This window comes from Camelus dromedarius, chromosome 23, assembly GCF_036321535.1.
Source record: "Camelus dromedarius isolate mCamDro1 chromosome 23, mCamDro1.pat, whole genome shotgun sequence".
Lineage (NCBI taxonomy): Eukaryota > Metazoa > Chordata > Mammalia > Artiodactyla > Camelidae > Camelus > Camelus dromedarius.
The window spans coordinates 10,470,936-10,603,470 of NC_087458.1; the positions used below are offsets into that span (position 1 = coordinate 10,470,936).

The 132,535-nt window shown below is 40.3% G+C and overlaps 3 protein-coding genes and 1 long non-coding RNA gene across 10 annotated transcripts; 1 reads left to right on the plus strand and 3 right to left on the minus strand.

Moving 5' to 3' along the window:
• Positions 1-13,378: 13,378 nt before the first annotated feature.
• SLAMF6 (SLAM family member 6) lies at positions 13,379-29,778 on the minus strand. Of its 3 annotated transcripts, none has more exons than XM_031435953.2 (8): positions 29,648-29,778; positions 21,923-22,255; positions 18,849-19,109; positions 18,244-18,366; positions 17,889-17,927; positions 16,755-16,831; positions 15,060-15,134; positions 13,379-14,719 (listed from the first exon to the last, which is right to left on the minus strand). In XM_031435953.2, exons 1-8 carry the CDS (start codon positions 29,742-29,744, stop codon positions 14,666-14,668), a joined length of 1,059 nt encoding a protein of 352 aa, XP_031291813.2. In that variant the 5' UTR covers positions 29,745-29,778; the 3' UTR covers positions 13,379-14,665. The 3 variants fall into 3 exon arrangements, with proteins under 3 accessions (XP_031291813.2, XP_010991394.3, XP_010991393.3); XM_010993092.3 differs by having other exon boundaries at positions 13,380-14,719; positions 16,755-16,792; XM_010993091.3 differs by having other exon boundaries at positions 13,380-14,719; positions 16,755-16,834.
• On the plus strand, positions 27,631-63,805 carry LOC116148103 (uncharacterized). 3 transcript variants are annotated; one of them, XR_010377506.1, is made up of 5 exons: positions 27,631-27,990; positions 31,039-31,207; positions 54,103-54,262; positions 62,728-63,138; positions 63,580-63,805. It is a non-coding gene; the product is annotated as an uncharacterized LOC116148103 (long non-coding RNA). The 3 variants fall into 3 exon arrangements; XR_004131581.2 differs by lacking the exon at positions 54,103-54,262; XR_004131580.2 differs by lacking the exons at positions 27,631-27,990; positions 54,103-54,262 and adding an exon at positions 29,678-29,812.
• On the minus strand, positions 37,149-73,527 carry CD84 (CD84 molecule). 3 transcript variants are annotated; one of them, XM_064477899.1, is made up of 8 exons: positions 73,232-73,527; positions 58,009-58,356; positions 52,014-52,265; positions 51,500-51,619; positions 50,814-50,846; positions 49,275-49,372; positions 48,339-48,401; positions 37,149-39,240 (listed from the first exon to the last, which is right to left on the minus strand). In XM_064477899.1, exons 1-8 carry the CDS (start codon positions 73,275-73,277, stop codon positions 39,223-39,225), a joined length of 978 nt encoding a protein of 325 aa, XP_064333969.1. In that variant the 5' UTR covers positions 73,278-73,527; the 3' UTR covers positions 37,149-39,222. The 3 variants fall into 3 exon arrangements, with proteins under 3 accessions (XP_064333969.1, XP_010991392.1, XP_064333970.1); XM_010993090.3 differs by lacking the exon at positions 37,149-39,240 and adding an exon at positions 42,227-46,676 and having other exon boundaries at positions 73,232-73,521; XM_064477900.1 differs by lacking the exons at positions 37,149-39,240; positions 51,500-51,619 and adding an exon at positions 42,227-46,676 and having other exon boundaries at positions 73,232-73,526.
• Positions 73,528-89,263: 15,736 nt separating this feature from the next.
• On the minus strand, positions 89,264-121,145 carry SLAMF1 (signaling lymphocytic activation molecule family member 1). The gene is made up of 7 exons (XM_010993089.3): positions 120,761-121,145; positions 112,358-112,696; positions 110,136-110,420; positions 100,858-100,956; positions 96,558-96,631; positions 91,404-91,526; positions 89,264-89,957 (listed from the first exon to the last, which is right to left on the minus strand). The coding sequence occupies exons 1-7, from the start codon at positions 120,834-120,836 to the stop codon at positions 89,907-89,909; spliced, it is 1,047 nt and encodes a 348-aa protein (XP_010991391.1). The 5' UTR covers positions 120,837-121,145; the 3' UTR covers positions 89,264-89,906.
• Between the last annotated feature and the right edge of the window lie 11,390 nt (positions 121,146-132,535).

The window sequence follows — 132,535 nt, forward strand, 5'->3', positions numbered from 1 at the left end:
ATTTTCTTGGGTCTCTCCTAGGTCTTCATGTTATTAAACTTCTGTTTGATTTTCTCCTGTTAATCTGTCTCATGTCAATTTAATTCTTAGATCAGCCAGAAGAATCTAGAAAGGCAGAGGAAAATTTCTTCTTCTCTGACTGATGCAGGAAAACAGATGTGGGCCATGAGAAGTGCTGTGTCCCAGGCTTCGGTTAAGCCCCTGGGACGTGGCCTGCCAAGTGTAGGTCCTTGGCCTCGGGTAGGAAGGAATTCAAGAGCGAGCCACAGTTGAATAAATGTAGATTTATTCAGAGAGATACATTGAAGGCAAGAGGAAGGCCACGAGGTGTTGGGGTTGGGTGCTCAGATTAAAAGTATGTACACACTCCATAGACAGAGTGCTGGCTGTTTCCGAACAGAGAGAGAGTGAGAGGCGATGGTGAGGCGCTGTGTTGCCAGTTTTTATGGGCTTGGTGGCTTCAATATGCTAATAAGTGGAAGGATCAGTCTAGCTAGCCTGGGGAAGGGTCTGGGCTTCCCAGGAAGTTGGCCATCTTCCACTTTGACTTTTATAGCTAGCCTTGGAACTGCCACGGGCCTGTGGGCATGTTATTCACCATGTTAATATATTACAATGAATGTATAATGAAGCTCAAGGTTTACGAAGTTAAATCTCCCATCATCTTGAGCCTCAAGGCCTCCTGGGGGTTGAATCTTTCACCATTTTGATGTTAATTGCTGCAGCATTCCTTGAATGGCTGTGCCCCGCCCCTTTCCAGTCTCATGACAACAACATTTACTAGGACATGAAAGTTGTCTAAATTTTGATTTGATGACATGGCACCTGGGGCAGGCACAGCTCCATTTTGGGCCTAGAAAGTTATGTCAACAAGTGAAAGTGTGGTAGATAGACTAGTGTTTGGTGGTACTTTGAGGGTCAGAGTCCATGCTAGTGTAAAACAAAAAATGTTGCGCACCATCCAGTTCTACAAGAATTCAGTCCTTAGCTGCTGCAGTTGCTGACTGACAGTAGACCTTGAAAGGAATTCAGGATGAAAAACAGGATAAGGCATTCTGCTTTGGAAAAATAGTCCCCTTAGATAGTTAGATACCTCAGGAAGGACTTTAATAAACCCAAATTCTTGCATCTTCCCATACATAGAAAAAAAGCACTAAAATCATTACCTGTTCTCCATAACTACCTGTAACCTCTTCCCCTCGGTAACTGTAAGACTGTTTACTAAGTCTGCGAGTCTGTTTCTGTTTTGTAGATGAGTTCATTAGTGTCCTCTTATTTTCTTTTTTTTTTTGATTCCACATATGAATGATATCATATGGTATTTTTCTTTCTCTTTCTGGCTTACTTCAGTTAGAATGATGATCTCTAGGTCCATCCATGTTGCTGCAAATAGCATTATTTTACCTTTTCAAAATAAATGAGTAAATGTAAAAAATGTTTCCTTGAGTTCTGTGAACCTAAGGAAGGAGCTGTGGGAACCCTGATTTATAGCTGATTGGACAGAAGTATAGGTAACAACTGGGGACTTGTGACTGGCATCTAAAGTGAGGGGATGGTGCAGTTTTGTGGGACTGATATCTTAACCTGTGGGATCTGGTACTAACTCCAGGCTGATAGTGTCAGAACTGAATTGAATTGTAGCATACCCAGCTGGTGTTGGAGAATTGCTGGCTGTGTAGAACACCACACATCTGGTGTCAGAAATGTTGTATGGGAGTATTGTGAGAGTACAGGAGAAATGCAGGTGTGTTTTCCAGCACATCTCCCAAGCTGACTTCTCCACATGATCAAATTTCTGTTGTTGTACCATAATCATCAAGTGTGAGACCTTGGATTCATCTTTGAATAACTCTTCTTTATTTCCCATGCGGAATCAGTTTTAAAATTCCGTCAGTATTTCCTTGGTGATGTTGCTCTGTCCTTCCGTTTTTATTCTCCTGGTTAACCCTGTATCATTTTACACCTCATCCCAGAGCTCTCCAGCTGTAATAGTTTCTGGTTTTCCAGGCTCTTTCTCCAGACTATTCTGTAAACTGACTGTCATCACATTAGGCTTTTGAAACCCATTCTTTCTGTGGTTGCACTGATTGAAAGCATGGAATTTGCTTTTAGTCTTGGATTATAATCCTAACTCTACCTCTTTCTCTTGCGGGAACTTGCGGGATAAGTAACGTGGCTTCTAAACTTCAGCGGCGAGCCGATGCAGCAGCTCCACAATACCATCAGGAACACAAGTTCTTTCCATCGTTTTGCTCTGTCATCCTTGCTACGTACGCTAACTTTGTCCTCCTGCTTGTTACTCCAAGGCTGCCAAGTGGCTCCTGCTTCTCTAGGCCTCCTGACTGTGCTCTAGGCAGAAGGAAGGGGAAAATAGAAGAGGCATTATTTGCAGACCCATGATTATGTCTCATTGATCAGAAGTGTGTCACATGGCTTCCCTGGCTGCAGGGGAGCTGGGAAATTAAGCGTTCAGCTTTTACTGTCTATACATTAGAGGTAGGCAAAGGAAAGGAGAGTTGGAAAGGGACAAAACCAAGTCGACAACTTGGATTGTATGCAGGATCCTAGCACTATACCTTACCTCTTTACCTGCCCTATAAGTCACCAACCACCTGCTGGTTCTACAAACAATTCTGTGTTTGAGAGTGCTGAATATTATTGGATAAAACCCACAGAATTGTAGAGAACAGAGCCTCTACCAGTTAATGGCTCTTAATATTATTTAGGCATTCAGAATTGTTTGTTAGTTCCTTTTTATTTTGGTTTGATTAGTTTTCTCTTCTTTTCCCTCTAATTATTGCTGAATCTTTAACCTGCACTACCTTCCTTAAGCCTGATTCTCACATTCCCTTTACTCTCAACAGATGGCAGTCTCTGGTTTCCTGAGAAAATCGAGGCCATCAAACATCAAGTTCCTCAATTTCCTATAACCAACCCTTTTCTTCTTTCTTTGCTTCCCTTCAGTTTTAAGACCAGAATCCGTAGTTGTAGTCTTAACCTCACCCACATCCATTATGCTACAATCTATTTGATGTTTATTCCATTTATTGTTACATGCCAACACCTGGCATCCTGTGGTAGTAGGTACAGCATAAATATTTGTTGGATGCTATTGAATCCTCTTTGCAGGACTTTGCTGTATCAGTTATCCCTTGCCTCTGCTGAATCTTTCACATCTCCCTCTTTTACCACCTGCCTTTTAGTGTGTAAACAAATTAAAGCTTTTAATTTACCCTAAAGGACAAAAAGACAGGAATTCCAAGAGAATAAAAACTTTCCTTCTCATGTACCTGCATCTACCTTCTAGCTAAAATCTAAACCCTCTCTTTCTCTACTGAACCAAGCTTCTCAAAATAATAATCTCCAGCTTCGGTCTCTACTTTCATATCTTCCAGGCATTTCTCAAGTCATTGCTTACGAGTTTCAACCCTATCAAGTCAGTGAAACTGTTCTCCCTAAGATCCCTGATGACTTCCTACTCATCAAACCACACATATCACATAAGTTTACTGTAAAATTTATTTACACATTTCCTATTCCTTGCAATTCTCCCTTTCCTTGAATTTTGTGACACTAGGATTTTTTTGGTCTTTCTAAAATCTCTTTTGATTCCTTTTTCTTCTTCACGTGAGATTCTTTTCCTCAGTGGTGTTACTTATGGCTCTATAGGTAATCATCTTCTCTTTTTACTATATACACACTCCTTACCAATAATATAACTTCAGCCATTACCTACATACAAACAGTTCTCAAATCTATATCTCCAGCTTCACCCATGTTCTTTTGTTTAGACATAAAAAAGTGACAATTGAGCAAAGACCAGAAGGAGGTGAGGGAGTGAGCCATGGAAATATCTGCAAGACTATCATTCCAGAGAGTGGAAATAGCAAGTGTAAAGGCCCCCAGGTGGGCGTATGCTTGGTATCAAAGAATGACTGAGAGAATGAGGGGGAAACTAGAAAATGAGGTCAGAGAAGTAGTGGATGAGGGGGACGTCAAGTCACAGAAGGCTTTCTAGATCATTTTAGTGATCCTAACTTCTGCTGGGAGAGAGATGAAAATCCAATTTTGAGTTTGGGTTAGAGCAGAAGAGTGATGTGTTCTGACTGAAGTTTTAAAAGGATCATTCTGTGTTGAGAATAGATTGAAAAGAGCAAGATAGGAAGCTGGGCTACCTGATAAGAAGGCTGTTGCAGTAATTTAGATGACGGATGTTGGTGATCTAGACCAGGGTGGTAGCAGTGAAGTATCTGATTATGGATCTATTTTAAAGGAAGGACTAATAGCATATGATAGATTGGATGTGGGGTCTGAGAAATAAGAAGGAATCAAAGATTTTTGTTCAGAGTAATTGGAAGGATAGAGTTGCAGTTTACTGAGATGGGGGACATTGTGAGAAAAGCAGGTTGGGGGGAAGATTAGGACATCAGGTTTGAACCAATTAAATATGAGATACTTATTAGACATTCAAGTGTAGAAGTCTTGAGGCAACTGGATAAAGTATAGAGTTTAGTGGTTAAGTGGATTAGAGATATTACTTTTTGGGGATCATCTTCTTGTAGATGGCATTTAAATTTATGAAAGTAGATGAGATTATCACTAGAATGAGAATAAATAGAAAAGGTAAATCTTCTAAGAACTGAGCTTTGAAATAATCTAGTGATAAAAGGTAGGGGAGGTAAGAATGAACCCATAAAGGAGACTGAGGAATGAGCATTAAGTGGGAAGAAAATCAGGAGAGTTTTGTATCCTGGAAGATGATTTAAGAGCTGTTTCAAGAAGAAAGGCGGGATTGAACAAATGTTGCTGATAGGTCAAGTAAGTTGAGGACTGAGTGTTTCAGTGGGTCAAGAAAAATAGGAATTTCACTGTAAAAAGGAGAGAAGTGGAGCAGTAGCTAGAGAGAGAAGTGGGATCAACAGAGTTGTGTTTTATTTATTAGATTGAATAGTAACAACGTGTTTGTAATCTGATGAGAAAGATCCCATAGAAAGGGAATTTGCTAAAACAGAAAGAGAAAGGGGAAAATTTCTGGAGCAATGTCCTTGAATAGGGCATTGCTACTCAATGCTATTCCTATAGAGAGGAGATGGCTTATAGTGAGTAAGTAGAAGGACTGTCCCTTGCCTGACACAGGTAAATTCATCCATAGTAACTGGAGAGAAGATAGAGTAGGATACAGATTCAGGTAAGTAGATAGATGTTACAGTGGCAGCAAATGGAAATATCCTTCAGATTGTTTCTACTTTTCTCAATAAGGAAAATGAGAAAAAAAAAAAAAAAGTGAGACTAATCATAGCATGGTATGCTTTTCTCTAGCTACCTTTAGTTATGCAAATTCAAACAAGAAAGAGCCCAAGAGTTGGATTTAATCAGTATTGACTTTTATTTATTTATTTATTTATTTATTTATTTATTTATTTATTTATTTATTTATTTATTTATTTATTTATTTATTTTTCGGTCAAGCTAGTTCAACCCAAAATAGAATAAGGAAGTTGAGGGTATATGGGAAGGAGTGATGATGATAACTGAACATGGAATTTTGATCAGGGGATGGCAGTTAGAGGATTGCTGGAGTTGGGGTAAAAGAGAGAGAAATGAGAAGACAGAAGGTAGTAATTAGAGAGATGGGATGCTTGGAATTAAATTATGGAAGGATTATATCCGTTGGTACTAAAGGGTATGACTACAGGAGGTCTCCAGTCAGTAGAATCTAGGGAAATATGTCTATTTATGGGACAAGAATCATACGAGAAGCCAAGCCAAGTAGAGGCAAGGAGGAGCTAGAAAAGACAGAGGAGAATAGTAGGATGGTGCAACTGAAGGCTAAAGAAGTAAAAGGGGTGAAGGACAAGATCATTGGAAGAGAAGAAGTCAAGGATGTGAAAAGCAAATGGAAGGACCATCTACATGAACAGATTTATGGAAGTAGTAATGTTGAAGAATGTAAGAGTCAGGCAGGAGTTAAACTCTTTAGGGAATGGAGGGGGGCAGTGACCTGAGGATAGCAGATGACTATAACAGAAGTAGTGGTGTTACAGCCTTATAACATCGACTCAAAGCTAAAATTGCTCATCTTTTGGTCACATGTGACCTCCTACTTACCAAAAATTTTAAGTTTTCTGAAGAATTTGTCATCACTTCCACTTTCTTGAACTTCTCTTTTCTTGAAATTGTGTGACCCTGAATCTGTTGGTTCTCCTACTTCTCTGACAACTCCTTCTGTTGTCATCTCTTGGATTCATTCCCCTTCTCAGTGGTGTTATCCAAGGCTCCCTAGATGTCCTTTTCTCTTCTCACTGTACATACACTCTCTGGGTGATCTTACCAACCTTTTGGATTTAGCTGCCACCCAAATGCATGGGGCACTCCAATCTGTGGCTCCAGCCCCAATTATGCTCCCTTGCTCTAGTCCTGTTCCTCTGACTGTCCACTGAATAGCATTTAGATGTGCTTCAGACAGCTTAAATTCATTCAAGACTGAATTAATTATTTTCTTCACCAAACTTCCCGTCTCTTCATTTTTGAATTTTAGTCAATCACTAAGATATATTTGACTCATCATAGTCAAAATTCCTCTTCCTCATCTTCCAAATGTGAACAAATCACAAATTCCTGTGAATTCTTTTTCTCTAGAATGAATTCTGTTTCTGAATTGTCAGCACTGGTTAAACTCTAAATTTGTCAGCACTAATAAACTCTTTGACTCCTTCAAACCTATATCTATATAACAAAAAGCTGATGAAGAAAACACAAAGGCATTGCCCCAGTCTCATGGAAGTCTAGTTTGTATAGTTTATATTTCACATTGTAATTTTGGGTCTAGCTAATTTGCATCTTTGACCAGCATGAGGTGAGGCTATCAGTTGGAAACTTAAACACTTATAGGTGTCAGGCAGATTTAATAAATAAATGAAGTAGGCAGGGCAGTCCAGGGGTGAAGTGTAGAGTGCAATCCCTATTTAAAATAGGACAAATGCTGCTCAGCACCAGATAATTGTTGCCCTGTAGGAATGTGGTCCCAGTGTGGTCAGATATCTGAAAAACATTTTTCTTTTTAAAGAAAAAACAGAAAATCAGGATCTCTAGGTGAACTGGTCCAATTTCTCATGTTACTAATTAAAAAAAAAAAAGCACTGTGGGGGCCACACATTTATAGAGAGGATCCTGATCTCCAGCTGCCAATTTGTGATTTCTGGTTTAGAACTTAAGTAAGTACGCCAAAGGAATACTTTCCTTATTCTTCATTACTGATCACTCCCCACCCCTACAGCACTTCCATCTTGGTGTCCTGGTCCCCCTTTCCTCAGGCTCTTACTGAACTTGGACTAGTTTCTCCTGCATCCTTGTCTGTTGGCTCTGAGGGAAGTAGAGGGATGGGCAATACCCTATAGATAGAAGCAGGGGAAAGATTGGAGCTTTTTCAATGCAGTTTAGTTTCTCAAATCCACAAGGATGTCATCAGTTTTCTCTTAAAATACTCACTGAGAAAGTTTATTTCTTCTTGAAGACCACCCCATGTAATCTACATACCAAAATGAATGTTCCTCCTGTTAAGTAGACTGGAATCACCTGAAAGTTAAAAAAATACTGCTGCTGGAGTGCCAGCTTTGACCAATTAAATCAATATTTCTTGGCAATGGTAGCTTTAAAAGCCCCTTAGGTGGTTCTAAAGAGCAACTAGGGGGTGAAGAACCACTAGATAGTTGATATTGGGGGTATCATTGAGAATATGTGAAGAATGGGAGTTTGGAGTAGCTGAAGGGTAAAAGTATCACTGAATGGAGAAAAGACCCAAAGGTAAATTGAATGGATCTGTGGTGTGCTGCATGGTTCATTAATTTTTCTCTAATGGACTTTGCAGGTTGAGTGTAGTCATTGGGAAGTCAGGATGGGAGACAGAGAATCCTTTGGACTGGATATTGGCCCAGCAAAGTGAAAAGCTAAGGAAGAGGGCACATAGAGTATTAATAGTGACTTTGTTGATCTGTGGACAGGGAATGAAAGATATTTAGATAGGGACTAAGGCTCTGGAGGACTTAAAATGCATGAAGTAGGGTGGAAACACCAGTGAGTGTAGGGGAAGTGTAAGGAAGAGGAATAGAGGTAATTGTAAATTTGAGATTTCAGAGGCCGATCAGGCCATTGTGATGAGAAAGTTTGGGGTTTGTCTTCTTGGTGTGACTCCATTGAAGAACTGACTTGTTGTTTAGAAGGAGCCCCCTCTGGTGTTGCCAGCATTCACCAACATTTGTTGTATTTAACAATTTTAATGTCATCCATTCTGTACCTTGGTCCTTTCTCTAGTCTTTAAATTCACTTCTCCACCCTCTCAACCAAATTTACTTTCTATCTATTGTTAGTTCATTTATTCAACAAGTATTTACTGAAGGTCTACTTTGATGGACTAAGTACCTTGTGAGGTTCTGGGGACATAGTCATTATCTTCTCGGAATTTCAAGTCCAGTGGAGATATATATCTAGATATATAAATATATCAAACATAAAACCACATAAATGCTTATAAAATCACAATTTTTATAAATGGAGAAATACAGGGAGCTAGGAGACCATGTAACAGGGATAGCTGACTTAACTGAAGGTGAGGGTGAATATGTCAGAGAAGGCTTCTCTAGAGGAATGATGTAGAAGCTGAGTCCTGAAGACTAGAAAGGAATTAGCTAGCCTGCCTCTCTGTGTGTGTGTGTGTGTGTGTGTATAAGGTATTGCAGAGGGAACTGAATGTGTAAAAGCACAAAAGCAGGAAAGGGAATTTAGATAATTCTAGGAACTGAATAAAGACCAGTGTGGCTGGGATGTTGTGAAATAAGGAGCGGTGATGTAGTAGGGGTCTCAGAGGCCATGCCAAAGGTTTGGGACTGCCAGCTGGTGTGAAGGGGAAAGGATTTTTCTTCCCTTTTATTACCTTCCCAGACAGCCAATCTCAACCTTACCTCAGTCAAAGAAGTTTAATGATAATGCAATTTCCTCCATTCTACAATGAAAACATTAAAGAACAAGCTTACCTTCTGGACAAAGAAAGGTTTTTGGGGTTTTTTGTTTGTTTGTTTGTTTTGTAGAAATTTTGTAAATTCAAAATGCATTATTTGTCTCTTGGGACTGGAGCATCCAGGTCTTACTGTGTTTACCTACAGAATAATAGATTATTTACTGTTGGTTAATTCCTTTTGTTTCCCACAAGAAAGGGAAAACAATGATTAATTATATGGTGAGTGTCGGGTGGTCTTCAGGCCTAGAAAGGAGATCTGATTGCAAGTGTCCTTTAACAGTGGTACTATTTACTCTTATGAGAAAGAGCAGTAGAAGAAAAGACTAGGAGAGGGAAATTCAGAGTTTTCTTTCTTTTTTTCTTTTTTTTAATTCTTTTTGACATCTTAAGTTTGATATGTGTATTAGACTTACAAGGGGAGATTCCAAATAGGGATTTGTGAGGTAAACCAGGATGCCAGGGCTAAAAATAAAAACTTGGGAACCATTAGCATATAAATGGTATTAAGGCAATGAGAATGGTTGACATCATATGAGAACAACACGTAGATGGAAAAGTGAAAGGGGCCCATGTCTTAGCCTTAGCTCCAGTCCTACTGGTCCTACAGAGGAGAAGGAGGTTCAGAAGGAGACTGAGAAGCAACTGGTAAGGAAGGAGGAAAACTAGAGGAATGCATTGTCACAGAAGCCAAGGGAAGAGAGTGTCATTGATAATAAATATGGAGGAAGTTTAAAAGCTTCAAGGAAATATAAGAATCCAGATGTCTCTATTTTATTACCAGGTCTATTGTGAAATGTAAGCTTAGTTTTTCTTATAAACTTTTTTCTCACTCACCACTTAGATATTCATAGACACATTCCTAGTTACTGTTTTAGTTGTGATCCTCCCCAGTGCTTTTCAGACTCGAGGTGGATTCTGGTAGGTTTCCTGCCCTTGATGGGTTAGCAGTCCCTTCCACACCATGATCTCTTTTTCTTGCTGATTTTGGGCATCCTAGATGTTGAAAACATTTCTTTACCTGTGCTGACTTCCAGATTATTCCTTCTTCCCCTCTGAAAGACCTTGAAAGTCTTATTTTTGTCTTGCTTACCTTGATAAGGAAGGTACTCTCTTACTTACTCAAAGAGGTTCCTCTCAAACTTCAGGCCAGCTTGCATGGATATGGCAGTAACTCTCTTCTCTTTTCTTTGATGCCTTTTGACTTTATTCCTGGAAGTCTTTCTTTCTCCTGATCAAATTTATCAGCCCTGTCCTGTTTCACTGACTGATAATGTAATTAATAGTCAGTATTTGAGATTAATTTAACTTTGGTGAATTTCATTCTGCTCATCTATTGTTTGCAGCCATTATTTCAGGTCTTCCCTACTCTAACTCTTCCATCCCTTCCATTGAATCTTGAGGTCTTGAGAGCTGGTCTTCACTACATAGTCTCTAGCACTGGGGCTGTCTCCAAAAGTCCTGGGCTGTTTAAAAGTTTGTACTTATTTAAAAAATCATTTAACATTTTAGAAGATTTTAATTGGCTTAAAATCACAAAGTAATACACTATTACTATAACTATTTAAACAATCCAGAGATATATAGAGGAAATCATGGGATACAAAAGTTAGAGTATCTCACAGTGGATATAGGTAAAATAGTTCTCTAAGGTGATGACAAAGGAAGTCCCAAAACAATTGCTGTGCATCAGCATAGAAAATACCACCTTAGGATGGAATATGAAGTCAGTTGTTCCACAAATCATGTCTCTAGAAGAACATGAAGCTGATAAATTATGTAGCAGACTTGACTGGGTGGAAAATTATATTGAAATCACTTTTTGCAGAGCTAGTGGAGGGTGTGGGTAGATAGTCGGATGTTCAATGAAAACAAAGCAAAGGGGAAAATAAGGCAATTAACTCCAAGAAAAACTGAAAACTATACAAGAAGGTAAATGAAATCATTATTTCTTCTTGGCTCAGTAACCAATAGTATTTTACATGGTCATAATGATTAAAGCATTTGAATAAATACTTAACCAAAATTGAGATGACTTTATATTAAGAGGATGGGGTGGGGTAAAGGATGAATCTCTAAACAAATAAGAAGTCAATATGTAATGTGTTTTTTGTGTGATGTGTGGAGAAGGGGAAGTATCGGAGAGGGGAATATAAAATAGGAGACTGTAGTTAGTTGTTATATGCATTTTAAAGTATTATTTGAATTTTAGCTATTTATAGATAAAATTGATCAAATTTAATCAAAAGCAAAAATAATGCAGCAGAGCTACATATTTTGAAGTTGGAAAGCTGTTTAAGAAATATTCTTAAGCAAAAAACCCCCCACAAATTCCAAAACAAATTTTCATTATGGTAAAAAGTTATTATTTTAATATAGAAATATTCCCAAACCTGGGGAAAGAAATGGATATCCAGATTCATGAAACCTAAAGGATCCCAAATAAGTTGCCCCTAAAAAGGTCTTACACCAAGACACATTATAATTAAATTGTTGAAAGTCAAAGAGAGAATTTTGAAAGCAGCAAGAGAGAAGTGACTTGTCAAATACAAAAAAAAAAAAAAAAAAGGAACTCCCCATAAAACTGTCGTGGGTTTCTTAAAAGTAACCAAGTAACCTTGCAGGCCAGGAGGGAGTGGGATGATATATTTAAAGTGCTGACAAAAGACAGTTGCCAACAAGATTATTATACCTGGCAAAACTGTCCTTTAAAAATGAAGGAGAGATAAATACTTTCCCAGACAAACAAAAATTGAGGGAGTTCATCATCACTGGACCTGCCTTCATGTTGAACTTACAGGATGCTGAACAGCAACACCAAGACATAGGAAGGTATAAATCTCATTGGCAAAGGTAAACACAGACAGTCACTGACTTACGATGGTTTAACTTAATTTTTTTTAAACTCTTTTGTGAAAGTGATACACATTCAGTAGAAACCATACTTTGAATTTTGAAGTTTGATCTTTCCCGGGCTAATGATAAGTGGTATTCTACTCTTGTAATACTGGGCAGCTGCAGCCCCTAGTCAGTCACATGATCATGAGGGTAAACAGCTGATACACTTACAACCATTCTGCATGTATATAACCATTCTTTTTTGACTTTCAGTACAGAATTCAATAACTTACATCAGATAGTCAACACTTTATTAAAAAATGAGCTTTATGTTAGATGATTTTGCCCAACTGTAGGCTAATAAATGTGTTCTGAACATATTTAAGGTAGACTAGGCTAAGCTATGATGTTTGGTAGATTAAGTGTATTAAATGCATTTTCTGCTTATAATATATTCAACTTACATTGGGGTTTTTTGGGAACATTACCGCATTGTAAGTTGAGAAAGATAGATTGAAGTTGTCTGTAGATAGACAACTGGAGAATAATGTAATATTGTAATGGTGGTGCATAAATCACTTTTAACTCTACTATAAAAGTTAAAAGATTAAGATATTAAAATGACTATTAACAACAGTCTGTTAATGGATACACAATTTAAAAAATGTGAATTATGACATCAATAGCATAAAGGATGAGAAAGAAAAATGAAAAGCTTTTGTATGCAACTAAAGTTAAACTATGATCAGCTTAAAATAGACTGTTAAAGATATTTTGTGTAAGCCTCAGGGAAACCACAAAGAAAATACCTAAAGAAGATACACAAAAGAAAAAGAGAAAGAAATAAAATGATATCAGTACAAAAACTCATCAAATCACAGAGGAAGAGAGCAAAAGAACTACAAAATAGGAAATAGATAGAAAATAGAAAAAATTTAACAAATGGCTGTAGTAAGAACTTACATATCAATAATTACTTATCAATTTAAATGCAAATGGATTAAACTTCCCAATCAAAAGCCTTAGAGTGCTTGAACGGATAAAATAGTAAGATCCAACTATATCCTTTCTACAAGAGCCTCACTTTAGGTTTAAGGACAGACATAGGCTGACAGTAAAGGGATGGAAAAAGATATTCTATGCAAATGATAACAGGAAATGAAAGGGTGCTCAACATCACTAATTGTCAAGGAAATGCAAGTCAAAACCACAGCGAGACATCATCTCTCACCTTTTAGGATGGCTATTACTAAAAACATCAAAAGATAAGCGTTGGTGAGAATGTGGAGAAAGGAGAACCCTTGTACACTGTTGGAATGTAAATTGGTGCAGCTACAGTGGAAAACAGTACGGAGTTTCCTGAAAAAAAAAAAAAAAAAAAAAACCAAAAAAAAAAAAACAACTGTATGATCCAGCAATTCTACTTCTGAGTGTATATCAAAAGGATATGAAATTCATGGATGAACCTGGATTATTTCACTATGCTAAGTGAAATAATCCAGACATAGAACAAATACTACATAATCCTATTTACATGAGGAATCTAAAAGAATTAAACTTATAGAAGCAGAGAGTAGAATGGTGGTTACCAGGGGATAGAAGGAGCTGGAACAGGGAAGGTAGAATAGGGAAGGTGCAGGTCAAAGGATAGAGTTTCAGAGTTTCAGTTACACAAGAGGAGCAAGTCCCAGAGATTTACTGCCTAGCATAGTGCCTATAGTTAACAATATTGTATTTTCTACTTAAAAATTTAAGAGGGTAGACTTTTTTTTTCTTTTTTCATTTTTTAATCAAAGTGTAGTTGATTTATAATGTTTTAGTTTCCGGTGTACAGCAAAGTCATTCAGTTATACACATTTCAATATAGATTATTACAAGCTATTGAATATAGTTCCTGTGCTATACAGTAGGACCTAGCTGTTTACTATTTTGTATATAGTAGCTGGTATCTGATAATCCCGTGCTATCCAAAGCCATGTAGACTCAAGTTTTATCCTAAGTACATTGAGAAGTCTTGCTGGATTTTAAGCAGAGTAGTGAAGGATCTGACTTATATTAAAAACATTACTTTGGCTGTGTCATGTAGAATGGATTGGAGGGAGCCAAGAGCAAAAGTTGGGGAGAGTTGCTTGGAGTTTATTGTAGTATTCCACGTTGAGATGATAATGGTTGTATATAGAGTGGTGGTTGAAGATTTGGAGAAGAGTAGATACGTCCACTATTTGGAGGTAGAGTCCAAAGGTCCTGGTGATAGAAAAGTTGAAGCCAAGGATAACTCAGGTTCCTGGTTTGAGTAAAAGGGCTGATGTACTGCTATCCTCCTTTTTCGGTCTAGAAGACCAAAACTCCAAGAGGTTAGGTAATATGTCCCAGGAGGTATATCTGGTAAATGATGTATCAGGATTTGAGCACGGGTCTGTTCAACTCCAGAGGCAACACATGTAACCACCAGACTGTACTCTCTCCCAGTGAGTCAAAATCCTTCTGCTTTCTAAAAGGAGAGAAGTGGTTGTCTTCTGAACTATAATCTTCTGCCAACCATGACTCCATTTGCTCAGTTACCAAAGGAAAATTCACCATCCATGCATGTTACCTGATGTACTGTCTGGCCTGGAGCAGATTAGAAAATGCTCTTTGCATCATATGCTGGAAATGATGTTATTCCTTGGATGGTTGACCAAGGTAAGCAGGTTCAAGTCTGAAGGACTGGAAGTGATAATCCTAGATATTCAAATTCTGTTGCCAGGCAGAAACTAAGCTCTGTTCTCTCATAGGATCAGGAGAAGAAGTATCATTCCTGAATTCTTTTGAGGTCTTTCAGCAACTTATATGACATGGTGAAGGGTGGTTTACATGGAGTAAATGGGCTTCCTGTAACAGGAAAAAGAGAAAAATAAAGTAGGTCAGTAGGGACCAGAACCTCTTTTGGCTGCAGAGGAGGTACAGAGAGTGCTAATAGGCAGATAGGGATATTGATAGGATAAGGCAGGATTTAAATTAAAAAACAAGTAGATTAAACACTCAGTTTTGTGTAATGATCCTAATACAAGAGAGCTTCTTGGATATGTTTTGGGGATGTCCTGAGATTTTCTGTATCCTCATGGGATTTGTGCATCTGTAAAATGGCTTCTTTACTTTTATTATGTTTGCAAAGTCGTAGGTCTGAGGAGAGAGGTAAGAATCTAAGAATAGGGGGCAATCATGGGCTTACCTCTTTGTGTTGATGAACTTTAGAGTAAATTGTGGGGGAATCGCTATTTTTCAAAGGTGTTCGGATTTCTGTTCCCTGTAAAACATAATCATACCGCTCTGGCTCACACAGACAGTGAGAACACGTACTTATGCAGAGATATATTCTTGGGAAAGGCAGTGTGACGAAGGAGAAATTATGTCAAAATTCTTCAGGAGGAAGGCTAGGGAGTGCTTAGCGAGAGTAACTGGAAACCAAGCATCACCAGCTCTCAAACCTGTGAAGGATTAGTCACCTTTCCTGAGCCCCAGACAGAAGTACAACACCCCAGCAAACCAGGGGGTGGGCTTGAGAACCAGAGCGAGATGGAAGGGTGGCCTTGTTGGCAGGTGACGTGAAGGAAAGAAAGCACTCTTGCCCTGCATCCTACCCTACTCTGCCTCCTCCAAGTTTCAAGAACTAACTTGCACACCAGATAGTTATTGTATTATGTCTTTACTAACTGTAACAGGAGGTATCACCGGCTCTGTTTTGCCCCTGTGATTCTAATTGCCTGGTCATCACATCATTGGAGTCTACTCAAACTTGGGGAACTGGTAGAATAGAAACATTTGGTCTTAATAATGGCCCTGTGTGAAATACAAATTCCAGCCATAAAAGAAGTCCCCATGTTCATAGTTTTTACTTGAAAGTTTCAGAGGATTTGATAATAACCTAAATATTCCTTAATTTATTGAAAATGTCACAATGCTTTGCTAAAGAAAAAGTTAACAGATTTGCTGGAGATGAGTTTCTTGGTTTGTTGAGAATGATTCACCTTGTTTTCAAGAGGAAATTGAGAAAGCAGTTGAAATATCTGAAAAAGTGAGAGCACCTCTTTTTGTTTGCTATCTTCAAGAAGCCTACTTTGCAAATACCCATGAGGGGCTTTGTGAGGGGAGATCTGCTCACGGAATCCAAGATTTCTAGCTAGACCATTGATTCCATCAGTCGAAGAATGCTAGGCTCTCTTGGCTTATTTTTCAGAAGACACGGACAACTGGCCTCCCAGGATGTGTGGTGTTATTTAGAAATCTATCACTTGCAGGTGCTTTATTTTTGGGTTGATGGGGAGTTACTGATGCATGGCAAGGAGTTCCTGATGCCTGACCAAGGCCATCCTGTTACGTGCTAGAGGGGAGGGGATGTTTGTGGGCTGCTTGTGCCTTTAGTGTCTGCTACTATTGAGGGATTGCAAATTTTTGTTTCTCTTTCCCTCTGAAAAGACTCTTCTGAGCGCCCCTATTTCCCCTACCTCCAGGATGAGACACCCCCTACTACAGAATTATCTCCTTTGGGAACTCTCAAACTTAATTAAGCTCTGATTCATCCAGCAAGTATTTACTGAGCATCGTGCTAAGACACAGGGGAAGAAAGAGGAAGACATAATTTTCACTTCCAGGCAGCTTGTAATTAAGCTGAAGGGACAAGGCTTACTGATGCATTAAGCAGTTAGATGAGGCACTGTAAAGCAGGGTATAAGTAAGCATTCCGCTGGTGTGAGAGCAGTGGGGGCTAGAAAGTTCCTGCACATAACTCTGCAGCTCCTGGTGCTGCCTTAGCCTCCTCTCAATGGTGTTCGTCATTTGAACCAGTCAGATGATTGTGGTGACAAGTTCTTGAATAATGGCTATAAAAATAGTGACTATGATGGAGTATAAAGTTGAAAGTACTCACCCTGTTTGCAGGGGTGACCTGGGCATACACAGTGTTCCCTGAAGAGAAAGAAGCATACTCTAAGTTCCTCCTGGTCTCTGCTATATTAACACAGGAAGGCACAATCAGTGGCTGAATGAAGGACTCTGGTCTGTTCTCCCAGGACCTTGCCTACATCAGGTCACTTTCTGGCTCCAGGGAGGCAGTTGTTCAAAGCATTGCCCTTCCTTAGGGTTCATTCATTTTTGACAGTCTTTAGAGTTCTAGGTTGAACCAGAACCTGCTCAGCCATGTGATCTATTTCTGACCTCACCTCTTGGGGGTGACATGGTCTTGAGGTACCCCAGCTTCAGAGTCTCTCTCTAGATTCACAGGAAGGGAAGCTTCTGGGACCAAACAGTGGTGCCTACACACTTGCTAGAGAACCTCACTGGCGGGGATAATGGACCCAGGCTGTTTCACATGTATAATACTGTTAAACTTCTCAGAGCTCCTCGGAGTGGGTTTGATTATATTAGAAATAAGGAACTGGAGGCTCAGAAGGTTTTACTGACGTGGACCAAATGCACGTAGAAGTGATGGCACAGGAATTTAAATGCATGCCTGCTGATTCCAAACCTCATGCCATGTCCTCTGTACGTGAAGTCATGTATCTCTCACCCATGAGATGAGACTCAAAGCCAATCTGAGTCCAGAGCCCGTGTTCCTATCTCTGTATCATACTCTCTCCTTTGACTTTGTCTACTCAATGTCCAAGCCCTGGCTGAACAGAGTGATGGGGTCATGTGGTTTCTCTTTGGGACTCTGATGCTCTGCTCCTGTCATACACTGCACCTGCTGTTGACTATGGGCAGGCCATGAGCCCTGTCACTGATACTTAGTCTCTCCACCAGCAGGGTGGGGAATGACCCTAAGCCCACTCCAAGAAATTGCATGAGTGACTTGTTTGCATTCTTGTAAGGGACCTTGTAGGTCCCACAAGGGACAAACATGCACAGTTTCAGGTCATCTCGTTTGCACCATCTGGTCCATCTGAGTAATGACATTCCGACTCCCTTCTCTCTCATTATCCAGCCCTCTGACTGGCCCCCTTCCTCTTCCATTTGGCTCTTCCCATCTGTTTTAGGATTGGGAGTTCAGAGTCTGGAAACTCACCAGGACTCTGTGTTTGCCGAGTAGACAAATGGAAGAAACCTGAAAAATAAAATCAGTGAAATTGAAATTTGTGACTGTAATGAGAGAGGCGTTCCACCCCCTACTCCCATGGGTCTCTCTCTAGAGCGTGTGGTGGAAGGGAACCCGAAAGGGAAGGGCAGGCAGGACCTGAGGCTGGGTCCTGCATTTTCCAGTAGGACACCTTCCTTAGGAGATTAGCACATGAGTATTCACAACCTGAGTGTTGTCCCAGTGAACTAGCTGAGCCAGTCCCTCCTCCCTTTATCTGTCTCCCACAGGAGAGACTCTGAGTTTCTGGAACCTTGGAGGAGAGACAAGTAGGAAGAAAGGAAACCTGTTAATCTTCCCTTCCGAACAAGCAGCCACACAAAGATGACTATGACGACTATACATATCAAAGAAAACACAATTATAATCCATTTGATATCCATGTGTTCACTTTCTTCATTAATAACATCTGAAAAGAAAAAAAAGAAGGAAATTGCACTTGAGACACATTGAGTGAGGCCCAGAATGTTTTTTTAGAACCTGTACTGTGCCAAGTCTTCGAGGCCACGTTTAGGTGCCAGGTGGGTTCATCGATACCCAGAGACACAGGGGGATCTGGGCAGGCTTTCTGGGAGTGGGAGTCCCATATGGCAGACAGGGCAGGGTGCAGCCTGGTAGAGCTGGGGGAGGAAGCAATCCTGCCTTTCCAAGGACTTTGCTCTTCTTGGGCTTTGAGTGGGCTGGAGAAAGGGTTGATGGAGGGGGAGGGGAGTAGGATAGACTTGTAGGGAGAAGTGAGAAGCACAGAGCTCTGGAATGCATCTGTCCTCTCCCAGCATCTCTTGGCTGCCTCCCACTGGGCCACTGTTTTGGGAATCCTGTAGGGCATGAGGGACACTCTGTACCCCACGGCTGCTCAAGGCTCTCAGAGAGACCTGTTCAGACTATTACCTTTGCAGAGACTCTGCACAGGGACAGAGAAGGATGAATTGCTGACAGGATTCTCAGCTATGCAAGTGTAGGTCTCTTCACTGTCATTTTTGGGGTCCCAGGAGATAGTGAGGTTTGCTTCCCTCAGAAGTGTTTTTCCTGAGATCTGCCACCTGAATATGACATCATTTGGATTCTCCACAGAGCAAGTCAGGTGGATCTCACAGGTCACATTGCTAGGTCTTTCAATGTGAGTGACAACTTGTAAGTTCCTTAGTCGTCCTGTATGCAGGAAAAAAAGGCCTGGATTAAGGACAAATGGCTTGGCTCAGCCCTCTGTGAAAAATATCCCTCACCTCAATGTTCTGCATTCCACCTGATACTGCTGTATACTCTGTAAAGAACTCTGCTTGTTCTTCCTAATTGATGGGAATGAGGTCTGGGGTGACCAGATGATGATGACCATCAGTACGTGACAGAGTAGCCCGTGGGAAAAGTGGGAAGGCAAAGACTGGGGTTGCCACCGACTAGTTGAGTGATTTGGGGCTGACCACTTTAGTTGTCTGAGCTCCAGTTTATCCCTGGGGTCCTTTCTAGCCCTTGTTCACTGTCCTTTGTATAAAGGTAATTTGGAGACTAAGCTAAGGGCCAGTCTTCCCTTAGCCAGGTCAGAAACCAGAAGACCAGGCACAAGAGCCCTGTTTCCTTCATCGTCAGACTTCCCTACCTGGAGTGGAAAATAGAAGCTTACCTTCCTTGGGGAACCATATTTCCCCAAAATCTGTGACAATATTGGCTCTCCTTGCGTCTGATGCTGGCTCAAATGATGACAAGGAGACCTTGATGCAGAATGCCAGCAAGTCAGAAAGGGAAATGTTGAGAACTAAAGAATTAGGGAAGGGAGATGTGAAGAAACTGAGAGAGCAAGCAAGCAATTCTGGGGAACAAAGAAATGCACTATATTTGGGCATTTGAGAATACATATGATGGAGAAATTTCTGAGAGCAGAGACCTAGTAAGATGACAGTAGCTGTGAATCAATGGGGACATGGAAGCAGTACAGAAAAGCCCACTGACCTAGACTTGGCCTGTGGGCTGAAATAAAGATGACCCAGTGAAGAGCAGAATGACTCCAACTGTCTGATTAGAAGAGACTGAGCAATGCTTTAAGCTTAGCAAACTGAGTAGAGGTGGCGAAACGTACCTTGCTAGAACAGAAGTTTCATGTAGCGGCAAGAGTGTTGGATACGAAGTTAGGAAGATCTAGGTTAGAATCATGGCTTTGTCATTTACTGGCTACATGACCATGGACAAATTTTAATCTCTTCATGCCTCACTCTCCTCATCTGTAAAACTGAGCAATAATACCTACTTCTTGGGCAATTATGAGAATTGAGTGAGAGAGTGCCTAGCATAGCAATGGCAAATTTGGCATGAATATTACATCTCCTTTAACCAGTGTCCATTGCTGACCTCACAAATCTGTCTTGATACATTTCTCCACTTGAGGTATATATAGTTACTTACTTGACATTTCCACCAGGATATAATGTTTTTCTCCAATTCAACATGTTCAAAAGGACTCCTGTTTTTTCTCCCCCAAAACGTCTCAGTCTGCAGCTTTCCCCATCTTAGTTGAGGACAACTGCATCCATCCAGTCGCCCAAGCCAAAAGCCCCAGAGTCATCTCTGACTCATCTTTTCATCTCATTGTCCCACATGAGGAAGTCTTGGTGGCTTTACCTTCAAAATATATCCAGAATCCAACCACTTCTCACTATCTCCACTGCTACCACTCTGGTTCAAGCCAGCATTATCTCTTGCTTGGATTGTTGTAATGTCTTCCTAATGGGTCCAGTGGCTTCCACCCTTGTCCCTTGCAGTCTAATCTCAACAGAGCAGCCAAAGAGATCCTTTAAACAAGTAAGTCAAACCATATTAATTCTCTACAAAACCCTCTGATAGTTCTCTGTTCACTAAGAGTAGAGGCTGAGATCCCTGTGATGGCTCTCAGAGCCTTATACGATGAGGCCCCCTACTTCCTGAATGACCTCACTTCCTGTTACTCTCCCCCTCACTCTGCTTCTTGCTGTTTGACTCCCCTGATGTTCCTTGAGCCTGCCAGATGCAGGGGAGTGCCTCTGCCAGATGGCTCTGCATCCAGATAGCTGCCTGGCTCACTCACCTACAACAGGTCTTGACTCAAATGTCATCTTCTCAATGAGGCCCTGTTATGATCACTCCATTTAAAATTGACCTCTGCTCTCTGGCACTCCTGATGCACCTTAAGCTGTTCTCATCTCTTTTCTCCATATTACTTTTGGCTTACTTACATACTGTGTCATTTGTTTATATATTGTGTATTGTTTACTATCTCCCCTGTATTCCCTACCTAGAATGTCAGCTCCATGAGGGCGGGGATCTTTGTCTGTTCTGCTCACTGATGTATTTCAAGTGCCTAAAACAGTGTCTCACCATTGCCTATGGTTAACAAATATTGTTGACTCAGTGAAAAAGATTAACATGGCTCTAACATATTTCTTAACATTGAGCCCTAGGCATTTACTCCCAATTAATTGATATTGGCCTGTAAGATCAAATCTTTGCTATCCCTAGCCTGGAACGTACAGAATAACTGGTCAATGTTTTTAAAAAAAAGACCTATATAGTTTATATCTTAACATTCCTTTGCACTATTGTAAAACATGTTGGTGTAGCTTACACGTCTGTTTGTGTATGAGCCTTTGAAGGAGAGGTACTCCAAAAGGCATTGAGAAATCTTTGGCATTGAGCCTCAGGAGTGTGATTGTTGCAGAAGAAGTAGTGCTTGGTCCTTTAAATATTGGCAGAAGAAAATTGTCTCAACAAGTGTGATGGAGTCTGGTATGAGGTCTAGGAGTGACAAGATGTAGGTTCTAATCTCAGATCTGTCACTGTCATGCAATGCCACTGAATTGTTCTACTGCTGGACCTCAGTCTGTCTCCAAATGCCATGCTTTTAAGCACTAGACTGTAGTGCACACTTGCAGTCACACTGAATTGAAACATGTAATGTTTTTCAGTCCATACATAATTAAACCCCAAGTTTGACTCACTGAAGATCCTCAGATCGTAAGTGGACAACACTGAAGAGCTCACTGTGGTTTTCTGGGCCTTGTAAAATCCTGCGTCTGCCATTGTCAGATTGCTGAGCTGCAAGGAGTAGGAATCGGTGACAGTCAATCGATTTTTCCGTTGTGGATCAGTCACGTATTTTAGTGGACTTTGTTTTTCATTTAACTGTATGAAGGTGATAGATATTCCATTGTGAAGCCAGGTGATGGATGTGACATTCTCTTCTGCAGAAAACTTCAGGGGAAAAGTGACCGACTCCCCCAGAGCCCGGTTTACAATCAATGGGCTTGAGCTGGTTTGTGAAACTGTGTTCCCTGTGAACACAGAAAGGAGACTGCTATAACTTTCCCCACACTCCCCCTGATCCCCGCACCCTTTCTCCTTACTTTGTCAAGTCTGTTGGAGCTCTCTGGTACAGAAGCTCAGAGATGTGATGAAGAGGGAAAGGATTAGGAGAAATGTTGAAATGGGCAATCAAGGAGGCTCCATTCTCAACAAAATATCTGGCATTTTTGGTTAATGAGTAGTTGGTCCAGATGATCCTGGCCAGTCTACCCTCCCACACTGGCTGGTCACTCCTGGGTCATGGCCACACTATCTGGCCCCAGCCTCTGAGTTATCTGGGCATGAGATGGAGAGGGAAGACCGCATCAACTCCCTGTTGCAGACTCCAAATTCCACAAGTCTCTGTTGATGAAATATAATTAAAGCCCGACATTTACTAAATACTTACTGTGTTCAACATAGTAGGCTTGTGAGACAGAGAACGAAAAATAGATATTTATAGTTCTTCTTATACATTGTTTCATCTGATGCCAACAACAATTCAGTGAGGTAGGTAGGATGAATATTATTATTGCCATTTATAGACAAGGAACTGAGGCACCGAGAGGTTAATTTTCCCAGGGTTACACAGTTAAAGAATAACAGAGTCAGGATTCAGACCCAACCACTTTGACTGTAACTATTTTTTGCTCTTTTCATGACACCAGAAGATATCTTTTCTGCTCTCAGAAAGATTATAGTCTAGCAGTTGAGAAGATAAAAACTGATAAGTATAAAAGTGACGCCTGTAACTTCAAAGTAGCATACAATGGCCATACTCTCATGAGCTTATCTCAGAACCATTCATGTTTGAGCAAAAAAAGGTAAAATGGTTATAATCATTCTTAAAGAAGATGCTTCCTTAGCATCATTTGCCAAATTCCTAGCATTTATCAAACCATTTTGTAGTCCTCTGTTTACTTTTTGTCAGCACTGTGCCTGACATAAAGTAGGATCTGGAGTGTTTGAGTGAATCAATGAATAACCATTGCCACAACCTCAGCCTTCTCAAGAGCTCTTAGTTCTCAGGAGAGGATCTAAGTAGGGGAGGAAATGTCTCTTGAAAGTGTGATGCTCGGCTCCCGGGTAAGCTCACACTTCTCTCTGTCTTGAAATGTCATGTGCATGCCCATCACATGAACACCACAATCATCAAGTCCCCCTCTGTACTACATCTTTCCCATCAGCACTTTAACAGGCTGTTATTTGTCATCTTGACCCTTCTTCCCTTTTGGAATCACATGGGTGAGTACCACAAACAAATATCTTTTTTTTTGTCTGCAAAATTTTGTCATATATTCTTTGGTTCAGTGATATGCATCCTGTAAATTAGAGGTTGGTTAACATTTCCTATAAATTAGAGACAGAGAGTAAATAGTATTTTAGGCTTTTAGTTATGTGATATCCATCATAGCTACTCAAACTCTGCCTTTGTATCACAAAAGCAACCATAGACAATAGGTAGACAAAATGGGTGTGGCTGTTCCTCAACAAGCAAAATCTTGAGCAAGAAAAAAAATCCAGATACAAATAGAACACAATGGTATGCTTCCATTTACTTAAAGTTAAAAAAAGGCAAAACAAATCAATTCTTTTAGAAGTTGGGATAGAGCTACCGTTGAGGAGGAGGGAGGGATAGCAATTAAGAGAGAGCATAAAGCGGGTATTCTAGGCTGCTGTTAACGTGCTATTTCTTAACCCGTGTTTGGATACACAGATTTGTTTATTCTTCATATGATAATTTATCAAGCTGACACTTGGGATTTGTACAGTTTTCTCTTTGTATGCTATATTTCAGTAAAAGAGGTTAAAAGTAACAACAGAAAACAAAATAGTTACAGTGATGTATAAGGACTGAGATGATCTGGTCATTTTTCTCTCTTTGACCTAATTTCCTATAACTCTCCCTCTCTTTCACTTTGTTCTCACTATGCTGGCCTGGCTATTCCTTGAACAGGCCAAGGTTGTACACTCACTTGTAATTCCCTCTTCCTGAATGCCCTTCCCCAGGTATCCACATGGCTCACTCTGTCATCTCCATAAGGCCTTTAATGCAGACATTAAACATGCAGATTGTTTTCCTCTATTTTCCATAATCTCAAGGGTAGAGATTATGCTTATTATCTCTTTAATCCTAGCACTTACAAAACTGGACAGTAGCATGTAAATCAATGAAGTTGGAACACTCCCTCATACCATACACAAAAATAAACTCAAAATGGTTTAAAGACTTAAACATAAGACAGGACACTGTACACCTCTTGGAAGAAAACACAGGCAAAACATTATCTGACATAAATCTCAGCAATGTTGTCCCAGGGCAGTCTACCAAGGCAATAGAAATAAGAGCAAAAATAAACAAATGGAACCTAATTAAACTTATAAACTTTTGCACAGCAAAGGAAAGCATAAGCAAAACAAAAAGACAACCTACACAATGGGAGAAAATATTTACAAATGGTTTAATTTCTAGAATATAAGAACAGCTCATACAACTTAGCAACAACAACAAAACAACCCAATCCAAAAATGGGCAGAAGACCTAAAGACGCAATTCTCCAATGAAAACACACAAATGGCCAATAGGCACATGAAAAAAATTATCAATAAACTAATTATCAGAGAAGTGCAAATCAAATCTAGTGAGGTATCACCTCACATCAGTCAGATTGGCCATCATTAAAAAGTCCACAAATGATAAATGCTGGAGAGGGTGTGCAGGAGAGGGAACCCTCCTACATTGTTGGTGGGAATGTAGTTTGGTGCAGTCATTATGGAAAACAGTATGGAGATTCCTCACAAAACTAAAAATAGACTTACCATATGATCCACCATTCCCACTCCTGGGCATATATCCTGAGGGAACTCAAATTTGAAAAGATACATGCACCCTGATGTTCATAGCAGCACTATATACAAGAGCCAAGACATGGAAATAACCTAAATGTCCATTGACAGATGACTGGATAAAGAAGCTGTGGTATATTTACATAATGGAATACTACTCAGCCATAAAAAGGAATGAAATAATGCCATTTGCAGTAACATGGATAGATCTGGAGATGGTCATTCTAAGTGAAGTAAGCCAGAAAGAGCACTTATATGTGGAATCTAAAAAAAAAAAAAAAGAACTTATTTGCAAAACAGAAACAGACTCATAGACACAGAAAACAAACTTATGGTTACCAGGGCAGGAAGGGAGTGAGAAAGGATAAATTGGGAGTTTGAGACTTGCAGATACTAACTAAAATATATAAAATAGATAAACAGCAAGTTTATACTGTATAGCACAGGGAATCATATTCATTATCTTGTAGTAACTTAAGGTGAAAAAGAATATGAAAATGAATATATGTGTGCTTATGTATGACTGAAGCATTATGCTGTACACAAGAAATTGACACAATATTGTAAACTGACTATACTTCAATAAAAATATATATACAAAAAAACTTAAAAAAAGAATGAATGATAAAATTTTTTTTTAATTAAAAAAAGAAGTAGATAATGCTGCTTGGGGGAAGGAGAGTCATTGGATTACAATCTCTCAGCAGAAGAGTTTGCAAGTTTTTGATTCAAAACCTCAGAATCACTTGGCTGGCCCACATGTATTGGCTGTGTGTACATTTCCTACCACTGTTATTTCTTGGACATCAGGCTACCTATATCTGCTTCTTGCAGACACATTCAAAGAATTAGTTCTTATTTCTCCCTCCCTCCAACCTCAATATGAATAAAGTCTCATGTGTGTGGTCCATGGAGCAGCATTGGAGTTACCTGGAAGCTTGTTATAAATGCAGAATCTTAGCCAGAATCAGTGTTATAATAAGACTCCCTAATAGTTTGTATGCATATTAACACTTGACAAGTTCCCACCTAGAAAGAATAAAACGCAGAAACAAATGAGATTCATTTTCTCCAGGGCATAATGATGTCTGATTTCATTTATACCTATTAGGATTATTTCTTAACATGGTTTATCTTTTCAGCTAAATATTCTAAAAGAGCAAGTTATTGTCTGACCCACTTGAAAGAATGTAGGCTGGCATGCGTTGTCTTCCTTCCTGTTTGTTTTCAAGATTGATTTTATTTGGGTCATACTCTTGTCACAGTGGTTTTCTTTCCCTTCCTTAATGACTCCAAACTCTTCCCTGCATCACAGCCTTGGCACATGTGATTCCCACTGCTTCAAATGCTTTTTTATTAAATTGAAGTATAGTTAAGTTACAATGCTGTATTGTTTTCTGGTGTATAGCAAACTGACTCAGTTATATATACATAGATTCTTTTTCATTATAGGTTATTACAAGTTATCGAATATAGTTCTGTGTGCTATACAGTAGGACCTTGTTGTTTATCTATTCTGTATATAGTAGTTTGTATCTGCTAATCCCAAACTTCCAATTTATCTCTCCCCTTCTTTCCCCTTTGGTAACCATAAGCTTGTTTTCTATGTCTGTGAGTCTTTCTGTTTTGTAAATAAGTTCATTTATGTCATTTAAAAAGTTTCCACCACATAAGTGATACTGTATGGCTCAATAACAGAAAAACAAACAACTCATCAAAAAATGGGCAGAAGATCTAAACAGACATTTCTCTGAAGAAGACATACAGATGGGCAATAGGCACGTGAAAAAATGCTCGATATTGCTAATTATCAGAGAAATGCAAATCAAAACTACAATGAGGTATCACCTCACACCAGTCAGAATGGCCATCACTAAAAAGCCCACAAATGATAAATGCTGGAGAGGCTGTGGAGAAATGAGAACCTTCCTAACTCTGTTGGTGGGAAAGTTATTTGATGCAGCCACTATGGAGAACAGTATGGAGGTTCCTTAAAAACTAAAAATAGACTTACCATATGATTTAGCAATCCCACTCCTGAGCATATATCGAGAGAAAACTCTAATTCAAAAAGACACATGCACCCTAATGTTCTTAGCAGCCTATTTACAATAGCCCAGACATGGAATGTCCATTGGCAGATGACTGGATAAAGAAGATGTGCTATATATACACAATGGAATACTACTCAACCATAAAAAGGAATGAAATAATGCCATTTGTAGCAACATGGATGGGCCTAAAGATTATCATACTAAGTGAAGGAAGTCAGGCAGAAATAAAAAGTATCATATGATATCACTTATATGTGGAATTGAATACTTCTTCATTAAACGACTCCTTGTTTGAATTTTCACACTCTTTAAATATCAGATGGATGCTACCTTTCCAGAAAATCCTTTTCACATCACCTCATCAAAAGCAGATCCCCTGGTTTTTCTCTCATATGGTAGGTACCCTGTTGTTTTCTTCCTAGCACCACAGTTTGTAATTACACACACATTTATGGGAATATGTAACTGTGTCTAAACTAAGTAGCATAGTGGAACAGTTAAAAGCACCGACTCTGTAGCCAGGCTCCCGGATTTCTAACCCTGGCAATCACTGCTCTCCTCCCGGGCCTCAGAACACCTGCAGACACATTCAACTATGTTTCTTTTTCTACCCCTTCCCCACTTCCTCCATAACAGTGTGACATTAAGCAGATTACTTAAGGGTATTTCCTCTTGCTTGAAGGGAGGAGAGGAACAGTGTATATTTCATAGGGCCCTTATGAGAAGTATTGATGGAGATGGGGAGAAGCAGGGGAATTTTAACCAGAAGACATCCTGAATATTTAATTTTAGAGATGGGCTCAGTTTTGCAAGGAGGCAAACAGGTGGGTCTCTGCTCCCAGGCCACCTCTCTGGCCCTTGAATGTATGAATTAATTCTTCCCTTTTCTGCATCTTATACATACTTTCCAATTTCCGTTCTCCTCCCACTTTTCTCCTTAGCTTCATCTATTATTTCTATGCTGTGACTTCAAAGCGTCCAGCCTTGGCTCTACCTCTAGTCCTAAATTTCCAGCTGTTTTCAGGAAATTTTCTCATAGATATCACACTAACATCATAAAATTAGTAAGTCCAAAATTGAAATCACCTTCGTCTTCATGGTTGCTCTCTCCTCCCCTCAATTTTGTCACCTTCTTTAGCTACCCTGTCTGAAATTTCACTGCCCCCAATATTTTATACCCTCTTTCCCTGCTTGATTTATTTCCTTCGTATCAGTTATCACTATCCACTATACTGTTTCATTTATTTATCTTGTTTATAGTTTGTCTCCCCTGCTAAAAATGTTGACTCCACAAGGGCAGGAATTTTTGCCTGCTTTGTTCATGGTGTATTCCCAGAAACTAGAACAGTGCCAAGTATCCAGTAGGTGCTAAATGGATATTGATTGGATGACAATAAATTCTCTTTACCCCTTATTCCCAATGCCAGGTCATCTAGTTAATTCTTCATCTGTGGTGATTCTTTCGTCTGTCCTTCTTTCTCTTGTACCGCTGCCATGTTTAACCGTCACTCTTTCTCAAGTGCGGGAGCTCATGAGTGTTTCTCAAGACTATTACAAGAGCTTGCCACCTACTGGCTAATGAAATTTGAGCGAGCTATTTAAAAAGAGGATGCTCATAGTATAGACTCACAGAACTGTCATAAAGCTTACGTATATAATGCAAGTACAGCATTTGACCCAGTGTCTGGGACAGTATAATGAATATCATACTTGTTTTTATCCGCTACCCTGGGCTAGTTCTGGGTTCAATGAATATTAACTATTTTTATCTGCTATCCCGGGCTAGTTCTGGGCGAGATTTCCTGTCTTGTCTCCTGCCCCATCTGTCCTTAATTTTTATACTTTGGCGCCAGTGGACCACTTGTGTTTCCCAAAATGTGGCATTATGTTTTCCATGGAATGGGCAGCAGGGGATGAGAAGCAGGCAGAATCAGTTAGTTCCTTTCCGTCTGCCGTATTAAGTACTGCTGGACTAGCTAGCCCCTGATTTGCATCAAAGGAAAGGAGAGATGGAGAATGCTTTTTTCCCACAGTAAGCAAAAACAGAGAGGGCTATTTCTAGTGTTTCAGTTGGGCTCAGAAATCTTGACTAAACCTAATCATAGATTTTCAGTATTTTCAGTGAAGATCATGGGGCTCAGGAGGAACACGTAACCTACATGAGCTCACACAGCAAGATACTAGCTAAATTTGGTGAGCGGGCCTCTTTTCTTAATCATAGCCCCAGAAAAGCTCATTTCCCAAGCCCCAGCAGATAATTCCCTTAAATGCAGACACAGTTGATATTGTTAATTCTGAACCCTCTCAGGCCATAAGCTTTCTAAGTTGAGAGGCAAAAGCAGTTTCTCAGGCACCACTGTGAGCCCCACCCGATCCCCTGGCAGAGAGAAAGAGAGACAGACACCTAGGTGGTTTAGACTAAGCAAGCTGCACAAAACCAGGAGTCACTCAGTGACCACATGGGTCTGCGTCAGCATTTACCTGGGCCAAGGCAGAAGACAAGCGGGAGAGAGTGGAACAGCCAGATCATGCTGTCAGCAGTGGAGACTGGAGCTGGAGCCCTCATGGCAGTCAACATCCTTGCAATTCTGTCATAAACCGAAAATGCTTCTTTTGACACTTCCCCCTTCCTCTCTAGGAGGCGTGGTAAGATCTTCCTTCCTACTAACAGTCCTAATTTTATTATTTTTCTATTTACTCTTTTCTTCTGAGCAAAGCACAAAAATCTTAAGTGTGCAATGTGAATTGGAATTTTCACTTTGTATCTATATACCTTACAATTTTTCTTTTTGCTGTGGTAAAGCAATCTAAATTTTATATTGTGGTTAGGTAACCTGAATTTTGCTGTTTTAACTGTCAGTACATTTTCAGTGTTGTGCAGCCACCCACATCATGTATTTTTAAACCATTTTCATTACCTTTGATGTTTGAATTACAAGAAATATTTATTTGGTCATTCAGATGACCAAATTTCTCATATATATTTGGTCTTTGTCCACAGTTCCTGGCTCATGGCTCTCAAAACCCTTGGACTTTCTTGAGTCATTAGAGCAATGTGAACATCTTTTGTTATACTATTGGTCCCTTGTCCTTAGTTTCAGAAATCTCTGCAGAGTTTGGGTTTTTTGAGCATTAACCACCTGCGCTCCTTGTTTGGTGCCTACAATGAGTGCTGCACTATTCTTCACCACAACCTGGCATCAGTAGATTGTCTTTACTGTTCCCAGGCAAGCAGACCCAAGTTTGGTTCAGTAACAAGTCCTTAACCTGTGGAACCTGATGCTACCTCCGGGCAGAGAGTGTCAGAATTGAATTGCATTATAGGCTACCTACTGGTGTTGGAGAATTCCTAATTGGTGTGGAACCAGCCCCCCACCTGCAACATTGGAATTGCATGCAGAATCTTCTGCTACCCCAAATGGTATCTCTGTAACCATTAAGCAACAGCTCCCTGTTTACCCTGTCCCTCAGTCCCTAGTAACCTCTTATCTATTTTCTGTTTCTATGAGTTCTAGATACCTCATATAAGTGGACCCATACAATATTTGCTCTTTTGTGTCTGGCTTATTTCACATGGCATGACATCCTCTAGATTTATCCCTGTTGTAGCATGTATCCGAATGTCATTCTATTTTTAATGGCTGAATAGTATTCCATGATTTATATACACTATGTTCATTCATTCATCTGCTTATGAACACTTTTGCATATGCATATCCCCCACTTTTCTAAAGTTCATTTTATGCCGCTATGCTTTTATGAAAGACCTACATTAGTACTTATTTTTGCTAACTAAAATAAATCTAAAGAGGATTTTCACATTGATGAGAAGAGGTGAAAAGCGAAAACAGTGATCAGTGTTTGTTCTGCAGGAGCCAGAGGCAGTGTGCACCCTGAGCAGTGAGAACGGCACTACCAAGCTCCTTCCCCAAGAACTACACTCAGTATCTCAATGTCAACCCATCATGGCTTTGAACTCTGTGAGCATCTGTGCTTCATCTTTACTTATTTTGTGAGTCTGTAAGCAAGATGTGTCCTAAGGTAATTGTTTCTTTGCTTTATGTCTTCTCTGCTTACATAAGGTTTCGTAGGAACACTCTACTTTTGGATAGTGGGGAAACCTGTACTGTGAATAATGTTGTGGTGAACATTGATGTATATGTGTCTGTTTTAGTGCTTGCTTTCAATGCCTTTGGATATATCCCCAGGAGCAGAATTACTGGAGCACAGAGTAATTCTATGTTTAGCTTTTTGAGGAATTGCCAAAATGTTTTCCATAGTGGCTGCACAATTTTACATTCACACCAGCAATGTGTAAGAGTTCTGATTTCTCCATATCCTTGCCAACATTTGTTATTTCTGTTTCTTTTGTATTTAAATTGTTTTATTAGTTCTAATTTTAAAAATTGAAGTATAGGTGATTCACAATATTGTGTTAGTTTCTGTGTACAGCGAAGTGATTCAGTTATACATAAATATATTGTTTTTCATATTCTTTTCCATTATAGATTATCACAAGGTAGCAAATATAGTTTCCTGTGCTATACAATGGGACATTGTTGTTTACTCATTTTATATATAGTAGTTTGTATCTGCTGATCTCAGATTCCTAATTTTATCCCACTCCCTTCTTTCCCCTTTGGTAACTGTAAGTTTGTTTTCTATGTCTATGAGTCTGTATCTGTTTTGTAAATAAGTTTATTTGTATCATATTTTAGATTCCACCTATAAGTGTTCCACCTATAAGTGATATCATATGATATTTTTCTTTCTCTTTCTGGCTTAACTTCACTTAGTATGTCAATCTCCAGATCTATCCATGTTGTTGCAAATGGCATTATTTCATTCTTTTTTATGGCTGAGTAGTATTCCTGTGTGTGTGTGTGTGTGTGTGTGTGTGTGTGTGTGTGTGTGTGTATCACATCTTCTTTATCCATTTATCTGTTGATGGACATTTAGGTTGCTTCCATGCTTCCATGTCTTGGTTATTGTAAATAGTGCTCCTATGAACATTGAGGTACATGTATCTTTTTGAATTAGAGTTTTCTCTGGATATATGCCCAGGAGCGGGACTGCTGGATCATATGGAAACTCTATTTTCAGTTTTTTGAGAAACCTCCCTACTGTTTTCCATAGTGGCTGCACCAATTTACATTCCCATCAACAGTGTAGGAGGATTCCCTTTTCTCCACACCCTCTCTAGCACTTATCATTTGCGGACTTTTTAATGATGGACATTCTGACTGGTGTGAGGTGATACCTCATGCAGTTTTGATTTGCATTTCTCTGATAATTAATGATTTTGAGCATCTTTTCATATGCCAATTGTCCATCTGTATGTCTTCTTCAGAGAAATGTCTGTTTACATCTTCTGCCCATTTTCTGAAAAAAATTTTTTTGTTATTGAATTGTATGAACTGTTTATATATTCTAGAAATTAAGCCCTTGTCAGTGGCATCATTTGCAAATATTTTCTCCCAATCTGTAGGTTGTCTTTTCACTTTGTTTGTAATTTCCTTTGCTATGCAAAAGCTTATAAGTTTGATCAGGTCCCTTTTGTTTATTTTTGCTTTTTTTCTATTGTCTTGGGAGACTGACCTAAGAACACATTAAATCTGTAGATTGCTTTGGGCATTTTAACAATATTAATTCTTCCAGTCCAGGAGTATGGAATATCTTTCCATTTAAAAAAATCATCTTTAATTTCCTTTACCAATGTTTTATAATTTTCAGCATATAAGTCTTCCAGATCCTTGATCAGGTATATTTCTAAGTATTTTATTTTTTTGGTGAAATTTTAAAAGGGAATTTTTATTACTTTCCCTTTCTGACATTTCATTGTTAGTGTAAAGAAATGCAATGGATTTCTCTGTGTTAATCCTGTATCCTACTACCTTGCTTTTTTTTTTTTTTTTTTTTTTTTTTTTTTGTGGGTAATAGCCGTTAAATGGATGTTAAGTAGTATCACATTGTGGCTCTGATTTGCATTTCATTAATGATTAGTGATGTTGATCGTCTTTTCATGTGCATATTGGCCATTTGTAATTCTTCTTTGGAGAAATGTCCATTCAAGTCCTTTGCCCCTTTAAAAAGTTTTGTTTGTTTGGGTTTGCTGTTTTTGTTGTTAATTGAGTTGTAGGAGCTGTTAGTAGATTCTGGACATTAATCACTTATCAGATATATGATTTGCAATTTTTTTTCTCTCATTTTGGGGTTGTGTTACTTGATAGTGTCTTTTGATGCACAAAATTTTTAGTTTTGATGAAGGCCAATTTATCTATTTTTTTCTTTTGTTGCCTATGCTTTTGATGTCATACCCAAGAAACCACTGCCAAATCCAGGGTTATGAAGATTTTCCCTTGTGTTGTTTTCTAAGAGTTTTATAGTCTTAGCTTTTATATACAGGTCTTTGATTCATCTGAGTTAATTTTTGTGTCATTTAAGGTAAGAGTCCAACTTCATTCTTTTGCATGTGGATATCTAGTTTTCCATTTGTTGAAGAGTGTCCTTTCCCTATTGAATATTCTTGGAATCTTTGTCAAAAATCATTTGACCATATATTTGAGGGTTTATATCTGAGTTCTCTGTTTCATTCCACCAGTCTCTATGTCTATCTTATGTCCATGCCACACTGTTTTGATTACTGTAATTTTGTAGTAAGTTTTGAAATCAGGAAGTGTGGGTTCTCCAACTTTGTTCTTTTTCAAGATTGTTTTGGCCATTCAGGGTCCCTTGAGATTCCTATGAATTTTAGGATGAGTTTTTTTTATTTTGGCAGAAGACTGTTGGGATTTTGATAGGGATTACACTGAATCTGTAGATCACTTTGGGTAGTACTGTCATCCTTACAATATTAAATCTTTCAATTCATGGACATGGGATGTTTTTCATTTATTTTTGTCTTTAATTTATTTCAGTAATGTTTTGTAATTTTTAGTGTTTAAGTGTTTGGCCTCCTTGGTTAGATTTATTCCTAAGTATTTTATTCTTTTTAATGCTATTGTAAAAGGAATTATTTTTGTAATTTCCTGTTTGTATTGTTCATTGTTAGTGTACAGAAATAACTGTGTTTTGTGTGTTAATTTTGTATCCTGCAACTTTGCTTAATTTGTTTATTTGCTATAATAATTTTGTGTGTGTGTGTGGAATATTTAGGGTTTTCTATATATAAGACCATGTCATCTTCAGACAGAGATAATTTTACTTCTACCTTTCCAATCTAGATACCTTTCACTTATTTTTCTTGCCTAATTGTTCTGGCTAGGACTTCCAATACTATGTTGAATATAAATTGTGAAAGTGAGCATCCTGTCTTGATCCTGATCCTAGGGGAAAAGCTTTTTGCCCTTTATCATTAAGTATGATGCTAGATTGGGTTTTCCAAGTATAGGCTGAATTACAGGTATGTGATTTATAGATCCAATCAGTCATTTCAGAAGAATCCAGAAATAGAGATGGGGTTATCTAGGAAATATCTGTGGAGGACCCTCTTGTCTGATGGCTTGGACCCTCATGAATTGCATGGGAGGCCAAGGTTTTTGAGAATTTTGTACCAGCAGAAAAGCTCTCAGCTTGAATGGAAGGGGACAGAGACAGGACTAGATGAAGGAAGGCCATCAATGCCTGGGATTCTAGAGGACAGGCTGATAGAGCTATCCAGCTGCAAATGTGTTATTCTTCAAGAAAAGGGAAAAATTATTCCAAAGGTGGTTCAGAGGTTGGTAAGGCTGATACTGCCACCATAGGCCCTAAGGCACAAGCTCAAGTGTCAGGGCTGTTTTCTTCTCCGTTCCAAAGGGGTGGGGGCCACTGCCCAGGGCTGAGGGAATGGACCTGGTGGGCCTAGAAGGCAGAATCACCTAGATGGATCCAGAATACAAGAACATGGAGCTAAAGAGGATTATTCTCAAGTCTTAAAATCTAATAGACTCTTCCCTGCTAGATTTTAGACTTACTTGGGACTTGTGACCCTTTTCTTTTTTTCTATTTCTTCCTTTTGGAACGGGAATATCTATCCTTTGTTCTACCATTGTGTTTTTGGAATATGTAAATTGTCTGGTTTCAAAACTGGAAAGGAATCTTCCCATAAGATGAATCATACCTTGAGTTTCCCTTATACCTGATTTAGATACTATTTATATAAGATTTTGGACTTTGAGTTGATGTTGGATGGGTTAAGACTTTGGGGGCTGTGTTCTATTATATTGATTAATTTTTGTATGTTGAACCATCCTGGCATTCCAGGAGTAAATCCAACTTGGTCATGATGGAAAACCATTATATATATATATGCTGCTGAATTTGATTTGCTAGTATTTTGTTGAGGATTTTTGCATCAATACACATCAGGAATATTGTTCTATAGTTTTATCAGTGGGTAGTACTGGTGAAAGACTGGAAGTTGGGAAGAAGGAAGAAATAATGTTTTTTTTTTTTTTTCCCATCTTGGTTTCTGGTAATGTCTCCAGCAGCAGCCGTAGTGGAAAATGAGTGCAACTCCAGAGTAATGAAGTTCTAGAAGTCATTCCAGAAGTCTTGGCAGTGTGGTATTTATGGGCTCTGGTTCCAGTGGTGGCAGCTGCAGTGGTGGGTGACCTTAGGCTGCCAGGCTCTTGTAGTTTTGGTGGAAATATGGATTCCTGGCATCCTGCAATGTGGTAGTAGTACTGGTTCCCAAGGCAAATTCCCCTAGATGTGGTAAAAACGTCCTGAAATTACTAATTGCTTAGTAACCTCATCTTCTCTGTTTTACTTCTCAAATCCTTCCATCACTTTTGTATTCAATTTCTTATATTCAAAAGGGTTCTCCATATTTAACATAGTTTCAGTTTTTCTGATCAAACATTGAGAGAAACACCTTTTAGTTTTAGTTTGCTATTTCATTTTCTAATCATTCATGGGTGTTGAATCTTATCAAATATATTTTTTGAAATCTATCAAGATGATTATGCTTTTTTCTCCCTTTTTAATGGGTTTAAACAACACAGTGCAATAAAACATTTCTTAAAGATAAATCATCCTTGTATTCTGGGGATAAACCCTACTCAATTGCATTTTTCCTTTTAATGCATTGCTTGGTTCAATTTACTAAAATTTAAATTAAGATTTTTAACATGTGTATTTGTAAGTGAGACTGGTCTATATCAGGAGTTGACAGTTTTTTTTTCAGTAAAGGTCAAGATAGTGAATATTTTAGACTTCATGGGTCATATGGTTTCCATTGCAACTATTCAACTTTGCTGTTGTAGCATGAAAGCAGCCACAGTCAACACGTAACTGAATGAGTGTTAGGACTGTCTCAGTAACATTTGACTTATGAACACTGAAATTTGAATTTCATTTCATTTTCACATCACCAAATGTTATTATTCTTTTGAGTTTTTTCAGCCTTTTTATATTGTAAAAACTATCTTAACCCTTGTATAAAACCCTTGGCAGGCTGGATTTACACACAGGATGTAGTTTGCTGATCCCTGATCTATATTTTTCTTTTTGGGGAATTATCCTCATCTAGTTTGGAATCAGTGCTCAATGAATTTTGAAGTTCCTCACTATTTTTTTTTTTTTTTTTTTTTTTATGTTTTGGAACAGGTGAAATTACATAGAAATTACCCTGTCATTGAATGGGGGTAGAACTAGTTAATAAGCCCATCTAGGCTTGGTACCTTTTGGGGAATTAGATAACTGAATATCTTTTCCATTTTTTCTTTGATTGTAGAAGTTCTTCCAGTTATAAATCTTCAACTTATAAACTATTATAGGTATAAAGCTATAAACCAGAGCAATCCATTGGTTCTTCCTGCCACCAGATGGCATTATCATATTTGTGTTTTGGAAAGATTACTCTGGCTGTAGAGAATGGATTGGACGAGGGCAAGTGTGGCTTCAGGAGGCAAGGTGCTGTTGTCCAGGTATGAGATGATACTGGCTTAGCCTATCTGGTGTATAAAAGAAGAAAAGTTGGATAGATTATAAAATTATTCAAGAGCTGTGTTAGGGATTTTCAAGACCACCATCAGGTTTAATGGTTCACTAGGAGGACTTACAGGGTTCAGCATACAGTTATACTCATGGCTATGATTTATTACAATGAATAGATACAGAAGGATAGATAAATCAGTAAAAGGAGATGGTACATAGAATGGTGCCCAGAAGAAACCAGATACAAGCTTCCAAGAGTCTTTTCACAGTGGAGTCACACGGGATGTGCTTAATTCCTCTAGCATGTGACATGTGATGACAACACATGTGAAATGTTGTCTACCACGGAAGCTTGCCTGAGCCTAGGATTCTAGAGTTTTTGTCGATAGTCAGGAACATAGGCACTGACTGCCTAGCACGTACCAAATTCCAGAATCTCAAGGAAAGCGGGAGTTCAGCACAAAGCAAACTGTACAACAGTTTAAACTCAGTGAACCCCTCTGGATCGAACTTCCCCCAGATCCCAGTTCTCAGACACCAACTAAGGGCCAACCTTGTAAGCCTACCTTTCAGAGAATAGCTGTCTTAGGCCTACATTGTTAATGTTAACTGTTTTCTGTGTTTTCTAAATCTCAACTATGTTTTCTGTACAGGTAGACAAGGCAATTTTTTTTTCTACTGCATTTCTGTCCAAAGGCTGGAAACTTATTAAGGGAATATACTTAGGAATAAATTCCTTTGTCACTGAGACGTATGACAAAGGATTGCCACATTCCAGTGAAGGGAAGGCAGCTAAAGGCTGCACAAACTGTTGCATCTTCATTAGTTAATCAAAACATTGTACAGTGAGGACTTCCTCTGTAACTAGCAGCACAGGAGACACTGTGGCTATAAATCGGTGAGCAAAATCAGCTGTGGTCTGTGTCCTGCTAGAGCTCACAGTCCAGTGGGGAAAGGGAGACATTAACCAAATAACCACAAGGAGAAATATTTAAGGATAAAATCTGAAAGCCGCTATAGCAGAAAGAGATGTAGTGCGATGAAAGCAAAAATGGGCATCAGACATGGTCGGAGGCAACAAGGAGACTTCTCTCAGGAATGAGAAGCAGATAAAGTATTTCAGGCACAGGGAGAGTCCTAAGGCTAATGTGTAGATTAAATTAGATGAAATGCTCCAGAACTTCAGAGGGCACTAGAAAAACATCACCTAAAAATTAAAAAAAAAAATAATCTCAAGTGGTTCCGGTATCTGCTTACAGAGTTTTACACAGGGGCTCTGAAAATCTTCCGGGTAGTAGTTCAATATCAGGTCAACAAGAAAAGGATGAAGAAATGCTGCTGAGGGAGCTGGAGCCCCAGCACATTTGCGAAGAGTTGTTCTGAGTAGAGGATCTGAGGCTTCTTTGATAAGCAGCAAGTAAAGGAAGTGGTTTCAGATCTAGAAGCCTCTATCTGCTATTTCACATACCACTTCTTAGCAAATCACTTTTCCTTCAACGTTTTACAAAACATCCTGAGGCCCTGCGCATGTTGTTCTGAGGGAACCACACCCTTAATCTCCTCAGTGAGAGCCTAGCTTTTTTATCTCATTCCTCCAAGTCGCACTGTGTGTGACCTAGACAACCCCTACTCTCCGATTCCTTAGAAACAGACTCAAAGTGGTTTCCAAGACTCTTTTTTTTTACTCCTGATGTCTGGGTCCCAGTCTGAGTTCAGTTCAACAAATATTTATTAAGCTCTATGAAGCATTGGTTTCTGTGCTGAAGTGCAGTGAGTGGAAAGAGGAGTAAGACAAAGCTGTTGTCCTGGAGAGAGATGGACCCCAACCAAAACACATGATTTAAGTGCCCAATTCCTCTGTCTCTAGGATGATCAAGGCAGAACTACCTGCTTTACCTCTAGCCATAAGCCTCTATTGCGCTCTGGTTTCTTGTTGTTTCTGGAATTGGTCCTCCCTCTCTAGCTTTCCCATCCTTCCTCAGGATCCTGGTGGTCTTTCTCACAGCAGACTTCCTTTTCCCATTCTCTGTTTTACCACCTTCAGTCCTTCGGTGCCTTTGCGTCTACTCAGGGTCTGAGTTCTCGGTCTGCACACAGCCTTTGTCATGTTGTTGAAAGAGCCTTGGCTGCTTCAGCTACTTGTTTTTTCTCTTCTTTAAAAAGCAAAATAAGACACAAAAAGAATAGATACATCATCAAATATTTTTGTGTTTACTTGCTGAAACGTAGTCTGTGATCTCATTTTTTAGGCACTTACAAGGTGTAGCCAATACTTTATCAGTGGAAGTTTACAAATGCATGAAATAAAAGATAACATGTAGAAAGGATACAATACTCTGTTAAAAACATGGCATCTAGCCTCTGAAACAGGTTTAGCAGCATTTGCTACCAGTGAGCATAATCTTCAGGTTTGTGTTAATTAAGTTATTCGATTATTTGAGGATCTGAGGTTCATTAAGTTCACTGTAGACACAAAGAAGAGGAAGAAGTTTATGACCTCAAATGATTATTGGCCAGTTGGGGAGACATTTAAGAAAAAGCTACATAATTATCCTAGAATGCGATAAATGCTACTACTATGCACTTAGGTACTAAATGCTATAGGAATATAAACAGGGAGCTATAGATTTAGCTGTGAGTGGGAGGCTTTGGAAGTCTACACAAAGAGGGGATGCTTGGTCTGATCTCTGAAATATGAAAGATCCAGAGATGGAAAGGAGAGAAAGGCATTTCAGGTGGAGGACACAGCATGGACAAAGGCATGGAAATGGGAAAGGATTTGGTGAGTTCATGGACCCATGGTATCTCTATGCGGCTGGAACCTAAGGAGCAGGCAGGAGGGTGGCCTGGAAGATCTGATGGGTCAGCTTGCTAAGGAGTCTTGTCTCACAGGAAAAAATTTTCAGTAGGAAAATGAAGTGATAAGTTCCATGTTTTAGAAAGATTATTCTTTAGGATAACAACTTGGATAATAAATGGTAAGGAAAAGAACTGACAGTGTGGGTGTGGAGAGGAAGGGTGTGTCTGAGAATTAGCCAGACTGAGGGGACATGGTTGAGAGGAGCCGCACAGAGGAGTTGAAATTGATTAAATGTAGCCATGAGTAGAGGTGACAGGAAGAAAGAAAGAAGACTCTAGGATAAGAGTTTTCTGCTTTGGGTAGCTGCTATTTGATGAAGCAGTGAAAAATAACAGTTCAGGACACAGCTCTTAGAGTTGGAAGACTAAGAATTTATTTCAGTTTTTTTTAAGGCTTTTTTCAGATCAATCTTTTTTTTTTTTTTTTTTTTTTTTGGTGGGGGGAGGTAACCAGATTTATTCTTTCTTTAATGGAGGTACTGGGGATTGAACCCAGGACCTCATGCATGCTAAGCACACACTCTACCACTGAGCTATATCCTCCCCACCCTCATTCCTGGTTTTAATATTTATTTGGATGAGTTACTTAGCCTTTCTGTAACTCAGTTTCTTAATTTGGAAACTGGAGGATGATTGCATCTACATCAGTGGTAGATGAGATTTAATGTTTCTTGTAGACTTTAAATGAGGAAATACATATAAAACCTTAGGGTGGAGAATGGTACATAGTAAGCCCTCAAGAAGTATTAGCTATTAAGATTATGGTGGGTCATTAATTAGTATCAGGGAAACAGACAGAAAGCAAGGTAGGGAGGTCAAGGAAAGATCTGTGAGTTCAATTCTGGGCATATTGAATTTAAGGTGACTTCCGACATCTATGCAGAAATGACCCACAAACAGTTGAAAATAAATGAAATGATTGAGATTATATGTATTAAAAATTTCTCTGACAGGCTATTTATGTAATTATTTGTCTATAACAAGACCTCATAAGAAAAATCTCTATTTCTCACTTGCAAGGATATGGCCCAGCATTGATGCATCCAAACCCAGAGACCTGCACAGAGCTGTTCAAAACTGTCTGGGGAATCAGCCAGCAAGAGTTAATAATTATCATCCAAAGAGGAGATAGTTCTGTTCTCTTATGCAGTCTCAAAATAAATTTCTCAAAGTCTGCAAATTTCTAGAGAATGTACTAATCCATAACTTTGTTTCCTCAAGTCAGAACGTCAGGACTTTTATGAATGGTCCTTTGTCAAAATATACTAACTCTCTAATTTGATTTGAACGACCATCCAGGGATCCTCACATTTGGATGGGGGATCATTAAAAACTAAAGGTGCACAGCTGTTTCTTAACCATGAAATAGTGTAGCACAACTCTTCAATTCTTACCTCTCCTGTTCTGTTATTCTTGTGCTATCAACTGTGGAAGTTCACACTGTGTTTCTCTCATTTTGTCATTCATCAGAAATGCTTAAGATCTGGATCCCTTGTTTGCTAGGAAGCCAGCTCTGCCCCAAATGCAGACAAAGAGCTCTATCCAAGCTTCTTTAATGGATGTTTCCAACAGGAGAGTTGAGTGATTACCCAGAGAACAAAGGAATTAACATATGAACACGTTTACTTGGAGCTGCTCTCAGTGTCTTTAAAATATTATTATATGTATATATTCATTCAACAAATATTTGTGGGCCACTTATTATGTGTCAAGCAAAATGCCAGGTGTGTGTTATACCTGAAGCAAAGTGCCAGGTGGTGGGGATCCAGAGCAGGTAAAGGGTGGCAACACAGTCAGGTGCAAGAATACGGTCCTCTATGATAAGAAGTCTTGAGTTCAAATCCTGTCTTCCCAAGCTTCCTGACTTTGCTAAGGTACTTATTCCCTCAGCCTCAGGCTTAACGTAAAATACAAGAATTAATTTCTACTTTATAGCATCTAGTGTGGCAGTTGGTATATAAAGTACACCCTCAGTTAACTATTACAGGCTCCCTGCCCTCAAGCAGCTCTCCATGTCCATCATTATTATTCAGACATAGCCCTCGTGCTCTCAGTCTAGTTGAGGAGACAAGGTATAGGATCAGGTAATTAGGGTGTAGTGTGGTAAGTGAAAGAAGACATTGAGTTAGGAGGACTGAGAGTTAAAAGTTTGATGTATGGCATGAATTTAGCATAATATCAGATACATTTCTGTTGCAAGAACCTTATTTCATAATTTTGGTTTAGCATCTCGTGAAGGTTTCAGGGCTATAAGAACAAGCTGATACAATGATCCAGGGCTTTACTATGTGCAAAGATGTAACATCTCATTTAATCCCCACATCCACACTACAAAATAGGAACCAGTATTATCCCCATTTTACAGATGGGCAAACCAAGGCACAGAGAAGTTAAAATAACTTGTCCAAGGTCACATAACTAGGAAACCAGGATTCAGATCCAGGTACTCTAGCATCAGAGCCCGCATTTGTGCCCACGCTCTACACTTCTTCTGATCGTTTCCTTCTTCAAGCTTCATATTATAACCAGTAGGGACTGTCACTAATTATTTACAAATTGAGGGAAGTTCAGGAAAAAGTCAAACAGAAGAAAAGTAGTGGATCTTGAAGAAATATAGCTTGCCATTTCTTTTCTTCAGGCGGAATATGAGAAGTGCTCTGTTGACATAGCCTGGACCAGCCAGGCTCTTTCCTTCTTCCCATGCCCACGTTCTAGAGGTGGCCCAGTCAAGCTCTTCTCTCGTGGACTGTGCAAAGTGTTCTATAGCTTTGAAAAAAAAAAGAGCCCTCATTTTGAATCAGCTTCACTTTGTATTTCTGAGAAGCATTAACTGCAATGTTTTTCAATTTCTCAGTTCCCTGATACAAGATCCTGTTCCACTGAAAGAATACTTTGATTTTATAAACCTGTTGGCCATCATCTAGTTTGTCTGGAAAGCTGTGAAGGGGAAAATAAAATTGCACTCATTTTACAGAAGGAGAATCTGAGAACTGAGCCCTTGGGAATGGAAGTAGCTTATGTCTTCATTAATCAGAAGATTTGTAGGAAAGAGTGAGAGATAAGCACTGTGGTCTTGAGTCCCAAAGGCCACTTGAAGAATTTCTGGTGCACTGGTTCCTTCTCGTGTTTGTTCTCCTGGGAGACCTAAGGAACTCCTGCTTCTGGGTCTTCTTCCTTCTTTCTTCCTTCCCTCCCTTCCTTCCTCCTTCTTCCTTCTCCCTGCACTTTCCACTGGGGCATTCGGACCCTAGGGACTTGACTGAGTAAGCACACCAGAGAGAGGCAGGGACAGCAGATTCAAGAATGCAGATGTTCAGGAGTGATCCCTCAATGCATGTAAAGGTGAGGAATGCTTTAATTTTAGGAGAAACTCAGCTTGTTCTCTGTGACTCTGGAACTTCTCCATCCTTTAGGACCAGATCTCTTTATTTCTTCCTTCATGTCCCTCCCTAGGGTGACTGCCTTTCACCTCCTCACACCAGGCTCCTTGCTTCAGTTGACATCATAGTTGGTCTAAAGCCCTCCCAAATGCTCTTATACTTGAAATAGCCTCTGATGTCTGCATCTTGATATTTAATGCTTGCCATAATTTGATTCCACTATTTTTATTGGCTTCTATCCATCAATGCTTCCAACATGTACCTTCTTTTCAAGCTGGCTGGTCACTTTCAATTCCATTCAACAGCATTTGTAGCTCACCAGCAGAGTACGTGCAAGGCACCATATTGGCTGGTGTTTGATGCAGAGATGAAAGTTATCATCTCTCATGATCACTTCATGACCATGAAGTCATGGACCTGCCCTTTAAGTAATGGACAATGTGGAAGGAAGCAAATAATTCTCTATACTGTAAGGTAGAATGAAATGAGCTTTAGTGATAGAAGGGCCAAAGGGGTAAGGAAGAAGTGCAAAAAGAGCCATGATCAATTTGACTAGTGATACCAGGAGAAGCTTCAAAGAGAAGGTGACATTTGAGCTGAGTATTGAAGGGTGTGTAGATGGACAGGGGATGGGGGCACACGTTCCAGCTGAGGCGCTCTGCCATGCATAGGTGTATCTGAGGAGGTGCCCAGAACACACCACACAGATCCAGGCCTTTGCTCTCTTTTATGCTTTCCTCACTTGGATGCCCTCTGTCTTCTTCATTCTCTACTAAATCCCACCCACTCTTTAAGGCCCAGCTTCAGCTGCACCTCCTCCATAAGGTCTTCTCTGACTGTGCTAGCTTGTGCCACTCCTTGCAGCATGGAATTCAGGATTTAACTGTAGTGTCTATGCTGTAATTAGACCTGGGCAGACATTATGCTCATCTTATACTTTGGAGACGTTGCAGCCTCCAACACAGTGCTAATGACAGTTGGGGCTAGATAGTTCTATGGATCCATTAACTGGGACTAAACCTTCATTCTGCCTAAAGGCAGTTTATTTCTGCTGTCCAGCCTGGGATTGGTCATGAGGGTTTAGGATTTAGCTGGTTATGTTTGCTAACACATAAGGGAAACAGTTTCTCAAATGCTTACTTGAATGTTCTGCTCAGCCATGGGTGATTCCTCCTAAGTGCTGGCAGGGAGAAGGGGCGGGTCACTAAACTCAGCTTGAACTCCAGGGCCCCCTGGGCTGAGCCTCAGGAACTGGGGCGAATCAGGTTTCATCATCAACACTGTCATCTCGCAAGCTCCCCCTCGAGAGAGACTACTTCCTTCGAGGTCTCTTGTTTTGATGGCTGAATTCCCCTAAAGTGCCAGAAATATAGCTAAGCAATTTCTTTTGGAGAATGAGTGTACTGGATATGGCTTCCTCTTCTTGCTAAGCCTGCTTGGAGTGTGGAATAGCCTGGTTATACAGAGAAGCAGAACCAACAGGGAGCAGCTATATATAAAAAGGAACTAAGTCTTGTGGTTATGGAGACCGAGAAGTTCCGAGATCTGTAGTCCGCAGGCTGGAGAGGCAATGGTATAGTTCCAGTCAGAGTCCAAAGGCCTAAGAACCAGGAGAGCTGAGGGTGCAAATTCCAGTCCAAGTCCAAGTCTAAGTCCAAAGGCAGGAGAAGACTGATGTCTCAGCTCAAAGACAGTGAGGCAGAGAGAGAGAATGAATTCTCCCCTACTCCGCCTTTTTGTTCTATTCAGGTTTTCAATAGATTTGGTGATGCCCCTCCATGCTGGAGAGGAGGATTAGTCTGCTTTCCTCAGTTTACCAATTCAAGTGTTCATCTCATCCAGAGACACTCTCACACTCTCACCTGGAATAATGTTTAACCAAATATCTGGGTACCCCATGGCCCAGTCAAGTTGGCACATCACAGAGTGATATAGAAGGAAAACTTGGCCAGAAAGAAAATCTTATGCGGTTTCTGAAGTAGAGCATGAAAAAAAAAAAAAGCCCCAGCAGTCTAGTGCCTCTAGAAAGAGCATTTTCCAACACTCCATTTGGAGAGTGTGTCTGCATAGCTGAGAGCCACAACTCTGATGGCTTTCCATGAGACACAGTCATGTATGGTTGGGCTGGTCCAGACAGTTGTACCCTGCACAAAGGTTTCCAGACAAAGGGAAAGACAGAGGTTGAAATGCAGTCCTCATTCTACACACCAAGCCATGCACTTAGGTGAGGGGCTTCATCTGCCCGAGGTGCCGTGCGTACTGGGGGAGGAGACCATGCACCAGGGATCCTCGTATATTATGGGAATACAGAACAATGTGAGGTCTCCTAAAGAATAAGGAATGTACAAAGTTCCCTTGTGACAGGTTAAGGCTGTTAAACAGAAACCAATGCTTCCTGGAGGCAAACAATGTTAGTCTCAGAAAACTGAGCTAACGAGCAGAAAACTGCTCTGGCACTTAAACCTTGCCATTGCTAAAGGGAAGTCAAAAGCTTATCTGTGACCAGACCTGACCTATTCACAAGTCAGAAAAATGAAGCCAGGAGGAGACAGGATGATGACTATATTTTAATGACTACTCTAGACTGTTGGGGGCCTGGTGATTGCTATTAGGCTTCAGTAATCTTCAGAACTATTCTTAGATTATTTCTGGCTAGAGAATCATAATAAATATGATGCAGACCGGGCATTCAGGGCTCTTGGTCCATGGGGGTCTTGAGTCCCCTGGTCCCATCTTTGATTTGACTCTTGTGTCTGTCTTTCTTAATTGCCACGTCACCCATCCGTTTACAGGAACCATTGTTGTGCTGGCCACAACAGTATATATTGAGCATGAGTAGAGAATCCTAAGTTGCATGCCACTGGCATATTACAGGTGTGCAAAATATTGATCTTCCACATATGGGGTTACTGGGAAGGGTCATTTCCTCTAGTCATAGGCAGCCTTCAGACATGAGCAATCTTGGCTGTTTGCCCATCGTGCCATAAAAATATTATTTTCTTCATGTGCTGCAATATGAAGAAGGTTGGGAAGAACTATGGCAGGGGACCTGCCTTGTCATTCATCTGGAAGGGAGCCATTCCAGAAAGGGCATGTGTCCATTTTGTCTATCTAGGCACAAGCTATACCCAGCAACAGAGTGCTTCCTTCTTTGCTTATGTGTTGGGATTTGGTGATTTGCAATCTCCAGGCAAAACCATGGCCGAGAAAGTCTGGGTCTGGGGCATCTGCCAGTATCTACAGTTGTAGCTCAGTTTCCATAGGGAGGAACGCCATCGGGGAGCCTAGATCACAATTTCATAGCTTGAAGTCCCAGGAGGTTTGCTGTCCTGAGTGCTGGGTTTCTCCGACTGCACAAAAGGGAGATGGAGGACATGTTAGCTGAAAGGTGCTGCTAGGGAATTCCAGTCCCACGAGGTACCCAGGAGAGTTATGTAAATGGCACAGGGAGATGCCTTAGATTTCCCTTGTTCTGGGGTGATCTGGGGTAGCAGGGCCTTGCCCTTTGCCGAGTTCCCTCAGCTCTGTTCCAGCCACCCCATTTGCAAGCCCTTGGGTCATCAACTTCTTAGCCTAGAAAACAGCAGCAGGAGGGAATGGGGATATTTGCATTAATTTTGATTATAGACTTGAGGCAACATCCAGGCTCAGGCTACCTTCCTTCCTGGTTCCTACTCGAGCCTTCATTCATTCTGTGCCCTAATAACTGTCCCTTGGCCCAGATGTAGTGGTGAGTCACCTCCATCAGTGTCATGTGCTCGTTACCCAGAGTACTGCAGGCAACCCTCCCACTGGCTTGAGGAGTCTCAGATTTAGAATTACATACTGTCAGGTGAATAACTGTCCTTCAGCTTGTCTAGATTTACTTGGAGATGTCTCAGTCCAGGGCTCCCTGATTAATCTCTCAAGTAGAGTTCTTTCCTGTTGTATCTCCTTCTCGGTTTCCTCCCACTCTGCTTCAGATCCCGGCTCAAACATGCAGGCACCTGCTCCTCACTTCCTGCTTCCCCTTCCCCTTTCCTCGTCCTCCTCTTCTCTGATCACTCACCTCCTTCCTTTTCTTCTTACTCTTTCCCTCTTCTGATCACTGAGGAAGTCAAGGTCCTTCTGTCTTGCTCTTCAGGGCTCTTGGCTTTTTACATTCAAACTGACCCATGCATTGAGTCCCCTTACAACCTTCCTGCTTGTCCAGCTCATAGATGCCTTATAGAATCAGCTCTTAATTTTTATTCATGGATTCATTTGCATTCCATTCCAATTTCCCAACATTTCCTCCCACTATTCTTATGTTATCATTATTATCCCTTTCCCTTAGACTTCTGGATTCCAGTTTCTTTCTTGATTAGCTTCCTGCCTATTAACTCAGCTTTTAAACAGGAACACTTACAAAACGTTTGATTCACCCAGAGATCCCAAAGCTGTCCTGACTACAGCAGAAATGAGGACCCACAGACAGCGACAACCCCTCATGTGGTCCCCAAAACTGAAAGTCTTATCTGTATATCTGAGAGGACACTGAGGTACAGGGAACTGTGAATGTCACTGGACCACTACAAATGCTTGTGCAGGCTGCACACTGTGAACGCCTGCTGAGGGAGGAAATGGACACTGAAATTCAGCCTGTATTCTACTGGCCAAGCTGTGTACCTGCTGTGGGCCTGTGTCTGCCTAGAGTTGGGTAGGGGGGCACTTGGTTTCCAGTTTTTACACTGTGAGCCATCTACGGCCCTGGGTGCTGTAGAGGCTGGAGTTTCCACACTGCAGTTCAGAGGCCCGGAGTCTCCTGCAGTAGGAAGGGTGGGCTCAGCACTCAAGCTGGCCAGCCTGTGGATGGCCATGGACCTGGGGGACAGGGCTATGTGCATGTGTGGAAGCGGACCAGGCCCTTGGCAATGAATCCCGAGAAGCATAGAGCCCCAAGGGACCAGCTGGCACCTGGCTGAATGGGCGAGGTACAGCAGAAAGACTGGAACAGACAGGACAACAGGGATAAAAAGTTGGAAAGGCTTTACCTTATCAGAGCAGTGCACCATGGAATAAATTGTGTTCACTGGCTCCTCCTTGGTGGGGAGCACCTGTAAAACACCCACCTTCCCTTCAGTGAGGGAGCCCAGGCACAACCTTATGAGTCCCGCTTCCTACCTCTGCCCCCGCCCATCACCTCTCCCTGGTCCCACCTTCACTAGGTGGCCTCCTCTCCCAGCCTCAGCTCTGGTTTCATCCAGCTTTGGAGAGGATCAGGGTCAGGTCACGGGCGGGGAGCAGGGAAGAGTGGGTAGCAGTCGGGCTCAGTCTTAGCCAGACTTTTAGCTTTCCACGGGCTCTGCTGGACCCAGCTGACCTATCAGCCCAAGCACAGTGCTAGATTGACCAGGCAGACCTCGTTTTCCCCTTCACTCCTTGGAGACTTCGGGAGAGCAGTCTGGTGGGGGCACAGAAGAAGGCGATACCATGGAGAACCCTGACTCAGGGTGGGGGGGGGGGCAGGCAGGTGAAAGACGAGTGGGAGGGGAGGCAGTGAGACAGTGCATCAGCGTGAGGAAAGCCAGCTGCTGCTGCAGCCAGACCAACAGGTCAAGTTCAAGGGGACCCCTCTCCATTCTGTGCCCTTGAAACCCCTTTAGCAACCCATTCACAAGTCAGGGACCACGTAACAGCCCTCACCTCACTGCAGGGACCCCCTTGTCGGTCCCCTATAGAGGGTGCTTTACTCTTAGTCATGACTCTCATCTAAGCTGGAGTCGGGCCTCCACGTGGAAGCTTAGGGCCTCAACCACTGGGGGCTGCCATGGGGTGACACTTGGCCACACTCCGTTCTCACAGAAGGACTCAGGGAGACATTTCCCTTCCATGGCATTTCCTGGTCGGACCCCCCAGGCCCTTGGCTCAGGCTGCTGTCTAAGCAGCAGTGAGCAGAGGTCTGCTGCTCCCGACTCCTGTCACCTCACCTTGGACGGGGGGATTTCGTCATAGATTCTCGACTCTGCTCGCTGGGTGTCTCTCGAAGCCGTGATGTATGCGTATACAGTTCTCTTTGAGGCAGCATCTGTGTCACAAACAAACATAGAAGCACAGTCTGTGAAAGGTGGCTGAAGTCTTAGAGATGATCTATCCTAATGTTCTCTTTTTGAGATGGAGACACGACACCCAAAGAGGTTAAGTGACTCCCATCCTCTTGAGATGGATGCTTGGACCCCTGACTGTCTGTCCCTTTTCGAGGGATAACAGGTGGTAGGAGAAGCGCCTGGCTCAGGCCTCGCCCAGAGTTCACCGGGAATTCCTCTTTAACCCCAGAGCCCACATTAGGATAAGGAGATCCTCCCTAATCCTGGTGTGGGGACCCAAGGGCTTTCCTTAGTGTCTCTGGCACTTCGCATCCACTGCCTTGCATGGCTAGCTGTCTTTCCATGTGAGGGTCTTAGTTTTTTCCACTAGTCTGAGTCTTTCTAGGTATGCACTGTGTGGGACTCTTGTGGTGCACACCTTAATGTTACCGCCTCAGTGCTAAGCACACAGTTGGTGCTCCACAAACACGCGTTGCTCACTTGATTGATTCACACAGTCAAACACTTGTTAAGCTCCCTCTCTGTGCCGAGCTCTGTGAGGTCCTTGAGAAGCAGGCAGGAGAGATAAGTCTCTACTTTGAAGAACTCATAGGCTGGTAGAGGCATTTCTCCCCCTGTACTGCTTTTCTTTCCTCCTGATATGGAACATTTCAGGGTCAAGTTGAAAAGAGATGGCCAGAATTTGGGGTCTTCATAGTCCAGGACACCAACATATCCACAGACAACAAGTCTGAGCTGAGCACTATTACAGGATCCAATTTCAGAATTTAGTCCTTCCACAGACCCTGCTTCAGACTTAGTGGGTGAGCCAGACGGAATGCTCTCAAAGGACATTTATTTCTGTCCCACCTTGGATAAATGACTTCAGTCCCAGAAAGAAGGAAGGTGCATTTCCACATTTATCTCATTTGCAGATGAAAAACAGCCCTTTTTCCTTCCCAAGAGGCTGTGAGGGATTGACAACAGATGTGTCTTTGAGGAACCCTGAAGATCACCTCTGGCCCGGGAAGGTTGTGTGACTTCTCCCCATCATGAGACTCTTTGAGTTACGGTTCGTGTCATCAACTCTCTTCCCCCAGAGTGCCTCCTTCTGTGTCAAGCCCAGCCCCATCAGTTACAAGTGGAGTAGCCAACATTTACCGAATACTTATGATGTACCTGGCACTGGGCCAAGGATTTTATATGTGTGATTCCATTTAATCCATTTAATAAGTCTATGCAGCATGCCCTACTTTTATACATTTTTTTTAACCACTGAGAAAATGGAGACTTACAGTGATAAAATAACTGGTAGTTCATAAAAGGTCAAGCTGGGACCTTCACCCCAGACTGCCTGCAAAGTACGAGCTCAGGCTTGACTACTCTGCTGTGAACTCATCTCTTCTAGTCATCATCCGGGGAAAATTGTGACTGAGAACTTACCAGGGTTCTTACTGAAGATCTTCAAGTAGGAACCTGAGAAATCAAACACAATGAGAGTCAGGAACGTGGACTCAGAGGTACAGCCTCTCTACATCCAGGCTCGTTATTAGGATTGGTGGGAAAGGAAGATTTTGGGGCGGACATTTTGGGTTAGGAGGAATGGGACAGTATAGTAATCCCCTGGGGCCTAAGATCAGGTTTCCTAATTGCAAATGGCACAATTACAGAATGATCTAAAGGGATCTAATGACCATGGAATACAAAATTAGTACATGTCCCTCAATGACCTCCAAAGGTCATAGTCAAAATAGCATGGCCTTGGAAGAGACCCAGGACACCCTCTAGTCCAGTCCTCATTTCACATGTGAGAACACCGAATCAGAGAGGTAAAGATACATGTTCAGTGAAGCACAGCTTGTTAATGACAGGGCTAAATGTGAACCTAAGTTCTGGGCCCACCACACCCTGGTGATCTCAGTAACAGATTTTGAAGACCATTCAGGGTAATGACATAAGCATTTAGGGCCATCTTTCTGGGAGAAGGTGAGGTGGTGGGGTGGGGACTGTAGGAAGGCTGAGTCCCTGGAACAAAGGACATTTATTTCCGCCCCACCTTGGATAAATGACTTCAGTCCCAGAAGGAAGGAAGGTGCATTTCCACATTTTACTGTCTGGGAAAATCATACCTTGTCTTCTCTTGCATAAAAGGAACAAAAGCACTGAAGATAGAATGATTATCAACAGAGCGAGTACAGCCAGCCCACTCAGCAGCCCAGTGCGGCGTGCATGGAGGCCCAATGCGATGTCTGCAAATAGAAGATGCAGTGAGGTTGACTCTGGGGAAATAGTCCCAAGAGGCTGGCAAGCTTGTCTACATTCGGGGCGCCATCGATTCTGGGTGTCCTCTAAGGGAGGGCCAAAACTCTGAGGGAAACTGCTTTCTGCTATTAAAAGTCAGGATCAGAAACTGAATCAGAGAGCCAAGCGGAGGCTGCCTCAGAGCACCCTGATGTGCCTGGCATCTCTCAGAAGGCTTTGGACTCTTTTCCAGGGCTTCCTGGGAGGAGAAGCCCCCGGGGTCCAGGCCTGGCATAAAGGAAGCACCTTCCCTGGGAGGACGAGGCCCAGATTCAGGCCTTCCAGCAGGTCAGAGTCAGAGTCATATCTGAGACTCCAGGAGAGAGGGACAGAGCTGGTTACCTGTACAGAGCTGCAGGGCAGAGATGGAGTTAGAATTGTTGCTGACAGGGTTCCAGGCTGTACACGTGTAAGTCAGCTCTTGGTTGTCAGAGGTCTGGAAGATTTGAACGACATTACCCACTTCCCCCAGGGGACTCCAACTGTATGTCACATTCTTTTCTTCTTTCTCCATAGAGCATGTCAGTGTGACATTACAGGTGTTGTTCACAGATGTCATTAAACTCTGAGTAATTTTTGGCTTCCCAAGCCGACCTATGAAGGGAAAAACACACAAGCCAGGGGTAAGCTAGAGCTGGCTTCTACCAGCTTGTGAGAACTGACTGTTAAGTTTTCAGAAAATTTTCATGATGATTATTAAAAACTTACAGTGAAATAAATTATATTAAAAACAAAGCTAATAAATACTCAAAACTCATCACTTTCTAAATTTTTTGGACAATTTACTATTATCTATGCTCTAGAAGTTATTTATATCTAGTATATCTGTCCTTGGTAATGATGTGCAAAGTCTTCCCGACTCTGCATGTCTTAAAATCAGCCACCCTGGGAGTATTTACACCATATTGTTTGGCAAATGCTACAAAGTAGCTTGATTTTCTGCTTTGTTGACTGTCACTCTAGACTTAAGAAAGCAAAAGACGAAAGGGTACTAAAGCAAATTAAACTAAAAAGTGCATCCCGTCTGCTGCTGCCACATTATGAACAGCACCAAAAATGTTGGAAATGTTCTTCCAGTATTTGAAAACCATTATCCAGTTCAGCAAAGAAGTTGCTCGCATCATTGACGAACAAGTGAAGTTCCGATACATATGTCTTTGTTGAATCACTTTTTTCTTATTAGTTAAATTAATGCATGTACCAATCTTCATACTGGTTGCATTCATCCATTCCTCATGTTGGTTCATTCATCAATTGCAGCTGTAGAATGGCTGGGATTTAACTGTTCATCAAAAATCAGTGAAAGCAAAAAAAAAAAATATGTGCAGTATATTGTGTGTATGTATTTACATGCAATATTTTGTATATGTGCAGTCACATTGTAACATTTCTACCTAATAAAACTGAAAAATGAAAAGATATCCAGTGAAGGCATTCTGTGACAATTGACTATGTGGAATTTACATTAAAAACTATTGTATATTTAATTATCACTTGTGCAACTGGGTGTCATACACCTTTTATGGAAATAAAATTCACAGTGTGCACACACAGCCTTTCTGACACCATTAAGAATCAGTTGAACATTTATCAGCACACCACTGCATGAAACACTCGTTAAGAATCTTTTTTTGGGCTCTGTTTTCTGGTGAATGTGTGTCCTCTTTAAGTTTTGTTGTTGTTTTTAGTTTTGTTTTAAAGTGCCCATGGTGAAAGTTAAAACCTCTTTAAAAGTTCATTTAAAAAATGTTTTTACTAAAGCAATCAAAAGGTAAACTGTAAAAGTTGTAAGTAATACAAGATTACTAAAAAGCAATTATATGTAAGTTGAGGCAATGGCTAGATCTGGAGCTGACAGAAGGAAAGGAAAGCTCTTTTACCAGGAGATAAGAAAATGACCACATTCAGAGTTGGTAAGTTTAGTTTGTTCTTGGCAAATCTGCTGTGTTGCGGTTTGTTCCTTCGACTACAGCCATGTGAGGGAGGGAATAGAGGAAGGAACCGGTACATAGCTTTCTAATTAACATGCAGTCTATAGAGGCAAAAGATTCAGCAGTGTAAATACAGGAATCATTTGTGGGTACTTGTGAGGGAGTAGAACCTGGGAAGTTAGCGCTGCAGGTCTTTGAATCCAACCTAACCAGGAACCCTGGTCTTAAGAGTCTCTTAGAGGGAACCATTCCAGATCAGAATTAGTGAAGGCTTGGCAAAAGAACTTCTAAACAAGTTTGGAGCAAAGACTTGATTAACTCTAACAGTGATGAATATGTGTATGCATAATGAAATGTGAAACTTGATTTATAAGATTTATATAATTGATTTATATACATCTCTGCTTTTGGTTCACTTATTTTTAGAAAGACTTTTTGTGTGTGTGGGTGTCAAGGTAGGGATGGTGGTGAAGAATAGGATCCCATCTCATTTTTCTCAGCAGGACCAGAGATGTTACCTACGCAAAACTGATGGGCAGAGAAGGTCAAAGTTGTGGCTGACAAGCCTTCATCCTTCCAAGTCAAAGAGTGTGGAAGCCATTGGAGACCTGGTTCAGAATCCACGCTCCACTATTGCCTAACTTTGGAATGATGGCGAAGGTATCCAGCTTCACCAAGCGTTAGTGCCCTCAATTATAACACGGGGATAACAATTTTCTCCAGCTAGAGTGGTTGTGATTTATAAAGACCACTCTAAGACCTGTCTGTCTGCCTATGTATCTGTGTATCTATGTATCTATGTATCTGTGTATCTATGTATCTGTGTATCTATGCACCTATCTATCTATCTATCTATCTATCTATCTATCTGTCTGTCTGTCTATCTAATTATCAGTCTACCTGTGCTTGTATGTACATTAATTTTCTATTGGAGAGGCAAAATAAACTGACAACAGTCACTGCCTCTGGGAAGGGAGAATTGTATTTCACTGTATTATCTTTTGCTCTCTTTCTGCATATATTGCCTAAATATGTATAATCTTCATGTATTTTTAAAAATTAGGTGGTAGAAGCCCAGACACATAGGTAGTATTCAATAAATGTCAGTCTCCTTTTCTTTGCCTTCTTAGCTAACTGGCCCCAAAGTACAGATTTTGTTGTAAGAGCTTTCTCTAAGATTTTACAGTAGTCTTCCCTAATTACTGATGGTGTAACACCTCCTAAAGACTGAGTGGGTAAAACTAAATGTATAAAGGTATGAAAACAAATGTCACAAAATTGAATGACCTCTTTATTTTCTCAACCAAAGCTCCTGAATGAGTCAGATACTTTCTGAAGTGTCTACACTTGGATATGATTCTTTGACTTTGTCACTCAGGCCCAATTCAGAGTCTTCTTCATCAAGGGAAACCTTCATAACTAGAATCTAAAAGGGGCTAAGGGTTAAAAAATTAGTAATGACTGCTAGTTATTAAGTATCTAAGGCCATGCACTGTACTAGGAGCTCAATTAACACTATCTCATTTTATCCCAACTATTACAATCTATGTTCTTTAGATAAGGAAATTTAGGCACAGAGAAGGTAAACAACTTGCCAAGGTCACACAGTTGGCAAGAGTTCTAATTCCAACATTAATACTCTTTCCAGTATGCCTTCCATCCGGATACAACACGATTCAATTATGCTATGTTAATTAAGCACTTACAATTGCAAGCACTGTATTAGAACCTGAGGCTATTATGATTAATTCATTTCTCCAGTCAATACTTCTGCAGTACCTGCTATGTGCCAGGCAAGATAGGCGCTGGGGAATAGTGATAAACTTCATATACAAGTCCCTGCCTTTATGGAACTTGGAATTTTAGTGGATTAACTGTTTACCTGAATTGTATATATTAGCCACATTTCTGGTGGGGCAGATGGATGGTAAATCTTTGAGTCATGGCTCAAATATTCTCTGTGCTAGAAATTAGTCCTATCCAAATGGAAATAAAATGTGAATCACTTATATAATTTAAAATTTTCTAATAGCCACATTGAAATAGTAAAAAAAAAAAAAGGTAATATAATGATGTATTTTATTTAACTCAATATATCCAAAATGTTATCTTAACCTGTAACCAATATAGAAATAATTAATGAGGTATTTTGTGGGATTTTTTTTTTTTTTGTGCAAAGACTTTGAAGTCAAGTGTGTATTTAACACTTAGAGCACATCTTAATTTGTACTCATCACATTTCAAATACTTAAGAACTGCATGTGGCTAGTGGCTACCATATTGCACAGGCTAGATTAGCACTTCTCAAACTTCACCACACGTAGAAATAGTCCAGAGAGAATGTTAAAATACAGATTCCTGGACTTCACCACCAAAGATAAGAGTTGAGGCCTTAGAATCCGCATTTCCAGTAAGTTCCCAGGGCATGCGGATGCTGCCAGTGCACAGACCACACTTTGAATAGCATTACATAACACACCATGGATATCTCCCAGTGAATTGTGGTAATTTAAATGATGATAATAATGCTTTTAAAAGCATTTTGCATTAGCTACTGGAGAAATTAAAATTAAAACCAAAATGACATATACTACATACCCATCAGAATGGCCCAAATTTACAAAAATGGTGATAACGCTAAATGCTGGTGAGGATGCTGAAACATTGGATCATTCATATGTTCTTGGTGGAAATGTAAAATAGTTTGGCAATTCTTTTAAAACTAAGATGACTCTTAAAAGTTCTGGAGAGCGCTATCAAACCATGAAAAGACATGAAGGTAATGTAAATGCATATTACTAAGTGGAAGAAGGCAACTTGAAAGGGTTACATACTGTATGATTCCAACTACATGACATTCTGAAAAAGACAAAATTATGGAGACAGTAAAAAGATCAGTGGTTGCCAGGGGCTGGGGAGAGGAATGAATAAACAGAACACAGGAGGTTTTTAAGGCAGTGAAACGATTCTGAATGACACTATAATGGTGGCTAACTATCTATGTATTTGTCATTACCCATAGAATGTATGACACCAAAAGTAGACCCAAATGTAAACTATAGATTTTTGATGATTATGATGTATCACTGTATATTATCAATTGTACTAAATGTATCACTCTGATGGGAAAAGTAGATAATGAAGGAGGCTGTGCATGTTGTGGGGGGCAGGGTGCCACTGGGAACTCCCGTACTTTCGTACTCAATTTTTCTATGAACCTTGAACTGCTCTAAAAAAATAGAATCTATTTAAAAAGGGGAGAAAAAAGTTCTGGAGCTGAAGAGAGACGATGATCTCATAACAATGTGAATATACTTAAAGCCACCGAACTGTACACTTAAAATGATGAATATGTTAAATGTTCCGCATATTTTATCATGATAAAATTTTAACAAATGGATTTACCAGATGATTTCATTCTTGGGCATTTATTTTCAAGAGACAAAAACATATCTCATGCAAAAACTTGTACACAAACATTCATAGCAGCTTTTTTTTTTTTTTATAATAGCCCTCAAACTGGAAACAACTAAAATGTCTCTCCATAGGTGGATGGTTAAACAAAGTAGTACATCTATTCCATGAAATACTATCCAACAATAAAAAGATGTAACCTATTGATACTTGCAATAATTAGGATGACTCAAAAAATAATTAGGATGAGTGAAAAAAGCCAATCTCAAAAGCATGCTTACTGCATATTCTATATATGCAAAATTCGTGAAGTAACATAGTTTTAGATATGAAGAATGGATTAATGTTTCACAGGAGTTTGGGAGGGGAAAGGAGGTGGTAATGAGACAACAAAGGAATAAAGGAATCTTGTAACATTGGTACAGTTAAGTATCTTGATTGCAGTAGTGGTTATGCGAAGATACATATTGTACAACTGTTGTACAGAGCTACACATATACACGTAAATGAGTGCCTGTATAACAGATGAAATCTAAATAAGCTCAATAGATTGTGCCAATACTGATTTCCTGGTTTTGACATTGTCCTGTACGTACGGAAGATGTTACAACTGGGAGAGCCTGGGTGACATGCACACAGGACCTCCCTGTACATTTCTTTACACTTTTCTATGCATCTATAATTATTTCAAAATAAAAAAAGTTATTAAAAGTACTTTGCATACACTATCTTACTTGATCCTCACAATAACTATAGGAAGTAAACAGTATGATTATTCACACTTTATAGAAAAGGAAAATAAAGCCCACAGGAAGAGTATATAGCTAAAGGCAAGCAAAGCCACATCCTCTTGATAAGTATTGATATATTTATGTAAGTAGTTATAAGTATAAAAAGATTTAGGGAACCCAATTGTCAGATATATAGATATTCTTTGGATAGAAAAGTGCAAAGTAAAAATGAAAAACGAGCCCTGTCTTCCCACAACTTACGGTAGACTTGAAGGTTGTAGCACCTGGTGGTGGTGGTGAACTTCTCAGGGGTCTTTGTATTTATGTCAGCTTTGTAGATCCCTGAATCTTCCATCCTTAGATTTCTGAGCTCCAGGTTGTAGTTCTGACCTGAGACATTTATTCGTTCATGGTAATTTTGGTGGGTTATAGAAACTGTAGGTTCTGCTCCTGAGTTTCCTGGTACTACAAAAGCAACAGATGTTTTGGAATTCCAAGCAATGCTGGTAACCTCCTGTGATTCTTGGATATTTAAGGGGAAAGTAACTGACTCCCCCAGAATCCCATTCAACATGAGGATGTCTGTGTCACTTCCAGCTGCTTCCATATCTAAGGACATAAATAGAAAATTACAGCCATTTGACTTTTTCATCTTTTAGAGTTCCCTGTCTCCCCAGGCTTGAATCTCCCTGAGGGGCAGCTCATCCAGTTTCTTGAGGATATCTTTTTTTTTTTTTTTTTTTTTGCATTCTACTATAGGTATATTCTAAAAGATTCTTATTCAAAAACTAAGTTTCCCAGTAAATTTTAAGGGATCCATTTCATTAAAAACATATTTATCTAGACGTATAGACTCTGAGAGCTAAAAGGAATTTGAGACCATAAACCTCCAAGAGATCTGAGATATTAAGTGTTTTTCTCCCCAGGATCATATTGTCAAGTGGCGGAAGACCTGGGACAAGAGCCTGAGATGATTACTATGGTCTTCACAAAAAACAAAGTTAACATTTATGCCTCTATTCTGAGAAGGCAGAGAGTGCTTTAGAGGCTCTGGAGTAAACATTCCCCACGTTGGTAATTTTGAGGGGTCTTTTTTGTTCACTGCTGTATCCCCAGTCTTTAGATGAGTACTTGACACAGGGTGGATGCTTAGTATATATTTGTGGAATGAATTAATAAATGGAATTCACCTATGTGTTGCCTAGGCTCTCTTGGAACAACTTCTGAAGTAAGCAAAGTTCATTTATGAATGAATGAATGAATGTATTTATTAAAGTTCAGCTTTGTTTGAGATACTATGGTAGGTATTTATTAGTTTATAATACAAATGTTTGTTGAGGCAAGGAGCCGGGGGGGGGGGGGGGACAATGGTGAATAAAAATAGATGCAGTTCCTGCTCTCTGCAACTTAACCCTTAAAGGAGGAGAAAGATGTTGATCAGGTAACTAACTACCAATGACGTAAATGTCACTGTACTTTGAGAGAGAATAGGAAGGGAACTTGATTTGTTCTGGGAATCCAGAAATACTTTCAGGTAAAAGCTGAAGGGTGAGTTCTTGTTGAAATCTAACACGGGAAAAATGAAAAATTAATCTTCTTCTCTTCCCCTTCTTCATGTTACAAAGATAAAATCATCTGATACATATTTTATAAAATGAAAGGCAATATAATCACAAAGTGTTACTGTCTTTTCTTCCTCCTCTTCTTTCGTTGCTCTGTTACTCTCACTGAGCTCTGTTTGGTGTGAAATAGCATTTTGAGCCAGCATGAGTGATATTCAAAATCCTTAATAAACAATAAACACAGCACTGACCAATCAGAAAAGGCTTCAGTCATAAACATTAACAATAATGGGGCCATTCTAATGAGTACTGGTTGCACGTAAGCCCCAAAGAGCAGAACCAAAGTTTCCCACGTAAGTGAGTTCAGAGTGACCCTAAAGTTTATCCAAGGCTTGGCATAAAGAGGGCAAGAATAAAGGTCACTGAGAATATAAGTTATTCTGAAATGTCAGAAGAACAAAGAGATTTCTTAATCTGATGGTGGTGTCTCACTATGGCCACCTTACCCTCTAACCCATAACTCCTGGATGGCCAGGGACTACTGATCTATACCTATTTCCTCTCAGAACACCCACGATTTTCCCTTAGGAGGAAGATCCTAGGCAAGGACTGGAGACTTAGCTGGGGTGGGCTAAGTGCAGAGGGAGATGTAACAAAGTCCTGGGGGAAAGGGGTACACTAAGGACCCTTTTCTACATTTATTAAGTGCAAACTAAGTGCCAGATGCTGTGTTAGGGACTCAGGGGTAACTAGGAGGTGGCAGACCCAAGGAGCTCACAGCCCAGGGAATAAGGCATTTGTGTATACAGTTGAACAATAACACAATGTGATGGGTGAGAGCAAACCACAGGGGGAACAGAAGGAGAGACTAAGCTTGCCTTGGGTGGCAGGAATCAAAGTTTACCAAAATCCATTTCCTTGAACATTAATTCTCTGCAGATAAACTCTTCCACTGGGCTGATGATGTCTGGAATAGGGACACTTGGAGTGTCCCAGCCTACATCTTTGAATGTCCCAGACATGGACATGTGGCCTGTGCAGTCATACAGAGCCTTGAGCTCAGAAGGACCTGAACTTGATTTAATGCTGCTGTGTCACTTTGGATTTCATAATATTATTTGAACAACGGTCCCCATATTTTCATGTTGTACTGGGTTCTGCAAATTATATAGCTGGTCCTGGTGTCAGATCTCCCAAATCTTGTAAGTTTTTGTTTTTGTTTTTGTTTTTTTTGATATCAGGCCCTGGTACCTAATTTCCATTCTACACTTTGGATTCAGGTTCACATGTGAGAAGGCAAAAAAGGGTGGGTTCCATATATTTATAATTCTGGTGGGTTCTCTCATCAAACTCAGGAAGTGTGTAAGCAGTTTGCTAAGGCTGAGACCTTCTCAGTAAGAGGGGAGTAGTACAGTCACAAGTTGGTTGGTGTATGATGCTGATTTTGAAGTATGTCTTATCTCCTGTAGCAAGTCATTCAGGAAGTGATGCTGGGGTGAAGTGGTGGGAGTGGCAGAAAGGCAAAGCTGGGGGAAGTCCTGCTGCTTTTTTGTACTCTGGTGTTGTTGGGCTTGCTGAGAACAGACGTAGGGCTTGCAGTTCTGTCACCTTCAAACACTCCAGTGAGGTCTGAAAGAGGCAGCTGCAAAAGCATAGCATGTTGTGGAAAGATAGCGAGGCTGAAGACATAGGTGCCAGTACTTCTACTTATGAGCTGGGCAACCTTATTAAAGTCACAGGAATTTTCTGAATCTCAGTTTTTTCATCCATAGAATGGAAACAATAACTATAAAATTTGCCTATCTAATTAGTGATCAGAAAATCATAGAATATGAGTGGAAATGCTTTGTTAACCATCACAGCAAAATAAATGTCAGTTATTTCTGAGGCTATTAATGATAATGACTCTCATCTTCATCATCATCTTAACAATTAGTACATGCCCTTTGGGGTTTCCCTAACCCATTTCTATGATGGCCTTGGTGACACCAGGACCATATTGAAGAATTTATAAAGAGCCATTATTAAGGGCTGATTCAAGTAAAGTCTAGAGGGATAGTTTTTGGTTTCACTCCACCTGGTAGACTTTATTCTTCTCTTTAAGACTGCAGTTAAAACAAAAAGAATCCCCATATCAACCAACCCCAATATTTATTTTTCTAGATCCTGAAAGGACTCAAACATTATATTAGTGTTGGAGGAGACCTTAAGAAAACCCAATTTCAGAGAGAACTTGTGGCACAAAATATCTTAAGGACTTACCATGAAATGCATTATGCAAGTCTATGACCAAGAAATTTCCCTGTCTTTTTTAGAAATTTCATATCTGGTAAGGGAAATAAGACACACACATACACATAACTCTCCTTTGCAATGTTAGGTGGTACATAATAAATTCAGATGAATGGTAGAGACAGTCATTGCAGCAGGAATTCAAAGAAGGGAGAGATCACTTTGAGCTGCAGTGGTCAGGGAAAACTTCTTGGAGAAAACAGAATTTAAGAAAAACCTGAAGAATGAGTAGAATTTTACTGGATAGAGGGAAAGGATGGGTGTCTTGGGTCCTCAGGCCCTGAATAAAAATTTAGAAGCGAAGAATGTGTGATGTAGGTTGCATAAGCATAGATTTGCATAACAGAGTAGAGATAGATAAGGCTGGAGATATAAATTAGGTTTAGATTTGGGACAGCCTTGAGTTTGAAGTCTATACCACAGGCAGAGGGGAGCTATTAAAGTTTTTGAGAATAAAGATTAAAATAATGTTTTAGAATCATAGTGATATGGTAATGAAGTGTGGGAAGAATGAGAGGAAAGAGAAACTGGACTTGAGAGACCATGTCAGAGGCTATTGTAGCCATCTGGGCATGAACCAGGGAATGATAATAAGAATAGAAAGGAAGGGCTGTATTTGAGAGATAGTGCAAAGAAAAGCAAGCAATAAGGAGGCATCTAATTAAATTCAGCTGTTCAACAATATATTTTGTGTGTCTACTTCATGTCAATAGAAAACTAATTAAGTTGACTACAGGAAAATTGATTAAGTTTATGCTGGAAAGACACCAAAAGGAGAAGACAAGTTTAGGGTTAAAAATACTGAATATGGGATGATGATGGACCATCTAAGTAAGCAGTTCGAAGGATGGTAGATAAGAAGAGAGAATGGGTTTAAAGTATTGTTTTGGGGCGGGCTGTGGCAGAATCTGCTAACTGCTTTCCAATGGTTCTTTTTGCCCCTAATTTTTAGCCTGGAATATGGACACCCAGAATAAACACTATATTGCCCAGCCTTCTGCTAGCTCAGTTTGGTCATGTGACTAAGTTCAGGTCAATGGGATGAAAGTTCAAAATGTTGTATTGACTTTTATGTCTTTAAGAAGAGGACACTTGGCTTTCTTCATCACTTCTTCACTTCTTGCAGGCTGGAATGCCATGACAACTGGATCTCAGACATTTTGGATCAAGAAGAGGAAGCCAAGTATTGAGAATTGTGGAGCAGGAAGATTGAAAAAGTATGGATCCCTGATGATCTTGTGAACTATTCTACCAATGGAGCTGCCAACTCCAGATATTTCACATGGGCAAGAAATAAACTTCTTTCTTCTTTAAGCCATTCTTATTTTTGAGTCTCTGTCACTTGCCATCAAACTGAAATCCAAGTCGTTTAGGAACCATCTATGGAAAAGAGGTGATTGAAGAAGAGGGTCACTTGGGAAGAGTAAGGCTGAAGTCCAAGGCTGAGCCCGTGAACCGTGCCCACAGTCATAGAAGAGGCACTATCAAAAGAAACTGAATAGACCAAGTGGTAGGAGTGGCAAGACAGTCATCAATGGTGGGTAATATCTTGGAACCCAAGAGGAGAAAGAATCTCAAGAAGATGTCTAATTGATTAGTCAGTCTGATGTCTAATTATTCAAAGTGTTCAAGTGAGATAAAGACTGAAAATGGCCCCTAAATCTGCCCATTAGGAGACTACTGTTGGCCTTTGAGAATGTAGTGCAATTTAAGATGTTTCAAGTGGAAGCCAGAGTATAGAGGATTTGAGGATAAAATAGGTGGTAAGGGAGTGGAGAAGCCTGATAGTGAAAGAAAGGTTATAAAATAGAACCATAGCTAGAGGGTCAAGCAAAGCTGATTTATTGGATTTTATTTTAAAATAAAAGATATTGGTGGGGAGAGAGTGGTAGGGAGGGAGAGAAGAGAGATATTTCCTTGATGGCATCTGCTCTAGGTTAGGTGCTCCTACTCATGCAGTTGTGTTTCTCTCTCATAGTACATGCCACATTGGGTGGTAGTCACGAATCCTGTTTTCTGGACACCGTGAATCACTTGAAGCTGGGGACCTTGAATTCAAATCCCCAACCCAGCACAGTGGCCACTAATGCTTGGGTGGAACAAAAGATGGAATGGCAATGTCACACAGCGAAAGGTTTTCAACCAGAGGAAGGCCGTGTCTTCATCTGAAGTGGAAGGAAAAAAGGAAAGGAAGAGCAGAATGATAAGGGTATTTTGAGGTGTTTTGGGGGGTAGGGATTGAAGAAAGTCTGCTTGGTGAGGTGGAGGGAACACAGGTTTGATGGGTGTATGATCAAGTTCAACCCCTGACTCTATGGAGGCCCTTATCTTCCTTTACTACAGGCTAGGATGTAATAACGTCTGCCTCACAGAATTATTGTGAGGGCACATAGAAGGTGCTTAATGCATAGTGGGCATTTTGGAGCAGGGAGAATAAAATAGCAGACAGTCATGCTTGCTGGCCTTCACTTCTTCCATAATGTAGGAGGCGAGAATGGGCAAGGGTTGGACTAGTTAGGAAATACAAGGGTAAGGGTCGCAGGTTTTGAATCCAGGTATATTTGAACCTAGATATGTTATATTAAGAAAATTATTTAAATTCTCTGGTCCTCAGGTTTCTCACCTCTAAAATGTGGATAATTATTAAGTGCAATTATGAAGATAAAGCACTTAAAACAATGCCTTGCACATATAAATGGTAGTTGCTATTATTATTTTTGATGATCATAAAACATTTGAGGAAATGCAACTCTAAGGAACACCCTAGGGAGTTAAGAAGAGATTGATTATGGGGATAAAGGGACTGTCGAGCAGCCTTAGGAGCCCAATGAAGAAGCGATGACCCACAGTCAAAACATCCCCCAATGAGTGTGATTTCTTGACTCCCACAGCCAGACCACACAGCAGAGAAGGGTCAGAGAAAAGCAACACTTCTAGAGAAGAAGCAAAGGCAAGAAAAGGCTGGAACCCTGGGGAGTGGGCTTGGATGGAAAAATGTTTCACTGTGACCCCAGGTAGCTATAGTGAAGAAGGAACCTGAGGGGTAGGGTGACACCAGTTTGGACAGAGAGCACTGTGAACAGCCTATTTATTGGAGCTGGATTTCCCCTCCTGGAGGAGAAGCTGGGGGCTTTTCCCAGCCTAATATACCTTTCTATGTCTTAGGTGGTCACTCCTGTTTCCCTGGATGAAGCCTTGCGTATGGATGGACTTTACAAATATACCATTCATGATAAAGTAGCTACCAAAACCACTGACTGGAAGAAAGCAAAAGAGAATATGAGAAAAAGAAATGTGTTTGGAAAAAAAAAACAATCAGAAACTTCATCTGGGTTAGAAATATTGATGGAATAGGAGGACTTTAACTGGATAGAAGAAAATTCTTCATAGCTGAGCAAGAGAAACTTACTAAAGAAGTGTTGGGTGGAATCCAAAGTGATTTTGAAATATCAAATATTGATGACAATGGATGGGTGTTCAGACCTAAAATGTCGTAGTTCTCCTTAGAGTCTATTAAAAACAAAGATAGCATACACTTGGGGTTTTGAGGGGCTCCCTAGTCTCCTTTCATATACTTTGCCATTTTCTTCTAGACCGTGTCTGTTCTGGTCCCTCCCGCTCCCTCCTCGTTGCCTACCCTTCTCTCCCCTACTCACTCCAATCACACTGGCTTCCTCATCCTTCAAACCAGTTGGGAACAATTGCTGTTGCCTTAGAGACTCTGTACTTGCTGCCCTCCTTGTCTACAGCACTCTTTCCAGCACTCCCTCACTGTGAAACAGCTCCCATATCATCTCATCAGAGAGAGCTTTCCTAATCGCCCAGTTTAAGTAGCACTCCCCTCCCCATCACTCTCTATTGCCTTGCCTTACTTCCTTTTTCTTCCTAGCCGTAACGACTACTAAAACATTGCGCGTATTTACTTACTGTCTATCCCACCCCGCACTCCCATGAGAATATAATTGCCATAAATGCAGTCTTTGTCTGTTTTGGTCACTATTATTTCCCTAACAGTTAGTGGATGATTATTAAATATTTGTTGAAAGAATAAATACTTTTTTGGCTACTGACCCAATTACCCACTTTCTAGCAATAAAAAGGAAGGTAGAAAATTCAGAGCAAGAGTAAGACTGAGGGCAAGAGAGAACTCTACTGGTCTCTGGGTCTCAGTGTGGGATGTCCGGAATGTAAACTGATTAACAAGGAAGAGCAACTGGCTAACTGCAACTTCTTTCCACTCCAATATTCTTACGCTGTTAACAAATTTTTTTGTGTGTAGATCCTCGGGCTGGGGAAATCATAACCTGGTTAGTAAAAGTGTCTTGAGCTAGGGATCAAGAAACATGTTCTAGTCAAGGCTCTGTTGCCAACCAGCTAACTGACCATGACTAAGTCACTTACCTGCTAAACCTCAGGATTCTAGTTGGTAAATTAAATAAAATTCCTCCTCCACTTTGAGAAATTATGAGGATCAAATGACAAGAGAGTGCTGTCAAGTGTGTACAGTAACAGAGAAGAATCTAGAGACCCCAAAGGGAGTCTTGCCCCGAGGAGCACTGTCTTTCTGCCCCCGTGTCAGGCACTAGGAGTTAGTGATGAAGAGCCAGGCTGCCTGAGCTTGAATTCTGCTTCTGCCCAATTCTAGCCAGGAGACCATGGGAAAGTTAACAACCTCTCTGTGTCTCGGTTTTATCAGCTTCAAAATGAAGCTAATAGGCTAATAATAGCACTTACTTCAAAGAAATGTTATGACAGTTAAATGAGTTAATATCTGTAAGCCTCTTAGAAAAGTACCTGCCATCTACTAGGCACCATATGTGTTTGCTATATAAAACAAAAAAGCACTGTTACAGAGATTAAAATAACAGCCCCAGGCAACTCTTATGGGAAAAAGAAGAGTTGGAGTGTTGGGAAGATCTTGGAGAAGCTCAACATGAAGGTATTCACAAGCGTGGAAATAAAGAAGGGTGTATGGTTGCTTAACAGCTACCTACACCCCCTCATTTCTTTAGGATCCTTCAAATAAGCATTTCTTGTTCTTTTTTCAGCACTAACTAACCTTCCCCATCTCTCCTCCCATCTACTGCTTCCCTTAATCCAGGCCTAGAAGGGTGACCAGAGGTAGACACACTCCGTGGTACTCAGAAGGGTGATGGTTGTAATCAGTTTTTCTCAGTGAAGGGAAGTAGCAGGCAAAGAGGAAGCAAAGGGTTAGCAGCCATAAGTTTTGTGTCATTCTCCATGATGATGAAAAGCCCTTGGTCATATGGTTTTTAAAAGGAGGAACCTAAATTACATCAAAAAAAATAAAATGCTTGGGAATAACCCTGACCAAGGAAGTGAAAGACTTAGAAGCTCAGAATTATAAAATGTTCATAAAGGAAATTAAAGATAATTTAAAGAAATGGAAAGATATCCCATGCTCCTGGACTAGAAGAATTAGTATTGTTAACAATAGCTATTCTACCCAAAGCAATCTATAGATTTAATGTGACCCCTATCAAATTACCCAGGACACTTTTTACAGAAATAGAAAAAAATAATCCTAAAATTTATGGAATCACAAAAGACCCAGAATTGCCAAAGCAATACTGAAGAAAAAGAACAAAGTTGGCAGCATAACCCTCTCAGACTTCAAACAATACTACAAAGCTACAGTAATTAAAACAGCACGGTATTGGCACAAAAATAGACATATGGATCAATGGAACAGGATAGAGAGCCCAGAAATAAACCCACATACCTACAGTTAATTAATCTTCAACAGAGGAGTCAAGAGTACACAATGGAGGAAAGACAGTTTGTTTGGCAAATAGTGTTGGGAAAGATGGACAGCCACATGTAAATCAATGAAGTTAGAACACTCTCGCACACCATACACAAAAATAAACTCAAAATGGCTTAAAGATTTAAATATAAGACAAGACACCATAAATTTCCTAGAAGAAAACATAGACAAAACATTCTCTGACATAATTGTAGCAATGTTTTCTTAGGTCAGGCTCCCAAGGCAATAGAAATAAAAGCAAAAATAAAGAAATCAGACTTACAAGCTCTTGCACAGGAAAGGAAACCATAAAGAAAACAAAAAGACAACTACAGACTGGGAGAAAATATCTGCAAATGATGCAACTGACAAGGGCTTAATTTCCAGAGTACACAAAACAGCTCATACAACTCAATAACAAAAAAACAAACAACCTAATCAAAAAATGGGCAGAATTGCTAAACAGATATTTCTCTAATGAAGACACACAGATGTCCAATAGGCACATGAAAAATGCTCAATGTCACTAATTATCAGAGAAGTGCAAATAAAAACTACAATAAGGTACAACCTCACACTGTTCAGAATGGCTATCATTAAAAAGTCCACAAACAATAAATGCTGGAGAAGGTGTGGGAAAAAGGGAACCCTCCTACACTGTTGATGAGAATGTAATTTGGTGCAGTCACTATGGAAAACAGTATGGAGGTTCATTATAAAAGTAAAAACAGAGCTATGATCCAGGAATCCCACTCCTGGGCGTATATCTGGAGAAAACTCCAGTTTAAAAAGATATATTCACCCCAATGTTCATAGCAGCATTATTTACAATAGCCAAGACATGGAAACAACCTAAATGTCCATTGACAGATGATTGGATAAGGAAATTGTTATACAAATATAAACATATATATATATACACACACATATATATACATGCACACACACACATACACAATGGAATACTACTCAGCCATAAAAATGAAATAATGCCATTGCAGCAGTAGATGGACTGAGAGATTCTAATACTAAGTGAAATAAGTCAGACAGAAAAAGACAAGTGTCATATGATATCACTTGTATGTGAAATCTGAAAAAAGAGACAAATGAACTTATTCACAAAATAGAAACAGACTCACAAACATAGAAAACAAACTTATGGTTATCAAAGGGAAAACAAGGGTCAAGGGGAAGGATAAAATAGGAGTTTGGGATTAGCAGATATGAGCTACTATATATAAAATAAATAAACAGCAGTGTCCTACAGTATAGCACAGAGAACTATATTCATTATCTTGTAATAACCTATAATGAAAAAGAATGTGTGTGTGTGTATATGTATATATACATATACACACAAATTCTCAAAACAGAGATGGGATCCTGGCCATCCATTGTTTTAGCACTACTCCGTTCAAGAAGCATATAATAAACAGTTGAATATAACAAAGGAAAAGTGGGTATGTTCCTCCACCAACATCAGTCCCCCAATTAATTGCTCATACCTCTTTATTTACCAGCTTCCACATAGACAAGTCTAGTTACCCCCAAACTTACATATTCATCCTCTAAGGTTCTAAAGAAAAAAGGTTTGACTCAGGAAATACTTGAGTAGCCTGAGTGACCCAGCATTCCTTAGGGCTCCTGTTGTGAAGGCACTTGGCCGCTCTGTGGGTCACCATATTGATCTCCAGGGATGCCTCGGCAGATTGGAGTCGTGTCTTATCACAAGGATGCAGCTTCCAGCCTCTCCTTGGATCATGGGTTTTTAAGCTGATGTCCTGATGCTCAGTTTTCCCAATACATAATATGCTTTTCCATTTCTTTAACTGCTATAACTGGGCTTTTGCTTTTAAGGCCTTTCTAAGTGTCCATAGTAATAGTCTGCTTAAATCTCTTTCTAGAATAGAGGCTTTGTCTTTATCTTGAAGATTCTTCTCTATTAGGACTTTGGACCAGTGGCAAATTAACCCTTGGCAGGATTCTTCTCCAGTCATGAAATCCTGTCTCTAACCCCAGGATGATGGTCGGAGCTGATTTACCCATGCATAGATATCCAGGTGGGCCCACTCACTTCTCTTGGACTTTAAAGCATCAACTGCTGGAACACTCTGTGATTGTATTCTACATTGAACAGGACATCAAGACCCTGATGATACTGGACCCTTGTTTGTTCTGAAGAAGCTAATTCAAGTCAACCCAAATCATGCTGATGTGAACGGCACTTGAATCGTGTCTAGATACAGTCATTTCCTTGGCTATTCTGCCTTGCTGGCCTGTCTAAACTCCTGTTATTGGCAAAGGCCTGCCCACTAGCCCACCTATAGAGGTGGGTGTAGAGATAGGCCCATCCTCGGCTGAATAATATTTTCTTGTTGGGAATACATCACCACTCTTCAGTGATAAATCTCAAAGTGTGATAACCATCAATAGTAGGGACAATATTTTATTCCACTTTGGCATCAAAGTGGGTGAAGGCGGCACTGCTCAGTGGTTAAGTCTAAAGACACTGGAGTTCAAATCTGGCTTCCTCCACTTTTTGGCTAAATGACCTCTAATTTTCTGTGTTTCAATATTTTCATTTATAAAATTTGGATATTAATAATACCCACCTCATAGGATATTGTGAGGATTAAACAAAATAACAAATGTAGGCTACTTGGAGTAATGCTAGTTGTGTAGTGATTGTTCTGTAAATGGTTAGTTATTAACTCTTATTGATGGGAGAGAGGAGAAGGGTGCAAGAGGAGAGAATGAAGAAACTAAAGCAAGAAAGGCGTGGGGAAATAAAAGAGTTAAAGGAGTGTGAAAGAGAACATGTGGAGGGAAATGGGCATGGAGCAAAAGTGGTGGACTCTTCTGCTTTCTACCCCAAAGGGTGGACGGTTAGTAGAATAGTTGGAGGGACAGTCAGAATCACGGTGTTCACAAGTCATGATGAGAAAATTGACATCAGAGCACAAGACAGTGAGTCTTGGTTCTTAGAGAAAACTTTTCCAACATGGAATGATCATGAGTGCGCACACTCAGACTTCTCTTATTTCAAGGGAAAAATGGGGATTTCTGACCTCGTTTTCCCATTGCCTCTTAGCTGATTCAATTGCTTTGAACTCCAGGTAAGTACATAAAAGTCAGTGTTGACTTCTAAGCCCAATGCTAAATATAAGGGACCACCTCTGCCAGGAAGAGCAGCAGGAGGGGTTTAAGGTATATTTTTGCACTCAGGATATGTCTGTGGAATAATCTTTTTAAGAGGCAAGCAGATCCACTTAGCAAAGGCAAATGGTACATGAAAGTACTTCTGATTTTGCTGCTGTAAAAACAAGCCCCTACCCCTCCTTCCCAGGTCCCTGACAAAATGAACATTTCATCCCTGGTTTCCTCTTCCAGAACCCCAAAAGCCCACACCTCAGCTCATATTCCTACCTTCTTTTCTCCTGCTCATGTTCCTTGGATCATTCTAAACAGAGGAATCTTGCCTAGGATCTCTGTGGGAGAAAGCCCTGGCTCTTCCTAACACTAGGTAAAAAGCAAGTGTGAAAAGCAACAGCGGCATTAGCTGATACTCGTTAAGCACTTATTATATTCAGGTACCACGCTAAGCATTGTACATGAATTATCATTTTGATTCTCAAAACAATCCTATGGTACTAACGGTCTCCCCATTTTGAAGTCTAAATAGCAGCCCTGGGGCCCAGGACAGGCCGCCTCAAAATATGCCAAAATGGCATATTGATTATTTTGAATTGAAGTTGCTTAAGAAGCAGACACTGCAGGAGGGAAACTCTGGCCCTTCTCTGTCCCCCCGAAAGCAGAAAATACATCTCCATGTGCAAGGTGCATTCCTGCATCTGAAGGTAGAGGCCATCCTTATTGCCAGATACAGGGAACTCAGGGCAAGAAGCCTGTATAAACGTTAATTTACTACCCCAAGCCAAACTCTGTTTAGATTCTTCACTAATTAAGCACCCAGAACCTAAGTATCTCTGTCTTGTCAATTTCCCACAAATTTATTGTTTCTTTGTCTAAAAAGTATAAAAGTTGCCTGCTTTAGCCACTCCTTAGTTCCCATTTCTATGAGACCTCTGTGTGCATCAATTAAAATTTGTTTCTTTTCCCCTGTTAATCTGTTTTGTGTCAATTGTATTATTAATCCAGCCACAAGAACTCAAGAGGGATAGAGGGGGAAATAGCCCCCTTCCTGACAACAGGTGGAGTTCATATAACTTTCCCAAAGTCAATCCAGCTAGTGGATGAATGATTTACTGACAGCTGATTTGACAACTTCGATTTCAGTTTCACAGATGAGGCAAGTGTATCTTAGTGCTACCTTTTACCTTAGCACGTGTTAGCCCTTTGAAGAGCATCAAGTACTTTAAAACTGAGTGACTGAAGAGGTCAGAAAAGAGTGGAGCAGAAAGAGCTATAGCCTTGGGATTAGAAGAACAAATGTCCATTTCCAGTTCTACCAATTTCAGGTTGTGAAATTCCAGGTGAATTGTTTAACCTGAATCTTAGTCTATTTTACATGATGGGATTAATAAAATCTATCTTGCTTCTTATTTCAATGATTTTAGTATGTCTCACATAAGAACATAGGCATAAAAATTGTAGAATGCTTTGTAAATTAGTGGTATCAAATACCACCCTGTCCAGCCCTTCTTTGGAATATTGGGGACATCCCTAGATTTCCATTTAGGTTCTATCCAGCTTTTTCGCCATCTACTTGCATTTTCTACTTGTGTGTCAGGGTGACTAGCATGGGCTCCAAAAACTTGGTGTGCCTAGTGGCTGCAATCTCCATGAAGCTCACCTTAAAGGAACTGCGCTCTAAATGATCAAAGGAACCAGAGAGACCAAGGCCCACTGATACTTCCTTTTCAGGAAATTCTAACCCACTAGATCCTGTGTTCTAACTCAGGGGAAGAATTTACATTTCCTGGGTTGGTGAGAGATACTGTAAGTAGATTTAGCAATGCCAAACTGAGTCAGTTTTTATATAAACAAGGCAGTTGTTTGGATTCAATGAGATGATATATGCAACGATGAAACAATCCCAGAGCTATGTTAATGTTACAGAGTTTCTTTGTCCTAACAAACAACCACCAATATTCATCTGCCCTTTATACTTTAAAGCCGTAAGTAAGAAAAACAGAATTTTTAGTTCGTTTCTTTTTCGAGAACTAACTTATTTGTAAAACAGGGATATTAATCTCAATTACTTTAATAATCCAATTATCTTAGAGTTTTTGGAGGACAGAAACAGAGTAAGAGCTCTGAATATGCTTTGAAAATAAAAGGAGTGAAGTCCTCGCTTCAATCCCCAGTACCTCCATTAAAAAGATTTTTTTTTTTTTAAGAAAATAAAGTGAGCTTATAGAGATTAAGTTTTTACAGTGCGGATTATAGTCACCCATCACTCGAATCTGCTGGAGCAATGAAATATAACTAAGAAGGGCATATTTCTAAAAGAATTTTTTTTTAAAAAAGGCCATATTTCTTTTAAAATCTATGTAACACATTCTAATGCTGAAAAGAAATTGCTTTTAAGTTTTCCCAGGTTTTGGATTTATCTATTCTTTTGTTGGTTTTCTGGGCAAGTCTATCACACGCTGACTCTTCTGAACAGAAGGGTTTGTCTCAGACCTTTAGAGGCTGAGTGCAGATAAAATTCAGATAAATAAACTGTAAAGATGAAAAAGTTATTTAGATCTTAAGTCTCTCCCCAGACATTTGGATCTCTTTTGAGACCCAGAGTGTTTCTGTTAAAACAGATCCAAAGGCCACTTCAATGTCTTCCTTAAGGGCAATTTCTAAAACTTAGCAGAAAACTAGGTGGGGATCAGCAAGGATCAGAACTCACAGGTTTGTAGGTTAAGGAGTAAGATCCACAGGTGGTGACACGCCATCTTCTTCCAGGGTACAATCTTCTTCGGACGTGTATGGCAGTCTTCCAACAGGGAGCCAGTTTCTTTTCAGTTTTCTTGCTCCTTTTTATAGTCACATCTAAAAAAGGAAGTGTGAGCTAACAGATGTAAGACAGGCTAGTTTTTCCTGTTGTTGAAAGTGCCTTGCATTAATTATTTATTCAACAAATATTTATTGAATGCCTACTATGTGCCAGGCACTATTCTGGGCACTAGCAATATAAACAGCAACAAAGCAATTGGTCTCCCTCCTTTCTTGGGGCTCATGTTCTTGTTGGGGGGAATCAACAATTAACAGGCAGTATAGTGTGGTAAGTGTTGTAAAAGGGAAAAAAAGGGGAACTGAGAGGGTAGCACGAGCAGTGGACAGGCTAGGACAGTGTCGAGAAGGCTTCCTGAAGGAAACTTCCTGAAGGAATTGACAGCCAAGCTGAGCCAGATCTGAAGAGTAAATTAGCATTATTAAGTGAAAGGTGGGAGGGAATAGGGAATAGGAAGGATGTGTTAATGCTATAGGAGCTTAATAAATGGTAAAAACTAATGTTATATAGAATTATATAATCATATAGTTATTCGTATATAATCATTATAAAATTATATGTGATAATAGTATATGTATGTGATCAGACAGCATATGCTTATGTTATATATAATTATATAAATTATATATTATGTATATAATTATAATTGAGCTACATGTAACACAGGACTGTTCTCTAGTAGAGGCCCCCAATCCCTGTTAGGATAACAAAGGCCTTGTATGTATATGAAGTGTGAATTTCATTATTAATGAGAATAAATATTTGGGTCCAGATGCCAAGCAGTTTGGACTTAGCTGCTTTGGGGAGTGCAGGGAAAGCTGAAGACACAGGCCCTGAGATCTGGAGGAAGTAAGATTATGTACAGCCTTGCCCACTGAGAGGAATCCTCAGCCAGCTAGCTCATTCCTAGGCAGTGTGAGCCTCTGGAGTCATTTACTGAACAATCCTTAGTGGTTGACTTTGAGAAAGGAAGTGTCATTGCGTTCTCTGTGATATACCCCAAACAACTATAACCAGGAATCCACACATATTTAAAATGCTTTCAAATATTTTTTGTTTTATTTTTCACAATAAAATCTTTAAAAATCTTGTCATTAATTTTTCATGCTTTATTATGTCCTTTTTAGTGTCTGTCTTTTATTTTATTTTTCGTTATTTTCTTTTATGGCAAATTGTCTTATGGCCAATTATCTGGGCAGGGAAACTGCTTGTGGCAAAGATTCTTACTGTGAAAAATACCAGTAACTTTTCATGAACCTGTTGGCCATCTGTGTCTTTTTTGGATAAATGTTTATTTAGTTCCTCTGCTCATTTTTAAATTGGATTTTTTTGTATTTTTGCTATTTATTTATATGAATTTTTATATATTTTAGATACTAATCCTTTATCATATATTTATTCTGCAAATATCTTCTCCAGTTACTTAGGTTACCTTTGCATTTTGTTGATGGTTTCTTTTCCTGTGCAGTTTTTAGTTTGATGAATCTGACTTGTTGATTTTCTCTTTTGCTATGTTTGCTTTTGGTGTCAAATCCAAGAAATCATTGCCAAGACTAACGTCAAGCAGCTTACTGTTCATGCTTTCTCCCAGGAGTCTTATGGTTTCAGGTTTTACATTTTTAATCCTTTTTGAGTTGATTTTTGTGTATAGTGTAAAATACGGGTCCAGTTTTATTCTTTTGAAAATACATATACAGTTTTCCAAACACTATTGAAGGGACTGTTTTTTATCTGTTGTACATTCTTGGCTCCTTTGTCGTAAAGTAATTGGCTATAAAATTTATTTCTGGGCTCTTTGTTCTATTAATCTATGTGTCTATTTTTATGCCAATATTGTACTATTTTGATTACTGTAGCTTTGTAATATAGTTTGAGAACAGGAGTGTCATATCTCCAGATTTGTTTTTCTTTCTCAAAATTGCTTTGGCTATTCAGTCTTTTGTGGTTCCATATAAATTTTAGTATTTTTTTTTCTGTTTCTATGAAAATGCCATCGGAATTTTCATAGCAGTTTTCATTGAGGAGTATGGACATTTTAACAATATTCATTATTCTAATTTATGGGCATGGGACACATTTTCATTAATTTGTGTTTTCTTCACTTTCTTTCATCAATGTCTTACAGTTGTTATGCACAGACTTTTCACCTCCTTCATTAAATTTATTCCTAGGTATTTTATCCTTTTTGATTCAATTGTATTTGGGATTGTTTTCTTAATTTCTCTTTCTGATACTTTGTTATTAGTGCATATAAAATACAAATAATTTTTGCATATTGGTTTTGTACCTTGCAACTTCACTGAATTTTAAAAATTAGTTTTAACTGGCTTTTGGTGGAGTTTTTAGGGTTTTCTATATATACTATCATGCCATCTGCAAATAAAGTTTTACTTCTTCCTTTTCAATTGGGATGCCTTTTATTTCTTTTTCTTGTCTAATTGCTCTGTCTAGGACATCAAGTACTATGTTGAATAAAAGTAGTGAGAGTGATCATCCTTGTCTTGTTCTTAATTTTAGAGGAAAAGCTTTCAGGTCTTCACTGTTGAGTATGACACTACCTCTGGGCTTGTCATATATGGCCTCTATAATGTTAAAATACATTCCCTATATGTCCAGTTTGTTGAGAATTTTTATCATGAATTAACATCAAATTTTTTTCCAAATTTTTTTGCATCTAGTGAGATAATCATATTATTTTTTATTTTTCACTCTATTAATGTGTGATTGATTTGCAGATGTTAAATGATTCTTGGATTTCAGGGATAAATCCCACCTGGTCATGGTGTATGATCTTCTTAATGTATTGTTGAATTGGTTTGCCAATATTTTGTTGAGGATTTTTGCACCTATGTTCATCAGGGATATTGGCCTTTAATTTTCTTTTCTTGTAGTGTCCTTGTTTGGTTTTAGAATAATACTGGCTTTGTAAAATGAGTTTGGAAGTAGTCTCTCTTCTTCTATTTTTTGGAAAAGATTGAGAAAGATTGGTATTAATTCTTCTTTAAATGTTTGGAAGAATTCACCAGTGAAGTCATTTGGTCCTGCGGTTTTCTACGTTGATATATTGTTGATTATTAATTCAGTCCCCTTACTCATTATCGATCTGTTCAGACTTTCTATTTTTTCATGATTCAGTCTTTGTAGGTTGTATATTTCTAGAAATTTATCTATTTCTTCTAGGTTCTCTAGTTTGTTGTTGTATAATTGTTCATATTCAGCAAGATTTTTAATAGAAATGCACGAGCTGATTTTAAAAGGGAAATGCAAAGAACCTAAATAGGCAAGACAACTATGAAAAATATAAAAATTGGGGAGCTACAACTACCTGATTTCAGTAATTATAAATTTAGAATTGAATAATGTTGTATTAGCTTAAAGATAGACAATAGATCAATGGAATAGGAAAGAGAGTCCAGAAATAGACTCACACATACATGGAAAAAGGGGTTTTGATGAAAGCACAGAAGCTATAAAGTACAGAAAGAAAGACTTTTGCACAAATGGTTTTAGAACAATTGAATATCCATATGCAAAAGAAAAAAGAAATAAGGGAAGAAAAGAAAAAAGAACAAGAAAGAAAAAGAATGTAAAGAAAGCAAAAAAGAGCTTTGATTCATAACTTGTACCATATTTAAAAACTACATTCAAAATAGAATGTGAACTAAAGGTAAAACTTAAAATTACAAAACTTCTGGGAGAAAACATAAAAGAAAATATTTGTCAAATATTTGTAATCTTGTGGTAGATGAAGATTTCTCAGACACAGCACCAAAATAGACAAATTAGACCTCATTAAAATCAAGAACTTCTGATTTTCAAAAGACTTCATTAAGAGAATGAAAAGACAAGCCACAGCCTGGGAGAAAATTTTTGCAAATTACATATCTGATAAACGACTTGTATCTAGAATATATAGAGAGTTCTCAAAACTCAACACTAAGAAAACAAACAACCCCCCAAAATAAATGGGCAAAGGTTTAAATAGACACTTCACCAAAGAAGATAAAGGGTTGACAACTAAGCTGACAACAAGATTAAATGGCTAAAATTAAAAAGACCCACTGTGATGGTTAATTTTATGTGCCAGCTTTTCTGGGCCATGGGATGCCCAGATATCTGGTTACACATTATTTCTGAGTATGTTGTGAGAGTGTTTCTGGAAGACATAAAGATTTGAACAGGGGGACTGAATAAAGTGGGTTGTTTTCCCCAAAGTGGGTGGGTATCACCCAATCTATTGAGGGCCAATAGAACAAAAAGGCAGTGGAAGGTTGAACTGGCTCTCTGACTGACTGCATGATCTGAGACATTGGTCTTCTGCCCTTGTTCTGGGATTTACATCATCAGTGTTCTTGGTTCTCAGGCCTTCAGACTCAGGACTGGAATTTACAGCACCAGCTTTCCTGGTTCTCCAGCTTGCAGACAGCAGATAGTGGGACTTTTCAGCTTCCATAATCAGAGGAGCCAATTTCTTATAATAAATCTCATTCTAGTTATATCAGTAGCAATCCTACTGGTTCGATTTCTCTGGAGAACCTTGACTAATACACTCACCACACCAAATGTTGGCAAAAACTAGAACTTTTATACACAGCTGGTGTGTATGTATGTAAAATGGCTGCCATAAACTTAATGTTTGTGTCCTCCTAAAATTCATATATTGAAACCTAATCCCTAATATGATGGTATTAGGAGGTGGGGGCTATAGAAATTGACTTGATCATGAAGATGCAACACTCATGAAAAGAATCTGCCCGTATAAAAGAGGTTCCAGAGAGCTTCCTCTGCCCTTCTATGTGTGAGGACACAGCAAAATGAGCCATCTATGAACCAGGTATTTTCCCTCACCAAACACAGAACCTGTTGGCACCTTGATCTTGGACTTCCCAGCCTCCAAAACTCTGAGAAATAAATTTCTGTTGTTTATAAGCTGCTCAGTTTATGATATTTTGTTACAGCAGCCTGAATGGAATTAAGACAATGGTACAGCCACTTTAGGAAACAGTGACAACTACTTAAAAAATTCAAACTATCCCTACCATAGAATTCAGCTATTCCATTTCTACATATTTACTAAAGAATATGAAAGCATACGTCTGTACAAGGACTTATACATGAAAGTTTATTATCACTTTATTTGTAATTGCCCAAAACTGGAAATAACCCAAATGTCTATCAATAGGTAAATGAAAAAACAAATTTTTGTGTTATAGTTATATAATAGAATACTACTCAGTATCAAAAAGGAATGAACCATTAATACACTTGAGATATGACAACATAGATGAATCACAGCATAATTATGCCAAGTGAAAGGAGTCAGACACAAAATATACTCTAAGTTCCAGTTATAAAAATGTTTACAGGCTCACACAGGCACCTCTTGCTATGTGGCCAACTATTGTCCATGGCAGTGTAAACTAATAAAGTTCTTTTCTAATCTAAAAAAAAAATGTTTAGAAAATGCAAACTTATCTATAGGGATAGAAAGCAGATCAATGGTTACCTGGTTGGTGGGGGGTGGACATATGAGTGGGATCACAAAGGACACAAAAAACTTTTGGAGGCAATGGATGTGTTCATTATCTTGAGTGTAGTAATTATTCGATATATATATATGAAAAACGTTTATATTCACATATTTAAGCAAAGAACTTTTGGATTCTCCTACATGTGCTCCCTTGAGTAGAGAGCAACTTGGGTACCTGAAACTCAATTTACACTATTTACAATTTTTGTTTTAAGTATGCAGATTTGACTGAATATCCATAAATGTCATGCTCTTGATATGACTGTTGGGCATTTCAAATAACTGGTTTCACCTCTCTTTGGAAAATGATAGGTGGTGTATCATGTAATTCCAAGTCCTCAAATTTATCTCAAATTGTCGACACTGGGTGTCACCACACCTCCAACATAATTCCTAAATTTCTTTTTTATTGTGAGCTTTGTGCAATGAACACATTATAGTGTGTGATTTGAATAAGAAAATGCACAAGGATAAAAAGTATATGCAATCTACTTAAATGATATACTGATCATAAAACTTTAGGCACCAAACAACATAGCATTTTCATTCATAAAGCAAAATTTGCTTGAAATACAAGTGAAGTCTGTCAGAAGGATAGTCATGTTTCTTTTCATTCCAATTAATTTGATCAGTTAACATTCTCATGGTGGTGTGCCTCTTGACCCAATCGCTGCAGTGTTTCCCTCTATTTCTTTGCAGTGGAGGTACCTAGCCTCATACCCACAGACTGGTTGGCCAGAAACCAGCTTTTCTATTGCCATTTTTTTTCTTCCACCAATATGTCACAATGCCTTCACAGACTGAGCCAAATCTTGAAACTAATCTGTTCTATCAGTAATCGCACATAACATTTTAGGAAACATACAAATCTAGATTTTTCTATCAGTAACAAGGATTAATCAGTATTGATATCCCTAACTCCCAGCAAGATGAAATATTAGCATTTATTTCTCTCAATCTCTTAATTTTGTTGAAATAAGCTAGAGTTTTATTTCTTTATTCCTTTAAGGAACCATTTCCCGTTTTATGAATCCTCCTAGGAATACTTATATCAGCAACTTTACTGTCAACAGTTTGGAAATTTACTATTATTGTTTTCTTTTCTCACCAGTATATCTTGAGTTCCATAACTTCTCTCCCTTTTGGAAATATTTATTTTAATCTATTATTTAAGTTGAAGTATAGTTGATTTATGGCATCATACTAGTTTCAGGTGTATATCACAGCAACTCAACATTTTTATAGATTACACTCCATTTAAAGTCACCATAGAATAATAACTATATTTCCTTGTGTTGCACAATACATCCCTGTAGCCTATCTGCTTTACATACTTGTATTTCTGAATCCCCTACCCACATCCCATCTCTCCTCACCTCCCTCTCTCTTCTGGTAGCCACCAGTCTGTTGTCTATGTGAATCTGTTTCTGTTTTGCTGTATTGATTCCTTTGTTTTATTTTTTATATTCCACATATAAATGACAACATACAGTATTTATCTTTCTGTCTGACTTATTTCACTTAGCATAATAACTTCAGGATCCATGCATGCTGTTGCAAATGGCAAATTTTCATCCTTTTTTATGCTTGAGTAGTATTCCATTTTATATATATATATATATATATATATATATATATACACACACACACGTGAAGATTATATATATATATATAAAGAAGATTATATATATATATAAAAACAGAATATATATATAATCTTCTTTATCCATTCATCTGTTGATGGACACTTAGTTTGCTTCCATATCTTGGCTAAATAATGTGTTACGAACATTGAGGTGCATGTATCTTTTCAAATCAAAGCTTTCTTTTTCTTCGAATATATACCCAGGAGTGGAATTGCTGGATCGTATGTTAGTTCCATTTCAATTTTTCAAGAAACCATCATACTGTTTTCCACTGTGGCTGCACCAATTTACATTCCAACCAACAGTGTACAAGGGTTCTCTTTTCTCCACATCCTTGCCAGCATTTGTTATTTGTGTTCTTTTTGATGATAGCCATTCTGACAGGTGTGAAGTGATATCTCATGGTGGTTTTGATTTACATTTCTCTGATGATTAGCTATTCAAACATCTTTTCTTGTGCCAGTTGGTCATTTGTATATCTTCTCTGGAAGAATGTTTATTCATGTCTTCTGCCCACTTTTTAATCAGATTGTTTGTTTTTCTCAATCTACTTTTTATTTTGCTAGCGTGTGCCCTTGAGTAAATTTTTAAAAGTGTATACTTGAGAAGTATACATTCTGAGTCCATAAGTATCTACAAATGTCTTCATTTGTTCTCTTATGTAAATAACTTTGTTGGCTATGCGCTCCTTTTTTTTTTTTTTAAGCATGTAGATTTACATTCAAGAGAAGTATGCTGTTTTTGTTCTTGTTCTTTAATTTCTCTGTCTGGAAACATTTAGGATTTTCTCTTTATCCTTGGATTCCTAGATTTTACCAGGTTGTGTCCAGGTATGTTTTCCTTATATACCCCTGCCTGGCATCTGGTTGTATTTTCAGTCTGATGATTCAAGCCTTTCTTCAGGAGAGGGGGATTTTCTTCTGTTTCCTTGATTATTACTTCTTTTCTGGCCTCTCTACTTTTTCTTCCTGAAATTGCTATTAAAATATGTGAAGCTATCCTCCAATGGCTGAATTAACATCTCTCAGTTTTCTCTTTGTCTTTTTGTTTTATATCGAATGTCTTTCAAACATGGATTTCAATCCTGTGCATAGTGCTTTTCAGCTTTTTGCTTGAGTTTTAAATTTTGGTAATATTCTTTACTTTCCAAGAGTCTTTTCTTAGCTTCCAGTTGTAGCTGATTCTTGATTTATGATTATCTTTAATTCTATGTTTGGAAATTCTCTACACTAGAGAAAGTGTAGATGAAAAAACAAAACATAAGGACAAAACCCTGTGGAAAAGAACTATGACTGGAAAAGAAGGAAACTGAGAGACAATTGTTCAAGCGGTCAGAGGAAAACAGGAGAGGTGATTCCATGCAACTAGAACAAAGAAGGGTTTACATAAGAAAGGAATGTTGAATCATTTTTGACTTTGCATATAATGAAAAGAGAAATCAAAGAGCATATGCAGTTTTTCAAATAATGTAAGCAAAGGTTAGGTTCTGCGAAAGAAATAAATGTAGTAATCAAGTAGCATAAAGAGGCTCCAGATCCACTTACCTGTATGACCATAGCTTTGAGTTTAAGAACAACAAAAAAGCTGTCAAGAAGGGGGTGAAAGAAGGATACCACAATTTAAATGAGAAACAAGGGGAAAGTTATAAGACGACAATGTTACACAAATGGTTGAAGGCCTGGGAGAAAATACAGGCCACTACAGTCCCCACCCCTTGGCTATATTACCCTATCAGGTTTCTTAACCATTCTAGGCTTGGTTTCCTTATCTGTAAAATAAAAACAAACCACAATAATGTCTTAAGTTTGTTTTGAGGATTCCATGAGAGTGCCTGTAAATACTTGGCAAAGTGTTTGACACATGTAAGCTTTCAATAAATGTTAGTTCATAATATTATCATCACTGAGAGAAATGAGTAGTAAATAGCACATCATTTGAACAACATTAAGGATCAGGAAATTCTCCACCAGAGGGCAACTGATGGTGAAACATCAGGCACTGATAACAATAAGAAAGACATAATCATTTGTCGAGGGCCAAGTTTGTTTCCACAACTATGTTAAAAGCATCCATATGAGAAACAGATGAAAGAACTGGGGTTGGTTAGTCTGAAAAAGAGAAAACCTAGTGAGGGGACTGGGACTAAGGCAGCGAGTGGGACAGCGTAATAACCATGGCCAGATATCTGAAACGCTGCTGTTTAGATGGTGTCAAAGTGTCTCCATGAGACAGAATACATCACCATGGATCTTGTTCCAGGAAAGCTGACTTCAGTTCAACATAAGAATTCCCCACCACCACCAACGGTAGGCATCCCACAATAGACAGAAGATTTCAAGCCAAGCCTGGATGGACCGCTGAAAGGTGGATATTATTGTGAGAATGGTCACTTTGTAGTTGGATCTTGAATGTCCCCAACCAAAAATTTTAAACTTCTGTGTTTCATTCTTATGAAATCCTCCCAGCTACCTAGCGTGTAAGGCCATGAACCTAGAGGTTGTTTATTTAATAGATTTTATTTTTCTAGCTAGCCTGAAAAACCATCAGCAGCTTGTGGGTAACCTAACATGATAAATATCAGTGGATGAGGGGATAAATTCTGCAACAATTTTGATATTCTCAGAATGCAAGCTGAAATGAAAGGAGCTAATTACTTCTTTATATCAATATATGAAAGTCTATTTTGAGGTCCTGAAAAACATAGCTGGTTGCGTTTAACTGTTAATCACACAGAGCATGAAACAACTAAAGCTTATTAGTGCTCTCTCCAGTTATTTGGAGAAAAAACCATGAGAACAGTAAGCCCCTCCCCACCACTCAAATTCTCAAGTGCACATCCTCCTTAAGTTATTTGTTCAGAGTCCTTTATTAGCATATAATCCATATAATCCATAGGGAGTGTTTCAAATTTTAAATAAATTTTAAATTTAAATAAATTTTAAATAAAACTTTTTCTCTTCCTCTTTATTCCTCTCTCTTACTCTTTTTCCTGTTCTATTTTTTTCAAAAATTATTTAAAGAGAGGATAAAGGAATTAACTTAAAACAATAAGATCAATATTAGTTAAAATATATTCTTCTAACAAATTCCAGTAACCTGGAATTAGAAACAGATACAGCCAAAAACTAAGAAAATTCCATGACTATGTATCAGGAATAATTATTCTACTATGTTATTCTATTTATGTGGCTATGCTAACAACAATAACAAAAAGACAAATAATCATGGAAATTAAGCAGAACAAAGAAGAGAAAAACAAATATGTCTACCAGAAGAGACAATATGGTGGCACCGAGCGAAAGATCAGTCTCCCTCCTTGTTCTTTGGACTTCACTCTTTTTCCTCTCTCCATCATATACCACCAATTTCTAGTTCATTACTGGCCAGCAGTGTAAACAAACAAATATGCTTTATAAACTAACCCCCAAAGTGTAGTATCCTGACCTCATTTCTTCTCCCATATACCATCTCATTTTCTTTCCTCCTGTTAAAAGCAAAACTCATTGAAATATGAATATATTGTTACCATCTTCAGCAGCTAGAAAAATTTCAATGTCTATCAAGAAGGAAATAGATGAAAAAAATGTAGCATGTCTGTAGGGTGTAATACTGAACAGTATTTTTAAAAATTGAAGTAAATCTACATGTTTCAACTTGGAAAGATCTAAAAATCACGATATTGAGTAACAAAACCAAAATGAAACTGAGAAGCAGAATGAGAGGTCTACATATGTAACTTGAAAACAATTCTGGGTTTATATATCTAGACTAGTAAACACACACAAAAATAAATGTATGGATAATGGACTAAAGGGCACACATTAGACAGATGAGAATGTGTCTATTTGGGGACATGGAGGTGGGAAGCATAAAGAGAACAAGGATGTAGTATGAAGAGGAAAAATATAAGAATAAAATAAAAAGGAATAAAAGAGGTGTGGTACATAGGCCAGTGATGATTATTTATCATGAATTGAGGAATATGTTTAAGTGTATTCATCCAATTCTGTTGACCTGAGTCCAACCAAAAAACCAAAATGACTGTATATTGCTCATATAATGGGAGATAACAGTTCCGCTCTTGCCTGCATTAGTATGTTTCACATCTGAAGCAGCGTTTGATCTCAAGCAGCAAATTTTAAGAGGCATTGACAAACCAGACTGTGCTCAGAGGAGAGCCGTCAGTTCAGTGGGAGAGGCACAGAAGGGGCATGAGTCATGTCATAGATAATTGAAGAAAGGAGACTTAAACACAATAGGATTTTAGGAGAAGGAGCCCTTCATTTCCACTGTTACTTAAAACTTTTTAACGAAAATAAGCTTCCTCTTCTCACTCTTGAAGTTTGAGTTTTGTGCATCTTCTGTGTGCTTACTGAACATCCCTTACTTTGTCATTAGGGTGACTATACATTCTGGTTTGCCCAGCCATTGCCCTGGTATAATTATTAATAGCATCTCCTTTTACTTTCCAGGGGTAACCACAGTAGATCATGTGGTTGTCTACCTATCATAGTATTTTAGTTGCCTGTGTTCTTTGTATCTCCCACTGGATGACAACCTCTAACACTTAGTAGGAACTGAATAACTATTTGTTGAATGAATGAAGCATTGTGTAGAAGTCTTTTGTGAATTAAACTTACTGTAGTTAACCTTGATTAGAGTCTGTCATCGATTTACATTGGGCCTCCTTATCTCTAAGGGAGGGGTCAGCTCTCCCTCCAGCTTGTGAGGGCTGTGAACTGATGAGAATCCAGCCACAGTTTCAACGACTCTGTGACTAAATCCACATCCTTCAGTTGCAAGTGGTGCTGGGGATGCTTGAGTAGGGTGGACTATATTGCTACATCTCCCTCTTGTGGCTGCTGTGTGGAACTCTTCGCAAAATCCTTTCTGGATATAACCATAGCCTCTAAGTCGGTATTTCTATAGATTTCTACCCAGATTTCATTTGGGTTTGGGGTAGGGTTTGGGCATCAGTATTTTTTTAATTGAAGTACAGTCAGTTACAATGCATCAATTTCTGGTGTACAGCACAATGCCCCAGTCATGTGTATATATATATATATATATATATACATTCATCGTCATATTCTTTTTCATTAAAGGTTATTACAAGATATTGAATACAGTTTCCTGTGTGCTATACGAAAGAAACTTGTTTTTTAAATTTATTTTTATAAATAGTGGCTAACATTTGCAAATCTCAAACTCCCAAATTTATCCCTTGCCACCCCCTCTCCCCTGGTAATGATAAGATTGTTTACTATATCTACAAGTCTGTTTCTGTTTTGTAGATGAGTTTATTAGTGTCCTCTTTTTCTCCTTTTTTATATTTAGATGAGTGATATCATATGGTATTTTCCTTTCTCTTTCTGGCTTACTTCACTTAGAATGACAATCTCTAGGTCCATTGTGTTGCTGCAAATGGCATTATTTTATTCTTTTATGAGGCTGAGTAGTATTCCGTTGTATAAATATACCATATAAATAGAAATAGCTTCTTAATCCAGTCATCTGTTGATGGACATTTAGGTTGTGTCTGTGTCTTGGCTATTGTATATAGTGCTGCTGTGAACATTGGGGAGCGTATATCTTTTTGAATTAGAGTTCCCTCCGGATATATGGGCATCAGTATTTTTTAAAAGCTACTCAGGGAGCTCAAATATTTATATAACCTTGGTAATATTGGCAGATGTGAGCCATGCTTAAGTGACTAGATGACCATTTTCAAAGTATGGTTTTTGATAAATTTGCTTCTTGGTATGTAGATGTATGTTTAGTCTACACAAAGATGACTAAAGGGCCAGGATGTTTCTAGACCAGCAGTTCTTAATTTAGTGGTTCTCAATCAGTGGGAAGATTTTGCCCAGCAAGGAATATCTCGTGATATCTAGAAGCATTTTTAATTGTCATGACCGGGGACAGGATGTGCTACTGGCACCTAGTGGGCAGAGGCTGAGGATGCTGCGGATGCTGCAAATACCACATAATGCATAGAACAGCCTCCGTGTCAAACAATTATCTAGACCAAAATCTCAATAGTGCTGCAACTGAGAAACCCAGTCTAGATTTGCTCCACCAGGGGAATTTGGAGGAATCCAGGGAAGGCAATTACCCTGGCAGTGACAAAAATTAAGCAGTCCTTTAAAAACAGTTATCTTTGTGTGGAGCATGGCTCCTCATTTTGGTGAAGAGGGTACAGAGCTTACCCACCCTTCAGGATAAGATAGCCTCACAGCTTATCAAATCAAATCAGCCACCTTCAGTGTTTCACAGCTACAGCTGTAGAGACACAAGGTCATGAAACTTGTCTTGCTGTACTGTTATGCTCTTTTTTTTTTTACATTTTTTTTATTGAGTTATAGTCAGTTTACAAGGTTGTGTCAGTTTCCAGTGTAGAGCACAATTTTTCAGTTATACATGAACATACACATATTCATTGTCACATTATTTTTTGTTGTGAGCTACCACAAGATCTTGTATATATTTCCCTGTGCTATACAGTATAATCTTGTTTATCTATTCTGCATATGCCTGTCAGCATCTACACATTTTGAAATCCCAGTCTGTCCCTTCCCACCCTCTGCTATGTTCTGAATTCTCTAGGCAACACAAAGACAAAAGTGCAATTTCATGGATGGACTGTCTGTATTTTACTGATTTCCAGGCAGTAGAAACAAAATCTGGAAGAAGGGAAATCGCTTACTATAATCAGTGGTTTTCAGTCAGCATATGGAAGCGTCGCAGAGGCTGAAGGCTACGCCCAGTTGAATTTCAGAACCCCAGTCCCTTAAATCTGAGAATGGGTCTGTTCCTCCTGAGTTCTGTAGAATTCAGACCTACTCAGTCAAAAGAAAACAGTAAAGAAGAAACACGGGGAAACCAGCCTCTAAAGTATCAGTTTTATTTTTTTCAAGTCTGAGGAAAAAGAGAGTTCCAGCTCACCCACAGTGCCTCTGGGGAATAATCCGAGGGGTTCTCTGCTTTCCCACTCGAACCCTAGGCCTGGTGATGAAGGATGGCCTGAAAGACTCCAAGGCACAGCCATCCTCTCCAGTGAGATCTTGAGCCTCAGTCAGGGAATTTTGAGAGAATAGCTTCTTCTTTCCTCCTTTGTTTCTGCCTTTCCATGAGGTAGATTTCAGCCACAGGAAAAACCCAGCTGTTGGGAACAATCTGAATTCTAGTAAAGGAGTGATTACTCATAACCCCAGGGTTTAAAAATTCCAGTTAGTAGCTCCTTGGTTTTTGAGTATAGATGGCTATTGAGCCTGAAGTTACATAAGGGTGGACATTGTGTGTGTGTGCATGTGCAGGTGTGTGTGCACACACATGCCCAATCAGCATTGAATCCCTCTGCTTGTGCTTAGGGAATTCCCTAACTCAAAAGAGACAAGATCTTGTGGTAGCTCACAGCGAAAAAAAAATGTGACAATCAAAATATGTATGTTCATGTATAACTGAAAAATTGTGCTCTACACTGGAATTTGACACAACATTGTAAAATGACTATAACTCAATAAAAAGTGTTAAAAAAAAAAAAAAAGAGAGAGAGAGAGACAGACCCCACCAACCACTAGGAAAGTGGGAAATGCCAGATATTCAATTCCCAGCCTCCCTTGGAGGTAGAACATGGACGTGTGACCTAGGATTGGCCACTTGGTCCCAGACTCTTATTTAGAAGATAGAGATGAAAAGGTGGACGAAGGGACCCTGGAGAAGTCACTTTGGTGCAGACGATACAACAGCAGTATTGTTTCCAAGCCCGGCTGAGGCAGGGAGGAAGTGGTGGAGTCTGGGTCTTGTGCTAAGGAGACAATGGCAGCACATCAGGTGCCCAGCATCCTCATCTCTGGGCTGGTTTTGTGATTTGGGCTGTGGTCCTAGCCACAGCCTATGTCTCCCTTTTTCCTTCTCGTTTTCAAACCATGATTTTACAGATCCTCCTAGCAGTTATTTGAACCAAACAATACCTTTTCAGCAGCTTCCATTTCTACATTTAAAAAAAAAAATCCAGAGTTAATTTCTGTTTATTGCAAATAAGAACAGTCTTACTGAATTTTGTTCCAGGAAATGGGACACACCGGGCATCAGAACTAAAATGTGAATTGACTTGGTAAAGGAGGTGAAGAACAAGGCATTTAGTGCCTCAAAGTTTTGAGCTGGAAAGTTGGTGACCATTGTTATACGGTTGTAAGACAGTTGGTGAAAGTGTTCACTAAGGTCATACAAGACCCTATGAGAAAGAAGAGGAGCTTACCTTGAAGAAGGCTTGCTCTGAAAGCAGAGAATAGAAGGGAAATAGGACTTTACCAGAAGAGGCTCCTTCTGTCTGCATCCTGCAACTTAAGTTATTAAGCATTCAATTACTTGAAGCTGTTGGATCAAAATATGTTAATTTTCAACTTCAGGATAAATTTCGTGTGAGGAGAGGTATGCTGGGATTGAGAAGTGCTTGGTAGAGACCCTGAGGACATGAGGCTGGGGATGTAAAATGGGCTCAGAATTGGTTTGGAAAGTCTTAGCTGAGGCTCCAGATTTGTTACTCAATGGAGCAAACAGAAAACTAAGATTTAAAAATCATTTTGGGAAGTGAAAAATCACTCTGGGACAAGTTCTGCTTATTCCAATTTCCTTTGTAACAGCATCACCAAACACTCGCTCCTTTTCTTTAAATCTGAAAGCCACTGCACAGAACTACACTTTTAAGAATCTTAGAATTTTTTCATTCCATTATTCAAAGCACAGAGATTTCAGTGTCTTTTCAGTTTATTAATTCTTTAGCTTCCAGTATTTACAAATAAAATATTCTATTAGCTTCTTTTATAGAATAATCTCAGTGTTTTACATACAATGAGGAATTTACCCTTCACTGCCCACCCAGAGAGAAACTGAGGCTCAGAGCCTTGATCAAGTCTGCATGGTGAGTGAGAGCAGCTCCTGGACTGAGTACAGGCAGCCAAAGTGTAAGCTGTTCCAGACTTTGCAGCTGGTGGTCATCTGTCTGAGACAGGTACTGGATGTCTTGCTCTGGCTTTCTGCCTTTGGCTTTTATTGTCCAATCCCAGCAAAGAGCAAGACACCTGAAGGTCTGGACTCCATGGACTGGCATTATCCATTTTGCCTGCTACACCGCAGAGATGGAAAGCTATACTCGGTAGCTTTCTGTTCTGGGCTTGTGCCCTCTGCAGAGCAGGCTAAGTGCTTGGATAGCCTCACTTCCTTGTCCATTCCACAGGTAGGTATGGAAGAAACATCACCAGGGAGTCGATCCAAGAAGAGCACAGATGTGTAAGATGTCACATTTAACTTGGGACCTGGGACCAAGTTCAGTGGTTTTTTTTTTTGGCTCCTCCGTGTTACTTCCAAAATTCCCTTTACTGGGTCTGTGGTGTCAGCTCTCTGGAAGTGTCACGCTGGCATAGACTGTGATGGAGCTTGACTCCTAGGCACAAAACAGAAGTCTGTGAGTGGAGAGACCAGCACTCGGTTCACAGGCTGTAAGTGGAAATAGTGATGCTTAGGAAAAGGAAAAGATCTCAAGAATCACGTAGCATAGCAAGTTGCTCAGGGTCTGTCACAGCTGAGTATTAATGCAGGCAGCACTGAGGTCCCCAGACTGCCTGCCCACCCACAAGGTGGACTTCAGCTCCCTTCAAGCATACGCATGCCATCAGGGAGACTGGGAGGCCTGTCATAGTCATCTGAGGACCTGCACTCAGTTTGGAGAAGCCAAGAGAGTTCTAAGTTACCAAGCTTTAATGAAAGAGTTAGTGAGACCCAAAAGGAGGAGGGAGAGGTGGTTCAGGCAGGAGAGAGGGACAGGGAGGAGATGATGACTGTGGGCAAAGACCTCTCATAGGGAGAGGAGATTCAAGGGTCAGAGAAAGAGACAGGAATGGGGGAACTTAGGGGGTTTTGCTGAAAAATATGAAATACACCAAGTGCTGTGTTTCTTCCCCAAGAAAACATCATTAAAAAAACTACATTATTTTTTAAAGCTTTTAAAGTCAGTTTTATGTTTTCACTTTGTTTTAGATAGGACAATGGTCTGTGAATAGACCTCAAGATGAAGACAAGGCACCCTCCCAGGCATTGCTGGGTATGTGCATAGTAGGAGCTTTGAAGAGGATGGATAAACGTAGGCATTTCTGTTGCTTTTTAATCCTCCGTTGTCTCCTCAAATGCTTTATTTAATAGAGCCCAACTGGAGCTGAGATTTCAGCCCAGAATTTATTTCTGTTCATTTAGTAAGAGGAAAGATTCCTGTCAGGTAAACTTAGTCCACACCGATCTTGCAATGGGGCAGAATAGGTGAGGCTCCTTCAGGGCTGCACGTCATACCCTCTTCCAGGCTTGCCACCAAAGCCGAGCTCCGCTCCTAAATGCTCTGATTAAATAGGGCTTTATGGAGACTAGGCATGAGCACTTTTAAAAAGCTTTCCTGGCAATTCTGCTACGTGGCTGGACTTGAGAACTCCTGGACTCAAGATGCGGTTCCCAAACTTAAATGTGCACGGGGATCACCTGGAGGATGTTGTGTTTTAATGTGCAGATTCCTGGTTCCTCTAGGTAGACACTCTGATTGAACAGAACCCTAGGTGAAAGGCCTCAGGAATCTTTGGTTTTTTAACAGATATGCCAGCTGATTCTGATGTGGTCCTTGGACACCTCTGACAGAAACACTGATGAGCAGGGACCCCAGGTGAGCAGCCATGAGGGGTCTCCTGGAAGCCCTGCAATTGAGGCTGCAGATGCTCCTTGCTGCCTGCTTGCTAGGGCCCGCCTTCTCACGTCAGGAGTCTGTTCCATTTGAGCTCTCCTCAGGTCCCACCCTTCTGCCTCCTCCACCTACTCCCTCTCTACAGAGAGGAGACACAGAGAGCCTCACCTGGACCTGGACGGGCTCTGGGACAGGCTCTGAGACAGGCTCTGGGACAGGCTCTGTGGCAGCAACATAAATGGTGGTGCAGGGGTCCTGAGCCAACAGGGTATCAGGTTTCTCCTGAACAGACTACAAGGGAAACAAAGAAAGCAGGAGATTAGCTGTGGAGAGAGTTATTTCCCATCCAGGTCCCCATGGAGAAGCGCAGAACCAAGAAGCCTTGAGTAAGGAAGTTCCTTGGAGTCATTCGGTCCAGCCTCCTTTCCAGGTGGAAATTCTCCTCCCAGTTCCTTAGAACTCAATTCTCCAGGCTTTGTTTGGACTCCCCAAGTGATAACTTGGAGCTCACAGCCTTGTGAGACAGCCTGATTCATTATTACTGCTTCCCAGATTTATTTATTTATTTATTTATTTGACAGGGGAAGGTAATTAGGTCTATTTGTTTATTTAGTTTGAGAGAGGTACTGGGGATTGAACCTACTGCTTGAGCTATATACCCCTCCTCTTCCCAGATGTTTGAAAAGTCTTCCTCACAGTGAACTGGAATAGGTGTGGCTCTTACGCAAACAGTGAACAAGAATGGGATTTTCATAGCATTTAAGTCTCACTCATACCACCCACAACACATGGAAGTCCTGCCATTCTTCACTCTAACATGGTTTCTCATTACTTCTCTTTCCTGCCCTAATATTGAGCTTAAAAATAACTCCTCATGTCCAAGCGTGTTAAGGTTTACAAAGTTCTTCACATATATCTTCTCGTTTGTCTCACAACCACTCTATATATTAAATACTATTGTTACACACACTTTACAGGTGAAGGAGCCCAGAATGATTTAGTACTTTCCTAACGTGCACATGCAAAAAAGTATCAAAGCCAGGATTCCCACCATGGTCTTTTAACTTAAAGTGCATGTTCTTTCCAAAAAAATTATTCTTCTTTGGTTACTCCAATTTATAATGACCTCTTCTTTACCTAAATCCCTCAGGTATTTAAAGTCTAATTCATACATTACAACACTTAACTGTACACTGTATTTAAAACACTCTGATATATTTCCACATTGCTTCTCCAAACAGACCATCAATTCCTTGAGAAATAGCCTATATATTTTTTTGCATTCCCTACAAAACAGTGCTGGACACATAAGAAAACCTCAGTTGATGTTTGTTGACATTACTTAGAATGCATTAAAACCCACGATACCAGGGTCGTCGGTATGGGGGTAAATTGAGACCACAATCCTCTAAGATGGAGATGGCATAACTAATGCCAGGAAAGTCATCCTTTTAACATACTCTGCGGGCACTGGGTAGGATAATGCTACTCTCCACTTTTCTTTGAAATACAGTGAGACTTAAAGCCGAAGCACATGGATTTTAATGGGAAAGAACTTGGAATTTTGTCACCTGATGGGAGAGGTAAAGGACTGGAAAAGTTTACTGAAGGGAAGAAGATTCAAGATAGGACATGATCTTTCTCTTAATAATATCTGATGGACTGCCATGTAGAAGAGGCATTAGATTTGTTCTGTAGAGTCCTTCAGCTTTAAATCAAGGTTAGAATTTTAGAGAAATATTTTGGTTCAATAAAATGAAGGTCTTTCTAATAGTAAGAGGTGCTCAAATGTGAGGTGAATTGCTTTGGGAGGCAGTGAATTCCCCATGACTGGAAGTGCTTGGGGTGGAACAGGGGTTCTCACACTTTAATGTGCTTATCAATTATATGGGGGTCTTGTTAGAAGGCTGGTTCTATTTCAGAAGATCTGGGCAGGGGAAGCCTGAGATTTTGCATTTCTAATTAGGTCCAAGATAATGCCGATGCTGCTTGTTCACAGACCATATTTTAGTAAAAAAGGAGCTAGCCAGCACTTTGGAAGTAATGTTGTAGAAGAAAATTCAAGCATTAATTGAGTGAAATTAAAGAAGATCTAAATAAAGGAATGGATATATCATTTTGTGAATGGAAAGACTCAGTACTATAAATATATATGATCTCCTCAAAATTGATCAATGCAGTTCTATTTAAAATTCCAGCAGAATTTTAAGGGGGATACTGACAAACTGAATCTAAAGTATATATGAGAATGCAAAGGACTAAAAATGGCCAAGAACTCAAAGAAGAACAAGAACAAGTGAGAAGACTCATTTTACCAGATATCAAACTTTTAATAAATCTGTAATCACAGATTTAACAGTATGATACTGGTCCAAGTATGTACAAATAGACCAGTGGAGAAGAATAGAGAACTTCAAAATAGACTCACACATATATGGCCCCCTGATTTATGATAAAGGCTGCCCTGCAGGCCAAGAACAATGTTTTAAATATAAATATTCAATAGGTTATCCATTCAGAAAAAAAAAAAAAAAACTTGACTCATCTCACATGGTACTCCAAAAATCATTTTCAAGCACATAACAGATATAAGTGTAAAAGATAAATCAGTTTTAGAAGAAGACAAAAGAGTATCCTATTACCTGGGAGTAGAGGAAGATTTCTCAAACAGAACATAAAAAGTGCTGTCTACAAAGGAAAAGATTACCAAATTGTTCTGCACTAAAACTGAGAACTTTTCTTTATCAAAATATATCTCTGAGAAATTGCAAAGGCAAACCACAGGATGGGTGAAGGTATGTGCTAACATATAACTGCCAAAAAGCTAAAAATATTTAAAGATCTTATACTAATCAATCCACCCGCCCCAAAATGGCCTGAAATTCAAAAGAAAACGGGCAGGAGATTTAAGAGGCACCTTAAGAAAGAAGCTATTAATATGGTCAATAAGCATATGAAAGTTGTTCAACATCTTTAATAATTAGAAGAATACAAAATAAAACTATGAAAAGATACATTCAACAGAATGACTAAAATTTAAAATACCAATAATACCAAGTTTTGATTAGAATGTCTAGCAACTGAAACTCTTGTATGTAGTTGCAGAAAAGTAAATTGGTGCATCCACTTTGAAAAACAGTTTGGCCTTATCTAATCAATTTGAAGATATGCATACTCTATGATTCAGCAATTCTACTTCTAAGAATATACCCAACAAAAATATGTGCACATATCTACTAAGAAGCATACATATGAATGTTCATAGCTCCAATTTTCATAATAGTCTCAAACTGAAAAAAACTCCCAAATGTCCAACACATGGTCAACTGGATAAACTCTACTATATGTGTACAATGATATTCTATAAAGCAATGAAAACGAATGCATTATATCTAAGCTCAAGGACATGCATGAGGGAGAGTATAGCTCAAGCAGTAAAGCTCATGCTTAGCATGCTTGAAGTCCTGGGTTCAATCCCCAGTACCTCCTCTAAAAGTAAATAAGCCTAATTACTGCCCCCACCAGCCCAAAATAATAACAATTAAAAAAAGACATGCATGAATTTCATAAATGTAATATTGAGCAAAAGAAATCAGACACAAAAGGAAAAATACTGTAGGATTCCATTTTCATAAAGTAAAACAAACAAACAAAAAACCCCCAAAAACCCTAAACTATATTTTCAGAAGTCATAATAGTGGAATCTTTAGGGAGGAGAGAGAAAATAGTGATTGGGAGGGGCACAAAGAGGTCTTCTGGGGGTATGAGCAATGTTCTGTTCCTTGATCTGAGTGGTAGTTTCATGGTACTAGAAGACTCAATACTGAAAGATACAGTTTCTCCTCAACTATATCTGTGGATTCAATGCAATCCTAATAGGATTTTTTCTTCCTTTTCATGATACTTGAGAAGCTGATTCTAAAATCCATATGAAAGTACAGAGGGACAAGAATAGCCAAAAACTCTTGAAGAAAAATGAGGTAGGAAGACTTGCTTTACCAGATACCAAGATGGGGTAACTCAGTGAGCTGACATTTATATATTGTGCACTTTTTGGTATGTTATGCCATAATTTACAATAAAAATAGGGATGCTAGCAGCATGGGATAGAATAGACAGGAAAGGCACCATGGTTGAACCTGATTACCAAAATGTGTAAGTACAAACGTGGAGGTTGCTCTTGGGACTCTCATCTATTTAAATGGAGTTTGGTTCTCAGCTCTCAGCTGTGGTCATGGCCTGTGTAACAAACCCTCCAGTCCACTAGGGGGACAGCAGAAAGAAGAGCTTTGTCCAAGAGTTTATCTCTGGTTATCAGAAATGCATTTACCATCATCTGATACAATTTTCCAAGGTATTAATCAAAGCTGTCTCTACCTTCACATGCTTTACTCAAGAATTTGTCTTTCCCTACACTCTGAATGGCCAGATTCTGGCCTATTCATCACCTAGAATTGCCTTCATGTCTGAAACATATCTGACCATAATCCTTTTAGCTTCCCTCTTACTTCTAACATATCTGCTCCTCAACTTCATCATGACTCTAGTTTGTTTTTTTTTTTTTTAGTCCATCTCTTCTGTCTTAGTTCAACCATCACTCCATCACAGTTTTGCTTTCTTTCATCCCCAGCGTACATATCATCTTCCATCTCTCCAACCACTCTCTAGGCAGACTCCTCAAGATCCTTCCCTGTCTCTTTGGTACTTTGCAAACTCCTAAACTTGGATCAGACCAACATGTCACACGATAGCCTTCCTCAGCTTTTCCTTCTCTCTTCAAGCTTGCACCCTCTTCTGGCCTTTTTTGCTCCCTCCTCTTTGGAGACGGCCCGCACTCTTTCTATGGAGTGTGTACCTACTTTTGCTTTAACCTGAGCACCCAGTTCCCACACTTCTTTCCTTGCTTTTCTCTTGCCTTACACTCTATGCAGTATGTATCTCTCTAAATAAATCTACCTTTACTCAAAAAAAGAAAAAAAAAGTTTGCACCCTCTTCCCTAGAGAAGGAGAGAGTTTGATAACAGAATCACAGACTTCTAGAATGGCAGGCTGGAAGGAGTCATATGTCACATGTTTCTAGCTTCCTCATTTTTTTCCTATGAAGAAACAGATGACCAGAAAATTACCCAGTATTTCCCATTATTTTGAGTAATAAATAGTCCCATTTGATCCTGAAGTTTAATGCCCTTTTAGAGAGCTCTTGTTATTGACTTCTGCCTCCCTAATTTTCTCTGCCCACATAGACCCATAAAGATCAGACATATACAGATCCCATGGGAAACATGACAGGTTTACCCCAGACGAAGAAAGTATAGGACTTACACCTGATTTCTGGACTTGGGCATAGATAGTAAGGCTTTTTGCTTCCACTGCTGGCTGGCAGCTGTCTGTTTTACCTGGGGAAAAGAAATCATAGTGATTATCTCTCTCTGGTCCCCAGCATGAACTCTCTACTCAGACCCATGTGATCTTCCCCCTCCCCGCCCGCCACCGCCAGGGGGACCATAGGAACAAAGCACTGAGCCCCAAGCCCCCTGAATATTTTCGTATGACATTAGGTTAGATACTTGATCTCTCTAGGCTTATTTCCCTACCTGTAAAACGGGATAGAAATACTTGCCTCACAGGGTTATTATGATGATTCCATGAGATATTATTTGTAAAGTGTTTAGAACAGTGCCTGGCACGTGGTAAATTCCCTAAATGTGTTAGGTGTAATTGATGTGCCATTCAATGGTTTTGATCTCCATTGTTTGATGTGCATATCTGGCCTCCTGATAGGATTCTAAGTTCTTTAGGGGCAGTGCAAGTTATTTATATCTCTTTTGAACTCTTCAGCTCGTAGTATGTTGTTTCACTCATAGCTTTCTCACCTCCCAGTTTTGGGGGGCTTTGGGGTGTATGTAGGGGGAAAGGGGTCTAAGAGGCATGATCTGCCTAGGACTGTTCGGAAAATAAAGCTACAGTGACATTCTGATGCCTACGATCTGGAAGTTTTGCTCGGGGTCCTGGGTCTCAGGAAATTAATATGTTGTAAAACATTTAAATTTTTAATCAGTTTCTGAATTTTTTCATTTTAAATTATAAAAATAATTTTTTTTTACAAAATTTAAAATAATATACATTGAAAAGTATGTCCTCCCTCCCCCATTAATCAGTACAATTTCATTCTCAGAAATAATTGCTTTGAACAGTTTGATGTATATACCCTTCCAGACCAGCTCTGGACAATAGAACATTCTTTGATGTTGGAAATGTTCCATATCTGCAGTGTAATATGGTAGCTGCAAGCCACAAGTGGCTATTGAGCACCGAACTATGGCTGAAGCAACTGAGAAACTGAATTTTAAATTATACTTAATTCTAATTAATTTAAATGTAAACAGCCGCATGTGGCTGGTGACTACCATATAAGACAGTGCAGTTCCGAACATTTGCTATACTTACACAGATTTTTTATGCAAATTGGGTCATTTGCATATGCTATCTCTGTAACTTGACCTTTTCACTTACAATGTGTTGAGGACATTTTCCATGCTAGTGCTATCTCATTCTTTCTAACGTTTCAAGGTATTCTTTGCATGCATCACGTAGAAGTGAGAAGGATGGAGGGAAAGGAACAGATGGAAGCATGGAGGTCTATTTTGGGACTATTGCAAAGTCCAGGCAGAGGCAATGGAGGCTTGACCCAGGAGCAATCACACAAAGTCTTTAGGATAGACTTATTTTAACACCAATGAATTTATCCTCTTAAAAATCTAGGAGCATGTCTCTGAGGGAATAGCATTTAGGAGAGGCATATTTTTGCTTGGAAGGGGAAAGTGTATGTATGCAGAGAAGGTGGTTTTATGCTGCATGAGTGATCCTTGGGGAAGAATTGATGGGCAGCGGCTGGGAAGCATGAAGAATTCAAAGAAGCTGATGTATGATTTTCCTGTGCCTGCCTAGTGGTTCCAACTTCATTTTTTTTGGTCAGGGTTGATGCTGGCTGAGGAATGTGTGTGTGTGTGTGTGTGTGTGTGTGTGTGTGTGTGTGTGTGTGTGTGTGTGTGTATAGAATGGAGGATGGGGTTGCAGGTTAGTTCTGAGAATTACAACCTTTCAGTTCAAATCCGTGAGTGAGTGTGAAGTTAGCCATGCCCGCCCAGCACTGTCCTAGGTGTTGTAGGGGAACAAGCAGCACAGAGAACAGACCTCAGTCCTTAAAGAACTTCTGTCTTTCAGGTCAGCTCAAGCTGGAAATTACAATTGTGGGGACAGCTCTACATGGTCAGACAGATGAAAAAAGTAAGGCTGAATTTTGCTTCTCAAAGACTGAATCAAGATAATTCACTTCTATTTTTACCCCCGGGGCAAGAACAGGTTTCCAGGAGCCAGCTCAACTTGACTCAAAGTCAGCAAGGCCTTAGGATCTAATGAAAAAGGTCTTAGCCTTAGAACTGGGGCAGCTACATTCTAGCCCTCATTAGCTGTGTGGCATTAGACAACACAGGCCATCTCAAGGGTCTCTTCCTTTAACATAACTGTACAATGAAGATGTAGACTGTCTAATGTCCTTTTCAGCTCTCACCTCAGGCATAAAGTTGTCTAGTACTCTAAGTTTGAGTCCTGTAAATCTGCTCAAGGTGCTGTCCCTGGATCCTTCCAGTGCTGCCCTCTGCTGGCAATAGGACTTAAATACTGATGTCCATATTAAGAGATGTCTTTCTGCGCATGTATGTGTGTACATATGTATATATGTATGTATCCACCTATTTATCTGTCATCCATCATATACCCATATAAGCCACCATGTCCAGTGCTTCCTGTGTATTGACCCATGAATCCTCACAAGAAAACCATGAAGTACATAATATTATCCCCACTTTGCAGAGGAGAGGTTAAATCGTTTGGCTACACAGCTTGTCAGTGGCCAAGTCTGCATTTGAAAGTAAATTTGTCTGATGCTAAAGTCTATGTTCTTAATCAGTGTATCTCTAGACATGAAATTGCCAGAGGGTCCTCCTGAAAGCCTCTGAGTCAGGCAACAGATGACACCATTAGAAGCTGTTAATAGAATCTCTTGAGCAAAGGCTTATGAAGGGTACAGCAATGAAGCATAGGGTTGTTTCCACAGATCTGGGGCAGGGTTTTTCTGTGTTCCTGGCTTACAGGGAATACACAGTGATTAAGAAGAAGGATGGGTATGTGTGCTGGGAAAAGTGGTGGGGAATTACAGTGGAGGGGAGACTACTCTCTTCAGAGCACAAACATGTGTTGAGCAGAATGTAGCTGAGGAAAGAGTGTGGGTCAGGATCCCAGGACCTTCACTAGCTAGGTTAATGGGGGTATGGTCCTCTCAGCCTTCTCATCGCTGTATTTCACTGCTTCCTTACTGTCCAAGCCAAATGTGGTTGCCCTGCCCCATCCCGGTAGGGTCTCAACAGGATTTCTGTCTGAATTGCCAACCCACCATCTCCTCCCCAGCTGCCTCTTAGATGAAGGAAATGAGACAAGGTAGGCGGCTTGCTATGATCTAGATTTTCTTATACAAGCAAAACCAACATCAGAGCGCTGAGGTAAGGGCTTTTTCAAGAAGATTACATGTGGAGAACACTGATCTACTTGAGAATGAAATCAATGTGAGAATCAAGTTCTAGCCTCCCCATGGGAACCCCAGCCCAGGGATCTTCCCTGACTTGGGGCAGGAACTTCTGACTCTAGCATGGGTAGGTGGTGGATGGTGTGGCCAAGGGGAGCACGCTGCCCTGAGATATTGAATCATAGGACAACTTGGAGGAGAGGACAGGAGATACTAAATCTAGGCATTTACATGGCAAGGGAGTAATTGAGCCTTAATGATTTTAGTCTACCCTGGGTGATTTCTATAACTGTTTAGTTTAGCTTATGTAACCTCATGGATTGCACACTTTCCCCAGGGTGAATCAGAATTTGTGCTAAAATCTTAGGAAATCATGTTCCCTTCGCTGTCTTCTGATGACCTGTGGGCCTTCCCAGAGGAACACAGCCTTGTAGTTGGAAGACATAGTTACAGCTCTGATACCCTCACCAGCCAGCTGGGTGACCTTGCAGGAGTCACTTAACCTCTCTGTGCCTCTGTTACCCCATTGCTAAGTCACATAGGAACAACTATACCCTACCTCTCTCAGAGGGATATCGTAAGGATAAAAATAAGTTATAGAAAGGTTCCAACCCTTGGGTTAAAACACCTTATTATAATGTCTTTTTTTTTAGTTGATAATTATAACTTTTCTTGAACAAGATCCAAGAGTCCTCTGAATTCTGCTCCTAGTGAATATTTTAGGCCTCTTGTCCAGACCTCTTCAGCATCCTTCACATGCCTCTGCTGCAGTGCTAGCATATTGAATCTATCTGTGTAATTTCTCCCATGTTGGATACCTGTGGTTCATCTTGCTTTTTATCCCCATAGCCTACTATAGGGGACCAAGCAAAACATGAAGAATTAGACTGGATTGAGCAAGGTCACAGGATATGTTTATTGAGTGTTTTTGCAAAGGCGCTTCCTGCAAAAAGCCAAAGTGGTGAGAGCAAGCAGTTGTAGGGAGAGGTCCCCTGTTTACCGCAGAGTCTGATAAATATCTCTTTATTGTCAGACACCTACCTCTTCTTCTCAGTAGGAGTATTACCATTTCGAGAATCATGATGACACCAACAATGCCCCCTAAGAACAGTCCAGCATACAGTCCCCATTGTCTTGATTCTGAAAAAAAAAAAAAAAAAAAAAAAAAAAAAGTCAAAGGGCAACCTCAACAGTGCTGTGAGTTTAGAAACATCCTACGCAGAAGTGAGGAGACACAGCCCCACATTTTCTATCCACATTCTTTCTCAAGGGAGACGTTCATTCTCATGGTTTTAGACATCAGCTGTAGACTACTGAAGACTGCCAGATCTGTTTTCTTATCCTACTTTTTCTCACTATGTTTGACTCTCATACTCCCAATTTCTCTCAAGATTCTTCTATTCAAATGCTTTATTTTCACTTCACTTTAGACATTTTCCTACAAGACTAAAATTAAACTTAACTTTGTTTTTCCTAAGTCCAAACTCTCTGCCCAGTGTCTCTGTTTTTAAGTCTCTAGTTTGTCCTGTATCCATTTGGGCAGAAAGAACATGGTGGCTTCATGTTCCCCATACTCCCACACCATTCTCATGAGACCCTGGGAGGAGGAAGAATCTACTTTTGCCTTTTGTTAAAATAAACATAGCAGTGCTATTTTCGTCCTTCCATGCAAATAACTGTGTTGAAAGCACTAGACCTAAGCTGACAGAAAAGTATATAGTTTTCCTCTGAATCATTCCCGTGTTCAGTATTAGCACTAGCATAACAATCACCCAAGCTAAAGCTCAGAGAGCCCATTTTTTATTGCTTTTTTTCCTTTACCCCCTTCACTGAATCCTTCTGAACCAGAAGCAGCACTTTGGAAAACAGTGATGAGATCTATTGCCCCAGTAAGTGAGACATTTAACTCAACAAGATAGTAAAAGACAACTACAGAGCACTCACAATGGTCCAGGCAATTTTTACTGCATCCTGTTTATTAATGTACTTAATCCTCACAGCAATCCTATGAGGTGAGTGCTCTTAATACTCTGATTTTGTGGATAAGGAAGCAGATGCAGAGATCCTCAAGAACTTGAGTTTGGTCTAGGAGTCGAAACAATGCTGAAGACAGACTTCCTGGAAAGTCAAGGAGACTTCTGGGCTTGGGGTAAGTTACATCAGGGTAATGAACAGTGGGGGCCAACCTGAAGCACTAGGGTTCTAAGTAAAGTAATAGCATTCACATTTTAAATAGTATAATGCCAGGAGTTAACATTAATGTGTAAGGGTAACTTATAAGGATGGTTGTGGAATCAGCCTGTTTGTTGTTGAACCTGTGATGGGTTTGTTGGGAAGAAGTTGGAAGGAAGGAATAGGTGGGTTACAAAGGAGTAGAGGGCTTGCAGACACAATTCAGATGTTTACAGAGTCGACCAAAGATACAGACTGAAGTCTCAACAAATTGATAAAAGGCATCCCACCATGATCTGAGTGGGCCCTCAGCCTGATAGATAACCAGAAGTCGCCTCTTGGGTTTGGAAAGGCTTGCTTTTTCTTTCTAGGTCTTTCACACATCAAGTCATCCCAAGGAACCTCACTGAACTGGCTTTGTGAACATCCTGATTATAGATTCTCTTCCTCAAAACAAACATGTTTTAACCTTGTCAGATACCAACTTCAGCAGACAGTCATACCACCTGATCAAAAAGCGAGGGGGCAAGCAGAGGGTTGTAATAAGATTCATGAATTGATATTAAGCTTGAAATGTGAGCATGAAATCACAAGACTGAAGACTGGAGTTGCCCTCTGAGCAGCACTACTCTGAATGACCACTCTCGATGGCTTATGGTCACTGAGAACCGTCTGCACAGGTGTGTGTGTGTGTGTGTGTGTGTGTGTGTGTGTGTGTGTGTGTCTGAGAGACAGTGAGAGAAAGACTGATTATCTGATTATTCAGGGCTTATGATGCCAACACCAGAAACCCATGGAGAAACCTTTCAAATCCTAAAATAAAGAAGCAGAGCCAGCAGCCTAAGTGCCACATGTTCATCAACCCAGCTAATGAACTGACCCAGCAAATTGTTATAGTAGCACTTAGTGTTTCCTCTTTTTTTCTTCCTTCATATATTTTGAGATCTTCTAAAACAACAGTTAATTTAAGAACAAACACTGCAACCATTTAAGTCATTTTTAAAGGTAATAGTTCTTTCAAATTTCATTTGAGATAAAAGTAAAATCAACAAGGCGGTGCACCTAAAACTAGAAAATAGCTAAATAGCTATACAAACAACAAACAAACAAAGCTAGAAAATAGCAGATGACATAAATGCATCAGTAACACTGGCCAAAGGAGACTTTGTCCTGTTGCTGACAGCTCAGCTGCTCACCCACTCGCATAAACTAAAAATGACAGGGGCATTTTACCGAGGCCCAGAGGGCATAATGACACCAGCTCTCTCTTTTCAGGGTCTCAGGAGGATGAAAGCTACCTGCTCTCCTTGTCCTATGACATAAATAACCAGCTTCTGCCAGCCCGGCCAGATCTGAGAGGCAACACGGCCGTGGTCCTGAAATGTATTTCATAAGCCCTGATTTTTCTTTTAGTCTTTGGATACAGAGAATAGGAATCTTATCGGAGGATTTAAGTTACAGGCCTTTTTTAACCTTAAAGAAACTATAGCATTTTTCTCACCCAACTTGCTAATTTTACGTTGAGGCAACTGAGACTCTGATAAGTGTACATAAAGTTACAGAGGAAGGTGATGGCCAAGTGGAATGAGATAAGATCTTCAAACTTTACAGTTTGTGTTTCATCCTATAGAGGCGGGGTCCCCACAAGGAAAGCAGTGGAAGGCAGAGACGCCTGGGAGACCTTGTGAATCAAAAACTCTCCAAGTGCCAACTCCTCCCTCCACTGTCCTTCATCCAACACCGGCCCATATGCTCTGTCCTCTGCTCTCCCCTCTGCTGCACCTTCGTCTGTCTGCCGGGCCCTAACTCCCAAGCCAATCTTGCTTCCTCTGTGTAGGTTTTCCTGACCTTCCCAGCTCCCATTCTTCCCTCTCCCTTGGACTCTGAAGCACTTGGTTTACGTCTTGCATCTTAGAATTATCTTTGCTCTGGAGACTATTTTTCATTGAGGGCATTTGGAGCCAGACAGATGGATTCAAATTCTGGGCCTACCACGTGATAGCTCTGTGACCTCAGATAGGCCGCTTATACCCACTGGGGCTCCAGTTTCCTCATCTGCAAACTGAGCATAAAAACATTTAGTTCACAGAGTTGTTCTGATGAACCAATGAGGTAATGCAGGGAAAGCACTCAGAGCAATGCCTGGAATCCTGCATGTGGTAAATAAATTTCAACTTAATTCCCCAACTAGCTGCTAGGTTCTTGGAGGCCAGAGACCACCTCTTTACTTTTTTGCAGCTCTCTTAGAACTTGGAACATAATAGGTCTCCAGTAAATTCTTGCTGATTGATTGGAAGGACAAGGCGATAGGTTTGATCTCAAGTCCAAAGCAGTCCCTTCACTGATGCTCAGGGATGCTTCAGCCCCATCCTGTCATTTGTTTATGACTTACTTTCCCTATCTCTCTAGCAGATCTAAGTATTTCTACACTTGGTACTCATTTTTTTGGTGCTATTATCCAATTATGAAATATATATATATGGAAACTAAATGTCAGGGTCTCTATGCCCTCCAGAATTGGGGGTAAATATGGAAAAAATAATACTTTTACAGCTTGTTGGGGTTAGGCTGCCCATGATTTCTGTCATTTCTGGGCATAACTTGCTTGTGGTCCTTGAAGTCTTCGCTCCTGCATCTCTACTTGTTCTAGTCTGGGCTGTCCTGGCATGCAAAGTTCACTGCCCTCATCAGTTTCCACACACATTTCAAAACAAACAAAACCCTACACGAAGAATTTTGTGAGTTTGAATCCACTTCTGTAGATTTGAAAGGTCACCAGGGAGCAGATTCCAACGTGAAAGCTGGGAGCAGCTTTCCACCATCTGACAGACTCAGATCCTCTCTTCACCTTCCTGTATCTGCAAGAGCAACATCTTCTCCCATTATTACACGGAACCATCTAACTTACAGCTGGATTCTTTAGGGGCGGGGGCAGGGAGTCTCACCTTCTGCCCTCTAGCATTTGTTAAAGCCCCATCCTAAACAAACTCTGTTCCCTTCTAAAGAGGAATTCTAGTAGTGGTTTCATTTTATAATGATATTTTTCCACCTAGTAAGGTCTAGGAGTCTTATTTAGATTGTAAGCTCCTTAAAGGTAGATCCTGTGCCTTCGGCTTCATATGCATCCCCCTGTCCACCTGGTGCGATGTAGGGCAGGGGGCACTCAATATGCAAGTGATGGAGTAAGTTAAATCAGAGGCCATAGAAAGAAGCTGGGAGAAGAATGTCATGTACCCTTTTGTTAATTATCAGAATACTTAATATAAAGGTCTCAGAAGGAATGCAGGGTCACCTTCTGTTTTGGCCCAAGGCAAGAGTAGAAGAGAATGAGCAATGACCTACTTGGCATGTGCTTTGTAATAACAAAATCAAACCAGGAAGGAGGTGTGCATCTGTGCTCTCAGCACCATCTGTGTTCCCATTTTAAAACCACCATTTCCTGTGGCAGAAACTCCAGCTCTCCCTCTTTTTGCTCAGTCATATAGTGAGGACCCTCAGGATGGTGATGCTCAGAAATCAGGCCAACATTGTTCTGGGGTCCACAGGTCCCATTCTTCGTCCACAAAGAAACCCTATCTTAACATTCTTAAACCGGGGGTTTAGGAGGTTCTCCCCACTGGAGCCTCTTAGAAGTAGCTGAGCAGGCTGGTTGAGAACTCCAGCGCCATTTATAAAGAGTGTTTTACATGATCTTCCACCTTTTGGTAGTCTGCTCAGTTGGCTGTGGTTTAAATATGATAACTTGGCCTGTAGCCACGCCTCCAAGAATAATGCTGAAGGGCCTGTTTTGTCTCTGAAAGTCTGCTGCCACAGAAACACAAAAGCTTCTCTTTCTCCTCAAGTCCTTGAACCTTTATTCTTTAAGGGAGATAAAGAAGAAAATAAAAAGAATCTGAGAAACAAATGTAGTTCACCCCAGGAGATACTGAGATGCTAATATAACGGTCTAAGGGTGCCAGATCTCTTTCCTGCCTTTCATGTGGTTCTGTCAGCAAAGCTGCCTGCATGGAGCACATCTACTTGAAGAAATCAACCATCTTCAAGAGATTTCTTCTTGTTGGTGGGCGGTTTCCACTCTGAATTGGGTGTGGGGGAAGGGTGCTCCTAAACCATATACTAATTTAAGATCTGGGACCATCCAAGTAAAAATTATTACAGGGTTCATAGCTTCCAGAAACATCCCTTACACTTGCCTACCCCATCCAGCATTGTGCTGCAGAGGTTCCTAGGTGGACCCCCAGTGTCATTTTCATTATTCCATGGCGATGTAAGTCTTGTCCAGTCACACAGCTGCCAAGCTAAGGACTACATTTCTCGGCTTCCTGTGGCCATGTGACAAGGCTCTGGTCCATGACAGGTGCCCAGGTTCCATCCTTCCATCATTGTTGTCTTGTCTGCTGGATTGGGAACACCATGCAGAAGGACCTGCCCCTGTGCGTGGAACAGCTAGGTGACTCTGTAACACTGGGAGCTCCCTTTTGATGAAATGACCTTGTAAGAAAGGGGGAGCCCCCGGAACTTGCTGACGGGTGTCAGTTTTTCCTTCCACTGAGTTAACCCAGACTTGCTGAGCCAACCTTTTGCTAATGTACTGAAAGGGGTCCTCTTTTCAAGATGAGCTTCCAGGGGCATTCCTCTGTAGTTGAGTTATTTAAATTCAGTATTACTCATTCTGCATAGACATAACAATTTCATAACACGGTCATGGAGGATGGCAGCAAGTCATGCTGTCACATACTGTCCAGTGTTGACCCACATCACCATATTCTGCATGACCCAGAGAAAATGCTTTGTAGCACCCTTGGATTTGGACTTTACAGTAAAGATATTTAATGACAATAGACATGAAAGTGTTACTTACTGCAAAACACTGAGATAGCAATTGGAATAAAGATGAATATATGATGGAGAGCCTGGACGATTGTTTAAAAAAAAAGATTTTGAGGGACAAATATGTTTTTGTGCAGTTTAGTTTCAGGGAGTCCTGACAAGAGACAATGTTGACATCATGTTGCATTTGGTCTCATCACATCATTGCCACTCGAGTTTTCATTGATGAAAGTGAAAAATGTCTTAAAATCACTGTCCTCATTATAGATGGCAAAGTGACTTCTAATAAACCCTCACACCCCACCACTTCATCCCAAGGCTGGGGTTTCCCTTGAATGGAATCTTTGTTAAAGGAACAGCCACTGTTTTGGCTCATCTCTTGAAGAGTTACTGTAACAATGACCCCTCCCTCAAAAACTAGTTTCTCTTTCTTCTGCCTCTTCCCTGCCCCAGTCTATTCTCTGCACCACTGATTTTCCTCTCTGAAATGCAAAGCTGATCACTCCTTTAGCTAGAACCCTTTATTAGTTCTTTTCACCTACAGGATAATACAGAATAAGACCAGCTATATCTGCCTTTCCCTCTGCCTAGAACATCTGTCTTTTATCTGCTTGGTTAATTCCTATTTATTCCTCAAACCTAGTTTGCCACATTCTCTGTAATGCTCTTTCTGATTCCCTGAGACAGTGTCAACCATTCCCTCCTTTTGGGTACCTTGCACATACTTCTGCTTTGCACCTATTACACTATGTGACTTAGGATAATTAGTTATTTATAAAACTATCTCCTTCCTTAAGGGCAAGGACCTGTCATTTGGTCTTTGTATACTCAGCACCTAGCACAATATTGGAACATAGCAGAACCTTAATAAATCTTCTACTGAACTAAACACAGTATCTTAAAAATTCGTAACATTCATTTGCAAACATGAATCAATGAACTAATAAAACTGTTTTCTGTATTTAGGCAACCTGCTGTACTGCGAATGGCATGCCATAAACTAGCTGTGCGATTTGATTCTGACGTGCTGTGGTTCCCCATCTCTGGAGGCAAGAGAGGGGATCTCTACTTGTGTTATGGGTTGAATGTGTTTCCCCAAACTTTCGTATGTTGAAGTCCTTAGAATGTGACCTTATTTGGAGACTGAGTCTTTACAGAGGTAGTCGAGTTAAAATGAGGTCATTAGGGTGGAGTTATGGGCTGAGCTACATCCCCTCCCAAATGTATATGTTGAAGCCCTAACCCCCAGCACTTCAGAATGTGGCCGATGTGGAGATAAGGGTTTTAAAGAGATGATTACGTTAAAATGAAGTCATTAGGATGGGCCTGAATCTAATCTTACTGGTGTCCTTATAAGAAGAGGAAATCTGGACACACAAAGAGATACCTGGGATGGGCATGCACAGAAGAAAGGATATGTGAAGACACAGCAAGAAGGTGGCCATCTAGAAAAGAGAGAGAGGCCTTAGAGACACTTTGGCCTTGGACTTCCAGCCCCCAGAACTGTAAGACAATAACTTTCCATTAATTAAGTCACCCAGTCTTTGGTACTTTGTTATTGCAGCCCTACTTACACATGGGCTCTAATCCAACATGACTGGTGTCCTTACAATAAGGGGACATTTGAACAGAGATACGCATAGAGGGAAGACAACGTGAAGAGACTTAAGGAGAAGACAGCACCTATAAGTCGAGGAGAGAGGCCTGGAACAGATCCTTCCCTCACAGCCCTCAATGGGAACAAACCCTGCCAATAACTTGATTTTGGACTTCTAGCCTCCAGAACTATGAGCCAATAAATTTTGGTTATGGAAGCCACTCAGTGCATGGCAGCTTCTTACAACATCCCTAGCAAACTAATGTACCTTGACAACCCTTTATTAACATTTCTTATTAATGTACATCCAAACTGAATCATAGAATATTTATTCTGGAAAGAACTTCACTAGTTCACCCTTTTTATTTCACAGATGATGAAACAGAGGCTCAAGAAAGTGAACTGGCTGCTGGGTAGTTGTCTCACTGACTGAGCTGAGATCCTGATGGAGCTTTCCTGTGACACCGTGTTTCTGCTGCTTCTGCTGAAACACGGGGGTGGGGGGCGGTCTCTATCCTGAGGGAACCTCAGTCAGGGGACTGGACATGCTATGCCCAAGGGCATGACCTGGCTAGATTCCCCTGTCCCCCATCCCCGGTCATCTGGGAAAGCCCTCCATATATACACCAGGTCATCACAGACAGGAGTCTTCTTGGAATGACTCCTGTTGTTTCCTCAGTGGATGCAGAGAGAAGAGTGTCAGGGCATAGATCATGCCTTGCAGGACCAGCACCTTGGTTCTTCTGTTCCTGACCCTACCTGAAGCATGGACACAAGATCTATCAGTGAAAAGGGTCCAATCTCAAGTGGTTAGATGGGCTTACATAATCAGCCCTTCCTTCCTTTTGAGAACAGAATAATTATGCTTTATCTTTCCAGAGAAAGAGCTGTCAGAAGAACTAGGTTTAGGTGATGACTCCTCTACTTATAAGCTGAAGAAACTTGAGGAGGATACTTAAGTGCTACGAGCTTCAAGTTCCTCATTTGTAAAATGACGATGATGACAACAGTTATCTGATAAGGCTATTGTGAGGATCACAAAGATTATACATTTGAAAGTGCTTTGCCAACAATAAAGTGCTATTTGACTTATCATTATCCCCAAACTTTATAGTCCAAGTCTTAATCAGAGAGCCGACTCTCCTGGCCCTCTGACCAGCTCTGGGATTCACAGTCCATTTCCTGAAATGTGACCCTTTATTATATCCTGCTATTCATTATTGAGCAAATGTCTCATGTCTTAACTTTATGACAGGTTGCTGGAGAGCAGAGGTCATGTATCATATCTTTTCCCAATTTCCTATCCCATAGGTAACTGATAAATACTTACTGATGGTGTAGAACCATCCCACCATTAGTGGAGCATGGATTTGGGAGGCAGGACCTGCCCCCCTGCACTCTCTCACCCAGCCACCACTGCAGGTTAGAGCCAAGGCCAGAGGGGAGAGGAAGGATCTCAACTTGAGACCTAGGCTGTGGGTCTGTCTCCATCATTTTTCACTGGTTACCTCAGCTGTGAACTGAGCATAATGGCACCCTGGTCATTATGAGCAGAGGGCACTCACTGAATGGACATGGGAGGCTTTTATGAATTGTAGAGAAAAAGTAAACTGTTGTTACCAAGGTGAAGACCACAGCTATGGAAGTAGAACAATTGGTGCAGGTGGGGACTGAGCCTACATCATTAATGTGGCACACTGTCCACCACCAGGGCACTCACCTGAGGAATCAGGCCAGCATGTGGACCACGGGATGAAGGTCTGAGAGCGGTTGCTGATGGGGTTGCTCACAGTGCAGATGTAGACATTGTTGGCATGCTGGGGCCCAAGGGTAAGATACAGGAGGCGGGAGCCGTTGGCAAGTCTCAGCGGGTGGGTGCCCACCTCCTCGCTCCAGCTGTAAGCCACCTGGTCCCCCTTCTCCGCTATGCAGTCCAGCGTCAGGCTGCAGTTCCCGTGCTCCTGGGTTGAGTTCAACACCTTAATTTCCGGAGTGGAGACCTGCTCTGTCAGGAGGGGGAGGAAGGGAGCCATCACTGAAAGGAACCCTCTGGAATTCTGACTCACCTTCTTTGTCAGAAGAAAATGCAGTCTAATGGTGCTTTTTCCCTCTCAGTGGGTCCGCAGTGTGATTTATTCCTAATGGGGACCTACTGCTTTGCACCATCTGTCTCCCTATGCCCCAAACCCATACTCCTTTCCAGGACCACCCTGGAATAAAATAGAGAAGAAAAAATTGTCTTTTAGTCCCCTCCTACCAATACTGTAAGGGCTCCCCATGCCCCTTCCTGTTGTTCCTGATCTAGGTTGCTCTCCTGTATTCTAACTGTTGTGTTTGCTGTTGGTTAATTCCCCCATGGGTTTTAAGTGTCCTTTGCTAGAGTATTACATTCTAGACCTAAAAGAATTACTTTTTGGTGGTGGGATTTCATCTATACTCTGTGAGGGTGTGTGTGTGTGTGTGTGTGTGTGAATAGCAAGAGCTTTAGGGTGTCTGGAATAGGGATAGCCATAGGTCTCATCAGCTAATCCCACTCTAATTCTGTGAAATAGGCAAGGTAAAAGGGAAAGCTGTATTTATTTAGTAACTACTATAGGACAGGCATAATGCCAGAATTTCACATTCATCATATTCTTAAATCTTTTCAGCCATTTTGACCCTATTTATAATTATACCCATTTTATAGATGAGGAAACTGAGTCCCAGAGTGGTAGAATGTCTTACATAATGTCACTCAGCCTCTCAGCAGCCAAGCTGAGATCTGAACCTGCATCTGTCTGACTCCAAAATCCAGCCTCTTTCTTTGACTTGAGAAAAATAGCAAGGCTGCAGAGACCATATTTTCCAAGGTAAGAATTTGATCATAAAATATGATTAGATTTGACAAACGCAGTGAACTGTTCTAGAAAAATGCATATGTAGTCTTCATGCTAATGGCAGCCTTGCTCCCGGGACACTGTGGGAGTGAACAGGACTCCCCTGGTACCTGGTGGAGGGCTGTGGGAATTCTGCATTACATTGTTTGGAGGGAAGGGAAGGTTGGGGCGAGGGGAAAGGTGGAAGGGCATTGCTGTCTCTCCTGTAGGTACCTGAGGATTTCAAAGTAATGCTGGGTGTATGGGGCTCCCTGTTCCATCCTCAGAGATAAGGAAGTGACCGTGAAGAAGCAGGACAGCCCAAGTGGCTGCCAGGATCCCTGGGAACTCAAGGGAGCCTCTGGACTTAAGAGACACAAACTCTGGGTACATTCAAAAGAGTTGACAGTTAAAGAGGCTCAAAAAAATCTCCGACCTTAGAGTCAGAGGGACATAGGTTCCAGTTAAGTTCTGCAACTAAGAAACTTTATAACCAAAGCCTTTGTTTAAATAAGAAGGAGGTGCCTCTTCCACCAGGCAGATGCAATCCTATGCCAGGACACAGGGCTTGGCGAGTGGTGTGTGGGATGAGTTTCAGCTCTCCCTCTCCCAGGACCCCTAGTGTAGTGAGCCACCTACACAGATGCGAGTAGGCATGTGCAAACCACTTATCTCCAGATGTCCATGTCCTCCTCTGTGAGAGGTTGGACTCGGTCAGTGATATTCAAACTTCCTAAAAATCAGAAAAAAAAAAAAAAAAAAAACCAAAACCCTTTTTTCCAAAGAAAATCTCATCTGCAAAGCAAGACTCTTGGGGCTCCAGGACCTCCAGCCTATCGGCAGCTGGTCCCCTTTTCTTTGGAAAATGGGAGTAAAGCTATCACTAATGCGCAATTTGGACAAAAAAAAAAAAAAGATTTGTGAACTGCTAAAACTTCTTCCTGAAGCACAGTTTCCCCCTTGACTTAAATGATCTTTCAAGTTGCTTCCAATTCTAAATACCCTTTGCTTCTGAGAGAGGCCTACATACTTGGGCAAAGCACTCTCTTGGCCCTCCAGCGTGGACCGGGGAAGCCACTATTATTACCATAGAGCTTCAGCTGCAGGCAAAAGTGTTGGACTGAAACGTTTTCCTCCACGCTCATAAAGTACCAGCCCTCATCCTTATTCCTGCTCTCCAGGATCCTCAGGCTCAGGTTTTCCAGGTGAAATGTGTAGCCATCCTCCAGATATCCTGGAGATCCCCCTTCCGGCAGATCAAGAGACACTATTTTCTTCTTGACCTTGCTTCCGGGTGACTCTGCCTTTGTGATGAGGATGTGGATGCTCTTGTTCATGCTCTTAATCATCCACTCAGAGGCCAGGGGCAGCAGCACGCTGCTTCCCAGCCGGCCAGGGATCTCTGGGCAGTTCATCAAGTCCTCACCTGCAGGAGGAAGGCAGAGGAAGTCCTTTATCATGGAAGCCTTTGAGAACCACACCGCCTAGTCATCAGGAATAACAAACTGGAGGATCTCCCTCTTCCTCTTGGGCTATCCCTGGGGTTGCTAGGCCCTTAGCACTTTATAAGGACTGTCATGAGAATCCCACTATCGTCTCAGTATTTCAAAAACCCCAGTGGAAACCTAAAAATGACTTATGAGAGAGCTGTACAGACTAACTAGGACACTGGGTTTCTTTGATCTAGGAGGGAATTTTATCAACTCAGATTTGTAGGTGAGGCACTCAAGGCACAGAGAAGTTAAGTGACTTCCCTAAAGTCATATAGCTAGTAACTGCACTAGACTCCAGGTCTGTTAATTCCTCGACCAGACATCTCATCACCGTTGGATATACAGCATGAAGGTTGGAGAGTAAATGAAAGTGATTCTGAGCTTGTGAGTCCAGGAGACCACGGTCACAGAAGCATCATTTCAGATGAGGAGGAAAGAGGAAAATCTGAGGGATGTGGAGTCAGGGAGGGGGTGGGCCCGTTGTTCAAACCGTGGAATCCTAGCTCTCCAAAAAAAAAAAAAAAAATCATTAAGATACTTAGTATGGTTGAGGGTGAGAAATTATTCTCTTTTTCAAAAAAGCTGAGCCAACAACAACAGTCAAAAAAAAAAAAAAAAAAAAAACCCACCCAAGCCTTTCAAACCACTGTAAGGGATCCTACTGCTGACTATCTAACACCTTTTCTCTCTTTAAACCCACAGCCTCAGTTGATGACTGAAAAAGAAGAAGAAACAAAAGAGAACTTCCATTTGTTTCCACCACCAAGTCAATTTACCTACTTGGATGGATGATCTATGCTCCCAGCTAAGGGTAGCATCTTCGTTCATGGAGCAGTCACCTGCTTCAAGGCTTTGCTCCTGTAATTGCCCCCCACCCCTTGCATCATCACCTTCGTTATTGGTATGGGATGTTGTGGGTTATTTCCACCAACACAAAACATTCCAACATGTAATTTCCCTCAACTTGAAGACTGCTCCCCTGATCCGAGGTCCGCCCCCAGCCACCTCCCCATTTCACTGATTTCTTTTATCACAAAGTCCTTTAATGTGTGGTATACTTTATACTGTATGCTTTCTGTCCCCATTTCCTGATCCATTTTTCCTGGTACCCACTCCAAACAGGCGTTCTTCCCTACTACTCACTAGAACCACTCTTGTCAAGGTCACTTTATCTCCATGGTACCAAGTCAATTCTCTATCTTCATCTTGCTTTCTCAGGAGCACTTGGCATAGTTCAGATCCCTCCTTTGAAATAGCGTCTTCATTAAACTACCTCCTGGTTTTCTTTCTATTTCATTAGCTGCCCCTTCTCAGTCTCTTTGACTGGAACTTTCTGCTCTAAAAGACTTCTAAATACTGGAGCATCCCAGGACTCAGTACTCAGACCCATTCACAGCCATGCTCCCAGGTCTACCAGCCACACTCACCCAGTTGCAGTTTGACATGTTTTTGGAATCCTTATAGAGCTACATCTCCCACCCAAACCCTTCCCTGTACTCAAAACTGCCCACACATAATAGGTATTTGGGAGTCTTAAGGGCATCTCAAACTTAGCAAATGAACTCTTGATTCCATAGCTCCTTCTGCAAACAACATTAAATTCCCCCAAATTCTCAGGCTAAAACACTGGAATAATCTTTGACTCCTTTCTTTCTCTCATACTCCACACTCAGTCTGTCAGCAAATCTTGTTGGCTCTGCCTTCAGAATATACCTGGCAACTGAGCACTTCCGACCTCCTTCATTTCTACCACCATCATCCCAGGCCTGGGCCCTGCCACTGTCTTCCAACAAATCTCCCTGCATCCATACAATGGACAGAGTAATCTTTAAAAACAATGTCAGATTTTGTCTTTCTCCTGCTTTTTTTAAATTGAAGTATAGTCAGTTTACAATGTTGTGTCAATTTCTGGCATACAGCATAATAGTTCAGTCACACATAAACATATATATATTCATTTTCATATTCTTTTTGATCATAAGTTGCCACAAGAAATTGAATATAGTCCCCCATGGTATATAGTATGAACTTTTTGTTTATCTATTTTATATATAGTAGTCAGTATCTGCAAATCTTGAACCCCCAATTTATCCCTTACCACCCCTTCTCCCCCTGGCAACTGTAAGTTTGTTTTCTATGTCTGTGAGTGTTTCTATTTTGTAATTAAATTTGTCTTTTTTTTTTTTTTTAATATTCCAGGGCCTTCTAAGCACCCATAGAATAAAAATCCGTAGTCCTTATTATGGCTTCAAAGACTCTGAATAACCCAGTCCCTGGCTCCTGTCCAGCTCCGTCTCCTGCCCTGTCTCCATTCACTGTGCTATGGCCTCATGGGCTCTGGCTATTCCTTAATTCACCCAGAATCTTCCCATCTCACAGCCTTTGCGTTTGCTGTTCTCTCCCTCTCCAGGAATCTCTCCCCTTACATAGCTAAAGAGCTCATTCCCTCATTTTATTTCAGATTTCCGCTCAAAAAATTATCTTCTCTGAGAGACCTGCTCTGACCATCCTGTCTAAAGTGGCATCTCCCTTCTTACTATCGGATGTTATACTGTATATTCATTTATTTTTGTCTCCTCCACTAAAATGCCAACTCCTCAAGAGGAAGAATTTGTTCACTCTTTGGTCCCTATGACCTAGAACAATGGTTGGCACATAGTTGGCTTTAAATAAATATCTATTCAATTTATGGAATGCTGAAAGCCGTGTTACCTGAAACTCCCTTATTTTGCTTTGCCCAGTGTGTGACAGAACTTAATAACTGAACTTAACCATAAGCTAAAGTTTATAAAAGAAAGAGCCCATGACTCAGAGAGAGCACAGATTGTTCTAGTTGATAAGAAAGTCAGAAGAGCACGATAAAGCTGTCTAAGTAATGCAGCGACCCAGAAAAGGCACAGTTAACTTGAGGTTAAGATGGGTTGTTGGAAATTTGGGCAAACTGATTAAGATGTTCTCGATACCAAAATGCTCTAAGATCCAATGCTGTCCTATAAAGGGCCCAGCTGACCTCAGACTAGAGATTCAGAGGTTGGGAAAAAAGAAAAAATGGGATTCGAGGGATTCGATTGGCAGATAATTATTAAGGAAAAGAGAGAAAGACAATTAGGCATTTGTTCTTTTACATGTTTCTAATACATCAACTCTTTAGAGTCCTCTCCCTTGTTGCCTAATTGATTAGACAAGAAATGCTGTTGTTGGTGTTCGTGTTGCTGTTTTTACAAAGATAAATTGGACAGCATGATGGAATTTGTTCCAGCCACACTTATGGATGCCTGGCTATCCAGACAACTTGATAGGTACAGTACCCAAAAGAGTAAGCTCTTGAATCCTGAACTTAAACTTCTACTTATAAAGGGATGACAGAAAATTAGAACAATCCGTGCATGCGGTAAGTGGGCCCCCTGAAATTGTGTACAGAAGCTGTGTAGATCAGCATATATACGTTTTTCTGGTAGCACGTCCATAAATATCATCTTTCAAAGGAGTCTGGGCTTCAAATCAAGGTTGAGAATCACCATCATCCTGGTGATTTTTTAGACCAATTTTGATATGGAGGAGAAATGGACCATTCTCAGACCATAACCCTCCCCCTCCCCCTATGTCTCCTGTGTGCCCCTTCCATCCATCTAAACCAATAGACTCATTACACCATGGTGATTTTCAGAACTTGGAATTGGTGGGTAGCTGGGGGGAGAGGGGAAATAGAATGGGGCAGGGAGTAACCCCCCCTCCCCCAGAAAAAGAAAAATTAAAAAAAAAAGAGGAGTGGAAAGAGGGAAAGAAAGAGAGGGCAGATGAGGAAAACAGGCCGAGTGGTTTAGGTAGACTCAGTCATGTGGAATGGAATCAAAACTTCACCAGGAAGAGACCCTCACACCCCACAACCCACATGAAGAATGGTGAGGTAACAGCTGAACATGTGTGAGTGGCCAGGTCTGCAGGGGGTTCATGAAATCATCGTCCCCAAGCAAGAGTGGAAAATTAAAGTGGTTCGTAAACCCCTTCAAGTGGAGTCCCAGCTCCTGAAACACTCTACCTGATGAGTGTTTTCCAGTGGGTCTGTGATTCAGTCAGCCCCTGTTTACTAAAAGAGTCTGGAGGAAACATTTGTAGCTGTTAACACCAACTCACTTTCCTTCCACAGTAATGCTGCTTAGAAAGTAGAGTGATTCACATGCGCGCATGGATATTTTCCTGAAATCAGTAGCATTTAGCCAACGTTTTCACAAGATGGGATTTTACCTAATGATAACTTTTTTTTCTTTGGTCCAGCCCTAATGCTTTCACATGTGCTTGTAGCACCTTGCTATAGCATTTCTTCCAGGTAGGACTTAGAGACCTCACAGTTCTTATGGCAAACCTAGGCCTACAAAGAAAAAGTAACGTGTCTAAGTCTCTTTTTTAAACTGAAGTCCCACCAGCTGTCCTCCTATTCCCATTCCTTGACACTGCTGCATCTTCCTATCTTAGAATATTTGCACTCACCATCCTCCAGCCTGAAAGCCTGTTACTGCCCTTTATTTGCCTCCTTCCGCCCTCCGGGTCTCCGACCCTTGGCTTAGATTCTGTTTCCCTGCCATGTGTTTCCAGTGTAATTTGCTTCTCTCCTTCATATCACTCATCACACTTTTCACTCTGGCTCAGTACTTGTCATCCTTACTTGATTATAAGCTTCCAAGAGTGGGGATTGTGTCTGTTTCATTCACTGCTGTAATCCTAACACCCACATAGGATATGGTAGAAACTCAGTAAATCCTTGTTGCAAGAGAATGAAAAAACTGAATGAGATGAATGAATGAATGAATGAATGAATGAACAAAAGGCAACACAGAGCCTAATTTATCCTCTCTCTAAAATCAAAGTGTACTCTGTTGTTTTTATAACATCCCTAAGAGGTATTTATGTAGGGAAATGATGAGGACTCTTCTATCCACTTGCCAGTCAGGAGATGGAAGTCCTTAGTTCGGAACCCTAGGTTTCAGATACAACAGGCTGCTTACCATTCCCCCTGAACACTCACAACACTTTACCTCTGCATCTGGGCCTTCATCTAGAACACTCTTTTCAAGTCCCATAAAAATTTAACCTACCAGGCATATATATTTGGAAGGACATGCAAAAAACTGGTAACAGTAGGGAGACGTATGAAAGAGAGATCGGTCTCCATTCTATATCCTTTTATAAATTGTTGAAATTTTATAGACATACACGTAAAACTCTGTCAATAAACAAATTAGTTTTAAAAAATTTAATGAAAATATTACATGATGAAAGATGTTTCTATTCACTTTCCAAATTCTAGATCGAATACTTCCATTATGCCTTCTATTTCCTCCTATAATTTTATCAACTTCTCTCACCTTTTGAAAATTCTTATACGTCCTTTCAATTCAATTAAAACCAACTCATATGTTTCGATAATCAATAGCATATTAAATATTCATAGATGCGGATACTAATTTTAGCATTCCCCTCCTCCCTAAACATAAGCTTATCCAGTTTCATTCATTGAGGCCTCTGGAATCAAGCTGTGTGACTGCAGAGAAAGTACTAAACTACTCTGTGCCTCTTCCCTTTTGTAAAATTGTAATGGTAACAATAACAACGCATATCTCATAGGGTTGGTATGAGAATTAAATGAATAATACACATAAAGTACTTACAGCAGTGTCTGATATATTGCAAAGATGCTGTGCATACTATTATTATTCACTCAACAAACATTTGTGGAAGGGCTCTCATGTAGCAGACACTGTCAGGTGCTAGGCAGGGGCCGTGGCTGTTTATTTTAAAGTCAACCTATGGCTAATACCAAATAGTCCTGAGGTTCTGATTTCTAGTCCAGCACTGGAGACAGTGAAGGTAATGACATTGTATCATAATATTAAAGCTTTTGAAAAATAAAAGTGCCTAGATCTACATCTTGGGATAGAATAAACCAGTGAACACACAAGGATGGGCCAAGTCTAGAACCCCCACACTGGTCCCTCACCTCTCCCCCACATGTGTGAAAGAGGTGGAGAGGACCCGCAAGGAGGAATGAAAAATCCCACTGGGGCAGATTCTTCAGTTGTAACAGATATACTACTCTGGTGGGGGGCGGGGGGGTGTTGATAATTGAGGAGGCTACACATATGTTGGGGGAGCGGGAAATCTCTGTACCTTCCACTCAGTTTTGCTGTGAACCCCAAATTGCTCTAAAAATGAAGTCTATTAAAAAATATATATCATTGGGCGAATTAGAAAATTCACTTTACTAGGGAAGGGACATGCGGACATTTTGATTTTTGTAATTCTGACTGGTTATTGGAAGGTGAGCTGAGTAGACATGGGGAAAGGTGTGGGTACTGATTTTACAAGAATTGGGCTTTTTGGTTGGGTAAATCTGTCATGGTTGACCTGTCCCACTTGCAAAGCAGTTCCGTCTGGGTTTTATTGGGGTTTCACAAAAGGGTACGTATTTAAAAATAAAAACACTAAAATTTTTGTACATATTTCAGAGAAGATGAATGCAAGGAAGGGAGCCATTGCCAATTGGATAGACACGCCTTATGGGGCTGGGCTGTATCTCACTAACCAGTGACCTCCATAGCCTTCAGGGGAGAAGCTATCAGCAGAACCTGAGATGCCGTGGGCCAGGCTGGCTAGGAGGCAAGCAAGCACAGAGATGGAGAAGTCCAGCTCACTGTTCAACCCCACAGCTCCTGACAGTCACTCAGAAGAATTCCAAAAATGGTGGAGTCACACATAGGGTACGCCCAGGAAGGTATACTCTCCCTGTGATGGCTTAAGGTGTTTCTGTTTGGGTTTCTGAGCCCTGAGCTCAATTATTCCTCTCTTAGACCTCGGAAAGCAAGAGCCATGGATCTGCCTGATTCCAAGAAAAGTGAACTTAAGGAAGGGCTCTTCATCTGGGAGTCTGGCAAAAAATATATCCCAAGTGCAGCCCCTCTTACAACTCCAGCATTATCTTTGGACTCTTCCTGGAAAAGTCCATAATGGATTTGCGGTCTTGAAAACCCCAAGAACAAAGCTTCTGGAGCCTCGGGATTTCCCCCCTCCCTTCCCTAATGCTGCTTCCACTCCAGGCTGCCTCCCACAGTCTAAAGTCCCAAGGCATTTAAAAAGAAAGGAGATTCTCACCCACTCCACAGGGAGCCCAAATTCCACTTCTTGCTTGTTTTTTTCTTTCTCAGACACCTTTCCTCATAGCTCAGATACTACTAAACAGAGAATACCAAGTGGCCTTTGGAGGAAGACAAGCCAGAAAGACAGGAACAGAGCCTAGCTCCAAATGCTTTGTGGTATGTTTGGCCCTCTCGTGGAGCTGCCCTGACCCCGAGGGTTCCCAGTTTTCATATTTCACTTACTGTAACCAGCCCTGGGCTACAAAAATCTAGGCCTCTCCCCCTCTTGCTGCCTTGGACCTTCTCTTCCAGGAAAGTAGCCACCAGTATGACCACACTGTGGCCACTATCTGCTCTTGACCAATGCCTGGGGTTTTCACTTCTACCCTCTTCCCACTAGAGCTACTTCTGGTTGCTGGACCATGCTTGTGGTTTGTCTGCCTGTGTGTGTGTGTGAGATTCCCCATTCAGGACAGGGGTACAGGAGCAATCTTTTCCCAGCTCATTCCCTTAGCCTGGGTCTTTGCCAAAATGATACCCATGCAAAACCAGCCTCTCAGCCAGGACTTTGACTGGAGCCCCTCACCCGGAGTGGCTAGTCTAGAATGTGACTGGTGCCTTTGGCTTAGAGCTCTTGGTTTCCTAGGAAACTAAAATTTGTGGGGCTGAGCTTTGGAGCCAAGGGGCCCAGCAACTCATGACATTTCTTCCTCTTTGAAAGAGGCAGGCGGAACTCAGAGCAAGTCTCTAAGAAGGAGGCAGCAGAATCACAGCCCCCTGCCCCTGCGTCCTCTCCCCATCCATGGGGCTAGCTGATTCCTGGCAGAGAATCGTGAGACCCAAGCCCTCAAACAGACGAACACTCACTTGTTCCGCAGCTCAGCTCAAAAGCCAGGGAGATAAACAGCAGGACGTTCAAGGAGAGGAGTCCCTTGGGATCCATCAGCCAGTGAAGAGAGGGAGGGGAGCCTGGTGAGGAACCCGGCAGCTGCTCACAGACGCCGCAGCAGAGTGAGCTCCGCGTCAGTCAAGTGCTGCCTCTACTGTCTAGTTTATGCATCAGGAACCGGCAGGCTTCCTGTCTCACCGGGACTTTTTCTGCCTATGCCTCCAGGATTGCTCATCTCCTTTCAGGTCTTAAATCACTCTGCTGTTCCCAAGAAGTCAGGGTCAGGTGCTTAGGCCACTAGAGCCGGGAAGAGAGCTGTGTAGTCACCTCGGCCAAACCTCAGTTTTGGGAAGAAACGTGCTCCCCTCCTCCCTTTCTTAGCTGTCTCCCGGAAAGGGATGTCAAGCTTCTCTGAGCAGTTCTGTCTGGTAACTCTTCTTGGAGTACAAAGAAAAGATGCAGTTTTGTCTGGCCACCCCAAATATGGGTAGGTTAGTTCAAAGCTAAACCTGGATGACTGAACTGTGATGAGCTGATGGACCTCTTACTTCTGATTTGTTCCATAATTTCAGAGGACACCTCTACATGCAGTCAGGTCCTGGTGCCAAAGTCACAGAGAGATGGAGTGGGCAAGGGTGGGTCAGTTGGCAGAAACCCAATTTCCCTGCTGGGTACAATGTGGTAGAATTTGGTGAGCCCTGTACTGTGTCTGGAGGGGCTGCCTTTATTTTCGAGCTTGTAACTAATTTTTTGTTGAGGAGAAGGAACCAGAATTGACAGAAGGAAGATCCCGTGCTTTTCCGTAAGTTAAGCTGTAAGAATGAAACACAGGAAAGATGCTATTACTGGCTCACAAGGAAATTTTGGAAGACCAGGCTAGTGTTTTTAAAGTCCATTTTAGCGAGTCAAAGGTACTCTCCAATGGCCTCCCTAAGAGGATAAGGGTAATAAGAGTTGGTGATGTATGTGGATTTGCTCTTTTTTTGTTTTGTTTTATTTTGAGGGGAAGGTAATTAGGTTTATTTATTTTTAGGGGAGGTACTGGGAACTGAACCCAGGACCTCACGCAAGCCAGGTGTGCGCTCTACCACTTGAGCTATACACACCCTACTCCGTGAATTTGCTCTTTAATCTTATGGGTCCCTGCCCTCAGCCCCATACATATACACCTAACACTCAACCATCCTCCCCACAACACTACCCAGTGCTGTGCTGGAGCCAGCAAATACCAACTCATGAGAGGCAATTGTTACATTTTCAGGAATCTTGTGAGCTGGTTGGTTGATAAACATTACCATTATTAAAAAGTGAATTATATAAACTTACAATTAAATAAATTATATTAAAATTAAGGGAATAAAAACTTAAAACTCATTACTTCTTAATTACTTTACACTTTACTATTATCTCTGCTCTTGAAGACATTTATATCTGTTGTATCTCTGTGGTGGAAATAAAATACCAGGTCATATGTGCTGCTACACTTCTCTTCCCAGTTCTGCATTCAGTGTCATGTTGGTAGCTTGTAATAAGCCAGGGTTGAAGTACATATATCATGAAAGTTGGAAAATAATATAAATCAGAGCTCTGATTTATTGTTTTACTGATTGTCTAGAAAGTGATAGAGAAGAATAGATAAACAAGATTATATTGTATAGCACAGGGAAATATATACAAGATCTTATGGTAGCTCACAGAGAAAAAAATGTGACAATGAATACATACATGTTCATGTATAACTGAAAAATTGTGCTCTACACTGGAATTTGACACAACATTGTAAAATGATTATAAATCAATAAAAAAAAAAGTTAAAAAAAGAAAGTGATAGAGAAAATGGTGGTGATGCATATTAAACTTAAAAATGTGTCATGACTGTAGGTTTACATCACAAAGTTTACTTTAAAAAATGAGGAAATAGGTTTCCAGTACTCAAAAACTATCATCTTATTCAGCAAAAATTCACTAGTGTCACTGACGAGAAAGTGAGGTTGTAATATACATCTTTGATGTTTCACATTTATTTAACTTTAAAAAAAATTGACCACAAGAAGGGAATGGAGTAACATATTTAAAGTGTTGAGGAAAAAAAAACTAACCTATGATTCTGTATCCTGTGAAATTATCATGCAAAATTGAAGGAGAAATAAAAACTTTCTCAGGCAAACAAACATGGAAGAAATTTGTTGTCAGTAGTTGTGACTTGCAAGAAATGTTAAAAGAAGTTCTTTAGAGAAAAGGAAAATAATAGAGGTCAGAAACTCAGATCGACATAGGAAGAGCATTAGAGAAGGAATAAGTGAAGGTAAAATATAAACTATTATTTCTCTTACTCTTAATCTAACAGATAACACATTGTTCAAAATAATAATGGCAACAATTTATTAAATTATGTGTGCCTATGCATATATATTGTGTATATATATGCTTATATATAAGTGAAAAGAGTGACAGCAATGATACAAGGGAGAGGAGGGAGGAATTGGACTATTTTGTTATTATTACCCATGAAGCAGTATAGTGCTGTTTAAAAGTATGCTTGGGCTAGTTGTAAATGTATATTGCAGAATCTAGGGCAACCACTATAAATAGTTAAAAAAAAAAAAAGAATTGTGACTGATTTGCTAAGAAAGGAAAGAAAATGGAGTCATTTAAAATGCTCAGTTAAAACCACAAAAAGCAGAAAAAGAGTGGAAGGCAGTAAGAGCAACAAAGAACAAGGGCAACAAATAGAAAATAGTAACAAATAGGGTAGATATTAATGCAATTAAATTAATAATCATTTTTAATGTCAATGGTCTAAATGAAATAATTACAAGACAGAGATTGTCAGAGTGGATCAAATAAAACCAGACCTAACTATACGTTGTCTGCAAGAAGCCCACTTTAAAAATAAAGACATATATAGATTAAAAGTAAATGGGTGGAGAAAGAGAAAACATGCTTACACTAGTGAATAGAAGGCAGAAGTCGCTGTATTAATTTCAGACAGAGCAGACATCAAAGTAAGGAAAATTCTCAGAGACAAAGAGGGGTGTTACCTAATGACAAAGGAGTCAATTCTCCAAGAAGACTTAACAATCCTTAACATGTACGGGCTTAACAACAGAACTTCAAATATGTGAGGCAAAAACTGTTAGAACTGCAAAGAGAAATAGATGAATCCACTGTCTTAGTTGGAGACTTCATCACCCCTCTTTGATAACATTACTTATCAAAATGTGTGGGATACAGTAAAAGTAGGGCTTAGAGGGAAATTTATAGCATTAAATTCATATATTAGAAAAGAAAGAACTAAAATCAATAATCTAAGCTTCTACTTTATAAAACTAGAAAAAGAAGAGCTAATTAAGTCCAAAATAAGCAGAGGAAAAGACAGAACGAAATTAGAGCCGAAAGAAAGAAACCGAAAACAGGAAATCAATAGAGAAAAATCAATGAAACCAAAACTGGTTCTTTGAAAAGATCAGCAAAATTGATGACCCTCTAGCCATGCTAAATAAGAAAAAAAGGACATAAATTACTAGTGTTAGAAATGAAAGAGGGAATATCACTACCAACTGCAGAAACATTAAAAGGCTAATAAAGAAATACTATGAACATCTCTATGCCCACAAATTTAATAACCTAGATGAAATGGACCAATTCCTTGATAGACACAATCTACCAAAACTCATACAAAATAAAACAGACAATCAGAACAGGGCTACATCTATTAAATTGAGTTAATAATTAATAACCTTCCAAAGCAGAAGCATCAGTTCCAGATGGGCTTACTGGTGAATTCTACTAAACATTTAAGGAAGAAATCATACTAATTCTCTACAATCTCTTTCAGAAGATAGAAGTAGAGGGAACTCTTTCTACCTCACTCTTTTCCATCTTCTAACTCACTTTAATACCAAAAACAGACAAAGACATTATGAGGAAAAAAAGAAAACCCCACAGACCAATAACTCTCATGAACATAGATGCAGAAATCCTCAACAAAATATTAGCAAACCAAATCCAACAATGTACAGAAAGAATTATACACTACAACCAAGTGGGATTTATCCCAGATGAGTAAGGCTGGTTTAACATTCGAAAATCAATTAATTCTTCATACCGACAGGCTAAGGAAGAATCACACGGTCATTTTAATAGTCGCAGAAAAAAACACTTGACAAAATTGAACACTTTCATGATAAAAACTCTTAACCACCCAGAAATACAGGGGATCTCCTCAACTTGATAAAGAATATCCACAAAAGCCTACAGTGAAGCCATCCGGTTTGTGGTAATTTGTTACAGCAGCCGCAGGAAAGTAATACAGGACCTGAAGGGCAAGGAGACTAACCTGAGGTTTGAGATTATTGTGCCTGGCACACCAAGCTGCTTTGTCAGCTATACAGAGCAAACTTTGACCAACCGACAGCAAAGATACACAAGTGACAATGCCTTGTATTTACAAAGCCATTTTCAAAAGCCTTTGCATTCACCATCTTATTTGATTTTTACAACAGCCCTATGAAGGAGGCAATGCTGGTGGTGGTGTAAGGCAGGGCCTGGACCAAACGTGGGAACCTTGTCTCTGGGTCAAAACTCTTTCTTTTTCCCTGAGTGTACTCATTATTCCCATGAATATTCGAGAGGGTAGGAGGAGGGAAATTCCCCTAGCTGAACTCCCTAGATGCTTGGGGCCTCCACATACATCATTCCATTAATTTTTGTGACAGTAAAAAGCAGGCATAATTATCACTATTTTATAGATTGAGGTACAGAGCTGCTAAATAACTTGTCCAATGGCTCAGACTGAAACAATGGAAGGATTGGCTTCAATCCTAGTCTGGCTCCAGAGTCTGTGTTCTATCCCCTCACCACGGCACTTCCATCACACCGAGCAAGAACCTTAACCGGCCTTCAAGCTTGTGTTGGTCAACAGCCCATTATCCGTGAAACATTCCATCAGGCACAGAGCGGGGCGTAGGCAACAGGAGCATCCTGGGAAAGCAGCATTTCCTGCCTCATACCTCCATCACCTGTAACAAAGCACCACTTCCTTCCCTTTGGCTATGTGAAGCCCCACCCTGAGAGTGAGGAGGACCGTCTGTCTGTGGAAAACAACCCAGTCTCAGGTGGCCTGCACAATGAGGTCATCCCTAGTCCTAAACAGGAGCGTGCAATCCCCCTGAGACGAGTTACTCTCAATTCTGACACTTTAAGGCTAGAGGTGGCAAAGTGAAATGGATCTGGGCTGCCCCTGAGCATCTGGGCCTCCCAGTTAACGACCTTTCTCATCCTGGCCTCTGATCAGAGGTCCCTACAAGACAACCCAGCCCCACAAGGAAGGGTCTCTGAAAAGCAGTCCAAACCACCTGGTCACTTGGAGCCCATGATGAGTACATTTATCTGGATAAGTTTAAAAAAAAAAAAAAAAGCCCAAAAAACAAAAACCCCACGAAAACAAAATGAAAGTACAAAATTCCCCCAAACTCTGAAACGTCTCCTAGGAGACCTGACTGCAGAGTCTAAAACTGGCCTGGGGAAAGCACTGGGAAAAACACCCTGGGGTCAGCCCTGCTGGGTAAGATGAGGAAGCCCACGGAGACAGGTATCTGATACGGAGGCTGAGCTGACCAGTGTACCAAACAGCCCTGCTGTGGGCTAGGATTGTAAGGGTTGACGGGAGGCGGGGGAGAAAATGAGACTATGAGGTGGCTCTAGCTCAGAACCAGACCCAGACCCAGATTTTATCCAACATCTTTACCCTGAATGTTCAGAAAGTTACCTTCCTGAGCAAATACCCATGCCAGGCTCAAGGAGGGGAGCTGGGGACATGGCCCAGAATGGCCTGCAATGGTGCCCACTGGCAGTGCCTTCTGGCTCTTAACAGATCTGTGGTACTCAGATTGCCCACTCCAAGGCCTTTACCAGGTTTCCGACATCACTGCCTCTTCCAGGTTCAGATCGGTTCAGAGCACTGAAGTCTGCAAGTTGAGGAGAGAGATTCACGGGCATCTGTAATCTGAGGATTTCCTCCCCAAACACTTGTCACTTCCACTGATGCTCCTGCCAGACCCCACACCCACTGTGTGGGGATCTCTCCTTCTCTGGGACCTTCCTGAACTTCTTATGTCCCCGAAGACCCCACAGCTCCTTGAGAAGCATTCTTGGTACGGCTGGGGGTATATTATAATATCCCCAAATTACCCTGCATGGCAGCCACGTAGTTTGCCAGCCTGCTTTCTACTGGCATAAGCTGCTAGAGAGAGGGAAACGCCTGCGCCATTCCACTCCTAGGAAGCAACAGGCTTTCGGAACCAGTAACAGTGGCTGTTGAGTCACCAGCCTCAGACCTTTTCTCTGCACCCAAAACTCCTCCCATAACTCTGATCTACCTTCTTAGGCAAGAGTGGTCAATTTGACAGTAATTTGCAAAGTACCCTAGAAACCCTGAGTAACCACTGTCAGCCTTGTTCTTCCCACCATACAAAGCTCAAACTAAGGCCTCCTCTTCGGTAGTTCTAGAAGGCTCTTTGGCATTTCCACTGAACATTCTTCCTCCAAAAGCTGGTGAGGAGCAGAATTCTCCTTTCCCTCTGGATAATTCCCATCCCTAACCAACAGTGGCTTCCCTGAGATAGAGGCAGTTGGGGAATGAACACTGCATGCTCCATGAGGTCATTCAGTGATCCTCTGAGATGCTCATGGGTCATGTATGCAGCCCAGAACAGGGATGCTTGAGAGCGACTCAGAGTGAGTCCAGGGAGGAGACAGAAGCTTGGATACTTGAGCAATTTGGAAAACCGAACTATAGACTAGAATGCTTCAGTGAAGAACTCTAGCTGGGAGCACTGGAGAGAGGGATAAATCATGGGGATAGCCCCAAATAAAGCTTGACAGAGGAGGTCAAATAGCTTCCTCTTCTCCATCCATGTGCCTTTCCCAACACTAACTGTGAGAAAACCATTCCACTGGGTTAAAATATAATGACTCCAACCATCCTTTAATGATGTAATCATACAAGGACTAACACATTTAATTACCAACCACTTGGATGAATTTCTTAGATAACATATCTTGTTAAGAGCAGGATATTTAGGAAATGGGATTTTTAAATATTGGGGTTCTACCTCCTTTTTTAGGCTTTACAAATGCAATATAGCATTGAAGAAAATTTTAAAAGAAAGAAAATAAAATCTTCCATAGTTTTCCAATCTTGTCTCAACTGCTTTCAAGTTTGCAAATCTCCTCCACATCTTTGTTTATAAGACTCTAGAGTAGACTGGTTCAGAACTCCAGCTCTCTGGTCAAAGAGACCTGAGTTTAAGTCCTCAGTCTGTTATTTATAAATCATGTGACCTTGGGCAAGTTATTTAATCTCTCTAAGACTTTCTTTCCTCATCAGTAACATAGTTAAGATGAAACATCTCATAAGGTTTTGGGGAGAACTAAATGACATCAGTGCAAATAAGGTGTTCAGTGCAGTGTCTGGTGTATGGTGGCCGCTTTGCACTTGGTGTCTGTCATTTTCATTACTTCCTAAAGATGGGCATGAGTGATTAAATGACGCACCTCATGTTGCTGCAGCTGGTGATGAATGCACAGGAAGTACTACCTGTGGTCAAGATCAAGGACAATCCTCAGAGGCCTGGGACAGAATGCTTCAAGCACCCTGGAAAGAGATGTCATTCCTGGACTTCTTTATAAGAAGCCACAGTAACTTTGCAGCATAAATTAGAGGTGAAGCACACTGTGCGCCATTAAGGACTTTCATCAATTGAGGACAGAAAGGTAGAATTTCTGCAGTCAATATTTAAAAGCCCTGTTATAATGGAATTGAAAATTCTCAGCACAGACTGTCACATTTTATAAAGAAAAATATCAGGAACAATAAAATAAAATATGGATCAGAACTGAAAATTGAAAACAGAATAAAAATATGAACTGACTCCTCAGCCACACCTGATTCAGTTTTGCAAAATCCATGTGTAGGAGGATTTGAAGTCAATGTCAAAATCACACGGTATAGTAATTGCATTTATTGTTTATTTTAACTAACTTTGTAAAATACCCACAGGATTCTCATTTTGTAGTGTGGGTTTGGTCACCTCAATGTATTCTTTTTGATGTATTATGAATTTTCAAGTAAAAAAGTGCCTCTTGATATTATCGTAAGTTCACATCTGATAGTTGGGCTAATTCCAAAAAATTATAGTCAATATGTGGCTACCCAGGGTGGAGACTGTGGAAGCAATACTGCTTACTGAGTAGTGGCTTAAATGAAGTCTTTTCTGACTTCAGTGGGCTACTCTTCCATGAACATATAAATAAGTAAAATGACTGGTGTGCACACACTTTAGTGGGGTTTTTGTTTAACATAACATATAAAGATGTGTTATCATATGCATTGCTTAGGTTATGAACCAGGACTTCTTAAAGAATATTGTGTTAATTATCTTGCCTTGAAAAGAGAGCAAACGAAGATCACGAGATTGTTTACATTATTAAGTTTCTGAAGGCATTCTACGGGATAAAAGAAGTATAGACCATACCCAGAGACAGAGGTTTCCGTCTTTAGTTTTGCTATTTCTAAGCTTTGTTCTGTTAAGCAGGATAACAGTTAAAATAGTAAGGAGCAGTTCCCATCCTAAGACATTTTTCTGGTCAGTTAAGAGGAGGCATCTATTTCTGTTTTCTTATTTTCAAGAGGGATGGCTCATAGCTCCCTGTTCTGATGGCAAAGCCAGGATAAAGGACATTAAAATCCTGAACCTTGGTTTCATCCAGGACCCAAGTGGCTGGGATAGTAAATCCTGCTTGCTCAGAAGGCAACCTGAGACCCAGCTGCCCTTCTCAAATTTCCCTCCAGCCAGAATCTCCAGCAGGGGCTTCTACAGATGTTCCCCCTGAATCCCAGAGTGTCCACTCTTCCTCCCGGGAGGGACTGCCACATTGGAACAGAGGGCTGGGAGAAAGAACAGTCATGTTGCTTCTTATATTTCTTACTAAACTCTTTAAAGAAGAATCTGTTTGAAGAGCCTGGATTCTAAATTTGGCTTGCCCACTCAGGTGTGTTCGGTCATGGGTGTGGAAGAATCTGAGAATTCTAGAATAGAAACAGCTTATTTTTCCCATGAGCCCTGCACCAGGTCTAGACCTATTATTATCCCCAATTCACAGATCAGGAAACAGAAGCTTGGAGAGTTAAATAATGTGCTTGAGGTCACACAGCCCATAAATACCAAGTATAGCACTTGAATATGAGCTCTACCACCTCCTGCCAAGGATACCTGCTTCCTAGCAAAGCCATTATCAAAGTCCTTACTGTCCAGGGGCAGGAAGGCTGCACAAGGAGAGACCAGGGGAGGAGAACAGCTATGACCCTATGCCCTCATTATCACATTCTTCCTGAGCTCTATACCCTGTATCCACAGATATTTAAAATAGCCTAAAGTGTCTATGACCCTTGACTTCTTTAGTATTTCCTGTCCTCTTCTTAGGAACTGCCTCCACTTGACTTTAGGCTGTCTCACTCCTTCGCCTTCTGTCTTACTCCCATCAGCCCTTTGAGCTCTCTAGCTCCCAGGCCATTTTTGGCCACTGGCCCAGGTCTGTGATTGTTGCCTTGCTGGCTTTTTCAGCTGCCAGTCTTCTACAAAGACTCATGCTGGGCCTGCCATAAACATGGTCCCACCTGCCTTGCCCTGAATTTCACATTGAGGCTCACAGTTTCTGAAACTTTGTCTTTTCTCAGAAGTCTATCTAGGACTTTCAGTATTTGGCCTCACTATTGCTCAGATTCTTCCCCAAAGGGTTAATGTGTATGACAGCTTACACTCCACCCAAAATACCTGACAGTTCAAGTTTGACCTTATGCTAATGAAATTTTTTTCCAAATTGCAAAAGTATATGTAGTCAAGAGAGGATGGAATCAGAAGAAAAATGGATTTGAACTATGGAGGTTTCATCCACTACTTGTGTGACCTAGATAAGTCAGATTGTTGGTGAAATGTGGTTTTCCTACCTATAAAATAGTGCACTACAAGATACCTCGCATGGTGGATACTGTAATGTGCTGCTCAGATCTCCCCAGAACCAAAGCAATCATTTTCCAGTTGCTGGAAGTGTTGGTGGCTGGCAGCTCTCACCTGAGTCCCTCTTTGGTAAACTGCCCTCAGCCAATTCCTTCCCTGAGAACCAACCACCCATACTTTACAAATGGTCAGTCAGTGAAAGCATATAAAAGTCCAGTCCCCTTGCCCCAATTTGGAGCAGCCCTTCAAGAGCACCCCAGCTCCAGAGGTCCTCATGGAGTCAGCTGAGGCCTTTGTTGTAACTGCATCCAGAGTTCAGCTCCTCCATCTGCTCAGTCCTACATCCTTCACTTCCCACAAGTGTTAATTGCACAAGCACCCCCTGGTAGGCTTCCTGCATACACACTTCCATCTCAGAATCTATTCTGGGGGCCACCTGACCTAAGATATCTCATGTATTTTTTTTAGTGTCAAAACAACATAGAGTATAAAGTACAGTATTTGTTATAGCATGGACACTCAATATTTGCTACTTCCCTTTTCTTCCTCTTGTTCTGTTGTTTCATTCATTCCTAAGGGTACTTGACTTGGGATTGCCTCCCACAGGAGGCAATGTCCCTCCTCCCACCTGATCAAAACTTCTTTTTGTGGTGGTAGTGTAGAGCTCAGTGGTGGAGTATGTGCTTAGCATGCAGGAGATCGTGGGTTCAATCCCCAGTACTTCCATTAAAAAAAATTAAAATAAATACATAAATAAACCTAATTACCTCCCTCCCCACCCCCAAGAAAAAACTTCTTTTCACATACAAATAGTTAAACACATTCTTGGAAAGTCTTTCCTCCTCTTGATGGGAGCCACCAAAAGTTTTAAGTAGGTGAGTGAATAAACATATTTCTTTTTAGAAAGATTACTTTGGCTGTAGTGTGGGAGAGATTTAGGTAAAACTAGAGGCTGGGAGATGATTAGAAGAAATAATGGTCTCCACTAAGAAGTGGCAGTGAGATGGGGGAGTAGGACATCCACTGGAGACTTAGTTTATAGGTGGGTTTGATAGGGTTTGGCAACTGATAAGATGTGGGATGTAAAGGAGGAGGACTATATACAGAGCCCTTTAGACTTAACACTGTAGTTTCCAAGCATATAACAATGTCATTCTCTGAGATAGGAAGTGTAGGGGGTGGAGATATCTTTCAGACAAAATGGGGAGCAAGGGCAAAGAATTTAGTTTGTTGGCTTGGGATACATCAATTTATGGTTCATGTGGATGGAGACTTCCAGGGAGTACTTGAATATATAGAGCTGAATTTCAGAGGAGAGGTATAATTTGGAGAAAAACAACAGCAACAGCTAAAAACCTTAGAATCCACCTTTCTAACTCCCACATCTCACCCTCAGAAAGCTAAGATTTAGAAGTTAATACCTATGAGGGACTTGCCAGAAGCCACAAATCAGTTTTTGCAAAGCCATGACCAGAAATCAGGTCTCTTGGGTCAATATATCCATCCCCTAAGTTTCATTTTGCTCTATTTATATTTAAGTTTCCTCAATCTAACAATGCCTGCCATACAGTAGCTGTTAAAAGTGTTTGTGGAGTGAACATAGTGATTACAACCATTCTTTGAGGTAGGGCTGGCCTCTCCTCTCCACATCATCACTGAAATCATGCTTCAGTGGCATCTTGGAAATCATCAGACTCAGGGAAGTCCTATTTAGCCACCAAATTTGCATTTCCT

Coding starts and splice junctions, on each gene's coding strand:
- SLAMF6 (XM_010993091.3), bottom strand. CDS start 29,744: ATGTTGACTGCCATGAGGGCTCCAGCTCCAGTCTCCACTGCTGACAGC. Junction 17,928..18,243: donor TCGGAAGGGAAGATTAACAG/GTTTCCTTTCTT, acceptor TTTATTTTTCAG/GTTTCTTCCATTTGTCTACT. Junction 15,135..16,754: donor AGGTCACCCCTGCAAACAGG/GTGAGTACTTTC, acceptor TATGTTTTACAG/GGAACAGAAATCCGAACACC.
- CD84 (XM_010993090.3), bottom strand. CDS start 73,277: ATGGCGTGTCACCACCTGTGGATCTTACTCCTTAACCTACAAACCT. Junction 58,357..73,231: donor ACTCCTTAACCTACAAACCT/GTGAGTTCTGAT, acceptor TTATGTCCTTAG/ATATGGAAGCAGCTGGAAGT. Junction 52,266..58,008: donor CTACAACCTTCAAGTCTACC/GTAAGTTGTGGG, acceptor TTCCCTTCATAG/GTCGGCTTGGGAAGCCAAAA.
- SLAMF1 (XM_010993089.3), bottom strand. CDS start 120,836: ATGGATCCCAAGGGACTCCTCTCCTTGAACGTCCTGCTGTTTATCTCC. Junction 112,697..120,760: donor TGAGCTGAGCTGCGGAACAA/GTGAGTGTTCGT, acceptor TTCCTCCTGCAG/GTGAGGACTTGATGAACTGC. Junction 110,421..112,357: donor CCTGCAGCTGAAGCTCTATG/GTAATAATAGTG, acceptor CCCTCCTGACAG/AGCAGGTCTCCACTCCGGAA.